A 144,179-nucleotide genomic window follows, 5' to 3' on the forward strand; every position below is an offset into this window, starting at 1 on the left:
ACCTCTTTCTCCTGCAACTCTGTCAGGAGACCTGTCCGATGCAGAGGCTGCACAATCAGTCAAACACAACCCCAGTTTTAAAACTGAACACTGCGTCAGTACTGCCTGAAATTACAAGTAACATTAACTTTGAGGTTAGCATGAACCCACCTGTTGCTTATAGGTTGCTCTAATCTCTCGGCACGGACTTCATACAGGGATAGCACAGCTACTCCAACACGTCCCTGTCACTACAGAACATCTGGAATGTGCGCGATAAGGTCTGCAGACTTGGTCTGCTTCATGGCAGCAAACAGACTCCACGGTTGTCCGCATTGCTGAGCAGTGACCACACTTGCACTGCAAAGGGTTGCCGACCCTCTCCTCACTGTCAACTCCGTCCGGAGCCGCTGCAGCTCCCTCAACTTCTGCAAAAACAGGTCTCTCAACCCTCCTCCTCATCACTGGCTCAAACGCATATGCCATTGGGTTAGATGACATCAAATAAACTCGTACAGCCTTGTCTTTTTGACATGTTTCCTCCTCATCTGTGTAATCATACTCGACTCGCTGTAACTGTGTACTCGTACACAGTTGAGGAGGAAATATGTTTGAGTAGCCGTGCAATCCCTGCGTGAAGTCTGCTCTGTGAGATTGGAGCAACCTATAAACAGTAGGTGAGGGCACACTAACCTAAACGTTAATGCTATTTGTAAAGTCAGTAAAAACAGTTGCTTTCTGTCTGATGAAATCAGTTCATCTTATATTGTCCAACATACAATCTTTTCGCCGCACAGCTACTTCAGCAATAGTGGACTGCGTGGGACAGTCTGTTGTCCATACACTATATGAGGAAATATACTGCTTGAGGGCCACTATCCTTTAGGTCTTAGATGTTTCCCTGCTGCAGCACACCTGATTCATTGTGCAGAGCTTGGCAACAAGCTGTTTGATCTATTTAATATGAATCAGGTGTGTTGAAGCAGGGAAACATCTCAGACCTGCAGAATAGTGGCCCTTGAGGACTGGAGTTGCCCATCCCTGGGCTAACATGACAACTAATATTTTCACATCACTAGTCACTTGAAAAGAATTTAGGACGATAGGAGACGGGATGAAATAAACTGTGTCTCTCTTTAAGAGACACAAATCCCATATACTGACTTCTTGTTAAGTGCCTTGAGATGGCATCTGTTGTGAATCGGCGCCATATAAATAAACTGAATTGAAAATTGAATTGAATATACTAAATTATTTTATAAAATAAAACAACCACTGTACTGGCGGCTATTACATATTTCATGTAGTGTATACTAGGGCTAAACGATATATCGTTATCGTACCTATATCTAGATATGAGCTTTCAAGATATTACTATCGAAAAAAGCAACGATATAGACGATATAGATTTCCCCTCTCCACACTCACTGTGTGCATACAACTCTGGCAGTCACAACAAACATAAGTTTTACGTGTGCCCTTGACTGCAGCGCTAAAGTCAGCGCGCACACACTAGGGACGTGGGAACTATATTGTGAGAGGGGGGACGGCGTTTCCATGGTGACGCGACATTGCTTGTCACATGACACACTGCAGCAAAAACAGCGCTGAATGAATGATGATATGCTTTTGTCATTTTTTCTTTTTTTATTCAGAATATTCACAAATGTGTTAGCTATGGCATGAAATATCTGATATTCCGATGGTCAAATACATGCACGTGGAAGTATATTGTTGTTTAAACACCTTTATAACGATCGCGTTAGTTGAGCTGTATGCGCGATGGGCACCGCCGTGTTAGTTTGTGCCGCAGACGCAGTTCAGAGAATCGGATCTGTTTGATTTACAACCTCTATGTTTACAACACGTGAATTCATCCACTTCTCCCGAAATACTAAAAAAGTAAGTGGCTGGTGAACTGGGAATAGAATATGTAAACACTGAAGTTACTTACACAATGTGTATCTGATATGAATAAAACGTGTCCAATTATAATGTAAAGGATTATTATTACCTCTTCCATAGACATCAGTGTGTATTTTACAAACTCTAAATGTATTGTTTTTTTAGTACTTATGTGAATTTATATGTTTGAAACCGAAAATAAACAGTATGTGGTTGAAAACACTGAAAAGTTGTGATATATGACAGCTCTGAGCGCGCCTGTCTCAGTTGATTATGTGATGCACTTGATCGTACGCTCCAGGAACCAGCCTAGACTGATTACACCTGTGTGATCATATGTGCGAAAGGCTTAAAAACAACAATTTTGAAATGTAGGCTTAAATCAAACACATTTTAATTCAGATTCTATATATATATATATATATATATATATATACACACACACACAGTGGGGCTCAAAAGTTTGGGCACCCTTTGCAGAATCTGTGAAAATGAGTAATTTTCAAAAAATAAGAGTTCCCCTGTTCCAACGTCTATGCACACTGTACAGAGACGGCGGATAAATTAGAAAGAAAGAAAATGAGTGCGGGAGATAATGCGGCCGGTGGCAGTGCAGAATATGACTTGGTTCCAAAACATAAATCATCGTCCATAATTTGGAAGTATTTTGGTTTCAGAAAAGACGATGTAAACCAGAGTGACGTGTTGTGCAGGTCGTGCTTAGCAAAATAACACGTAGTCATATCGTATTGTATCGAGATATCTGGCAGGATAATCGAGATATGAAATTTTGTCCATATCTTTCAGCCCTAGTGTATACTACAATAAAGTTATTTCTTTGTCCAGATGTCAGTATGCCAAGAGAAGAGGGGTCAGAAGATGAGGTCAGCATGTCATCCCTGCAAGAATGTTCCTCCACATCACAAGTCCAAAACAGAAGTGTGTCTGCAAAAAAGAGAGGTAAGCTTTGGGGCTTGCACTCTCTTTTGGGCCAGAGCTGCTCATTTATTTTTAAGGGCTTTTACTTTGCTTCCTTGACTCAACACTTGAAATATGTCTGTCCCTCCTTATTGTCTGGTGCCACAAGCCTGACAGTGGCTTGAAAGAAGCTGTTGCAGGAACAGACCTTGTGAGCCTGCATTGTCGCAGGTTTTAGGGTTGGGGAAAGACTGGCATCATCACCTTTATATCAATAAGAAGTCTGTTGTATTTAAAAAAAAAAAAAAAATCTTTAACACTTTATGGAGTTACTCAGGGAAAAATGCTTGCATTTCCTCCAACAACAGACGTGTACAGAGAACAGTTGAAAAACTCAAACCTCCACATGCAGCTGACTTTATTCAATGACCTTTTAAAAGTGCCTTATAAATAGAAAATATTATCATTATTATTGTTTTTATTATTATTATTATTATTATTATTATTTTGTGAAATGCAAGAATAAAATTGCTTTAAGTGAGAGAGTTCTGTGTGTATACTCGAGTTTAGGGTAAAAGCATCCTGTTGCAGTTTCTTTTACAGAATTATAATGTAATGCCGTCAGAAGTACAATGAGCCACTGCAAACCACTCAGTTTAATAAATACAACACGCAAAGAAAAAAGAATGCAATCAAAACAGTTAACTATAAAGTTAAAAAGCAAAACTAAACAGAATGCATCTGAGCAGGCACTCCTTCGTTGCTTTCTGCCTTTCGTTAACCTGTTGCAGCTCTTCCTTCAGCCAGTTGTTGGTCGTTCTCAGGGTGGTTTTGGCAAAAGAGGGAGCACGGGGCTTGGAGAAGCTGGCAGCACAGGGGGGCTGGGGTTTTTCCACCGATTCATGCACTCTTTCAGCAATGAGACCCAAACATCCGTAGACTCGTGATCACTCTGGCCAATCACAAGAGAGTACATCCACTTAGCTGCGTTTGCGTAGCTGGGTAGCACGTCAGGTCCGAAGAGGTGCCCATCAAGCTGCATAATTAAGGATTAATTTGCTTTTTTTTTTTTTTTTTACCAAACCAGTGTATAAAATGAATTATAATCTCAGTTATGTGATTATGAAGAGTTGTTTATTCCATCAAATAAGAACTTTATTTATTTACATTGTTAACAGTGCAATGTCTGCAGTGTTCTCTCACTCTCCACTGAAATCTGTGTGCTCAGCGTGAAGTCCACCTTTACTTATAGTGGTAATCCCAGAAATGGTTCCTGTCCTCTGAAAAACAGAGGCATTTTCAGTGTTGTGTCCACCAGATTAGAATATAAAGAACAAATGTATCAATTTCTGTACATCTCAAATACCAGTCTGATTTATCACAAGCAAGGTAAATGGCACAAATAGATCATTACCGTAATGAGAGAGGAAGCCAGCTGTGCTTGGAACTTTCTCATGTTCAGTATCTCCTTCTTTGGCATTCTGAGAGCATAGGCTGTGCTGCTTGTAGAGGAGCCAGGCGTTGACTACAGCAAGGCAGTGTTAATTTTGACACGAAATTTTAATTTAGTTTTAGTCTTAGTCTTTTGACTATAATTCTTTTTAGTTTTAGTCAAGTTTTAGTCATCTGATTTGTTTTGATTTTAGTCTTATTTTAGTCGACTAAAATTGCTTGGTATTTTAGTCGACTAAAATAAGACTAAAATCAATAACAGATTTACTAGACAATTTTTTACAGCTGGTATAGGAAACAAACTTAACCAAAATATATAAAACACAAATTCAACTTTATTTCAACACAACCGTGTCTTTATTTCGATTCAAAAGCTTTTATGCAGCAACAAACACTGTCATGATAATGTAAACAATAACTAGCTGCCAATTGACCATCAATAAAAGAAAAATAACGTTAGGTCCAGGACCTTAAAGCTTACAGCTGAGCTGAACAATAAGTGCATACATTTAAAGTAAATATTTAATAAGTTGGGTGGATAAAAAAAGTAACAAGATTTTATAAGGTATTCATTTGTCTAGCAATATTGTATGTTTTAAATACTACAATATTGCTAGATTAGTATGTATAATGATAGGATGTGAACATTCATGTTTCACATGACTAATATAGAAATATTTGTGATATTGTCAACAAGTAGAACATTATAAAATATACTAAACATTAGTATTAATCAAATGTATGTATCATAATATTACGTATTAGTATTGTGCTCTCATCTAACTTGAAGAAGGGGCTATTTTACAGTACTTTTCAGTTCGTAATATTTAATGCTACAACATCTACGCACTGCAGTCTTCCAATTTTGCTTAGCTCAATAAACAAAAGAACATCGTTGTGAAATTACATTTGAGAAAATGTCCGGGTGGCTCGTCTGTAAATGTATTTTCAAATTGGTTGTGTTCTTGCCACGAATGAGCGCTCCGCGTGCTTTACGCTTTGTTTTGTTTTGTTCGTCGTCAAACGTGAAGTGAGCTGTGGACATTTTGTCGCTCTTTTAGACATCACCTCTTCGAATGCCGTCTTCCCGGGAGCTCATTTAAAAACTGAAAACCTTCGCTTCACGTCTCAATAAGTCAGGCTCTGATTGGTTCTCTTCTCTCATGCAGTCTCGCCTGTTCCGTTTTGCCGGTTCTTTTGTTCATTCCTCGCATCTCTCCCGTCTGCTGATTTGATTTTCGTCACAGTCTATTTTCGTCTCGTCCTTTATTCGTTGACGATAATGTCAATCAATTTAGTCATAGTTTTAGTCTCCATCAGTGCCTTCTTTTTTAGTTTTCGTTTCGTTTTCGTCCGCAAAAATATATTCGTGACGAAAATAATGACGAAAATATTTAGTCAACGAAATTAACACTGCAGCAAGGGTGATTGTGTGCCAGAAGATGTACATGTACCACCGCCAGGATTTCAGTGCATACTTGTGTTTTGCTGTAAATGAGTCCAACAAATCCACACCTCCCATGTATTTATTGTAGATGCCCACAATGGAAGCCTTTCTAACGTCAATGTAGGTTTTGGCGGCTTTGTCCCAGTGTTGAATCTCCTGAACAGGTTCTGGTCCAGCGAAGGATGACACAAGTGTCACCGCCCTGTTGTTGTACCATTTTTACAGCACAGATGTTGTTTCCCCTCCACTCTGTGGTCAAAGCTTCCTCTGCCCTTCTTCTTCAAGCTCTTCACATGTAAATGTTACAGTTAGATGGGTAGATGCACTTGCCTGGCCTTTCCCACATAATGGATTCCTTGCTCAAGGAGCTTCACTACCAGTGGAACGGAGGTGAAGTAATTGTCTGCCTAGATCTTGTTGTGTTGACCCTTTGGAAATGTGGAGGCAAGCTTCATTACAACATCACCTGACAATTCACCTGTCATCACCTGACACCCTGAGATTCCAGCTTTCACCCATACTTTAAAGCCTCATGAGCGTAGATTACCTTGCATATACTTCTTGATGCTGCTGAACTTCCCGTTGAAGGGTATCATCATCTTGTCCATGGAATGTGCTCTTCTGGTACCACCTGCAGGCAGTTTTCTCTGAGTGAATCAAGCCGTGGTCTGAGTTTCCAGAGTTTGCCCCTCTTTTCAGTCTCTGGCATGGTTAAATTGTTTACAAAATGTAATGTTCCATCCTCAGGTACATACCCAATGCTGCCTGTATTTCTTTTGTATTAGTGTTTACTGATCTTTCGTCATTTTGAATGCTGTACTCATTCGTATTTGTTGCCAGAGCTTGAACCAAATCTTCTGACACAAACTTTTGGAAGTATTGCAGTGGTGTGTGGAGGGAGGTGACATCATCTGTGAGAGCTTGACCAGAGAAATCAGTGACGTCTGTCATATGGCTTGATGTATTTCTTTGATTGCCCGGGCTCAATATTCACATTAGCTGGACAATCGGTAGGTTCTTGGTTTTCTTTGTCCACATGAGACATCAATATCTGATTCTTCATCACTTGCATCAGTGTCGTCAAAATCGATGTCCACATCACTTTCTCCTTTTTGGATGATGGCCATTAACATTGTGCACATTGTACCGAGGATTTCTCCTTGCTGGTGGCATTCTGAAATGAAAAAATAAAATTTGAGACAAATGTACATTCTATAAACAAATAGCACACATGCCTCATTATGACGTGTTCACACTTTGGACTGAAGCAGCCTATTCACACATCTCACCGGTCACACTATACCTAATGGCTCACCTATAGTAGACTGTGATTGTAATCCTTACAGGAATGCATTCAGCATCCAGTTTACAACAAAATCTAACAGTGATGAACATTTACACCTGTGCCAGAACAAAGCACCAGGAGCATCCCGCACAACTTGGAGGATTGGCCAGGTGTGGCCAGGTGTCTCTTGCAAAAGACCTGGTTAAATAAAGGTTATAGGCCTAATGATAATAAGCACTTTGAATATAAATTGATAAGAACATTTTGTTTATCAGTAGACTAAGAAAGGGCAGATTTGCACAAACAGAATTTTTTTGTTAGAAAGTCCTGCAGAATGTGATAGCAAATTATAATGTTTAGATATGGAAATAAATCTTTCAACTTTAGTCTCTAATACAGTATAGAATATGTAATCCGATATAAAGCTAAAGGGTATAATGCTTAAATCATGTATAATTTGTTGTGAATATTTTCATTTAAGTTCCCCTCAAGATGTTCCTCTTAAATACAGGGCAATTATGACTGCCACTCTCATCCAACATTGTAATATTGCAACATTTATAAAACAAACTCCAAACAAAATGTAGGGTATACTTTCAACATTTACTGTATATGTCCTTGTTATAGACACTGTAATAAACAGAAAAAATTATTCCAAGCATTTTACTTACTTGAAGATGAATCCAGTCCAGTAAATCAAAGGGATGTTGCTTCATCAGAAAGTTGTAAGATGTGCCACTTCTTGACTTAAGGGTGGGCTTTGTATACAAATCCTGGATCCAATTACATGGTGGGAATAAAATGTAGGACCCACAGATCATATTGATGTGGTTGTATAAACAAACAAACAATAAAAAAAAAGATAAAAGGGGTTTTGGGGAGTAACCACAAATGTTGTAATACTGAAACAGTGGGTCTTACGGGGTTAAGTAAGATTAAAATTTATTCATAAAAGAAAACCTACAATGTTTTTTTTTTTTTTTTTTTTTTTGCCTACATAGGAAAACAAACGGCCGTCAAAAGAAGCTGGACCCCAGACGAGTGTGCTGCAGTGGACACACATTTGAGGAGATTTATTGTAATGAATCAAGTTCCTGGTAAAGAAGAGTGTCAGCGCTGTATTACTGCAGAACCTCAAGCTCTCAGAAACAGGGACTGGAAAGCAGTTAAATATTATGTTAAAAATCGCATTACAGCCCTGAGAAGAAAAGTCTAGTGTACCTAATGGAACTGAGGTAAAACCAAAACATTAGAGGTAGGATCTTAAAATGTTTTGTATTTGGTTGTGTTCTGTTGTAACCTTGTTGTTGTTGTTGTAGGGGTTTGCTCAGGTTTTATGGCTGTCCAGTGGCCTACAAATATACAGTTATACAATATACAGTTCTTATTTAATTTAATTTTTTATTTGATGGATGTAGGATGGATGTTGGATGGAAGTTCGAGAGCTGGGTGGATGTAGGATAGATGATGGATGGATGTTGGATGAATGTAGGGTAGATGTTGGATGGATGGATGTTGGATGGATGTAGGGTAGATGTTGGATGGATGGATGTTGGATGGATGTAGGGTAGATGATGGATGGATGGATGTTGGATGGATGTAGGGTAGATGTTTGATGGATGGATGTTGGATGGATGTAGGGTAGATGTTGGATGGATGGATGTAGGGTAGATGATGGCTGGATGGATGGATGTTGAACAGATGTTGGATATATGGATGGATCTTGAATAGATGTTGGACATATGGATGGATGGATGGATGTTGGATGGATGTTCGAGAGCTGGGTGGATGTAGGATAGATGATGGATGAATGTTGGATGGATGTTGGATGAATGTAGGGTAGATGATGGCTGGATGGATGTTGGATGGATGTAGGGTAGATGATGGATGGATGTTGGATGGATGTAGGGTAGATGTTTGATGGATGGATGTTGGATGGATGTAGGGTAGATGATGGATGGATGGATGTAGGGTAGATGTTGGATGGATGGATGTTGGATGGATGTAGGGTAGATGTTGGATGGATGGATGTAGGGTAGATGATGGCTTGATGGATGGATGTTGAACAGATGTTGGACATATGGATGGATGGATGGATGTTGGATGGATGTTCGAGAGCTGGGTGGATGTAGGATAGATGATGGATGTTGGATGGATGAATGTCGGATGAATGTAGGGTAGATGATGGATGGATGGATGTAGGGTAGATGTAGGGTAGATGATGGCTGGATGGATGTTGGATGGATGTAAGGTAGATGTTGGATGGATGGATGTTGGATGGATGTAGGATGGATGTAGGGTAGATGATGGCTGGATGGATGTTGGATGGATGTAGGGTAGATGATGGCTGGATGGATGTTGGATGGATGTAAGGTAGATGATGGCTGGATGGATGTTGGATGGATGTAGGGTAGATGATGGATGGATGGATGTTGGATGGATGTAGGGTAGATGATGGCTGGATGGATGTTGGATGGATGTAGGGTAGATGATGGCTGGATGGATGTAGGATGGATGTAGGGTAGATGATGGCTGGATGGATGTTGGATGGATGTAGGGTAGATGATGGCTGGATGGATGTTGGATGGATGTAGGGTAGATGATGGATGGATGGATGTTGGATGGATGTAGGGTAGATGATGGATGGATGGATGTTGGATGGATGTAGGGTAGATGATGGCTTAATGGATGGATGTTGAACAGATGTTGGATATATGGATGGATGTTGGATGTTGGATGGATATTGATATATTCTTATTTATTTTAATGCATTTATTTATTTTAGGGCCTAAACACTGAAAGTGTGTGGGGCATATGTTAAATATTTCAAAGGATTTTTCATTTCTTTAAATATCTCTGTATCATTATTTCAAAATTTGAGGCTTCACTGGAAAGAACAACTTGTCTTAACATGACATTATGGATGCAGTCCAATATAACATATAATTTCAATGCCTATATAAGAGAAACTGTTGGGTTTACATAAAAGTTCAGGCTGATGTTGTTCAAACATTGAGTGCAGATTGTACAAACCTAGACATTAAATTAATAATTTGTTTTAATGATTTCATAAAAAGTTTATTGACTGACAACTGTGTGGCATAAACTTTGTCATTACAATAAAATTGGTTATTTCAGTTTTGTTATAAAACTGTCTTTGAAGCCGTATGTCTTGTAATCTGTAAAGGCAGATGGAAAGTTTCACATATATACATAGTTACTCATTACAAAAATAACTATTTTAGTCCAAAATAAGGGAACTGGGAGTAATAATAAAGGCTGTTGTCAGCAGCTGCAGATAGTGACCTTGGGCCCCATTAACATATAAAAACTTGGTATATATGTGTGTATGTGGGCGGACCTCTCAAGTCGGCAATCCTAGAAACGTTCCCCACAAGGGGCCAAATACCTTTTTCGACAAAACTTTAGAAATTTATCAAATTGAAGTGATATTAATGATTGAGATTTTTTTTTAGATCTAATGTTGTTTTTATAGCAGTGTAGGACCACTGGAAAGGGTGGATCCCACAACGCATAAAAAAACTGGTGGGCCCCATGAGTGGGCCTGCGCAAGAATGTGTGTGTGTGTGTGTGTGTGTCTTACCTCTGTCCAGTGATTCTCCGAAGATCAGTCTGTGTGTGTGTCTTACCTCTCTCCAGCGATTCTCCGAAGATCTGTGTGTGTGTGTGTGTGTGTGTCTTACCTCTCTCCAGCGATTCTCAGAAGGTGTGTGTGTGTGTGTGTGTGTGTGTGTCTTACCTCTGTCCAGTGATTCTCCGAAGATCAGTGTGTGTGTGTGTGTCTTACCTCTCTCCAGCGAATCTCAGAAGGTGTGTATGTGTGTGTGTGTGTGTGTGTGTGTGTGTGTGTGTCTTACCTCTGTCCAGTGATTCTCCGAAGATCTGTGTGTGTGTGTGTGTCTTACCTCTCTCCAGCGATTCTCCGAAGATCCGTGTGTGTGTGTGTGTGTGTGTGTCTTACCTCTCTCCAGCGAATCTCAGAAGGTGTGTATGTGTGTGTGTGTGTGTGTGTGTGTGTGTGTGTGTGTGTCTTACCTCTGTCCAGTGATTCTCCGAAGATCAGTGTGTGTGTGTGTGTCTTACCTCTCTCCAGCGATTCTCCGAAGATCCGTGTGTGTTTGTGTGTGTCTTACCTCTCTCCAGGGATTCTCAGAAGGTGTGTATGTGTATGTGTGTGTGTCTTACCTCTGTCCAGCGATTCTCCGAAGATCAGTGTGTGTGTGTCTTACCTCTCTCCAGCGATTCTCCGAAGATACGTGTGTTTGTGTGTGTGTGTGTGTGTCTTACCTCTCTCCAGCGATTCTCCGAAGATCAGTGTGTGTGTGTGTGTGTGTGTGTCTTACCTCTCTCCAGCGATTCTCCGAAGATCCGTGTGTGTGTGTGTGTGTGTGTGTGTCTTACCTCTCTCCAGCGATTCTCCGAAGGTGTGTGTGTGTGTGTCTTACCTCTCTCCAGCGATTCTCCGAAGATCCGTGTGTGTGTGTGTGTGTCTTACCTCTCTCCAGCGATTCTCCGAAGATCTGTGTGTGTGTGTGTGTGTGTGTGTCTTACCTCTGTCCAGCGATTCTCCGAAGATCTGTGTGTGTGTGTGTGTGTGTTTTACCTCTCTCCAGCTATTCTCCGAAGATCCGTGTGTGTGTGTATGTGTAAGTGTGTTTGTGTGTCTTACCTCTCTCCAGCGATTCTCCGAAGATCTGTGTGTGTGTGTGTGTGTGTGTTTGTGTCTTACCTCCAGCGATTCTCCGAAGGTGTGTGTGTGTGTGTATGTGTGTCTTACCTCTCTCCAGCGATTCTCCGAAGATCAGTGTGTGTGTGTGTGTGTGTGTGTGTGTGTCTTACCACTCTCCAGCGATTCTCCGAAGATCTGTGTGTGTGTTTGTGTGTGTGTGTGTCTTACCTCTCTCTAGCGATTCCCCCGAAGATCAGTGTGTGTGTGTGTGTGTGTGTGTGTGTGTGTGTCTTACCTCTCTCCAGTGATTCTCCGAAGATCCGTGTGTTTGTGTGTGTGTGTGTGTGTGTCTTACCTCTCTCCAGCGATTCTCCAAAGATCCGTGTGTGTGTGTGTGAGCGTGTGTCTTACCTCTGTCCAGCGATTCTCCGAAGATCAGTGTGTGTGTGTGTCTTACCTCTCTCCAGCGATTCTCCGAAGATCCGTGTGTTTGTGTTTGTGTGTGTGTGTGTGTGTCTTACCTCTCTCCAGCGATTCTCCGAAGATCAGTGTGTGTATGTGTGTGTGTGTGTGTGTCTTACCTCTCTCCAGCGATTCTCCGAAGATCCGCGCGCGCGTGTGTGTGTGTGTGTGTCTTACCTCTCTCCAGCGATTCTCCGAAGGTGTGTGTGTGTGTGTGTCTTACCTCTGTCCAGCGATTCTCCGAAGATCCGTGTGTGTGTGTGTGTGTGTGCGTGTGTGTGTGTCTTACCTCTCTCCAGCGATTCTCCGAAGATCAGTGTGTGTGTGTGTGTGTGTGTGTGAGTCTTACCTCTCTCCAGCGATTCTCCGAAGGTGTGTGTGTGTATGTGTCTTACCTCTCTCCAGCGATTCTCCGAAGATCCGTGTGTGTGTGTGTGTGTGTGTCTTACCTCTCTCCAGCGATTCTCCGAAGATCTGTGTGTGTGTGGGTGTGTGTGTCTTACCTCTGTCCAGCGATTCTCCGAAGATCCGTGTGTGTGTGTGTGTGTGTGTGTGTGTGTGTCTTACCTCTCTCCAGCGCTTCTCCGAAGATCAGTGTGTGTGTGTGTGTGTCTTACCTCTCTCCAGCGATTCTCCGAAGATCTGTGTGTGTGTGTGTGTATGTGTGTGTTTGTGTCTTACCTCCAGCTATTCTCCGAAGGTGTGTGTGTGTGTGTCTGTGTGTCTTACCTCTCTCCAGCGATTCTCCGAAGATCAGTGTGTGTGTGTGTGTGTGTGTGTGTCTTACCTCTCTCCAGCGATTCTCCGAAGATCTGTGTGTGTGTTTGTGTTTGTGTGTGTGTCTTACCTCTCTCTAGCGATTCCCCCGAAGATCAGTGTGTGTGTGTGTGTGCGTGTGTGTGTCTTACCTCTCTCCAGCGATTCTCCGAAGATCCGTGTGTGTGTGTGAGTGTGTGTGTGTGTGTCTTACCTCTCTCCAGCGATTCTTCGAAGGTGTGTATGTGTGTGTGTGTGTCTTACCTCTCTCCAGCGATTCTCCGAAGATCAGTGTGTGTCTTACCTCTCTCCAGCGATTCTCCGAAGATCCGTGTGTGTGTGTGTGTGTGTGTATGTGTGAGTGTGTATGTGTGTCTTACCTCTCTCCAGCGATTCTCCGAAGATCAGTGTGTGTGTGTGTGTGTGTGTGTGTGTGTGTCTTACCATTTCCTCATAATACACAACATTTTAAAGTTTGTGTTTGTGTCAAACCGTTTAACCTCAAAGATCACTTTTGTCCTCATGATACACAACATTTTTAAGTTTGTGTTTGTGTTAAACCGTTGGTCCTCAAAGATCGCTTTTGTCCTCATGATACACAACATTTTAAAGTTTGTGTTTGTGTTAATCCGTTTGTCCTCACAAATCACTTTTGTCCTCATAATACACAACATTTTAAAGTTTGTGTTTGTGTTAAACCGTTTTTCCTCAAAGATCACTTTTGTCCTCATAATACACAACATTTTAATGTTTGTGTTAAACTGTTTGTCCTCCTTAATCACTTTTGTCCTCATAATACACAACATTTTAAAGTTTGTGTTTGTGTTAAACCGTTTGACCTCAAAGATCACTTTTGCCCTAATAATACACAACAATTTAATGTTTGTGTTAATCCGTTTGTCCTCACAAATCACTTTTGTCTTCATGATACACAACATTTTTAAGTTTATTTGTGTTAAACCGTTTGACCTCAAAGATCACTTTTGTCCTCATAATATACAACATTTTAAAGTTTGTGTTTGTGTTAAACCGTTTGTCCTCAAAGATCACTTTTGTCCTCATAATACACAACATTTTAAAGTTTGTGTTTGTGTTAAACCGTTTGACCTCAAAGATCACTTTTGTCCTCATGATACACAACATTTTTAAGTTTGTGTTTGTGTTAAACCGTTGGTCCTCAAAGATCGCTTTTGTCCTCATGATACACAACATTTTAAAGTTTGTGTTTGTGTTAATCCGTTTGTCCTCACAAATCACTTTTGTCTTCATGATACACAACATTTTTAAGTTTGTTTGTGTTAAACCGTTTGACCTCAAAGATCACTTTTGTCCTCATAATATACAACATTTTAAAGTTTGTGTTTGTGTTAAACCGTTTGTCCTCAAAGATCACTTTTGTCCTCCTAATACACAACATTTTAAAGTTTGTGTTTGTGTTAAACCGTTGGTCCTCAAAGATCGCTTTTGTCCTCATGATACACAACATTTTAAAGTTTGTGTTTGTGTTAATCCGTTTGTCCTCACAAATCACTTTTGTCTTCATGATACACAACATTTTAAAGTTTGTATTTGTGTTAAACCGTTTGACCTCAAAGATCACTTTTGTCCTCATAATATACAACATTTTAAAGTTTGTGTTTGTGTTAAACCGTTTGTCCTCAAAGATCACTTTTGTCCTCATAATACACAACATTTTAAAGTTTGTGTTTGTGTTAAACCGTTTGACCTGAAAGATCACCTTTGTACTCATAAAACACAACATTTTAATGTTTGTGGTTGTGTTAAACCGTTTGACCTCAAAGATCACTTTTGTCTTCATGATACACAACATTTTAAAGTTTGTGTTTGTGTTAAACCGTTTGTCCTCAAAGATCACTTTTGTCCTCATAATACACAACATTTTAAAGTTTGTGTTTGTGTTAAACCGTTTGACCTCAAAGATCACTTTTGTCCTCATAATATACAACATTTTAAAGTTTGTGTTTGTGTTAAACCGTTTGTCCTCAAAGATCACTTTTGTCCTCATAATACACAACATTTTAAAGTTTGTGTTTGTGTTAAACCGTTTGACCTGAAAGATCACCTTTGTACTCATAAAACACAACATTTTAATGTTTGTGGTTGTGTTAAAACGTTTGTCGTCCTAATAATACACAACATTTTAATGTTTGTGTTTGTGTTAAACAGTTTGTCCTCAAAGATCACTTTTGTCCTCATAATACACAACATTTTACAGTTTGTGTTTGTGTTAAACCGTTTGTCCTCAAAGATCACTTTGTCCTCATAATACACGACATTTTAAAGTTTGTGTTTGTGTTAAACCGTTTTTCCTCAAATATCACTTTTGTCCTCATAATACACAACATTTTAAAGTTTATGTTAAACCGTTTGTCCTCAAAGATCCCTTTTGTCCTCATAATACACAACATTTTAAAGTTTGTGTTTGTGTTAAACCGTTTGACCTCAAAGATCACTTTTGTCCTCATGATACACAACATTTTTAAGTTTGTGTTTGTGTTAAACCGTTTGTCCTCAAAGATCGCTTTTGTCCTCATGATACACAACATTTTAAAGTTTGTGTTTGTGTTAAACCGTTTGTCCTCACAAATCACTTTTGTCCCCATAATACACAACATTTTAAAGTTTGTGTTTGTGTTAAACCGTTTGTCCTCAAAGATCACTTTTGTCCTCATAATACACAACATTTTAATGTTTGTGTTAAACCGTTTGTCCTCAAAGATCACTGTTGTCCTCATAATACACAACAATTTAATGTTTGATTTAAACCGTTTGTCCTCAAAGATCACTTTTGTCCTCATAATACACAACAATTTAATGTTTGATTTCAACCGTTTGTCCTCCTTAATCACTTTTGTCCTCATAATACACAACATTTTAAAGTTTGTGTTTGTGTTAAACCGTTTGTCCTCAAAGATTACTTTTGTCCTCATAATACACAACATTTTAAAGTTTGTGTTTGTGTTAAACCGTTTGACCTCAAAGATCACTTTTGTCCTCATAATATACAACATTTTAAAGTTTGTGTTTGTGTTACACCGTTTGTCCTCAAAGATCACTTGTGTCCTCATAATACACAACATTTTAAAGTTTGTGTTTGTGTTAAACCGTTTGACCTCAAAGATCACTTTTGTCCTCATGATACACAACATTTTTAAGTTTGTGTTTGTGTTAAACCGTTGGTCCTCAAAGATCGCTTTTGTCCTCATGATACACAACATTTTAAAGTTTGTGTTTGTGTTAAACCGTTTGTCCTAACAAATCACTTTTGTCCTCATAATACACAACATTTTAAAGTTTGTGTTTGTGTTAAACCGTTTGTCCTCAAAGATCACTTTTGTCCTCATAATACACAACATTTTAATGTTTGTGTTAAACTGTTTGTCCTCCTTAATCACTTTTGTCCTCATAATACACAACATTTTAAAGTTTGTGTTAAACCGTTTGACCTCAAAGATCACTTTTGCCCTAATAATACACAACAATTTAATGTTTGTGTTAAACCGTTTGACCTCAAAGATCACTTTTGTCTTCATGATACACAACATTTTTAAGTTTGTGTTTGTGTTAAACCGTTTGTCCTCAAAGATCGCTTTTGTCCTCATGATACACAACATTTTAAAGTTTGTGTTTGTGTTAAAACGTTTTTCCTCAAATATCACTTTTGTCCTCATAATACACAACATTTTAAAGTTTGTGTTAAACCGTTTGTCCTCAAAGATCACTTTTGTCCTCATAATACACAACATTTTAAAGTTTGTGTTTGTGTTAAACCGTTTGACCTCAAAGATCACTTTTGTCCTCATGATACACAACATTTTTAAGTTTGTGTTTGTGTTAAACCGTTTGTCCTCAAAGATCGCTTTTGTCCTCATGATACACAACATTTTAAAGTTTGTGTTTGTGTTAAACCGTTTGTCCTCACAAATCACTTTTGTCCCCATAATACACAACATTTTAAAGTTTGTGTTTGTGTTAAACCGTTTGTCCTCAAAGATCACTTTTGTCCTCATAATACACAACATTTTAATGTTTGTGTTAAACCGTTTGTCCTCAAAGATCACTTTTGTCCTCATAATACACAACAATTTAATGTTTGATTTAAACCGTTTGTCCTCAAAGATCACTTTTGTCCTCATAATACACAACAATTTAATGTTTGATTTCAACCGTTTGTCCTCCTTAATCACTTTTGTCCTCATAATACACAACATTTTAAAGTTTGTGTTTGTGTTAAACCGTTTGTCCTCAAAGATTACTTTTGTCCTCATAATACACAACATTTTAAAGTTTGTGTTTGTGTTAAACCGTTTGACCTCAAAGATCACTTTTGTCCTCATAATATACAACATTTTAAAGTTTGTGTTTGTGTTACACAGTTTGTCCTCAAAGATCACTTGTGTCCTCATAATACACAACATTTTAAAGTTTGTGTTTGTGTTAAACCGTTTGACCTCAAAGATCACTTTTGTCCTCATTATACACAACATTTTTAAGTTTGTGTTTGTGTTAAACCGTTGGTCCTCAAAGATCGCTTTTGTCCTCATGATACACAACATTTTAAAGTTTGTGTTTGTGTTAAACCGTTTGTTCTAACAAATCACTTTTGTCCTCATAATACACAACATTTTAAAGTTTGTGTTTGTGTTAAACCGTTTGTCCTCAAAGATCACTTTTGTCCTCATAATACACAACATTTTAATGTTTGTGTTAAACTGTTTGTCCTCCTTAATCACTTTTGTCCTCATAATACACAACATTTTAAAGTTTGTGTTAAACCGTTTGACCTCAAAGATCACTTTTGCCCTAATAATACACAACAATTTAATGTTTGTGTTAAACCGTTTGACCTCAAAGATCACTTTTGTCTTCATGATACACAACATTTTTAAGTTTGTGTTTGTGTTAAACCGTTTGTCCTCAAAGATCGCTTTTGTCCTCATGATACACAACATTTTAAAGTTTGTGTTTGTGTTAAACTGTTTGTCCTCAAAGATCACTTTTGTCCTCATAATACACATTTTAATGTTTGTGTTAAACGGTTTGTCCTCCTTAATCACTTTTTTCCTCATAATACTCAACATTTTAAAGTCTGTGTTTGTGTTAATCCGTTTGTCCTCAAAGATCACTTTTGTCCTCATAATACACATTTTAAAGTTTGTGTTTTTGTTAAACCGTTTGTCCTCCTTAATCACATTTTGTCCTCATAATACACATCATTTTAATGTTTGTGCTTGTTTTAAACCGTTTGTCCTCCTTAATCACTTTTGTCCTCATGATACACAACATTTTAAAGTTTGTGTTTGTGTTAAACCATTTGTCCTCAATGATCACTTTTGTCCTCATAATACACAACATTTTAAAGTTTGTGTTTGTGTTAAACCGTTTGACCTCAAAGATCACTTTTGTCCTCATAATACACAAAATTTTTAAGTTTGTGTTAAACCGTTTGTCCTCACAAATCACTTTTGTCCTCATAATACACAACATTTTAAAGTTTGTGTTTGTGTTAAACTGTTTGTCCACAAAGATCACTTTTGTCCTCATAATACACAACATTTTAAAGTTTGTGTTTGTGTTAAACCGTTTGTCCTCAAAGATCACCTTGTCCTCATAATACACGACATTTTAAAGTTTGTGTTAAACCGTTTTTCCTCAAAGATCACTTTTGTCCTCATAATACACAACATTTTAATGTTTGTGTTAAACCGTATGTCCTCCTTACTCACTTTTTTCCTCATAATACTCAACATTTTAAAGTCTGTGTTTGTGTTAATCCGTTTGTCCTCAAAGATCACTTTTGTCCTCATAATACACAACATTTTAAAGTTTGTGTTTGTGTTAAACCGTTTGGCCTCAATCACTTTTGTCTTCATAACACTTAACATTTTAATGTTTGTGTTTGTGTTAAACCGTTTGACCTCAAAGATCTCTTTTGTCCTCATAATACACAACATTTTAAAGTTTGTTTTTGTGTTAAACCGTTTGTCCTCAAAGATCACTTTTGTCCTCATAATACACAACATTTTAAAGTTTGTTTTTTTGTTAAACCGTTTGTCCTCCTTAATCACATTTTGTCCTCATAATACACATCATTTTAATGTTTGTGCTTGTTTTAAACCGTTTGTCCTCCTTAATCACTTTTGTCCTCATGATACACAACATTTTAAAGTTTGTGTTTGTGTTAAACCATTTGTCCTCAATGATCACTTTTGTCCTCATAATACACAACATTTTAAAGTTTGTGTTTGTGTTAAACCGTTTGACCTCAAAGATCACTTTTGTCCTCATAATACACAAAATTTTTAAGTTTGTGTTAAACCGTTTGTCCTCAAAGATCGCTTTTGTCCTCATAATACACAACATTTTAAAGTTTGTGTTTGTGTTAAACCGTTTGTCCTCACAAATCACTTTTGTCCTCATAATACACAACATTTTAAAGTTTGTGTTTGTGTTAAACCGTTTGTCCTCAAAGATCACTATTGTCCTCATAATACACAACATTTTAATGTTTGTGTTAAACCGTTTGTCCTCCTAATCACTTTTGTCCTCATAATACACAATTTTAAGTTTGTGTTTGTGTTAAACCGTTTGTCCTCAAAGATCACTTTTGTCCTCATAATACACATTTTAATGTTTGTGTTAAACCGTTTTTCCTCCTTAATCACTTTTGTCCTCATGATACACATCATTTTAATGTTTGTGCTTGTTTTAAACCGTTTGTCCTCCTTAATCACTTTTGTCCTCATGATACACAACATTTTAAAGTTTGTGTTTGTGTTAAACCATTTGTCCTCAATGATCACTTTTGTCCTCATAATAGACAACATTTTAAAGTTTGTTTTTGTGTTAAACCGTTTATCCTTAAAGATCACTTTTGTCCTCATAATACGCAACATTTTAATGTTTGCGTTAAACCGTATGTCCTCCTTAATCACTTTTTTCCTCATAATACTCAACATTTTAAAGTTTGTGTTTGTGTTAAACTGTTTGTCCTCAAAGATCACTTTTGTCCTCATAATACACAACATTTTAAAGTTTGTGTTTGTCTTAAACCGTTTGACCTCAAAGATCACTTTTGTCCTCATAATACACAACATTTTAAAGTTTGTGTTTGTGTTAAACAGTGTGTGTGTGTGTGTGTTTGTGTGTGTCTTACCTCTCTCCAGTGATTCTCCGAAGATCTGTGTGTGTGTGTGTGTGTGTGTGTGTGTGTCTTACCTCTCTCCAGCGATTCTCCGAAGATCTCTGTGTGTGTGTGTGTGTGTGTGTGTTTGTGTATGTCTTACGTCTCTCCAGTGATTCTCTGAAGATCTGTGTGTGTGTGTGTGTCTTACCTCTCTCCAGCAATTCTCCGAAGGTGTGTCTGTGTGTGTGTCTTACCTCTCTCCAGCGATTCTCAGAAGATCGGTGTGTGTGTGTGTGTGTGTCTTACCTCTCTCCAGCGATTCTCCGAAGATCTGTGTGTGTGTGTATGTCTTTTACATCTCTCCAGTGATTCTCTGAAGATCTGTGTGTGTGTGTGTGTCTTACCTCTCTCCAGCAATTCTCCGAAGATCCGTGTTTGTGTGTGTGTCTTACCTCTCTCCAGCGATTCTCCGAAGATCCGTGTGTGTGTCTTACCTCTCTGCAGCGATTCTCCGAAGATCCGTGTGTGTGTCTTACCTCTCTGCAGCGATTCTCCGAAGATCCGTGTGTGTGTGTGTTTGTGTCTTACCTCTCTCAAGCGATTCTCCAAAGATCTGTGTGTGTGTGTGTCTTACCTGTCTCCAGCGATTCTTCGAAGGTTTGTGTGTGTGCGTGTCTTACCTCTCTCCAGCGATTCTCCGAAGATCCGTGTGTGTGTGTATGTGTGTCTTACCTCTCTGCAGCGATTCTCAGAAGATCCGTGTGTGTGTGTGTGTCTTACCTCTCTCCAGCGATTCTCCGAAGGTGTGTGTGTGTCTTACCTCTCTCCAGTGATTCTCCGAAGGTGTGTGTGTGTGTGTGTCTTACCTCTCTCCAGCGATTCTCAGAAGATCCGTGTGTGTGTGTGTGTGTGTGTGTGTGTGTGTCTTACCTCTTTCCCGCGATTTTCCAAAGATCCATGTGTGTGTGTGTGTGTGTGTGTCTTACCTCTCTCCAGCGATTCTCCGAAGATCCATGTGTGTGTGTGTGTGTGTGTGTCTTACCTCTCTCCAGCAATTCTCCGAAGATCCGTGTGTGTGTGTCTGTGTGTGTGTGCCTTACCTCTCTCCAGCGATTCTCTGAAGATCCGTGTGTGTGTGAGTGTGTGTGTGTGTGTGTCTGTGTGTGTCTTACCTCTCTCCAGCGATTCTCCGAAGATCCTTGTGTGTGTGTGTGTGTGTGTGTGTGTGTCTTACCTCTCTCCAGCGATTCTCCGAAGATCTGAGTGTGTGTGTGTGTGTCCTACCTCTCTACAGCGATTCTCCGAAGATCGGTGTGTGTGTGTGTGTGTGTCTTACCTCTCTCCAGCGATTCTCCGAAGATCTGTGTGTGTGTGTGTGTGTCCTACCTCTCTACAGCGATTCTCCGAAGATCGGTGTGTGTGTGTGTGTGTGTGTCTTACCTCTCTCCAGCGATTCTCCGAAGATCCGTGTGTGTGTGTGTCTTACCTCTCTCCAGCGATTCTCAGAAGGTGTGTGTGTGTGTGTGTGTGTCTTACCTCTCTCCAGCGATTCTCCCAAGATCCAGGTGTGTGTGTGTGTGTGTGTGTGTGTGTCATTCACCAGAATACACACCAGTAAACTGAGGTCAGATGTAGCTGCTTTACTGAGAGGTGTCTATGCTTTGTCACCCGTTTCTCCTAATCATATTGCGCTACGTAAACATAAAACCATGTCGGCATTTGTAGTCAGAGAAACAACTAGCGCTACACTACACTGCTCAAAACTCACGTTTTTGTGAATGTGTCATCAGTGGCACATTCTGTAAATATGTAAATGTATTTACAGGCTGTGAGTCAGAAGCACCAGACCTTGCAAAGTTGGAACTGCATCACTTTATAGAAACAGACACTGTAGGCTACACTAACAGGAAACAGTCCTCCATAAATTACACTGCACACATCTGAATATTTGGGTTGAACTGTACTGTAACAGTGTTGAAATTCAACTTAACCACTGATTTCTAGTTGTGTCCTCATTTGGAAGGCCAAACAAAGTTGCTTCTCTTTCACAATGAAACACACAGCGACTCCACGACACGTCATCAGTGGCAACAGAGAGAATAAACGTTACACCTTCTTTCTTTGCATGGGCGGCGTTATGCAAATCTTCTCACACAGTGACGTAGACATGTGTTGCATGTTACTGTAGAACGAGGTGTTTTAGGAGGATGTGGCTGAATCTTAACTTTTATAAAGAATATCTCCTTGGTTTTGAGACTTTAGTCTTTGCAACTTTACAGATCTTCTTTATGCACCAGGACAGGGGTAGGCAAGTTCGGTCCTAGAGAGCCACAGTCCTGCACAGTTCAGCTCCAAAACTCACCTGCCTGTACCTTATTAATACTGAATGGATTGATGAGCTTGTTCAGGTGTGTTTGATTAGGGTTGAAGCTGAACTCTGCAGGTCTGCGGCTCTCTAGGACCGAACTTGCCTACCCCTGCACCAGGAGCTTGTAACACACCAAAGGGAAAGGAATCGCATCATATGAACCCTTCAAATCATATTTCATACTAATTAATGAATGTCTGCTTTTTAGGTATACATTTCATTTAGAACTGTGGGCAAAATAAATTATGAAAACAGTATTATCACAATATCTGACAGTTAAACATAATACTTCTGTCATTCAAATTAATTTCAGATTTTGTTTATTTGGTGTTTTCTCACATTCAACGTTCGAGTGTAGAGAGGCAGAGAGTTTGATCCTGTGGTCCCTTCAGGTAAAATGTTAAACAGATAATAAACCATCAATCAGTGAGAATTAAATGTGTTTTTTAAGAAATTAAGCTAGTTTATTTATTTTGTAATAATAAAATAATTGAAATTACTATAATGTTCAAACCACATTGGTTAGAATTTATAATTTGTATTATAGCCTAATCAAATTTGTTTTACCACAAAAAGTGCATGATTCCATAAATTAATTTACACGTGGATTTATGTTAATCATAAAAGAACTGCTTTAACAAGAGATCTCTCTGCTAACTGAATCGATCCTTGTCTGTCACGTGACGTTCAGTCAGCAATACAGCTGAAAGAACACAATGCGAGATTTATTCGCACGTGATGTATTTTTATTTTTTTGCTTTATATTTTTAGGCGTCTCTTTACAGCAATGATAGGAAAATGTGTTCATGAGGAGTAAGTGCTTTACTGCTGTTTATTTTAAACAAAAATGGACGGAAATACAACTTCAATGTGCAATCCAAAAACGTCACAACGTCATTTACATACACAAGTCGGCGGATGACAAGTGCCGATGACATCACCTCACTTATCCTCAATTTCCCGCGAAAGACCTACAGCTGTGATTAATGAGCAGAGGTGAGTTGTGATCATATACTGCATAAAACAGCTTCTGATCTAAAATTTATGACAACGAAATTGAAATGTTAAAGGTAGTAGGATTTTAATATCGTTGATAAGTGCATAATCATATATCTAGGAATGTGTTTCCTTGTCCAATATATGCCAGCTTTCATCGCATTCCTTTGATGATTTGTTGTATAGATATTTTTTGCTTTGGAATGTGGGCATTGATCAATATGAATATCGTGTAATAGTAGATATAACTGGTTAGATGACATATTAACAACAGGACTTGAATCAGGTTGAGTAAATGGTTTCTCACAGGTCACGTGTTGCGTGAAATAATCTTATCAATAAACGATTAAGTATAAATTATGATTATCTACAAGATATGGTGTTGTAAAGTATTGTAATATTCTGTTAATTAGCTGTAATAGACTAATTAAAATAATTAATATGTTGATTAATTAACAGATATTTACTAGTGGGATAATTGGGGACATATGTTATATGTATTGTATATTTAAACCATAGATGCACATAACTATATTTATGTATGAAATGTGAACACGCATGTAATTATTATTATTTTTTTTATATCATCCTACATAATGTAAAGAACATGAAAATATAACCTTGATATCTCTAATATTGATTAAGGTATCCAATATTTAAATCATAGTGATATTTATAGTTGAAATTAAAATGTTATGCTTGTTATTCTTAGATCTTATAAATAGATTTTGAGACTAGCCTGGTTTTCACAGACAGTCAAAAATGAGCATTAGAAATGTGTGTTTGCAGGGTATTATGTAGACATAAAGATAGAAATCCTCTTCATTTTGAACCAGAACTCCACTCCCCTAGAAATACACTTACATGATCTACTCTACTGTTCCTGGTAGAGTCGCACGTAAGGTATATCTTAAACAGCTTCCTACAAGGTATGGTTGGGGAAACACGCCTAGAAATGGTATTTAGTTAATTTATACGTTAGGAGTCTTTATAGCGACTCTAAGAGACAATGTTATCGAGAAACGCAGCCCTGAAATTATACTAGATCAGCTGAGTCTTGGGCTGCGTTTCTCGATAACGTTGTCTCTTAGCGCGCTATGAAGAATCTTAAGGTATAGCTGTAATGATGTATAAAAACTTTCATAGTCACAGGAAGGAGAAGGCGGGAACCGGCGGACATTTAAATTAAAACTTTAATAAAATAAATGCAAAACAGCTCGACAGCCCCTCACGGACGACTGCCGCACACAAACAAAACCAAGCCACAAAATAAAATCCAGGCCTGGTCCTCTTATGTCCTTCACTGTCGTCGCTCCTCTTTAGTATCCTACGATCTCCTCCGTGGGACTCGAGACCAGAGAGTGGAGCAGATGTCACTCATTTCCCAACCAACTCCAGCCCTCGCTCTGTTCCCTCAGCTCTCGGCCCCTCCCCACTCGTCACATTAACTTAACTAAAAGGGTGTTCCCGAACAATACGGTGCTGAATCTGTTGATATCGATGGCTCCAGAAATATTCTCTCATGCACGGCCTGCTTCACTGCGTTATGTGAGAAAGCTTTGTTCTTTTATAAAATAATCACTTCAGAAACAGTTAAAATTGCATGTATTAGCACACATGGGATATTATGAAAAGTAATACAAACTATAATAGCCTAGCCTACATATTTTTTTAAATTGTATCATATATTTCTGCCAAACCATTTACATTTTTTACCTGCTTTCTTCTCTTTCCCATTTTTTTGTTTGCTGTGGTGATGCTGCAATTAAATATTGTTCTTGTAAATACTTTCCAGTATTTCAGTAAAAAAAAAAGAAAAAGTGTAGCCTAAATAAGGTTTCGGGAAACGCAACCTTGAGTCCTCTGACGTTACTATTTGCTGTAGCCATTAAAGAAAACGTAGGTTCATATATATGTTCAATATTATAATATTATTTTGGTTATGAAAAGTGAACACTGAACAGCATTACTAAGAGGCACAATATGACATGGTCAGACATGATTATGACCAGTTCATAGGTTTGTTGTGTAGAAAGACTTTCTTTAAAGTAAATTTTGTTGTTTGACTTATAGTGCTGAATTACAGAGCTAGTATAAACGTATAAAAAAACATCACTTTCCTCAGACTAGAGGCTTTCTTTCAAATATATATTTATATATATATTTACCCCACTGTCATATTTGGTTATTGAGAGGAAAGCGCTCAACACATATTTAGGTTATAACGTGGTGTTAATCCAAATACACATTCCAGTGTAGGGTGCTTGCAAGAAAAGTTCTCAAAGTGATCATAGCTGAAAGCTGCTCGGGAATATTTTTCTCATTAGAACCATACAATGAAGCATTCAAACTGCTTTATAATGGTAAAAATATATAGTTTATTAGCTTACTTATTTTGTAGTTTACATTTCATCTACTGTCAAAACTGAGCTAAATACATAAGCCTATATAACACAGACTATGGCTACCGAGCCAGGAATATATCATTCACAAAAGGGCAACATTGTGATAGTGCATAGGGAAGATCAATTATAGAGCACGTAGTTCTGACAAAAAAAATAAAAAATACACAACATAACACTCATTTAATTTAACATTTCAATTAATTAAATTTTTAACTGAACAAATATTTAGTCCCTGAACAAGAGGCTGAGGTCAACCCCCACATACATGTTTAGCTTTCTAAAAAAGCAGCATTATTTGAGCTCAGAGGCTTTGTAGTGAGAGTAACTTGTTTGGCCATACTAAAGAAAAATTAAGATCCCATGTACACCTCTAGCTGTCATTAGCTATTGGTTGTTCATGCCAGATTGCAATAGTGCGTGCAATGTTGATGTTGCATTGACCAATGAAAACACGTCACCAACACACTTACATTTTAAATAGTTATCAGCTTACTTAAAGTTTTACTGTTTTTAACATAACATATTATTGATAAAATACACCACATACAAGGTAGTATTTTATTTAATTTTTTATTTCTGACTGGGCGGGCCAGCTGTAAATGTGGGCGGGCCCACAGCTCATGCCTGTGTACTAGGCTATCTTTAGAAGCCTTTACTTGGCTACGATCTAAAAAAAAAAAAAACTATTAAATTTTTATTTGTGAGTAATATATTCATATATCATTAAGCTTGTAAGTAATACAAGTGTTTAATTGCCTTCAGTTAGCCTGACAGTGTTATATTACTATTTTCTGCTTTTGTGTTAGTGGCAGTTTCTTTAAAAAAAAAAAACATATATATTAGGGCTGTCAAATGATTAACATTTTTAGTCAAATTAATCAGAATTTTCAGTGGATTAATCATGATTAATCACTATTTGCAACTACACCTGAATCCTAACAATTTTTTTTCTGAAATGCATACCAAAAGATAAATAACAGGACACAGATACATAATTTTCATGTATTTATTCATCAATATGTGGTTCTTTTTTTCTGAATTTCAAAAGTTTAACATTTACTTAGATCAAATTTACCTGATCACTATATCAAACCATGCCATTTAACTACAGATAGTGTAAGAGTTTTAGGTGAACCAGTGGTTAAATATAGCCACATATCTATGAAATTATGCATAGAGAAACTCAAAAGAATTTAACTCAGAAACACAAACATGTGCCACCATCACATAAGCAGCACTCTGGGCACTCTTGTTTTTGGTAGGTGTTCATTTGCTCTGCCACAATACTTTAGGATCGATATTTTCACGTTCTGAAGGCTTCAAGTGCCAGTAAAACCAAGTAAAAATGCATATGCTTTTCCAAACAGCTGTAATTTTCGCTGCATTGCATGTAGGCGTTCTGCGCATGCGCAGTGTGAAACACAGGACGCTATAACACAGTGATCCTCAAATCTGGCTCGCGAAATCCACTTTCCTGCGAAGTTTAGCTCTAACCCTAATCAAACACGCATGAGTTTCCTAATCAGTGTCTTTAGGATCATTAGTAAATCACAGGCAGGTGTGTTTAATTGGAGTCTGCGCTAAACTCTGACTGAAACTCGCGAGCCAGATTTGAGGATCACTGCTATAACAGGAAGAAGAAGCTCCAGCGTATCAACTACCAAAGTCGTCTCTGTTTATCGAGCTTGGCATGAATGTATTTGAGAGTAAAAGGGGTAAAACCTTAAGCTTCTTCGGTGTTTTCGTCGCGGCGCTCGCCGCTGTTTTTTACTATCTTGAGAATTCAGAGATCAACGAGACTTTCCTAACCTGAATAATTTGTCACACTGCGCATGCGTGAAATGCGTTAAAAAATTTGACGTAATTAACGACAAACAACTAATTAACGCCGTTAACGCGCTATTTTTGACAGCCCTAATATATATATATATATATATAAATATTAAAGTTATTTGGAGGTGGGTGCTTTATAGAGACCAGAAGAAATCTGAGGGTTTGGCAGAGCTCGGGATATTGGTGCTGCAATAATGTAAATAATTAATAGTGTTATATTAAAAGTGTTTTTTGAACAATTAAACATGAAAACCTATTCTACAACACCTCAAAAACAGTATATAGACTTCACAAAAGGACATAATATGACCCCTCTCAACTGCTTTGGTCATTAACCAGTTTCCTTTGTCATTTGAAGTATGTTTTCAAGGTCTTCCAGTCATCTGACGCACCCTGTGCTATGTGTACATCTGTAAAGACATCATCACCCTCTCGCCCTTCTCCACTCCCCTCATCATCATTATCATCATCATCATCATCACCAGCTGGCCCTGTGATGCCCACATCCTCTTCATCCTCTCCATCATCACAGGTGTACCAGACATGCTCAGTAAGGGAGGTGTAAAATTAGCAAAGGATCTCCGGTAATGCTTTCTATGAAGCCTGTATTTATAAACATTATAAGGGTATTCTTAAGGCATTAAAATGAATGCATAATGCGTTATAAAAAAAAAACTTATAATATGTTGCATCATGAATATTCATAACCATTTTAGTATATTATAATATTTACTTATTTGTAGGGCCGGGACTTTAATGCGTTAATCGAGATTAATTAATTACACAAAAAATAACGTGTTAACTAAGATTAATTAATTACAAAAAAAAAATTCCCGCATTTTTAATAACTTATTTTTGCACCGCGGAACATTTCTCACTGGATGAGTTTCGGCGGACCGATTATACTGGAGCACCAACTAGCGTTCGTATATCACCGCAGCACATCTACGAGCCTCAAGTATCACCTCAACGCAAAACATATAGCAGCTAGCGTGGACTTTACACTTTATGTTGAACTATGTATTATTATTTTGTTGGTGCAACAGTTTATGTTGAACTCTTTATTGTTTTGGCCAAGGTTGTTGAGAGTTGGACTTAGTATGTTATGGCCTCTGAAGCAACAGAGAGATGTTTTCTAATAGTCAGTGTTTCCAATGTTTTATATATATATATATATATATATATATATATATATATATATATATATATATATATATATATATATATATATATATAAGCTTCCTGAATTTCTGAAATGTACTATTTATAAATTGTTTCTAAATATTCTATTGCTACACTTCATGGCAAAAATTGCACTGGTCTGCTAGACTTGGTTGAACAAAAATAAACATTATTTAGTTGCTTAAGCTTATGTATTCAGTCATTATTCAATGGTATACTATAAATCCATGTGAAAAAAAATTACTTCACACTATTTATATGTGATTAAAATGCGATTAATTTCGATTAATTAATTACAAAGCCTCTAATTAATTAGATTATTTTTTTTTTATCGAGTCTCGGCACATTGAACAAGTTGCATCAACTTTTAGAAAGGATTATATTTCTCATAGTTTTTTATTATAAGTCGTATCTTGACATTTTTCTGATGCTACTTAAAGCAGTCAAAGTCCACTTATAAAGTAGTAATAATAATAATAATATTAATAATAATAATATATTTTCTCTCAAACAGCCATAAGATCAGAAAACTGATCAGTTGAATGTCCAATATGGCACCTTTGCTTTCAACAAATTTTATTGTAATTTCAGTTTATTTTGATGGTACCCTTTAAAGAGCTGATAAGTAACTGTGCAGCTACATGTCAACTAGCGGTCATTAGAGTATTAGTATATCTGCTACTGATCATAGTATGTCTTCTACTGATCTGATCAACAATCTGTTTCACAGAAAGATTAAAGGTAGAAAGATCTCAAAACCGTACTAACCATAATAATAAAATCATTATGAATTACTGAAAAAAATATTATATGCAGCCATCAATAACCAGTTTTTCTAAATTATTAAAATCAATACAGTGTTAGCGTATAGCCATAACCATTGTTTATAAATGAGTTTACTTGTAATGAGGATGCTTTTTTTTTTTTCATTTTATAGGTTCATCAATTCTTTCAAAAAGAAAATGGGAGGACTCTGAGGTAAAAGCAGTTGAAAAACATATGATGACGTTCATAAAGACCTGCAGAGTTCCTGGTAAGACTGTGAGAGATGCATTAAAGCAGAGTCAGAAACCTTAAAGGAACGAACATGGACTGGTGTGAAAAACTATGTGCGGAACAGGATCACAACTTTTAGATTTTAGAGGCTACATTGCATTTTACTGTAAAGTGAAGAACATCCTGAGGATAATGTTAAAAGCATTAACACCATTTACACCATATCAAACTTTAATAACTTCTGTAAGGGTCCGTTAAAGCTGCGGTAGGTAACTTTTGACACTCTAGCGGTTCCCTGAAGCAATCTAAAATAGTCTGAATATAAACACTTATTATAGGTGCACCCTAGTGATTCAGGACAAGCTAAAAACACGGTTTGGAAAATGGATTCATGGTGTACTCGCTTATTATATAAATTTTTCTACATTTTGAACACAAACAAAGTTACGGACCGCAGCTCTGATTGGTTGTTTCGTAACGGGAGCGATGGGTTTCTGCAAATGGCAATAGGAGCACTGGGAGGAGCCAGAGGAGCTTGATTTTCTCATATTCTACTGTCGGGACATAATGACAGGTTTAACAAATATGTAAAAATTTTATTTTTACAAAAGTTACCTACTGCAGCTTTAACCCAATTTGAACACTTTCCACATCATGCTCATCATTTGAAAGATGTATAAAGAGGGAGAATTTGTTTGGGGACAGAAGGAAACAAAATGTTCATAAAGTAAACTAGACAGGAGAAGAGAGCAGAGTAAACGTAACACTGAAGTGATAGATTATGAGAAAGGATGAAGAGTCTAGAAAACACTGCACTGACAAACTTTTTATTGTTTTTATTGTTCAGTTCATTTTAGCATGTTGGCTATTTCAGATGTGCACTTTCACAAAGTGTGAAATCACAACCGTTTAATGTAGTCAGAAGATCACATGGATAAGCAGAAGTAAAGGGATGAAAGAGGGAGGAGTGTAGGTAAAGAGGTGTGTTTGAGTTTAACTATAGTAGCCTTCTAGCTGTGTTTCTGCATGCAGATCAGTACAGTGAACACCAAAGTGAGTACGTATAACTGAATGCATCAGAACACAATAGAACACACTTCATGGTTAATGTTGAGAGTCAGTTAGAATGAAGTGTTGTCATGAAGGCCTGCACAGCTGGTTTGAGGGCAGCATCAGCGTCTGATCTGAGTAGTTGATCTGTTCTTGCTTTTGCTGTAGTTTGATGGCACATGTGATCACAAGACGGCTGCAACTCCAATCAAAGTCAAAGTCTTTACTGAATTACTGCAGCAATGTGGCGTGGCATGGAGTCGATCAGTCTGTGGCACTGCTCAGGTGTTATGAGAGCCCAGGTTGCTGATAGTGGCCTTCAGCTCTTCTGCATTGTTGGGTCTGGCATATCGCATCTTCCTCTTCACAATACCCCACAGATTTTCTATGAGGTTAAGGTCAGGCGAGTTTGCTGGCCAATTAAGAACAGGGATACCATGGTCCTTAAACCAGGTACTGGTAGCTTTGGCACTGTGTGCAGTTGCCAAGTCCTGTTGGAAAATGAAATCTGCATCTCCATAAAGTTGGTCAGCAGCAGAAAGCAGGAAGTGCTCTAAAACTTCCTGGTATATGGTTGTGTTGACCTTGGACCTCAGAAAACACAGTGGACCAACACCAGCAGATGACATGGCACCCCAAACCATCACTGACTGTGGAAACTTTACACTTGACCTCAAGCAACGTGCATTGTGTGCCTCTCCATTCTTCCTCCAAACTCTGGGACCCTGATTTCCAAAGGAAATACAAAATTTACTTTCATCAGTGCACATGACTTTGGACCACTCAGCAGCAGTCCAGTCCTTTTTGAAGTGAAACGCTTCTGACGCTGTCTGTTGTTCAATAGTGGCTTGACACAAGGAATGTGACAGCTGAAACCCATGTCTTGCATACATCTGTGCGTAGTGGTTCTTGAAGCACTGACTCCAGCTGCAGTCCACTCTTTTTTTTTTTTTTTGAATGGGTTTTGTTTCAAAATCCTCTTCAGGGTGCAGTTATCCCTATTGCTTGTACACTTTTTTGTTTTTTCTACCACATTGTCACGAGTGGGGCGGGGCGGAGAGCCGTGGCAACGGGACGAGCCCAGTGGAGTAATTGAGAAATGAGTGACACCTGCTCGACCCACCGGTCTCGATTCCCATGGAGAAGATGGAAGGATATAAAACAGGAGCGACGACAGTGACGAGAGAGGACCAGGCCTGGATTTTAGTTTGTGTTTTGATTTTTGTTTGCGTTGTTTTGTGTTTATTTTATTATTAAAGCTCTCTTTTTGATGATATTCTAATTAAATGACCACCACCTGTATCATGCTGGGCAGACCGACTGCCTCCTAACAAATGCTTTTAGATCATTTTGATTGGACTTTGATTTTTATTGGAGTTGCAGCCGTCTTGTGATCACATGTGCCATCAAACTACAGCAAGAGCAAGAACAGATCAACTACTCAGATCAGACGCTGATGCTGCCCTTAAACCAGCTGTGCAGGCCTTCATGACAACACTTCATTCTAACTGACTCTCAACATTAACCATGAAGTGTGTTCTATTGTGTTCTCATTAGTGTTGTCACAGTACCAAAATTTCAGTATTCGGTACCGATACCAGTGAAAATCCACGGTTCTCGGTACCAATTTCGGTACCAAAGCAAAACACAAAAATATGCTAATTAAGAAAAAATAAAAATAAAAAAAATTTTATCACTAAAAATAAAACCAATGCCATTCTTTATACTTATTTACAATTGTGTTTAAAGTTTTTCTACAAGTTATATAATTATGAAAAACAGTAAACAAGTTTCACCCAAATTTAATTTTTCTTTTAATGTATGCATTTAAACACATTTTATTTTTGGTAAATAAAGGGGATTTGCTATTAAAATCAAAACACGGAAATAAATATTTTGTGATTTATTTCTTTGAAAAATAAAGTTTTATTAATTTTTTCAACAGTAGTAGCAGTATCACATACATTTTACTAAATAATAGTAATATTTAGTAGCGCAATGCCTTTATGTAAAAAATGAACTTTTAATGAATTTATTTGTCATTTTTACTGAACTTAAGACTGGTGGTGATGCTTAAGATATTTTTGGTCAATGAGGGTTTCTGTAAAAAAAATAGTAATAGATCATATGAATTATTATTAAAAGATAATACTGCTACTAATTCTACTACCATACTAACAATATACAATGCACTATGGATTGATGAGCTGCTTGGTTCATGAATATTAATCACGTTGTCTGCGTTCGGTCAAACTTATTTGCTGAAATCAAAACAGGGACGGTACTATTCAGCGCCAGCCAATGAAATTGCCATTTGCGCATTAGCTCCACCCACTACTGGAAAAACCGGCATATCATCTTCTTGTTCGAAAAATATGAATAATTCTAAATGTACTTCATTATTTTGACGGGAGAAGACAACAAAGAATAGAGATCGCTAACACATGTGACCAAGTGTGCGGCAACGTCATCAGAACGCAAAGAATTATGGTTATGTTTGGCCAGTTAACATGGTCTGGCATAGGAGGCTAGTGTTCTGGCATGAAAATAATGAAAAATTAGCGTGAAAAACAGAATATAATCCTACAAAATGCAGCGGGCTAATGAAAACATTGTCAGACCATACCGCCTAAAACTAAATCCTAATGCAAAGATGAGATATGACGCGAAAATAAAGAGAATCAAAGGACTCGATCCTTACGAGCAGAGCGACTGGTCAAGGTAACACCCTCCAGCCCAAAACAAGGGCATGTGAAATAGGGATGGGCATTTTGGGAAATTTCTCATTTCGATCATCGATAGGTTTCAAAAACGATTAATCGGGGGTGGGGCTTAATGCGGGGGGGGCGGGACATGGCCATAATGTATATAATGAAAAAATCTAAAGATTTTTATGAAAATGAAAAAATAAAAATCTGACATGAAAATCTATGAAAACATGAACACATGATTAGGACAGATTAGATTATGATTATGATCAAGCAATGTTATTAATAAAGGAGCAACAAAAATCTGCCTGAGGGGAAGAGTGTACCAATAAATGGAAGCTAATTCTATCTATGACACATCCTATGATAAATCAGATAACTGAGATACATATCAGACGTAACATTACAACTTGTATCAGCACAATAGGATGCCAAGTTATGCGTTAGACCGAGAGAGAGAGAGAGAGTGTGAGAGAGAGAGTGAGCGCGCGCGCGCGCTCCCTTTGATGCGTTTTCATGACAGCGCGCTGAAAGATGGGCAAGGACAGATTTTACTATAGATTCCTATAAAGTTCTCATTATAAATGTATGACAGATTTGTGCTATATTATCAATCTTCATTATTAAGTGTAATAGGTGTAATTAAGTTTTATTTTCCATAAACCACCTGCACGTTTTCGAAGCCATATGAATTGCATTATGCCCACAAATATGATGGGGAAAAAAACCTTGGCTGCATTATTATAACATCAATAATAAAATAATAACAATAATAATAGAAAAATAAAACATCGGGCATTGCTTATATGAGCATGAAACTAATCGCTGATAGGCAGCGATTTCAGCATAATTGTTCATGTTAATTAATCAGACGTAGACTAGCTCTTGTAACTTTTATCTGAAAAAAATTTGCCGATGCAGATGTGAACTTTACCGAAAGTGTAACTCCGATTGCGCTTTACAATCACGAAAGTACAATAAATTCACATTAGTGTCACTATCGTTATTTTTTATGTATTCTAATATTTAATTAATATTTTGTATTCAGTTTGCACATTCTGATCAACCAAAATATTATTTAACAGCATGGAAATCACTGATTATTGCTAAATAATTGAATAAGATTTAAAATATAGATAAAAATTATGACAAACAAATAATTTTGATTTTGTCATCTCTAAGAATATAATTAGGCTACAAATATATCCAGTGCATTTTTATTGTATAAAGACCATTTCATTATTTGTCTGTGATTTAAAAATTAACACACAAAGATAGATATATATATATATATTTTTTTTTTTTTTTTTTTTTTTGCTACTTTATTCAAGTGCATTTTTTTTTATAAAACATTGTCTTCCAGTATAACTTTAGCAGCATATTTTGATCCAGCGGTGAAACGTAGTTTTTAAAAGATAAAGAAAACAGTTCACCAAGTTTAACCAACTATTATAAGGTATAAAACTGAGGCCAAATAGCCTAGATATTTTAACTATGGCTAAAGCTCAAAACTGAAATAATAATATTATTTAAAAAACTGCTCGAACAGATTTTGCAGGAACAGCCAGGTACTGGACAAGTAAACCTGCTTTGTCCCCGAAACTAATGCAGCAAATCTTTCACCACCATTTCAGCGAATAGCTTTGTCGTGTTCTCGGTTCTGCCTGCGTTGCATTTAGGTCTTACGTCAAGTGATTCAATGCTCGTCTGAGTTGCCGCTCTGTTATCGCCAGATATTTTATGTACAAATTTTAGATGATAGCGCATTGTATTTGTTGTAGATTTGTGTGACAGCTTGGCGCTGCACAGCTTACCCTGAACTGTATTTTCATCAAAGGGAAACCAGCCATCACTATGTGACTTTGAGGCCATGATTATCTGTCTTCTTACGTCTTTTGAGGTATCAAGTGGGAAGCTAACCAATCAGAGATCAGGACGCCGCCCAACGTGCTGCCATAACCAATCAAAAAGAAATTAAAAATAATTTCGATCATCGCTGTCGCGGTCGAGTACTCGATTACTCGATCACTGTTGCCCATCCCTAATGTGAAAAGGCTGTGTTGTTGTGCTTTTGCAGACAGCCTAAAGAGCTTGATGACCTGTTTGCTTGCGATAATCAGAACTGTCTTATACAGTGGTTCCATTTAGACTGCGTGGGACTCAGCAGCGCACCAGCCAGAGAAGAGTCATGTCCCAGCAAGCACAGAACGTTCCCCTAACGTTCCAGTATGGTTCCCGGACATAAAAGATGGTCATTCACAATGTTTTAGTCTTGCCTTACCATTTTCCTTGAAGGCCCCCAACATTGCGATCAGGTCTTAGCAAATTATTAGTCATTTTAAGAGTTTAATCAGGGGCATGTACCATGAAGCCGGCTTAGCTGGCTAGCCAGGTAAGTTTCAGTTTAGTTTGCACCAATCCTGTACCATGAAAGTGGCTTGGCTAGCTACGTTTGCCATACAGAGATCGCAAACTGAAATTGGACCAATCAGATGCGAGGAGATGAGAGAAGTGACACACGTCTGACAAAACAAGTCACTTTGTTCATATGTCATCATGGTACAGGCCCCTGCTCTGTTACCACTTTTATTTTCAAACAGAATTTACAAGTATAAGTTAAAAACATATCACCTCACAAAGGTTTATCCTCATGCACAGAATCACAATGTGCTTAATCGATATTTATTTGCAGATAGTTCTTGACAATTTTAAAGTGCTAAATCCTTCACATGATTAACTGTAACATAAGTGGAATCAATTATAAGACTACATACAATTATATTATGTCAATGCATTTCTAGAATGAAATTATATGGGATACTTTTTTGCAGATACTTTTTTTTTTTTTTCCTCAGAAGATGCCCACAAGCCCGGTATGATCAATAGTTGAAGGAAGTTATAACGTGAGTTCTCCAACACAACAGTGATGCTTTTAGGACAGATTTAGGTTGTAATTAAGTTTTAAAATAAAAAAAGAAACAGAACTCTGACCTGCCCCACCCCCCACACACAGACGCTCTGGTTGGTGTGATAGCATCATGTCGAGGAGACAGTGTGTTTTTAATTGTAAAGGCAAGTTTGTTTTATTTTCACTTCCAAAGAATGAAGATCAGAAGAACCAATGGCTAAAATTAATTTTTACCACAATACCAGAGCAGTAGCTACAACAATCCCTTTTGTTGTGTTCACAACATTTCACTGATGACTGCTTTTCTAATCTCGGTGAGTACAGCGGGATTCTCAAAGCGTTTGGCCATAAAAGAGGGTTCATTACCAACTTTATTTAGACCAACGAGCATCTCCGAATCACAACGCAAAGTATGATTATGAAGTTATGTGTTTGTTTTCTCCCGATCAGTATGTGTGCTGTCTGCAGCCTTCGTCTGTGCTGATCTTCATTTACAAACACGTCATTAAAATGAAGTGTAACTCCGTGAATACTCAACGAAGAGACATGAGAGAGATATCTATAGAAAGCTTGACATGTCTACTTTAAAACATAACAAGTGCTGCCGAAAACAGATATTCTGTGATAAAGTAATCCATATGAAAACAACGCGATGTCTGTTTTTCATGTCTCCCTTCGTTATATCTAATGTGACCACACCCCCGCGTTGAACGCGCTATTCAGATTCAAACTGAAGTGGGCGGCTTAAATACACCCACACAGAAGAAAAAACAGCGAGACTGTTCAAGTTTTTTATTTTACTGTTTGCTTCGCGATGAGAGGAATAAGACATAATTCACTCCAAACAGATGCTAACGCATTGTTTACCGTGAGGTTGTGTGCAGAACAACCAATCAAAACTATGTCATTTGACCAATCAGAACACAGTATGCAACCGAAAGGTGGGGTTTAAGGAAACTGAATCTTTTGAACAGCTTCGCGCAAACCGTTTGGGGATCTCTGAGAATTGAGGTAATTTTAAAATGATATTTTGACAGAATCAATTATTTATAAATTTAGAAGAGAATAAATTTAGTGTTGAATAAAATTAAGGAAAACAAATATATTGATCTAATATATAGCACATTACTTTTAAATTAATTCAGCTTCAATTGCCAAATATATCTTACTTTTAAAGTAATTGATACATTTAAAAAGGTATGAGTTCTATGCATATTTTGTAATAAAAAATAAAACAATTCCCAAAATTATGCAAAAAGACAAGGCCTTAGAGAATGCAGAACAAATGTATGAAATGCAAACCCATGTCACTGTAAAAGACAGACAGCCACACACACAGACCTCCTCCCCATATTTCCATGGAAACAATCATTTTGTTATAGTATTAGATTGCACTTCTTTGTCAGACATACTTTTTATCTGTTGTGCCCACACATGTGAACAAGCCTTGTTGGACTGTTATGCAGAGATGTCACTGATTATGTACATACCGCAATCAACTGTGCCATCCATTCGCCTTCTACTCATCTGTGTCTTTCCTGACACCTTCCCTTGGTCTTTCAAAACTTTTAAAGGTTTCCACATTTAGCAGATCACAACCTGCAAAAATAATAAGAACAGATGAAATTATTATTATTAATTATAATATACAGGTAAACAAAAGGTCTTCAATAGTACTCATCTATACATAAAGCCATAAAATAATACAATTATTAACACTGAACAGGGTTAAATGCTAGTATCACAAACCCCCCTATTTCAGCAGTGGTTAGTTCTCTCCGCAGTTGTAAAAACATGAAACATGTGAAAACATTTGCAAATATTCTCTTTCCCTCATTTTCTCTTACCGTTTCTCAGTTTTAGTCACACAGAATATAAATGATGACAACTCATGTTGGTAGACAAAGCTGTACATTTGCAATGTTTTCTCTGAATAATTAAATCCCTAAATAAGTATAATACAAGTGTATTATATGGTTGTTAAGATCATAATATTGATTCTCCGGTGCCTCGTGAGAAGCACAAGAAAAGAAAAAACATAAAAAGCCCCACAGTGAATCAAATGAACCAGCAAAGCAAGTTTTTTAAAGAGCCACACAGATGGGAAATCAAAAATTACCTGTATTACAGTGTATGATGTAGCTGTCCATCAGTGTAAACAATGTGCAAAGTAATTAAACCAAAATGTACATCATTTATAAAGTTATTGGCTTCTAAAGTAAGGAGTCGACTCTGAATCGCTGAAACGAGTCGTTATAGATTTCAAATCTTTTGCCCATCTCTATGTACGTCACTAGGAACACTTTGCATAATAATCTCCGCCTACTGTCTTGGGAGAAACTAAACTCTGAGCTGCCCCACCCCCCCACACAGACGCTCTGGTTGGTTTGATAGCATCATGTCGAGGAGACAGTGTGTTTTTAATTGTAAAGGCAAGTTTTATTTTCACTGCCAAATAATGAAGATCAGAAGAACCAATGGCTAAAATTCATTTTTACCACCATACAAGAGCAGTACAACAAATCCCTTTTGTTGTGTTCACAACATTTCACTGATGACTGCTTTTCTAATCTCGGTGAGTACAAGGCGGTTGGCCATAAACGCGAAGTATGATTATGAAGTTATGTGTCTGTTTTCTCCCGAGCGTCTTATCAGTTTGTGTGCTGTCTGCAGCCTTTCTCTGCGCTGATCGTCATGTACAAACACGTCATTAAAATGAAGTGTAACTCCGTGAATACTCAACGAAGAGACATGAGAGAGATATCTATAGAAAGCTTGACATGTCTACTTTGAAACTAAACAAGTGCTGCCGAAAACAGATATTCTGTGATAAAGTAATCCATATGAAAACAACGCGATGTCTGTTTTTCATGTCTCCCTTCGTGACCACGCCCCCGCGCTGAACGCGCTATTCAGATTCAAACTGAAGCGCGCGGCTTGAATACACCCACACAGAAGAAAAAGCAGCGAGACTGTTCAAGTTTTTTATTTTACTGTTTGCTTCGCGATGAGAGGAATGCTAACGCATAGTTTACTGTGGAGCTGTGTGCGGAACAACCAATCAAACCTGACTATGTCAGTTGACCAATCAGAACACAGTATGCTACCGAAAGGTGGGGTTTAAGGAAACTGAATCTTTTGAACAGCTTTGCGCGAACCGTTAGGGGATCTCTGAGAATTGAGGTAATTTTAAAATGATATTTTTACAAAATGACAATGTTTTTTAACCTTGGATGGATTTAAACCTAATGTACAGGACTTATAAACAGTGATAGGAAGCTTAGAATTTTCATCTTACTGGCTCTTTAACTAAATGAACTGATTCAAATGTAAATTTAGGTTAATTAGTATTATCACTTCTTTTATTCAGTTACTTTCCATCACAGAATCAATTTATATAACTAACTCAAACAAGTACTAACGTTTTAATAAATGCACACAGAAGGACACAAGGAAGATGGACTTACTTAGGGGTGGATAACTTTATGCACCACTGAGGCTTCAAGTGTATAAAGCAACTGACCGCGTGCATCAGACCTGCCTAGTTGTTTCAAAACAACAACATAATTAGTTTCACTAAGGTTGTAGGTAACACTTTATTTCAATAGTTCACTTTAGACATTCTACTAACAGTACTGTAATTAACTTTGCAACTACATGTCAACTAGCAGTCATGAGAGTATTAGTAGACTGTCTGCTTAATATCTTCCAACACTTAATTTTTATGGGTCCACAACATACTGACTATCATAAACTTTGCAAGTACATGTCAACTTATTCTACTAAACCTACCCTATCTGTTCTCGGAGTAAGACGACATGTAGTTGCAAATTACTGAGTAGTTGACATGTAGTTACAAAGTTACTTATAGAAAGTAGAAAGTCTAAAGTGGACTATCAAAATAAAGTGTAACCAGGTTACACTTTTCTAAAAGCATTTATTATTAAGGGACACTGACAGGTGAAAGGTTACTGACCTTTGCTACTTCACTCTTTGTTTAGTAAATTTTCAGTCTGAATTTTGTGAAGCCATTGAAGAGAATGATGGTTTCCCAAAGCACATCTCACTAGAAAAGAAGATGGGAAAACAGGTATGATATTTCCAGAGTTATACATTCAAATAATAAACCATTTTTTTCATGAACTACTCTTCAGGTAAAATGAAGGCAGGCTCCTTTAATTGCACAACAGGGCAAACATGAGTTTCTGGGTGCCTTTGCACTTCTAAATTCTTGATTTTATCTTTTAAAATAATTGATGATGTTATTGATGACTTTAAAGTGACAGCATTCACACAATGTCAACAATAACTTGACCCAATTCACTGTTTATTTTAAATAAATGCACAACCAAAATTTACTGAACCAACAGCTTCAACAACAAACAATATATTTACACAGCTAATAAACATATTTTTTTTTTTACAAATATATTCTTGTTTTTATTCTGTCTCCCAATGTTTTCTATGTCTAAAAATATCCTTTATACGCTGATAGCTCAAGACCACACAAGAACTTGGAATCGACGCTTACCTCTCAACCATCAACAGTGATTGCGCTGCTAACGTTAGCTGGCTCATCTTCATCCACTGCCTGCTCGCGTGCTTATCGCCACCTATAGGGTCCCTTACGAAAAATAACCATGGTTTTATTATAGTAAAACTGTAGTAACCCATGGTTTTTTGGCGTATTGACTGCCATTTGTAAAACCACAGATTTACTACAAATACCATGGTAAAACTATGGTTAATATAGCAAAACCATGGTTAATTTGTGGTTACCATGGTTTAACTACAGTAACCATGGTTTTTTGGTTTTATTTGTAGTAAAACCATGGTTAATTTTCGTAAGGGGTTGCTCAATTATATTTAACAAAGTGGGACTTTCAAACCTGTAAGAAAAAGAAAGCGGAAAAAAAGTATATTACTTATATTTTTGGTAACGACATTGCTTTGAATAAAGCAGTGGTTTTCAACCTGTGGTCCGCGGTGGTATTGCAGGTGGGCCGCCAATTATTTTCTGTTCATTTCCAGTCCATTCTAGGGCTGTGCGATTAAAAGAAAACGTCCTAAAATCACGATTTGCGGGTGCGCATATGCCTAACTCCAGGTTCACACACTGTCTGTGATGTGCCTTTTTTCTGAGCCAATGTTGACGGATCAGAGCGTTCTCACTGCGGTAAAAGGCTAGAAATAAAAACGTGCGAAAATAATTAATGTCTAACACATGAGCATAGAGTGAATTTGTTGGTGAACAGGATGCAGTTTAAGTGAGAGGAGACACGTTTTAAGTGTGCACACTCTCTCCTCGCAAAGCAGCGTGTATCTGAGCAAGCACGACCGGTTTTGTGACAGAGCAAAGGATATCTGCTGCGAACAGAGAGATTCGCACTCGTGCATTATTTTAATGTGCTTTTGCGTTATATTTATGCGCTCTCACTGCTGACCGCATACACATACTGTATACACACTATACAGTATGTGGCACCGCTACAATTAATGAGCTCTATGGACAATGCATGGCAAAAAAGAAAAAAAAGTCCCTGTATACAGGATTTTTTTATTTTTTATTTTTTTTGCCACAAGTCTATAAATTTTTTACATCTTCACTATAGTGATAATTTTGACTTATGTCTGTTCTAGAGATGTTACAACTTTTTGATAAAGCTCTGATTGGTTTTCTTTTGGAAATATGTTTCAAATTAATCCTGAATGCATTTATGACTGTAAAAGCACAATTGATCAAAAAAATCGCGATAGTTTTTTTTTTTTTTGTCCATATCGCACAGCCCTAGTTTATTAAATAAATATAGTTTAAAATCTAGCTTCTGAGTACTAAGTTATTAACCCAACAATAGCGGGGTCAGTTAATTTTTTTTGAAGTGGGCCGCGCAAACATATGTGTTTGGTTGTGTGGACCGCGAGTTGAAAAATGTTGGGAACCACTGGAATAAAGTATAGTAAAACACAAACACACAGTATTAGAAAACCCCACATTTTTTTTTACGTTTAATGACAAGGTAACGCGGTGTGTCATTATATAAATGTACATTTATATATATTTTTTATTAATTAAGATTTTTCTCCCCTCAATATTTAAGTTATTAATCGCCTGCCAAGCCCGCGAAACTGGGCAGCGGGCCTATATAAGCTGGGGTCTGTGCCCACCGCCCGGCACACAACCTGCCTAACGTACCCTTTGAGTGAATTACTTTTTACTTAACCTATTTCGTTAAATTAACGTACTTTTTAAAAGTATGGTCCGACAACAAATTAAATTAAATGTAAAACTATGAAGAAAGTAATGTAATGTAATTATAATAAGTAACGTTAATTATAATCGCAAACGGTCTGAGGGAACAGTTCGTTTTTCTCCATTAAAATAAAAGCAGTTTTTTTCATTCATTAAACGCATTAAATTATTATAAAAACTGGACTTTTTTCTCCAGTAAATGTTGTTGTTTGTTGATACCACATCGCACACAAACAACGATTTTCCGTCTCTTTGCGAAAAAAAAACAACAAAACAAATTCGCCCGCACACAGTGCAGCAGCAACAAAGTTTAAATTCAAATTCTGACAGCGATCCCTGTCCCTTGACACAGGTGTTGGTCATTTGTACTTGACCCACACCTGTCTCCCGATCCTATCTCCCGTCACAGACTTCGCTAACATTATATCACGCCCCCCTTGTCACAGAAAGGTAAGTTAAGTGTTCTTTAAAACTTTTAAACAGCAGCTAGCCTAACAAATCAAGGCTATCTATAACTTCAAGCTGTTTTCTAGCATACACAAGGGGTGGCTAAATCATCTGGTCGCGACAGCGAACGTAAAAAATTTAACAATATAACGTTATTTACATCCACTCACCACACAAAAAATGAGCACTGCACAGAGAGTTTGCTGTTGGTGTCCAGTCTGCCCTCTTGATGGCGTATTTGTACGTCCTGAGGTAACCTGTAAAATAATATTTTGGGGTCTCCTTTTTTGTTGTTGCACCGGTCATTGCACAACGTCATTGCTAATGGAGCCAATACGCTCCGTTTGAGAGACTCTCTTTTGTTATCTGTCATGATAACGTTCAATGAAAAGAGATAAATCATACAACTATGCTTCATAATATCTTTAATTTGTATGGAAAATATTGGGTTTTCACAGGTTTGACTGCGAGCGCGTGAGCTCCCTCTCTCACTCTCTCTCACACACACAGGCACCGAGAGAGAGAGAGACTCCTAAACCTTCGATAATGAAATAGATCACCTCTCATCTTGTTCAACTATAACAATAATACTAATTATAGTTATTATTATTAGTAGTAGTAGTATAGTGGTTGTTATTATTCTAAATGTTTCTTAATGTGGATTACGTTTTCATCAGAGCCTTTGAGAAACTTTGAGAATTTATACCATGCTAATAATTTATTCTCTTCTCTCTTTATTTTCTCAGTGTCGATTTCCATCTGATTGTTGTAAGTCAACCTACATCTCTGATTTGGCAGATTCATCATAACATGCTAATTGATCAATATATCAATTAAAGCAACTTAATGTGGCAAGTTATAATCTTAATGAAGACATTAAAAAGATACTACTTTAAATAAATAAATGAATAGAATGGAATCCTGCACCTCTGATTTGCCAGTTTCATCATAACATATCAATTAATCAATAATCACTGATGGAACTGAAAACATTTGAATATGAACAGACATATTTTACTCATATTTGGTCCTTTCTCCCTTTTCCCTCTTTTGTTTGTCAACAGCAGCTACATACACCCCAAAGGCTCTTTTAAGAGCCACACCACGAGAGCATCTTTGGCTTTGTGAGTATATATTTTTACTGACTATCAGATGCCTCTCAGTATTTTGGTTTAGATCAATCAAAATCAACATCATGCAGCATGTTGGTAATGTCTAAATGAAGTCATTAAAGAGACAATTCTTTTATTATTGTTATTATTAATTAATTAATTAATTAATTAATAGAATGGAATTCTGCATCTCTGCTTTGCCAGTTTCATCATATTATTGAATTAATAATCACTGTTGGAACTGAAAACATTCGAATTTGTACAGACATCTCACTCATATTTAGTCTTTTCTCCTTTGATATTCATGATAGCATAATTTGCAGCATTCATACAACATTTGTAATGTTGAGTACTTTAATGTTTATGAGTAATATATTATTATTTCTTTTTTCATGTAATAGTTTTTGCATCATCTTCCACTGTCTCCCCACCTCCTTCACATTTTTGTCTTGCCACATTCAGGGTAAGTAATATTCTTTATCTTCTTTATCTTCATGTTAAGGTGCTCTCAGTAATGTTGGTTTATATAAACATGCATTCATATATTTATGAAAACTGTTATGTTTATAGTAGTGGTGGGCCGTTATCGGTGGTAACGTGCTGCGTTAACGCGAGACTCTTATCGGGCGATTTTAAAAAAATATCGCCGTTAATCTATTCTCAAAGTTGGTTTAGGAGCTGGGTCTATACTAAGCAAGATATGATGACTTTCACCTTGATATTTTATATAACCGACTGGCTGAGGCCAGCCTAAATAGATGCTCAGGACAGTTGACGGACCACTGCTGCGCATTGTCACAAAAGCTTATCTTTTACACGTGTTTTTACGCCTTACCGCTTGTCGATTTAAAAATTAAAGCATCCAAACACAAGACGCGGAAAAGCTGAACGGAGTAGCTGGTTACTGCGCACGCGGAGAGAGAGCTGCATATCACGGACAGCGACAGTGTGTACTGCACCTGAACGAACAAATACAAATCGCAGTTAGAACAAACAAAAAGATGTGAAAGAGCCTAATTCAGTACTCGCGGTGTTCTGGTGTTCAGGGCTCACACAAAGAAAGGTGTCTCAAAACACTTGAACATCGAATTTGCTTATTTTTGCTCTTGTGCCGACAAATACATACAAAATATGTCAAAATATCCACCTGGGAAATTATGCTCGAAAAAACTGTCAGTTATTTCTTAAGTGAAAGTAAACAGTTGAGGAAAAAAATGGGATGTAATGTACAAAACGGTAATAATGTGAGATATTGAAGGTGTCTGAATTAATGTAGGTTTGATTGTATATTTCATTTTTACATTGAAGACTATCCAGTGCTATTTTACATTTAATTATTTGGTTTCTGTACCTTGACATCTACAAACTTGAAAAAAACTTAAACATTGGTGTGAAACAGGTGTAATGTTGTTTGCACCTTGTGCAATGTGGAATTAGTTTACAGCTTTTTCAAGCACTTTGTGATGCATTTTGGAAACAGGAGATGAGCCGATTTTCTAATGCACCACCTAGCTTGATAAACCCCTTCTCAAAGACTTACTGTTTGTCAATTTTATTTGGGTAACACACATATTCTGAATGCCTTCGGCAGAATTCGAATGAGCCATTTTAATCTAGATTATTTTCAAGATCACAGCGAGATTAATCTAGATTTAAAAAAATTAATCTATGCCCACCACTAGTTTATAGACAATTTCAACGGTCATTTGTAGATTTAAGGAAGTGACGTGTTTTGGTTTTCATGTTAAATTATATTTAAAGGATCCTGTAATTCCAATCATCGTTTATTTTCAGCTTATGGAAATACCATAACTGTTACCTTTTCAATAGACTTAAAAGGTATGCGCTTGTTTTGATAAACCTGAGATTTAAAAATGGCACCACCGGAAATGCTTCAGGGCCAGACATGTACAGTAGCATTCCAACAAGTTTATTTTTTACGTTCTTGAAATGGTCTATATATTAAATATATTTTCAAAATATATATACTGTATTTTTGTGTATTTATATATACACATAATAAACAGTACTACACACACACACACACACATTATATATATATATATATATATATATATATATATATATATATATATATATATATATATATATATATATATATATATATATATATGGATTTCTTAATAGCAACAATCGGATTCATGATATTGTTGATATTATTATTATTGATATTAGAAATTAACATTTCTACCAGTAGCAATAAAATTCTTGATATCAAGTTTAAACATTTGCACTAGTAATAACGTGATAACTGATATAAGTAAGAATTGTATTTCTGATATGGGAAATTGAAATTTCAACTAGTAAGAAATACATTTTTCATGTAAAAAACTGAAGACTAGCTGCTAATAGATATAATGAAGTATTGCAAAATATGCCAGTACCACAATTTCAACAAGTCCAATAATTTGGAGATCACTGCATGAAAGGTGTATTGGAGAGGAGCCATCAGTTCATCCAGTAACACTTCAAGAAAGAATTCATGAAGAAAATTACACTGAAGACATCTGTGACATAAGTGTAAATGAAAGTGTAGAAATTGGGGTCAGTGGGGAGAGCTGCAGTTCAGGACCTGACATTGTGGCCGATGTGTACAGTGAGGAAAACTGCAATTCAGAAACTGAGGATGAAAACAAAGTGGCCCAAACTTCACTCTCAACATTTTTACAAGAATGGGCAACAAAACACCTCATCAAGCATAATGCCCTAGATTATCTCCTGAAAGGACTTTAAAAAAAATGGACATCCAGAGCTTCCATCAACAGCAAGGACATTGCTGAAAACTCCAAGACTCATTAAATCAGTGGCAAAATCAGGAATGGAGTGTGTCCATTTTAATTTAAGAGAGAGCCTTCTTGAGCAGCTGCAGCGCTATCCAAGAGAGATTACAGAAGGAGTTAGCATATTGGAGCTATCATTTAATATAGGTGGCCTGCCTATTTTTAAAAGCAGCAAAACCTATCTTTGGCCCATCCTCTGTGCCATTCACCTGCCACCCATCAGTGTCTTTCCTGTCACACTGACACTGGGTCCCACCAAACCAACAAATTTGTATTTTACTGAAGAAGCCATAAAGGACATTCAGGAACTTCTGGACAATGGTTTGGATGGAAAGGAAATAAAAATCAGATGTGTTGTGTGCGATGCACCCGCAAGAGCCATGGTAAAAAAAGATCAAACAGTATTCTGGGTACTATGGGTGTGATAGATGCACACATAATGGCACATGGGTGGTTGGACGCGTGACCTACCCAGAGGTTGATAATCTCACTTTACGAAGCAATGACACATTTCGCTCTGAAATGACTAGACGTCAAGAAAATGAGGACACTCCTGTGTCCCCCTTTTTGAGCCTCCCACTAGACATGGTACAACAATTCCCAATTGATTACATGCACCAAGCTTGCCTGGGAGTAATGGAAAATACTAATAACAGTGTGGGTTACCGGAGACGGGAAAGTGAGAATGTCTGCTGGGCAAATAAGCAATGTGACCCAAAGACTGCTGTCACTTCAAAAGGTCATTCCCAGCTGTTTTGCCAGGAAACCTAGAAATCTGGAAGACGTTGACCGGTGGAAGGCAACCGAACTGCGGCAGTTTGCTGTTTACATGGGAAAGATCGTGCTTAAAGGATATCTGGCTGACCAGCTATATGATCACTTCGTGGTCTTCAGTGTTGCCTTGAGTCTTCTGCTTTGCCCTACACTTGCAGTGGAACACAATAACTACAGCAAAGAGCTGACGAAATACTTTGTTGGAAAAGCAGGAGAACTATATGGAGACCACTTCATGGTGTACAATGTACATTCAATGGTGCGTTTACCAGATGAGGCAATGGCTCATGGCAGTCTTGATGCTTGCAGTGCATTCCCTTTTGAAAACTATCTTGGGAAGCTGAAACAACTTGTAAGGTCAGGAAAGCAGCCACTTATTCAAGTGGTGAAACGGCTTGAGGAGATGTCAAAATCCCCATTGCCTGTGGAGGCCTCTGAGCCCAAATTCAAAAGGCCTAATAATGCTTTCATACTCGATGAAGGTAAATGCTGTGAGGCCATTGAAGAGAGAGAGTTGGATGATGGTTGCCATATGCTGCTTTGCAAGCTTTTTGAGAAAACAGAACCACTTTTCAGAGATCCATGTGACTCAAGAATACTTGGATGCTTCAAAGTCCCATCAAGGCATGCTGTTATGAAGCTCATACCAAAACGGCAACTGACAAGAAAAGCTATAATGGTGGAAAAAAGAGAAGAGACTATCTTCTTAGCAATCCTGCATGTGCACAGATAATGCCCTAGTCAATCTCTCTCTCTCTCTCTCTCTCTCTCTCTCTCTCTCTCTCTTGCTCTCTCACTCACTCACTCACTCACTCACTCACATGTGCACACACACACACACGCACACACACACGCACACACACAGCCAATGCATTTATATTAAGATCTACTGTTAATTCCCCATTTAAGGACATTCAGAGAATCAAAGGAGAATAAACCGTGAAGGTCATTAAAATCAGTTATTATAAGCAATAAGTTATTGAATAAATATAATACACTGTGTAAATTATCTTATATTAAATTTTTACTTTTGTATATTTTTTATCTCAACAGATGGACACAAAAAGTTGTGGAATTTGCTGAGGATAGTGCAGTTTAAATAATTCCAACGTCATAGTTGGAGGAAACCAAAGTGGTATTGTTTTATTTTCACATTCATTTACATTACACTAAATCAGTGCAAGAATGGTAAATCTAATGTTCTGTTACTGGACATTTACGAACACAAGGAAACTTGTAAAAAACTGCTCTCTGCCAGACAAAGCGAAGTGGAGGCGATGTCTATTAAAAAAAGTTTGGCTAAGAACAGGTAATGTAGTTTATACATTATTTAAATGAATCTACTATTATACTATCTAATATTTTTCAATATTTAATATTTACCATATTTTTCTAGGCTCTTACACTAAAGGTCTTCAGAAATGCCGGCGAGTAGTGGAGACCTCGAATGTTGAAACAGAAGACTGCTCCAAAGTGAACAAAAAGAGGGCACATAAAAAGCAATAAAGATTTGTGTCGGACATTGATTCTTCCTCAGATGGTAACTATTCAAATCACTTTAAAGCATTTAGTATACAGTATTGTTCAAAATAATAGCAGTACAATGTGACTAACCAGAATAATCAAGGTTTTTAGTATATTTTTTATTGCTACGTGGCAAACAAGTTACCAGTAGGTTCAGTAGATTGTCAGAAAACAAACAAGACCCAGCATTCATGATATGCACGCTCTTAAGGCTGTGCAATTGGGCAATTAGTTGAAAGGGGTGTGTTCAAAAAAATAGCAGTGTCTACCTTTGACTGTACAAACTCAAAACTATTTTGTACAAACATTTTTTTTTTCTGGGATTTAGCAATCCTGTGAATCACTAAACTAATATTTAGTTGTATGACCACAGTTTTTTAAAACTGCTTGACATCTGTGTGGCATGGAGTCAACCAACTTGTGGCACCTCTCAGCTGTTATTCCACTCCATGATTCTTTAACAACATTCCACAATTCATTCACATTTCTTGGTTTTGCTTCAGAAACAGCATTTTTGATATCACCCCACAAGTTCTCAATTGGATTAAGGTCTGGAGATTGGGCTGGCCACTCCATAACATTAATTTTGTTGGTTTGGAACCAAGACTTTGCCCGTTTACTAGTGTGTTTTGGGTCATTGTCTTGTTGAAACAACCATTTCAAGGGCATGTCCTCTTCAGCATAGGGCAACATGACCTCTTCAAGTATTTTAACATATGCAAACTGATCCATGATCCCTGGTATGCGATAAATAGGCCCAACACCATAGTAGGAGAAACATGCCCATATCATGATGCTTGCACCTCCATGCTTCACTGTCTTCACTGTGTACTGTGGCTTGAATTCAGAGTTTGGGGGTCGTCTCACAAACTGCCTGTGGCCCTTGGACCCAAAAAGAACAATTTTACTCTCATCAGTCCACAAAATGTTCCTCCATTTCTCTTTAGGCTAGTTGATGTGTTCTTTGGCAAATTGTAACCTCTTCTGCACATGCCTTTTTTTTAACAGAGGGACTTTGCGGGGGATTCTTGAAAATAGATTAGCTTCACACAGACGTCTTCTAACTGTCACAGTACTTACAGGTAACTCCAGACTGTCTTTGATCATCCTGGAGGTGATCATTGGCTGAGCCTTTGCCTTTCTGGTTATTCTTTTATCCATTTTGATGGTTGTCTTCCGTTTTCTTCCACATCTCTCTGGTTTTGCTCTCCATTTTAAGGCATTGGAGATCATTTTAGCTGAACAGCCTATCATTTTTTGCACCTCTTTATAGGTTTTCCCCTCTCTAATCAACTTTTTAATCAAAGTACGCTGTTCTTCTGAACAATGTCTTGAACGACCCATTTTCCTCAGCTTTCAAATGCATGTTCAACAAGTGTTGGCTTCATCCTTAAATAGGGGCCACCTGATTCACACCTGTTTCTTCACAAAATTGATGACCTCAGTGATTGAATGCCACACTGCTATTTTTTTGAACACACCCCTTTCAACTAATTCAACTAATTGCCCAATTGCACAGCCTTAAGAGCGTGCATATCATGAATGCTGGGTCTCATTTGTTTTCTGAGAATCTACTGAACCTACTGGTAACTTGTTTGCCACGTAGCAATAAAAAAATATACGAAAAACCTTGATTATTCTGGTTAGTCACATTGTACTGCTATTATTTTGAACAATACTGTATATCCACTGAAAACAAAAACAAACAAAACAAAAAAAGGCAGGAAGAGCCAAAGAAATTATAAATAACAATTTGTGAACTCTATTTTGAAGCATGTTTCCATTTCAGATGATGGCAGAGTTTTCCCAAAGGAGAATACAGATGTGTCAAAACCTCATCCACCGAAATGTAAGTTGTTAACACATGAGTCAAGAGTAATTCTATAATTTGTGGTACATTTGGCATTTGACAATGTAAAGAAAAAAATTCTGACTTTTTTTTTTTTTTCACAAGCTCATACCTTATTCTAGTGTGAGTGAGTGAGTGTGTGTAAGAGAGTGAGAGAGTGTGTGAGGGAGGAAGTAAGTGAATATGTGAGAGAGAGAGTGGGAGTAAGTGAGTTTGAGTGAGAGAGATTATGTGAGAGAGAGTTAGAGAGAGGGTAAAGGACTAAGTGAGTGTGTGTGTGTGTGTGTGAGAGAGAGAGAGTGGGAGTGAGTAAGAGTGGGAGTGAGAGAAGTTGTGTGAGAGAGAGAGTTAGAGAGAGGGTGAGGGAGTAAGGGAGTGTGTGTGAGAGAGAGTGGGAGTGAGTAAGAATGGGAGTGAGTGAGTGTGAGTGAGAGAGGTTGTGTGAGAGAGAGAGTTAGAGAGAGGGTGAGGGAGTAAGTGAGTGTGTGTGTGTGAGAGAGTGGGAGTGAGTGAGTGTGAGAGTGTCATGATCAGATCAGAGAGAGTCATGATCTGCATGAGCTCTTAGAATTGACCTTTTTTGCTATTTTGAGATGAGAGTTAGATGAAAAATTGTAAATATCTGAAAGAATATCAAATTCTGAACTGAACTTTCACTAAAGGAAATCAGAAAAAGTATATATATTTTTTTTTAAAACCAAATATTCAGCACAGAGTTTCTAGCAGCACTGCAAGACAGGCCTACAGGAGAATCGGAGGGGAAACCAAAAACAGGACAATCCTTCCAGATAAACCTCAACATTTCAGAGAGGGAGAAGCAGTGAGTACAGCTAACTGAACTGGACAATATTTATCCTCAACTTCAAGGATATACGGTTTAAAATTGAAATTTTTTATAGTTTTTTATAAACCTCTGACATTCCTCAATGTATCAATTCAAATGAGCCAGAGAACAGTAACCAATCAGAGGAGCAGACGCAGTCACCCCACTGCCATTTGCAAATGAGCTCCCCACTCTGCACAGACTGTATGTTCATACAGTACCCCTCTGACATCACAACTGACTCTGCAAGGAAACACTATAAGCAGAAACTTCTCAAAGACAACCCAGAAGCTCTGTATGTAGATTCATTTAAAACTGGAGACTAAAGCAACCTCATTTTCTTCACTGATCATCCCAGCGTCTGGCATAAAGCCATTATAAACCATTACCCGTCTGTAAAGAAGGAGGGCATCTGTAATGGCTGGAAAGTCAAAATTAGAGAACCATGAGACCCCGACAACACAGTGATAACTGTGAACTTATATAAAAATGGCACAGTCATGGTACAGGGAAATCTAAAAACATTCCAGACTGACTACAGTGCAATAATGAAACGAGAAAAAGCTCTATTATCTGAGTATTTATCGTCTGAGCAGAATACACAGAGATGTAGTCCAGATCTCAAGCCCAGGCCTGCAGAGAGCCCTGCCCAGGACCCCTCATCCCCCCCCCTGCTCACATCTATACATGCCCTCCAGGAGCACTTCACAAGGCTGGAGATGGAGAAGCTCAGAGAGGACCATCACACCCAACTCCAGCTAAACTCAGACCACACCACACAGAGACTGACAGCCCTCACACAGCAAGTCAAACGATTACAGACAGAGAAGGACAGCTATCAGAAAGAGCTGGCCACTCTGAGACTCCAGCTACAGGACAGAGAGCATCTCACACTAGAGATGAAGCAGACACTTAGAGCGTTACAGGAGGAGAGAGAGCAGCAGCACAGTGAGATCCAGGCCCTGAAAGAGCAGGTGAGAGAGCTGCTCCTGACCAGACAAGAACCAGAGCAGATCCACAGATCTGAAACTCTGACCTCCAGCCCAGAGACACCCGACCCAGACCACTCACAATCACCACCGCGCCTCGGGCCCAGCGCCCCAGCACAACACCAGCAGCACCCATCTGACAACAGCCCACCACCCACCAGCACACAACAGACAGAAATAGCCCTGCTCATCGATTCAACTGGGAAATTCATTGACATAAAAAAACTTTTCCCCCGACACAGAGCTGTGAAACACTGGTGTCCCAACACAGACAAAGCCCTGGAGCTTCTGACAGAATCTGAGCTGGGCCGTCCCAGCCACATCATTATCCACACGGGGACCAATGACCTGATTGACCTGAATGACCTAATTGAACCGATCGTACTATATGGCAGTGAAGTCTGGGGTCCATCTATAAAATTAGATTTTTTAAAATGGGAAAAACATCCAATTGAAAATATGCATTTAGATTTCTGTAAAAGAATACTCAAAGCCCCACGCCGAGTCCTCTTCTTCAGCTGGTGCCGAGACTGACTGAGATCACACCGACAGAGATCAGCCAGCCTCAGGACTCACACACACTCTCAAGAATGCTATTCTGCACTAAATCGAGAGTACACCATGGCACACTACCTGAGCACAGTGACTGATGTCCAACTCAGGAAAACATTGACGATGTACAGACTCAGTGAGCACAGTCTGGCCGTAGAGACGGGCCGGCGCAGACAAACCTGGCTCTCTCGTGACGAGAGACTCTGCTCCCACTGCATTCTGGGAGAGATCGAAACAGAGCTACACTTCCTCACACAATGCCCCAAATACCAAACCATTAGAAACCACTATTATCCCAAAATAAACACATTATTTCCCTATTTTAATAACTGCACCCCAACCGAAAAACTCACCTTCATTCTCTGGGAAAAATCTGAATGTGCAAATACAGCGGCAAGATTTATAGCAGCCTGCCAACTCCTGAGACAGAGCCAAGACACAACATCCAGAGAATATACAGCTAACTCACACCAAACCAACCATCACACATGACTGTAAATAATGCTGAATCCAGTTATTAATTAAACAAATTAATAAATAATCTGTAAATAATACGTTAAATAACTCTATTTTTATATGCATCCATGTGTTTTAATATTGTTCTTCTAATATTACTTGTTTAAATGTTATTTTAATTGCTATATTGTTCTAAATTACACTGCTGTATATGTTCTCTTTTCATATGTATGCTTTGGCGATGCAAAATGTACTTTTGTCATGCCAATAAAGCTAACTGAATTGAATTCAGTGTGAGTGAGAGAGGTTATGTGAGAGAGAGAGAGAGTGTGAGTGAGTAAGAGTGGGAGTAAGTGAGTGTGAGTGAGAGAGGTTGTGTGAGAGAGAGAGAGTGTGAGTGAGTAAGAGTGGGAGTAAGTGAGTGTGAGTGAGAGAGGTTGTGTGAGAGAGAGTGTGAGTGTGTGAGTGTGTGAGTGTGAGTGAGTGTTTCAAAAAGCATATTAGTGTTGTCAAAAGACCCATTACTTCAGTACCAAGTCGGTACTAAAAAAATGAAGATGTGACGGTACCAGATTTCTTTAAGTACCGGTGGTACCGAGGTTCCGTTCAAACCCGGTTCTTGATGCATACATACACCGCTATGATTTCCGTGAAGCAGAAAACGCGGAAGGAATCTAGTCATGAAAATGAGACTTAGATTTTAATATGGACAGTCAGGGAATTAGTCAAAGTTAGCATAAATTAATCAAATCAAATCTCCATATGGATGAGTATCTGTAAATGTTAAGCCGCAAAAGTTGGTTGAAATATGAATCCTGCATGTTTTGCGCGTCTCTGTGTAAACTGTGAATGAATGGTTTGTTTACTACATAGACTGAGGCGTGCGACGCTTGCAGTAATTTCTGCATCTGCCTTCTCATTGAGGACATAAATACATCAGCAAAATCATCAGTTCTGTTCTGGGTCACTTCACAAGCATTTTACCGTTACATTTGAGTAAAACCAGTGTCAATTTAAAGGTATTCACAGCAACCAGTCAAAACAACCCTCTACATTTCGAGTAAACCACTCACATATGTGACTAAATTTTACTCTAGGCGCCTAAGTGATGTCTATTGTAAGCCATTGGCTAATAAATTCTTATTTTTTACTCGCCAGTGTGTGTGTTCAAGGCTATTATAAGATTACTAATATATATATATATATATATATACTTGTGTAACACTGTCAATTAATCCACTTTTGACATGGATTATTAACCAATGTCTCCATTTATCATCCGTTCAATTTTGTATTTACAGATTCATCATTCTCCAATATTCATCCTCTGGACAAGGGTTTGTATAATATACAAGTATGCTTTTATGGACAAACACATCTTCCCAAATGAATGAATGAATGATCTCTCTCTCTCTCTCTCACACACACACTCTCTCTCTGCTGGCATGAAAGAAGGAATTTCCAGTTATCCTTCTCAACACTGTAAGAGTTTTTTTTTAAATTATTATTATAAACTTCGACTCACTAATTAATGCTGAATCTATGGCCTGGTTTCACAGACAGGGCTTTGCCTAATCCAGGATTAGGTCATAGTTCTTTCATTGTCATTTTTATAAACATGCCTTAGAAAAAAGCATTACTGGTGTGCATCTTAAGACAAAACAAATGCACTGACATGTTTTAAGATCAGATCAGTTTCTTTCAGTTGAAATAGCTCAGATTTACATTTTAGTCTAGGACTAGACTGAAGCCTTGTCTATGAAACCGGGGGTTAATGTGGCTTTTCATTTCCACTTTACTGCAGAGTTAAGCTCCAACTTCGATTTAAACTGAACTCCCTTTAATTATCAATTAATTTCAATAATTGAATTCTTAAATTAATCAACATTGATTAGCTTAATCAGGTGTGCTAGATTAGGGTTGGAGCTAAACTCTGAAGAAGAGTGGACCTTGAAAGACAGTTTTGAAATTGCCTATTCTGTTTATATTTATACAGCAGAGGAATTGCTGCAGGAGTCAAGCATATCACGGCCTCTTGAAGGTATTCTTCTAAAACTCTATTCTAAAATTCAAAATATTATATTCTGAAATTCAGAGTATTATATTTATTGTAATTATTAATAATTCTAGTTGGAGTGAAATTTTGTTTTATGCCGCAGTTGCTTCGCAGCTCCTCGTAGAAGAGCCCCAGTGTTCAGACTCTGCATCAAAGAGTAAAGTCAAGTTTTGATTTTTAACAATAGAGTAATACTACACATTCAAGGAGCATTATGCATTTTTGCTTCACAGGCTATCGCACAAAAGTCTTGCAAAGACTACAAGAAATTGTTGAGAACCAGCAAGACATCCTTGCCATGCAAAGGCAGTTACTGGCTGCAGTAGCTGTGACCATGACAGAGGAAGATGGGTTTTTTTTCTGTAAAATGGGCCATGCCAAACAGTGGAGGATCTGCAGACCCTTGACAGGGATTTGGAAAATAAAGAAAAAAGGGCCAAGATGGTAATACTTATGCAAGACACTCAAATCCGTTACCAAATCCGATTTTTTGCACATGATAATAGTGTAGATAATAAAGTCAAGATATTTACATATACATTAAGATGTCAAACATGTATTCTGTCTTTTTACAAAGCATTCTGTTGCAGCTGAATAACATGAACAAAAATCAGCAGCCTATAAAACACTGCAAGATGAATTTTGCCTGTGTGTTTTAAAAAGAAAATACCATAGCAAAAACAACTAGATTAATATAGATTTCAAATATTAAAGTGTTAAAGACAAGTAAACAGTCGGTAATGAAATAGGAACAAACAAATCAATTAGCAATATCGTAAATAAATACAACTAAACAAAATTTCAGGTATAGAAACTGTAATCAAAAAAAAGTTTAAAAACACTGCATAGTTTTTTTTATAAATAAAATAAAGATTAATCAATTAAAGTTATTAAATATATTCAGTCAAGATCAGTGAATGATTTTCTTTTGTTCTTTGATTAACATTAATGACAGGCAGTGCATTTATTAGGCTGTTGTCTCTTTAAGCAAAAATACTGTACACTTGTGTTTACTTTCTCATCTGTTTATGTTAACGTAAGACAAAAACGGCGATGTTCATGATGTAGTTTTCTGTATATTGGTTGACAAATATGAAAGAAGTCAGTTTCGACTCGGAACAACCTTTTCTACAGTGGAAATACATGGAACGGTCCGAGGTCGGACACAAACCGGGAACCTGAAGCGCGACCACCGACCGCTCCTCTCTGCACGCACTTGCGCTTCATGTGCGCTGCACACAAACAAGGTGCTAATTCTTTCCGTTCCTACACTTAAAGCTGCAGTAGGTAACTTTTGTAAATATTTTTTTTTTTTACATATTTGTTAAACCTGTCATTATGTCCTGATAGTAGAATATGAGACAGATGATCTGTGAAAAAAATCAAGCTCCTCTGGCTCCTCCCAGTGGTCCTATTGCCATTTGCAGTTACGGACTGCTCCCGGTAAGAAATTAACCAATCAGAGCTGCGGTCCGTAACTTTGTTTGTGTTCAAAATGTAGAAAAATGTATATCATAAGCGAGTACACCATGAATCCATTTTCCAAACCGTGTTTTTAACTTGTCCTGAATTGAATCACTAGGGTGCACCTATAATAAGTGTTTATATTTGGACTATTTTAGATTGCTTCGGGTGTACCGCAGCGGAGTAACCCAGTACCTTTGTGATTCTTCATAGACATAAACGGAGAGAAGTAGTTCCGGCTACGATGTTCTTCCGCAAGATGCAAACAGTTCTGTTTATTAACCACAGACCACTAGAGCGTCAAAAGTTCCCTACCGCAGCTTTAATCGTTTTAAATCAAATTGAAATGTGAACGCAGGAATCGTTAAGCAGAATCGAAACGTACGCGTCTTATCGAATACCTGGTTCTCGGAAACTGTTTGCAGATCCGTTTTCCCTGCATTTTTCGGGAATGTAATATGTTTTCCCTCAATGTAATATGTTTTCCCTCACTTTTCTTTCCTTCATCAAGCTTAAGGGTTGAGTGATGTTAATGCTGTTTTGAGGCCGAAAGTGTGCAGGAGAACAGAAGCGCGTAACAGCAAATTGTGTGATTCTGCTCTCCCTCACTCTTTCAGAAACAACACCACAGGCGGCATGCAAAGCTTAACAATGCAGGATACTTTTACTACTATACAGCTTTTTCTGTAAACAAACTCAGACCTGAGGCCATTCATACTGTTCTACCCACTCTTCTACAGAAAAATCCTGTGTCCTGCACATTCTTGGTTTTCCATCTGCTTTTTGGCTAATTGAGTGGTTATGAATATGAGTAAATGGAAAAAATTTATAAAATTAATCTTAAAATAAGAACAATTTCCACCATTCACATGTTCAAAAGTTTACATCCCCTATGCACATGCTTGCATTAATTGTATTCATTCAAAAACTATAATTTCATTAGAGTTGTTTCAGAAGAAAATGTGTTCACATATGAATGTGGAACAACACAATCACAGCTTGAATGCTTTACATTCAAATAGCAACAAAAATATTTAATCTGCTGTCATGATGCCATATTCTTTTTTTTCCTCTAAATAAGTCTTTCTTTCTTTCTTTTAAACAGACGAATTACCTTCGGTCCCTTGGAGGAGCAAACCCAGGTGCAACCTTGCGCAAAATATTGCAACATGATCATAGGCAAGTTATAAGTCTTTTTCTATAGTTGTAGGCAATTTTATTTTGCACTTTGGAAAATTGTTCTTGACCCAATGTACATCATTTTAAATAAAACCATATCCAAATGGCTACGATGTTGACGATATTATTTCTACCTCTAGGGGCAATGCAGAAGGTGTACAAGTCTCTAAAGGCCAGTGAGATTGAAGACCTCATTTCAATGGTCCTAAAATTTGCCCCACACAGGCGTTTAAAATGGTATGTAATAGTGTCAGTTTTGTTTACATTTTCAATTATTTAATGTACCTCATGCTAAATTAATTTTGATATTAGTTTTAATAAAATCTAAACTTAAGTTAGAAAGTAAAACTACTAGATTAATGTAAAAAGTAGTTTAGTTATATTTATATTTAGTGTATATATATGGTTTGTTATAAACGTCAGAGATGTACTTCAGACACTGCATACTTATTTATAACCATGGACTTCCATATGAAAATAACATTGAACAGAACATATAGGTGCAATGAATATACACACGCCCAAGGTATTTATGTTAAATCAATATATAGGCTACTAAAACTCAGTGTACATATTGGCAACATGATTATATATATATATACACATACACTTTTATAATATTAATATTATAATAAAATAATTTGAATTATTACGTTTATTTTAACTTCTTCAGGGTTGGGCCATTTACTAGGCTTTTCCCCTCGACATTGCACTGTGCCTACTTCAGAGATCACTGTTCCCAGCTATTTTTGCCTACCATCAAATGCCTGACCTCTTTAGAAAGCTGAGACCCTGTAGTTTCTTAGGAAACAATCAGAATAATTATGTGAAGTACTGGCACAGAGTTATAGAGGCTAGAATATTGTTTTTTCTTTCTGCTGGATAACAAGCAATTCAACTGACCACATTTCAGCTTCTAGGTCTCTTGATATGACTTTAGAAACACAACTGAGCCCAAAAGATTAGAAAAATAGAAAAAGTCTATTTATTTTTTTAACTATTATAAAAGTGACATTTGCAATAAAAAAAAATAGAAGATTCCCCTTTACAAATATACATAAAAAAATGCTGCATGTTGAAATCCCCACCCTGTAGAGAGAACTACACTACTGTGGAGGACAAAAAAAAAAAGACCCAAAATAACAGAGCTTGGGCTAATGCCCTTTGAAAAGGACAGTTTTATTGAGCTTCCGTTGCATGTTGTTGCTCTGTAAGGTAAGGTTAGTCATTTTAGCGATGTGGTGCAGCCTTAGCTTAAAAAAACAGGGACACAACTAATGTTAACAGCGTATGGTGGTGGCTGTCTATGCCATACTGCATTTCGCCAATGTGCTCCCCGAGCACAAACACATCCTCTGACCCTATCCTCTTCCGTACAGTGTACACGACCTCTAGCAGTTTGCTGGGCTGTGATCGTCTGGTACTGGCTGATGCCTGACGAATGACCCTCTCTGCTGCCCTGACGACCCTCACTGTGCCTTCTGATGGAATCACCAGACCTCCATTGTTTTTTAAGGTCAGCAGGTGGTAGCTCTGGTCCTTGATGGCAGATGCAGCGTCTGTCCCTTGGCTGGCATGGCAGACATCACACGACAGCTTCTTCAGAGCCCGTCGCACAACAAATCCTGAAATTTGAGTTAGTATAATAATATCATTACTTATAATAATAATAATCATTAATAAGGATGTGGAAATTAAGGGAAGATTTCTCTTTATAAACTATCGCGAGATTGTTTTCCCCCAGAATTTGACTATTGGCACTATCGGTTATAGGCAAAATCAACTTTCAGTCAGCCTTTACCTGAAATGTACACGGAGCGTTGTCCACAAGACCAAAGCGGATGGGAAGGTAGCTGTGGTTATGTACTAGGGCAGGAATGTCAGCAAATGGGGATGGAAGATCTTCTCCTCCTGCTGCAGAGGACATATCTACAGCTGACAGGCTTGTTAAGGTGTCAATGACAGCTGGTAGGGAATGCATACAAGTGGTCAGTGGCCTGACGCTTGCGGCTCGAACTCCTCGCTCCAGTGACTCCCTGTTGTTTTGCCAAAATATACAAATATATAAATAATAGTAATATGGAAATTAATAAGTTACTTTTTTTTTACAATTCAATCTTCACTTTTCAATTCTGTGAGCCTAAATACATGTTTAGGTTCTCCAATTCTCCAACAGAAAACACAACAGTATACATTTAAGAAATTGTATAGGCTTGTCCATTTATAAGGCAAAAATATGTTTTGTGGCTCTGGACAAAAATGGCTCTTTTCATTGTAAAGGTTGCCTACCCCTGGGTTTAGTTTCAATGTTCACACATGTTTATTCATTCAAGTATATGATCGACGGAGCAAGTGAGATAGCCAGTAGTTCTCAAACTTTTTACACAGAGTACCACCTCAAATAATATTGGGCTCTTAGCCTACTAACACCATCATAAACCTTTCCGGGTACCACCAAGATAAAGGATTTAATATAACAAGCCACATAATGCTCTCATTTGTTTGACATTCCACATGTAAACACTCACAACATCATGTTGAGGTACATCCTGAGACAAGTCCATTGGCAGGATGTCTTCCGCTCTTCTAGAGGTGCTTGTGCTTCTTGCTGCCAACTAAAATAAAGTAAAGAAGTTTTGAGTGTCTAAAATGTGCCGTAATAAACACATTATATAACTTGCAGAAACAAAATCTAAAGTGACATTTAATCACATATTGATCTCTCAATCTTATACACCTTGAATTACTGTTGGTCAATGATACATACCCTTTGAAGATGAGCTGGAAAGTTGAAAATGTTTGGCACAACACCATCTTTAAGCCAGACATTCTGCCCTGTTCTCTCAAAGTCCTCACTCCTGAAGTGCTCACTGCAGAGCAGTGTCCTGTCAGAGGCAACAAAACCGTCTCCTCTTAGGGCAAGTTCCCACTGCCTCCTCATCTTTCCGGTTTTGGGAAACCTTAAAAATGTTAGAAATGTACCCAGATATATAAATTATTGCCAACATTTCCAACCCTTTTTTCCTTATTTTAACATTAAGGGTAAGGACACCTAAATTATCATGTTTTGGGTAACTATGTATGAATGTGTGTGTGTGTGCATGTATGCATCATGTATGCATGTATGTACTTTAGAATAAGACAACCACACTAAACTAGTTATAAAAAGGTGTCCAAAAAACATTCTGCGATTGTGTAAACAAACTTGTAAAAATCTTTGGGTCAGCAACAATCTTGTAATACTATTATGTCATAGCCCCGCAGTTCCTGTGTAACAGGACCTGTACTGTACATACATCCACTAAGTAACTAAAGATTATTCCAAATATAATCATAATATTTTCATATCTTACAGGTGAAAGGTGATCCCACGGGCTCTCGTTTTGAGACCATGGCGATTGGAGCATCCGATTACGTAGGCTGCACAAAAGTCTGGCATCTTCTCCTATAAAGCCAGCAATTTCCTGTATCATAATGTAAGATGTTTTTAACAAACCAAACCGATAGGAAATCATGTGCAACTTAAGTTATATTGAAAAGAAAGAGCAATTCTGCCTCTCCCACTGAAGTAAAATTGCTGGGTAGCAGCTAAACTGTAACTACTAATGTTAGGTCTCACTCAAAGCCAGCTAATAACCACATCCACAAAGACTGTAATTTAGACAAAAGATTGTTTGTCATAAAATCGTTATTGGTGTCAGTAAAACCTATATAATTGAACAGCTCGATTGTGGTCTCAGCCTTGATAACTTGCACAAGTAACGTTAGCCGTGATACACAACTATGCTGCACGATTAAGTCGTCTTTCGAAAAGAAAAGCTGCAATTTCAACATGTTCACGCATTCAGAATTATAGCCACGTTATTAACGTTTGTAAGAAATCAAACATTTTGTAAATCCGTCAAGATTTCAGCGAGATAAGAGTATTTGTGTTCGTGCAGATCACTCGCCTTACATCAGGTAAGAGGGCCAGAGTCCGCCAGAAAGCTTGCCTGTGACAAGATGGCCGCCGGTGATGACTTTAGAGACTCCGCCGTAAGACATCTAGCCTTTTTTATGTATATCTATGGTAGTAACTGCCTCATAAATAAATAAATTCCTGGCCAGTAAAAAAAAAAAAAATTGTGGCTGCAAAATTTTGTGAACTCACCGGCCATTGACACAAAATCCAGATTTTTTTTTTTATGCCTATAATTTCTAACTGACTTGTCTTTTTTTTTCCCCTTTGTTTTTTTTTTTTTCGCAGCTGATGAAGTGAAGACTTGGAGAAGTTTTAGTTTTGTGCACCATATACGTTTTCAGTTTAGGGTTAGGGTTAGTTCCCCGTACACGTTCACTGTACACATTTTCAAACTTATACATTTTGTTTGTTGGTTACAATAAAATGTTCATATCCCATTTCAGAGATTGAGATCTTTTCTTTAAATGCAAGTCATATATATGTATAATTTATGGTTCATATGATTATATACAATAAGAACAATATTACTGTTGTACTACAATAAAAAATTGTATACAATAAACTATGTAGAAGTATTGGCTTGTTTACTGATTAATGTACAGACATCAGAATGTAGTGGTTAGGAGAACATTCTGGGAACTTTGAGAACATTAGTTTTTGGTTCCGAGAACGTTCCCTATTGGTTATCCAGGAAAGTTTTCTTAACGTAATTAGAACGTTCCCTTAAGGTTAGGGGAACTTTATGGGAACCAAAAACTAATATTCCCAGAAAGTAAAATTGTTAGCTGGGGTGAATGTGACTTATCACGCACAACTAAACCTACCTCATACATTTTCAGTTTCTCATCATTTCTATGGAATCTTTATAAATGTAAATGTATTCATCTAAATGTATTTACAATGTTAAATATGTAAAAAAACTGAAATTAAGTTGGTTGTTACTACTATTTAAGTTATGTAAATGTGTTTGCAACCAAAGAACACTGATTTTTATCTTGATACACATAAAGGAAGCAGAATTTCATTCAATCTTTGTGTATTTTATTTACAGACACGGCTAAAAAACATTACATGTGAGAAGAGACATTACAAAATCTTTTGGAAAACAAAAAAACAAAACAAAAAAACATTTACATATTAGATGCGAGCAAGGTGTATAATTCTAACATTACGCCTTCAAAACAACACTTGGACACATATTGGTCAAAACACAGCACACAACCACAATTTTATCCAGCAAAGTCTTCAGCTCAGTCTCATGAGTGGTGTGGACAGTGTCCGGGGATGAGGTGGATTCACAGGACCTTACATTTCAGGTGCGGGTGTAGTGTCTGACAGTTACAATACAAAGCAATTGTGTCATATCACAACCTCTATTCCTAAAGGAATCCAGATTAGCTATGCACAGTGGGCGACATACACTACCGTTCAAAAGTTTATGTTTTTAAAAGAAGCATCTTCTGCTCACCAAGGCTGCATTTATAAAAAAATTAAAATAATAATTAATATATATATATATATATATATATATATATATATATATATATATATATATATAATAAAAAGAGTCATATTGTGAAATTATGAAAATTTAAAATGACTTCTATTTTAATATATTTTAAACTATTAGATTCTTGTAATCAAAGCAGGATCATACTCCCAACATTTCTTAGGCAGGTTTGCCTGCAAACCCAGTCACCAAATAAATTGCATTGTAGCCTAGATGTACAACATTTGAAACTGATTAACGTTACGCTTTAGTACACTGGTAACTTAAGATCATTTTCTAGCCATGTCATGCTAGTTAACAGTTAACATTACAGAGAGTAATTGTAACTTACCTTGGTGAAAATGCTTTTGAACACACCATCATGTGTGGTGGAGTGTTATCGAAGGTAATCTTGGCCTCCTTACCGCTGCTATCCAAGCCATTCGTCGCCTTTTTGTCACCTCTGAAACAAGGCTTGTACTATTATTTTTCCACGCTGGAAAACGATAAAATGATATTCCGTTCGTAAGCTTGCCACTTCTTTCGTGAGAACGACTATTTCAGTTTATAACACAGCAGGTAGACGGGATCTTTAAAACTGCGTTCTTCCTCCATGCAAACAAAGGAGTCTCGCGCCTAATGGTTGTGCCGCGGATTCCCAGAATGCTTTGCGTTCACCACTGGGAATACGTTATGATCAAGGGGCAAGGAACTCGACCGGAAGTTGAAGTCGGGTGGGGGCTGCCATCTTTTAGCAGAACTTCACTTGCGTTAGCATTCCCATTGCCTCCCATTCATTTTGGCGTCACTTTGACAGCGAATAACTTTACATCTGAGGCGTTTAAAGACTCTGTTTGTCCATTATTTATTTCTAAAGATACACGACAATGTATAAAGGGCTCCATTACCTTCTATGTTACATTATGGCCCCGTATAAACAGTTTTTGTAAAAAATAGGCTAACGATTGCGTCATAACCACTCGGCTCTCTGTCGCATTACCGTACAGACAGGTGGAGAAGCTCGCAGACAATTAACTTAATATGGCGTACTGGCGTTACAGTTTAAAATACTATACAAAATAATTAATCAGAATACTTACTCCTGCTCACTCACGACAAAGAACTCCCCGCTCAAGCTCGCCGTCTCTGCAAGATTAACGATGGCAGTTTGTACGCACAGCCACTTAGAATATTTACATCTGGCAGACAGGTTGCTGACGTCGTCAAGCTTCGTTTGAGTCTGCGCGTCAGAAACGGAAGTGTTAAAAAACGCTAAAACTGGGCTTCATTTGTCTCAATTGAGTTCCAATGGGGTCGCTGTGTCCATTTCTTTTACTGTCTATGGTTATGATGACGACACATTAGTATAGTATGGAACGCGCACGGGGCCAATACACTTTAAACGAAACGCGTGATTTTTGACCGCGTCAACACGCACAGTTTGTACGCGTTTTTTTGGTCCGTGTAAACGTTTACTATGGAACGCCGTTGGGGACAATTCCTATTATATACAAAGCGTGAAATTTGGACGCATTAACACGCACAGTTTGTAGCGTAAATACGAAGTATATGTTCGGGTGTCGCGTCGGACCGCACAACAGCCAATAGCGTTGCTCTATTTAGGATTTCATTTGCATTTGTGATGCGATGGCACGTTGCTGTAAACATATATAAACATCAGATGACATTTCTTTCCGTGAGGGATGATGTGCTGTTAGGTAAGCAAATACCTATGCAAACGTCACACGTAAAATTTGTTCGTGAATGAGATCGTAATTTTACGTTGGCATATACATAGGCAAGCGTAAAACTTTAGAGTCAATGATGCATTTATACGTTGGTTGTGATGTCGGTGCTGTGTCATGCTGTGGCATCTCATCCCTTTTGTACTCATGCAGGTTTTTTTTGTCTCCGGTAACGTGGAAAAGTGGCTCTCTATGATGGCTCTTAGAATTTTTTTATTAAACTTTCAAAGAACTTTTACAGACTGCGTTCAGTTGGCATCCTCTTATAACACGGAGGATGATTTAAATATCATCATAACCAGGTATGTCCAAAACATATAACATTTACAAGATGGCTGACTTCTAGTAACTTGAAATGCTAAATGAAATAATAGAAGATAAATGCCATGCCTTACAACAACAGTGTTTTTTTTTTATGTCAAAATTATGTTAAACTTTCGTGTTACCATAAACTGGGGACAAGAAGCCACGTTTAAAAACTGTATTAACGTTACTGTATATTTGCTTGCTGCATGGTAATTTGTACTGTCACAGAACACTTTAGCTTCAGAAACCATGTTTAAAACACATACATTTTATTGCATGGTTATTTCCTGGTTGTGGTCTCTGTCTCCCTCTCTCTCTTTCTCAAGCCAACATAAAGATTGCAAGTTTTACTACAACTAGTTATGTTTATGAATTACAGAATACAGACAATGGCCAGAAGTGTGGCATGGTCTAGAGTGTAACTACTTGGTCCAGAAACGGCCAATAGTATCCTGAATAGTCTGTCTGAATTCATGAATATTCTGGAAACATTGCCTCAACCGCAAGGTATGCTCTAAATAGTCAGATTGACTGTAATTTTAATATAATGTTTTGTGTTATAATTCATTTTATTCTTCTGTTAACTTTAGTTCCCCAGGCTTACAGTGCTCCATTGGTGAGGGGTTTCTCTGGTCGACCACAATATTCCATTACACAGGAGCAGTTCTGTGAAATTATTTGTTCATGGCAGTACTAAATTAAAACAAATCTTCAAAATTACACTTATTTGTGTGAACATTTTTTAATATTCTGCAAGGTGTTTGTAAAGTTTTGACCACCATATCATGCAAAAATATATAATAAACCCCACACATTTATTCTTGTTTTTAATATTCTCTTCAAAGCAAGCTAAAGGTTTTGAAGCTAATGAGGGTGAAAGATGTTTATGGGCTGTTCCTCTGCTTTCTAAGTAAGTAGAAGGGTTTCTTTAATGCCCCATAACCACGACTTTAATTGTTCCATTATACACAGCCTTGTCCACATATGTGCATATTATAATGGTTTCACTGAACAAGCATGAAAAGTTGAAACCCTTTTTATTAAAGATCTGTAAAAAATTTGTATAGTTGAAAACATTTATCTAAAAATCCATGTTAAAACTTATATAAGACATGAGTGATGTAATAGGCTATATACACATATGTATAACATATGTTAACATATGTATACAACATACAACACTGGATACGGCCATAGCCAGGGTTTAATAATTAGTGAGGTCCATGGTGGGGTGTCAATAATTATACATAATAGTGCCTATAAGTACCATAAATCATTCAACTTTAATAAATACAATAAATAATAAAGTTAGCAAAGGCTAAATATTAAATACTGTGGCTATTGTTTTTTCAAAATGAATGGAGTAATCTCCGAATGGGCCAGCATCAATCTGGTATGAGAGACTCTGGAATACTGCTTGACTGGAAATAATACACATATACTGTATGTATACTGTATATGTCAGATAAAAATAATCTAATAACAACAATATATTGTAACAATCACAAATTTAACAATTATATTATAACAATAAGGCAAATACAAAAGCAGAAAACAAAGCACCAGTAGCCTATGACAATTTACAAAACTTAATTCAACATTGAAACACAGACACAATCATACGACACATAAACATTACAGAATCACTATAGCAGGCGGACCACGTAAACTGTGGTGCAACCAGTCCAAGTCCAAGTGTAAATAGCAACAGTTGTGGATTCAGTAGACATTTCTATTTACTTATAAATAGTGACAGATAACATTACTATTTGCTCATCAGTATTGTTGTGCATTAAACATCCTGCAATATAACTGACAGTAAATAATTATAAAACAATATTAAAATCATGGCAACTTATTGAGATATTAAAGACATAGAGCTACCCCTAACCTTACCCTAAATGTAACTTTTATTAATTAAATTGAATTTTAAGTCAAATCATTTTTATTGAAAACAAATGCGTTTAATAACTGTAAAGTTATTAAAAAAGTGCTGTCAGTGGGAATAGAACCCCCGTCTCCCTTTACACGTTACACCGCAGAAACCGCTGACTAAAGAGGTGACTTTTTCCACATATAGGGTAGACTGGCCTAGTGTAATTGGTTCTGCCAACAAGTAGGCTATTTGCAGTGGTCCAAATAGACACCTCAAATGTATTAACCAGAGGGGAGATATGGTCGTTGGATCACAGAGACCACTCACTTTACCTACAGGACAAATTCCTTTAACGTTACAAAAGAATATAATGTTAATTCATCCAGTCATCGAATGTATTTAATCATTGGCTCTAAATTATCACCAGTTTAACTAAAACAGAAAAATGTGTATGTCGCACATCAAATAAGACTCAGAAATATTACATGTTCAAAAATGTCATGTTTACACAACAAAAACGTTCGTCTAGAAACACATTACAAAAAATACACGACCAAAAATGTTGCGTTAAGGCGATAGGCTACAAACGATCATGTCTTTAAATAACATGACAAAAGGTGTGTTCGACATCGGTTGCGGCTGGATGCAACCGATCGGCGAGAGTAGCCGCGTGCAGGTGGGGAGGAGCTGAAAACGGAGATATGAAGCCGGACACGTTGTGCTCCCGTAGTTTGCTGCAATTACGTCAGTCATGGCAGATCACGTGGCGATTGCTTACTTGATCGCGTTTAATGTGTGTATAAGTGGTGTTTTGGAAGGGTCTTGAATGTTGTTAAGTTGAAGTTACAGCAAGTTGTTAGCAGTTTGCTAACCACATGCAGGTGAAGTATAAACACAGCAAAATAAACTAAAGAATATGAAGAAACCAAACAAATGGAGGAACATAATGTATTATGTATCATTTGTATAGGAGCATACATTTATGACCACATTAGATTGTATGCTTTTAAGATGAACATTTTAGTTCTTAAAAATGCTCATTTGAATAGGTTATGCTGCTGAATACTGTAAAAGGTCTGTATAAAAAAGAAAGTCATGCAAAATAAACATACACAAACTTTATATTAACAATAAAGTAAATACAGTAAAACAATATTTAATAAATATGATTTATAAGATGAAGACGACATAAAAACGTATTGAACTGTTTTAAAAGTCCATATGAGAATTTCTGAAACTGAAGCCGACTCGCAATAAACTTGAAACGCACGTCATCTGTGTCATCAGCAGGCCCGTCGTCAAGGGGGGGCATCGGGGGGCAGTGCCCCCCCAAATGACTTTTTGTGCCCCCCTAAACGTAACGCACAGAACAATTAACCAAACTTGCATTACTGTGCATTCACACCGCCGGCGTCGAGAGCGTCAAAGTGGCCGGAAGTCATTCATTTTCAATGTAAACCAGGGTCGAGCAGCGGTGAGGAGAGTTGAAATCAATGCAACTTTATGGTAATGAGCTATGACGCGGTTGGGCAGCAACCAATCGGAACGTAGAAGTCAACCGACGCCGCCGGTGTTATTACGCATTTAAGACGTTTGATATTGAATGTTATAGATTTAGATCATTGCACTAATAAAGTCGTTTCAGCAGAACTTGACTCACAGGAACAGTAATCACTACAACGGTAACACTAGAAATGCATAACACATATACCTTCAGAAATGATTCAGACGATTCATTAAGCAACGCATTAATACACAGAACATAATTTTAAATATAATTATATTCATAAATTACTGTTAAAACATCCCAAAACAGCACCCAAACCTTGCAAAGACCTACCTCATTAATTATTCAAATACAACAACCAATGGCAAGTCTCCAGCAGCAGACCTTTCAATATGTTATTTTCTGTGTTAGTAGTTTTATTAATTCAAATTACAATATGCAGTTTGTGTGTAAGTATATGTATATGTATATATAAATCATGCAATTCATTTAGTTAAGCATACAGTATTGTATTGTTTATACGCAATTCCTTTGCGCAGCTGAGCTGCGCTTTGCATGTGATCTCAGAATAATTTTTTGGCGGTTTTGGAAATGTTAAGAGACAATCAACAGAGACGTTAAGATCAAACGGTGAAGTATTTTATTTGAATAATTGAACAAAACAAGACTATTGTGGTCTATTTTAGTTATAGCCTAATATGGGTTTATGTCATGGTCTGTCTCAGATCATTAAAAAAAGTGTGCCCCCCTATGAAAATTAAATGCCCCCCCATTTGGTTTGTTCTGGCGACGGCCCTGGTCATCAGTGAATCCAGCCAATCGTGGATCAGTTGTGTCGTCATCAGAATCTGTGCAGCCGCTCTTCAGAAGCTGCGCTGGCTGAGTTCTCCGGCTACTCTCGAATCGCTCTCGTGGTACTTTGACGGCACACGTCACAGTCACGTGGCGTCAGCGCTGTGTCAAGTCGGACAAAATTTCTAACCGGTGTCATGAGAAATCGAGTCCGCCCGAGAAATCGAGTCCGCTTAGGACCCCGAGTGATCCCATTGGCTCAACGAACAATTAATGGGTATTATTTTTTAGCGCCTGATTACAATTCCTGCTAAATAGCGTTTTTATTTTTGTCGTTTGAACTTTGCTATAATGACCATTTTGTACTTTAAATTACATGTTTCATAGGCTAGTATATAGCCGACGCGCTTTAGATTGTGAAATCAAACATTTCTCTCTTTTTTTTTTTTTTTTTGTTACTCGCGTATCAGCATAGCATACAGCTACTCGATGTGTGTGTGTAAATTTATATTGTTAATCTAAATGATATAATATCGCAATTGCTTGTGCAGAACCGTGTTATTGTTGTATTATATACAGATATATTATTACTTTATGTAAAATGAATGTTATATTAATTTTACATGAAGTATGTCAGTATGCCTATTATATTTATACCATTAAGTATAGTAAGTGAATAATGGTTGTTTGTGCACTGAAAGTAACTAAAAATACAGCTAGATAGTTTATATAGATAGCAATAATTGCTATATAATTATAATACTAGTATTAGTCGATACTGGAGTAAAAAAAACCTTTGGAGAAACCAGACTAACCAAAAACACTGGGGACCAGTTCTCCTCTGTATATTCAGTCTGAACATTTGGTACAATATCATTGGTAGTTAACAGTGTTACTGCATTGATTCAGCTGTAAGGTTAGAGGTTAATTGTGCCATGTACATGCAGCAACATTGTTTTCTCTGTGGCCCAGGTGAGGCATGCAGTGGCAATGAAGAGTGCTAAGGTGCAGTCATCCATTCATAAATTCTTGCTTTTTTGCTGAAACTGGAAACAGTTCATCCTATGTGAAGTCCATTGTGGAAGATTGGGGAATCATCAGTCTCAACGTAACTCAAGAGCGTCTCGGGACAGAGCTTCTGTGGTAAAGAAAAATATAAAAATGTTTAGGAACTGTAATATAATAACAATTTTTTCCCTCTCTGCCTTTGTAATATACAGTATGCTGGAAGACTTTCTTGACATCATAAAGAACGGGTTCAGAATACAACAGAAGCAGGAAACATCAAAAATCACTGTTAACTGTAGAGCATCGGTTTACAATTCTAGCAAAAATCAAGTTATGATTTATGTGTATGTTGTTATAAAAACAATCAAACAGACATAAATGTAATCTGTTAAACTCAGTCTATTTTGCATTCAAACATTGCTTTAAATAAAGAGACAGGTGATTTATTTGAGCAGAGCTTGTTTTCTGTCTCCACTATTTGGAAAGTCTCATACGAAAATACTAATATATATATATATATATATATATATATATATATATATATATAATATTTTATATTAAACAAAAAAACTGCTGCAATCTCCTTATGATTTATTGTGCCTTAATTTACTATTAATTTCATTCATAATTATTCACTTACTGAACGCTATTATAAAAGTATATACGTTTGTTTATGTTAAATAAAAGATAAAACATGAGAAAAGAGTCGTATCTTCCCTTAAAATGCATCTTGAACAATCGGGTCCCACCTAGCGAGGACCCCTAAGATGGCGGCCATCGCGATGCCTGTGCGCAAGTCGCAACGGAGGCACTTGTCACGAAGGACACAAGACAGGTAGTAATTCACACTAAAAATCTTCGAGTATGACAGAACTAGAGGTGTGCTTAAACCCGTCCTGCACACGCATGCATTTGGGTGTGGAGGGGAGGGGCGATTAATGATTTGAGCTGATTTTCTTATTAACTACCAATATTATCCACTGTCCTTGTACAGTAATATGACACTGACAATACACACACAAATAATAGTTGTAACGTTAGTAGTGATAATAATAATGAATCATCTTACGGGTCCTCGCTAGGTGGGACCCGATTGTTCAAGCCTTTTTCTCGCGATCTTTGACGATGAGGTCTGTATTCACTGTTCAGGCGTTTTATCAACTCCATCTGCTATTTTTTCCACATATGAACGTATTTTGCTGGTAGTTAATACGATCTCAAATCTGACAAAGATTTTTAGTGTACATTAGTAACTGTCTCGTGTCCTTCGTTCGTGACAAGTGCCTCCGTTGCATCCTGCGCACAGGCATCGCGACGGCCACCATCTTAGGGGTCCTCGCTAGGTGGGACCCGATTGTTCAAGATGCATTTCTATGATTTTAAGTGAAGATACGACTCTTTTCTCATGTTTATCTTTTATTTAACATAAACAAACACATATACTTTCATAATAGCGTTCAGTAAGTGAATAATTATGAATGAAATTAATAGTAAATTAAGGCACAATAAATCAAAAGGAGATTTTCATTGCAGCAGTTTTTTTGTTTCATAGAAAATAGGATATATATATATATATATATATATATATATATATATATATATATATATATATATATATATATATATATATATATATATATATATATTAGTATTTTCGTATGAGACTTTCCAAATAGTGGAGGCAGAAAACAAGCTCTGCTCAAATAAATCACCTGTCTCTTTATTTAAAGCAATGTTTGAATGCAAAATAGACTGAGTTTAACAGATTACATTTATGTCTGTTTGATTGTTTTTATAACAACATACACATAAATCATAACTTGATTTTTGCAAGAATTGTAAACCGATGCTCTACGGTTAACAGTGATTTTTGATGTTTCCTGCTTCTGTTGTATTCTGAACCCGTTCTTTATGATGTCAAGAAAGTCTTCCAGCATACTGTATATTACAAAGGCAGAGAGGGAAAAAATTGTTATTATATTACAGTTCCTAAACATTTTTATATTTTTCTTTACCACAGAAGCTCTGTCCCGAGACGCTCTTGAGTTACGTTGAGACTGATGATTCCCCAATCTTCCACAATGGACTTCACATAGGATGAACTGTTTCCAGTTTCAGCAAAACAGCAAGAATTTATGAATGGATGACTGCACCTTAGCACTCTTCATTGCCACTGCATGCCTCACCTGGGCCACAGAGAAAACAATGTTGCTGCATGTACATGGCACAATTAACCTCTAACCTTACAGCTGAATCAATGCAGTAACACTGTTAACTACCAATGATATTGTACCAAATGTTCAGACTGAATATACAGAGGAGAACTGGTCCCCAGTGTTTTTGGTTAGTCTGGTTTCTCCAAAGGTTTTTTTTACTCCAGTATCGACATCTTACAGTTTTTTCTTAATTAACCACCGTTGCCTTTGGCTTGCTTGCTGTATGTATGACGACTAATGCATTTAACACCAACTATTAAAACAGTGAGGGTGTTTTTGACCACATAGACACAACAGTATGTCTTTCTGTAAAGATTCTTTAAAAATTTTATGCATTTTGAAAAATGTATAAATGTCTTACATTGATAGTGTGCATATTGCTTGAACATTTATATGTAAAAAAAATTGTGTAGAATTATATTATAATTGCAAGTTATAATTATCAATTATAAACTAGCTGCATTTTTAGTTACTTTCAGTGCACAAACAGCCATTATTGCCTTACTATTACTGATTTGTAATAGTACAAGTAACTGTTGTACTATTTTATGTACTGTGTTATATGAGTTAGTCAATTACAATTGTAATTTCGTCATCATAATGTGATAATTGCTGTATGATTTTCTTTGAAAACAATAGTTTCTTAAATAATATACAATCAGCAATTGCAATACATGAACTGCTTGTAAGCAAAACCATATATAACAACATAAGTATACTTATTACAATATTGAAAATAATGTAAAAAATTACATGAATTAGGTAGTAAGTCAAAATAAATAAAAATCAAAGTGTGTGTCTGTGTCTATATATATATATATATATATATATATATATATATATATATATATATATATATATATATATATATATATAGTACATAGGTTCGTCAGGTATCTTTCAACTATCCCACAATCTTCTGAATTTGTGGGCTAAACGTGTTTTAGTCATCACAACTGAATTATTATTATTTTAGAATATATTCAAAAGCTGTGCTGAGGCGTTCTAGTAACCGAATATTAAAACTAATTACAATGCATTATTTATGAGATGCTGCTAGTTTTATGACATTTAAAAAAACATTTTGATCGATTACATTCTGTATTTTGCTTTTATTAAATTATTTTAGCTTGAAACAACAAGCTACCGCAGCTCCGATTAACCATGCAACAAGTTATCGCGATAACAACTTTTGATCAGGCATTTAAAACAGCTACCGCCTTGGTCCTAAGCGGACTCGATTTCGCGGGGGGACTGGATTTCTCACCACACCGGCATGAACTGCTTCAAGTCAGCCGACGATCGGTTTGCGCAAAACTGCATGAAGTCGAACAAGCCTAAAAAACTTCGAGTTTAGACGTACAAAACGTTCGCGTTTACACGGACCAAAAAAAAAAAAAAAAAACGCGTACAAACTGTGCGTGTTGACGCGGTCAAAAATCACGCGTTTCGTTTAAAGTATATTGGCCCCGTGCGCGTTCCATATGTCGACATCATGACGTATTCCCACTGGTGAACGCAAAGCATTTTGGGAATCCGCGGCACAAACATTTGGCGCCAGACTTGTTTGCATGGAGGAAGAAAGCAGTTTGAAAGATCCCGTCTACCTGCTGTGTTATAAACTGAAATAGTCGTTCTCACGAAAGAAGTGGCATAAAGCTTAAGAACGGAATATCATTTTATCGTTTTCCAGCGTGGAAAAATAATAGTACAAGCCTTGTTTCAGAGGTGACAAAAAGGCGACGAATGGCATGGATAGCAGCGGTAAGGAGGCCAAGATTACCTTCGATAACACTCCACCACACATGATGGTGTGTTCAAAAGCATTTTCACCAAGGTAAGTTACAATTACTCTCTGTAATGTTAACTGTTAACTAGCATGACATGGCTAGAAAATGATCTTAAGTTACCAATGTACTAAAGCGTAACGTTAATCAGTTTAAAATGTTGTACATCTAGGCTACAATGCAATTTATTTGGTGACTGGGTTTGCAGGCAAACCTGCCTCAGAAATGTTGGGAGTATGATCCTGCTTTGATTACAGGAATAAAATAGTTTAAAATATATTAAAATAGAAGTCATTTCACTGTTTTTATTATATATATATATATATATATATATATATATGTATATATATAATTTTTTTTTATTTTTATAAATGCAGCCTTGGTGAGCAGAAGATACCTCTTTTAAAAACATAAACTTTTGAACGGTGTATGTCGCCCACTGTGCATAGCTAATCTGGATTCCTTTAGGAATAGAGGTTGTGATATGACACAATTGCTTTGTATTGTAACTGTCAGACACTACACCCGCACCTGAAATGTAAGGTCCTGTGAATCCACCTCATCCCCGGACACTGTCCACACCACTCATGAGACTGAGCTGAAGACTTTGCTGGATAAAATTGTGGTTGTGTGCTGTGTTTTGACCAATATGTGTCCAAGTGTTGTTGTGAAGGCGTCATGTTAGAATTATACACCTTGCTCGCATCTAATATGTAAATGTTTTTTTGTTTTGTTTTTTTGTTTTCCAAAAGATTTTGTAATGTCTCTTCTCACATGTAATGTTTTTTTAGCTGTGTCTGTAAATAAAATACACAAAGATTGAATGAAATTCTGCCTCCCTTATCTGTATTAAGGAAGAATTTAGCAAAATCAGTGTTCTTTGGTTGCAAACACAATTACATAACTTAAATAGTAGTAACAACCAACTTAATTTCAGTTTCTTTACATATTTAACATTGTAAATACATTTAGATGAATACATTAACATGTAAATACATTTAGATGAATACATTTACATTTATTCATTTAACAGACGCTTTTATCCAAAGCGACTTACAGATGAAGACAGTGGAAGCAATCAAAAACAAAAAGAGCAATGATATATAAGTGCTATAACAAGTCTCAGGTTAACACAGTACACGTAGCATGGGACTTTAACTAATATAATAAATAAAAAGAAAACAGAATAAAAAGAATAGAGCAAGCTAGTTAGAGGTCTTTACACATACATATACAATTGCATAATAAATGAAAAGAAAATAGAATACAAAAAGATTAGAAAGGTAGTTCGATTTTTTTTTTTTAAAGAATAGAATTAGAATAGTGAGTGTTAAAGTTAGAGGGTCAAACAAAAATGGAAGAGATGTGTTTTAAGCCGATTCTTGAAGATGGCTAAGGACTCAGCTGCTCGGATTGAGTTGGGGAGTTCATTCCACCAGAAGGGAACATTTAATTTAAAAGTCCGTAAAAGTGACTTTGTGCTTCTTTGGGATGGCACAATCAAGCGACGTTCACTTGCAGAACGCAAGCTTCTAGAGGGCACATAAGTCTGAAGTAACAAATTTAGGTAAATGGGTGCAGAGCCAGTGGTAGTTTTGTAGGCAAATACATACATTTACATTTATAAAGAGTCCATAGAAATTATGAGAAAATAAAAATATATGAGCTAGGTTTAGTTGTGGGTGATAAGTCACAGACACCCCAGCTAACAATTTTACGTTCTGGGAACATTAGTTTTTGGTTCCCATAAAGTTCCCCTAACCTTAAGGGAACGTTCTATTTACGTTAAGAAAACTTTCCTGGATAACCAATAGGGAACGTTCTCGGAATGTTCTCCTAACCACTACATTCTGATTTCTGTACATTAATCAGTAAACAAGCCAATACTTCTACATAGTTTATTGTATACATTTTATTGTAGTACAACAATAATATTGTTATTGTATATAATCATATGAACCATGAATTATATATATATATATGACTTGCATTTAAAGAAAAGATCTCAATGTCTGAAATTGGATCTGAACCTTTTATTTTAAACAACAAACAAAATGTATAAGTTCATTGTGTACAGTGAACGTGTGCGGGGAACAAAACTGAAAACGTATACGGTGAACAAAATTGTAAAACTTCTCGAAGTCTTCACTTCCTCAGCTGCGAAAAAAACAAAGGGGAAAAAAAGACAAGTCAGTAAGAAATTATAGGCATAAAAAAAAAAAAAATCTGGGTTTTGTTATACTTTCTAACTATTAAAACTAATATCAAAACTTTATTTTGCATGAGGTACATTAAATCATTGAAAATTTAAACAAAACTGACACTATTACATACCATTTTAAACGCCTGTGTGGGGCAAATTTTAGGACCATTGAAATGAGGTCTTCAATCTCACTGGCCTTTAGAGACGTGTACACCTTCTGCATTGCCCCTAGAGGTAGGAATAATATCATGTCAACATCGTAGCCATTTGGATATGGTTTTATTTAAAATGATGTACATTGGGACAAGAACAATTTTCCAAAGTGCGAAAAAAAATTGGCTAGAACTATAGAAAAAGACTTATAACTTGCCTATGATCATGTTGCATAGATTCAGGTTTTGGAAGGGTAGTTAGCCTTTTTTCCCTTTGAGGCTGTAGACACCTAAGACCTCATTTGATGCAACCTTGCGCAATATTTTTCGCAAGGTTGCACCTGGGTTTGCTCCTCCAAGGGACGGAAGGTAATTCATCTGTTTAAAAGAAAGAAAGAAAGACTTATTTAGAGGAAAAAAAGAATATGGCATCATGACAGCAGATTAAATATTTTTGTTGCTATTTGAATGTAAAGCATTCAAGCTGTGATTGTGTTGTTCCACATTCATATGTGAACACATTTTCTTCTGAAACAACTCTAATGAAATTATAGTTTTTGAATGAATACAATTAATGGAAGCATGTGCATGGGGATGTAAACTTTTGAACATGTGAATGGTGGAAATTGCTCTTATTTTAAGATCTAATTTTATTAATTTTTTCCATTTACTCATATTCATAACCACTCAATTAGCCAAAAAGCAGATGGAAAACCAAGAATGTGCAGGACACAGGATTTTTCTGTAGAAGAGTGGGTAGAACAGTATGAATGGCCTCAGTTCTGAGTTTGTTTACAGAAAAAGCTGTATAGTAGTAAAAGTATCCTGCATTGTTAAGCTTTGCATGCCGCCTGTGGTGTTGTTTCTGAAAGAGTGAGGGAGAGCAGAATCACACAATTTGCTGTTACGCGCTTCTGTTCTCCTGCACACTTTCGGCCTCAAAACAGCATTAACATCACTCAACCCTTAAGCTTGATAAAGGAAAGAAAAGTGAGGGAAAACATATTACATTGAGGGAAAACATATTACATTCCCAAATAATGCAGGGAAAACGGATCTGCAAACAGTTTCCGAGAACCAGGTATTCGATAAGACGCGTACGTTTCGATTCTGCTTAACGATTCCTGCGTTCACATTTCAATTTGATTTAAAACGATTAAAGCTGCGGTAGGTAACTTTTGACGCTCTAGTGGTTAATAAACAGAACTGTTTGCGTCTTGCGGAAGAACATCATAGCCGGAACTACTTCTCTCTGTTTATGTCTATGAAGAATCACAAAGGTACTGGGTTACTCCGCTGCGGTACCCCCGAAGCAATCTAAAATAGTCTGAATATAAACACTTATTATAGGTGCACCCTAGTGATTCAGGACAAGCTAAAAACACGGTTTGGAAAATGGATTCATGGTGTACTCACTTATTATATACATTTTTCTACATTTTGAACACAAACAAAGTTACGGACCGCAGCTCTGATTGGTTGTTTTCTTACCGGGAGCGGTCTGTAACTGCAAATGGCAATAGGACCACTGGGAGGAGCCAGAGGAGCTTGATTTTTTTCACAGATCATCTGTCTCATATTCTACTGTCAGGACATAATGACAGGTTTAACAAATATGTAAAAAAAATATATATTTACAAAAGTTACCTACTGCAGCTTTAAGTGTAGGAACGGAAAGAATTTACACCTTGTTTGTGTGCAGCGCACATGAAGCGCAAGTGCGTGCAGAGAGGAGCGGTCGGCGGTCGCGCTTCAGGTTCCCGGTTTGTGTCCGACCTCGGACCGTTCCATGTATTTCCACTGTAGAAAAGGTTGTTCCGAGTCGAAACTGACTTCTTTCATATTTGTCAACCAATATACAGAAAACTACATCATGAACACCGCCGTTTTTGTCTTACGTTAACATAAACAGATGAGAAAGTAAACACAAGTGTACAGTATTTTTGCTTAAAGAGACAACAGCCTAATAAATGCACTGCCTGTCATTAATGTTAATCAAAGAACAAAAGAAAATCATTCACTGATCTTGACCGAATATTTTTAATAACTTTAATTAATTAATCTTTATTTTATTTATAAAAAAAAAAACTATGCAGTGTTTTTAAACTTTTTTTTGATTACAGTTTCTATACCTGAAATTTTTTTTAGTTGTATTTATTTATGATATTGCTAATTGATTTGTTTGTTCCTATTTAATTACTGAATGTTTACTTGTCTTTAATACTTTAATATTTGAAATCTATATTAATCTAGTTGTTTTTGCTATGGTATTTTCTTTTTAAAACACACAGGCAAAATTCATCTTGCAGTGTTTTATAGGCTGCTGATTTTTGTTCATGTTATTCAGCTGCAACAGAATGCTTTGTAAAAAGACAGAATACATGTTTGACATCTTAATGTCTTAATGTATATGTAAATATCTTGACTTATTTTGATTTTTTATCTTATAGGAATCGAAACTAGGAATCGATAAGATTCAAACGATAACCAACCCTACTCTTCTTAAAAAGTTTTAGATTCAAATAAAAAACATTTTTACCCCCTTGGTATGTAAATGGAACCTATATGTTGTATCAAGGTCACTAATATTTGCACTAGGTTGTAAATACACTATTATCATGTGCAAAAAAATCGGATTTGGTTACGGATTTGAGTGTCTTGCATAAGTATTACCATCTTGGCCCTTTTGTCTTTATTTTCCAAATCCCTGTCAAGGGTCTGCAGATCCTCCACTGTTTGGCATGGCCCATTTTACAGAAAAAAACCCATCTTCCTCTGTCATGGTCACAGCTACTGCAGCCAGTAACTGCCTTTGCATGGCAAGGATGTCTTGCTGGTTCTCAACAATTTCTTGTAGTCTTTGCAAGACTTTTGTGCGATAGCCTGTGAAGCAAAAATGCATAATGCTCCTTGAATGTGTAGTATTACTCTATTGTTAAAAATCAAAACTTGACTTTACTCTTTGATGCAGAGTCTGAACACTGGGGCTCTTCTACGAGGAGCTGCGAAGCAACTGCGGCATAAAACAAAATTTCACTCTAACTAGAATTATTAATAATTACAATAAATATAATATTTATTATATTCTGAATTTCAGAATATAATATTTTGAATTTTAGAATAGAGTTTTAGAAGAATACCTTCAAGAGGTATTAAATATAAACAGAATAGGCAATTTCAAAACTGGCTTTCAAGGGCCACTCTTCTTCAGAGTTTAGCTCCAACCCTAATCTAGCACACCTGATTAAGCTAATCAATGTTGATTAATTTAAGAATTCAATTATTGAAATTAATTGATAATTAAAGGGAGTTGAGTTTAAATCAAAGTTGGAGCTTAACTCTGCAGTAAAGTGGAAATGAAAAGCCACATTAACCCCCGGTTTCATAGACAATGCTTCAGTCTAGTCCTAGACTAAAATGTATATCTGAGCTATTTCAACTGAAAGAAACTGATCTGATCTTAAAACATGTCAGTGCATTTGTTTTGTCTTAAGATGCACAGCAGTAATGCTTTTCTAAGGCATGTTTATAAAAATGACAATGAAAGAACTATGACCTAATCCTGGATTAGGCAAAGCCCTGTCTGTGAAACCAGGCCATAGATTCAGCATTAATTAGTGAGTCGAAGTTTATAATAATAATAATTAAAAAAAACTCTTACAGTGTTGAGAAAGATAACTGGAAATTCCTTCTTTCGTGCCAGCATAGAGAGTGTGTGTGTGTGTGTGTGAGAGAGAGAGAGAGAGAGAGAGATCATTCATTCATTCATTTGGGAAGATGTGTTTGTCCATAAAAGCATACTTGTATATTATACAAACCCTTGTCCAGAGGATGAATATTGGAGAATGATGAATCTGTAAATACAAAATTGAATGGATGATAAATGGAGACATTGGTTAATAATCCATGTCAAAAGTGGATTAATTGACAGTGAGCTCTGTTACACAAGTATATATATATATATATATATATATATATATATATATATATATATATATATAGTAATCTTATAATAGCCTTGAACACACACTGGCGAGTAAAAAATAAGAATTTATTAGCCAATGGCTTACAATAGACATCACTTAGTCGCCCAGAGTAAAATTTAGTCACATATGCGAGTGATTTACTCGAAATGTAGAGGGTTGTTTTGACTGGTTGCTGTGAATACCTTTAAATTGACACTGGTTTTACTCAAATGTAACGGTAAAATGCTTGTGAAGTGACCCAGAACAGAACTGATGATTTTGCTGATGTATTTATGTCCTCAATGAGAAGGCAGATGCAGAAATTACTGCAAGCGTCGCGCGCCTCAGTCTATGTAGTAAACAAACCATTCATTCACAGTTTACACAGAGACGCGCAAAACATGCAGGATTCATATTTCAACCAACTTTTGCGGCTTAACATTTACAGATACTCATCCATATGGAGATTTGATTTGATTAATTTATGCTAACTTTGACTAATTCCCTGACTGTCCATATTAAAATCTAAGTCTCATTTTCATGACTAGATTCCATCCGCTTTTCTGCTTCACGGAAATCATAGCGGTGTATGTATGCATCAAGAACCGGGTTTGAACGGGACCTCGGTACCCCCGGTACTTAAAGAAACCTAGTACCATCACATTTTAATTTTTTAGTACCGACTTGGTACCGAAGTACCAGGTCTTTTGACAACACTAATATGCTTTTTGAAACACTCACTCTCTCTCACACACTCACTCCCACTCTTACTCACTCATACTCTCTCGCTCTCTCTCTCACACACACACTCACTTACTTCCTCCCTCACTCTCTTTCTCACACAATCTCTCTCATTCACACTCACTCACTCCCACTCTTACTCACTCCAACTCTCTCTCTCACACTCACTTACTTCCTCCCTCACTCAACCTCTCTCACTCACACTCAATTCAATTCAATTCAGTTAGCTTTATTGGCATGACAAAAGTACATTTTGCATTGCCAAAGCATAGTCCTCCAGCAGATCCAGGCCGTCCTGAAGCCTTTGTTTAGTGGGCGACAGGAGAACCATGTCATCTGCGTAGAGGAGACGCTTTATCTCTGTGTCGTGGAGAGTGAGACCTTGAATGGGAGCGTGTTCTAGAACACTGGCCAATTGGTTGATGTAAATGTTGAAGAGGGTGGGGCTTAAACTGCAGCCCTGTCTCACTCCACGCCTCTGAAGAAAGAACTCTGTTCTTTTGTTTCCAATTTTAACAGCACAATGGCTGATTGTGTACATGGATTTGATCAAATCATAGAATTTACCTCCTATTCCACTGTCAATTAGGTTTAGGAATAGTCCTTCATGCCAGATTGAGTCGAATGCTTTCTTGAAATCAATAAAACAGGCAAAAATTTGACTTTTGTTTTGATGTACATACTTATCAATCAGTGTTTGTAGTGTAAAAATGTGATCAGAAGTGTGACATTTTGGAAGGAACCCGATTTGACATTTACTCAAGGCATTGTGTTTGATAAGGAAGTCTGAGAGTCTTGTGTTCAAGATGCTACAGAAAACCTTCCCCAGGTTACTGTTAAAGGGTCATGAAACCCCCAGACTACTTATTCTAAGATTATAACAGATGTGTTTGTGTTGTACATCATAGAAGACAATGTTAGCATCCGCTAATTTTGACTTTTGGAGAAAACTGGTTAATTTTAAGCTTTTTTGCTCTATTTTCATCTTCCGGATTTAAAATCTACATCGTGTTGACGTCACGATATGTGACGTGGCAATGGACTATAGTACATTGATGAGCGTCGGTGTCTATTCAATTATTCATGAGATTGCATCTTATTATCCTAGTAGAAGACGCTTCCCTTAATTATTCACAACAACATGTGTTGATTTGCTATGAAAGACGCATCAGACTGTGAAATGACATCGCACACAACAGAGAAACATTCATGGATCGCAGAAGAGTGTTTTTTCTTTGTAATAAGAGTTCGGCACAAACACGATTCATTCACTTGGTGAGTGTAACTGTTTTTATAGCTCTGTGACACAACCTGTCAAAAGGCTTATATAAACGCCACAGAATAATATATATGTCTCATTTGTGAGTCGCTTTGAATAAAAGCGTATGCTAAAGGACTGACTGTAAATGTAATATGTTTTCGATGCAGGGTGCATCAAATGGCTGTGTATTTATTTGTGTTTCTAACTCGATGGTAGCGAAATGAAACTGTCTGAACGCAAAGCTGTGTGTGCTGTCAGTCTTCCCTCTTCCCCCTCCCCCGGTCCGCTGCACACCACGCCCACTTTTTTAGCATTTTTTAAAACTGCGGTGAGAACTAACCAGTGCAGAAATGGGGGGTTTCATGACCCTTTAACACAGATGCCTCGGTAGTTGTTGGGCTCCAGTTTGTCTCCGTTCTTGTGAATGGGGCTGATGAGGCCCTGGTTCCAGATCTCAGGGAAGAACCCTACAAACAGAACATCATTGAAGAGTTTGAGGATGGCCAGTTTGAAGCTTTGCTCTGTGTGTTTCAGCATCTCGTTCAGGATGCCGTCAACACCGCAGGCTTTTGTATGACATAATTTTGTGCATTTGATATGGTGTCCTAATTGGTTTGGGTAGTGTTTCAGACTGCTTTATATAAAGGGTAATTTGGCTGTGGTCTGAGAAAAGTCTCAAGGGTTTGACTGTGAATTCTCTCAGAGAGGAAAGCTCTAGATCTGTGATGGCATAATCTACAGTGCTGCTCCCAAGAGCTGAGCTGTAGGTGAAGCGACCGAGTGAGTCTCCTCGCAGTCTTCCATTGACGATGTACAGAGCCAGATTCTGACAGAGATGCAGAAGCTGTCTTCCGTGAGAGTTCACTGCCTGGTCACAGTTCTGTCTGGGAGGATGAGAAGGGAAAATCTGTTATTGCCAGTAATGAATCTGGTGCCTTCTGAATTGAATTGAATTGAAGTCACCCAGAAGCAGCACATTTCCCTGGGTCTGGAAATGGCTGATTTCTTGTTCTAAGTTTTGGAAGGTTTCTTCTTGGAAATAGGGAGACTCAAGGGGTGGTACAGTATTGTTCAAAATAATAGCAGTACAATGTGACTAACCAGAATAATCAAGGTTTTTCGTATATTTTTTTATTGCTACGTGGCAAACAAGTTACCAGTAGGTTCAGTAGATTCTCAGAAAACAAATGAGACCCAGCATTCATGATATGCACGCTCTTAAGGCTGTGCAATTGGGCAATTAGTTGAATTAGTTGAAAGGGGTGTGTTCAAAAAAATAGCAGTGTGGCATTCAATCACTGAGGTCATCAATTTTGTGAAGAAACAGGTGTGAATCAGGTGGCCCCTATTTAAGGATGAAGCCAACACTTGTTGAACATGCATTTGAAAGCTGAGGAAAATGGGTCGTTCAAGACATTGTTCAGAAGAACAGCGTACTTTGATTAAAAAGTTGATTAGAGAGGGGAAAACCTATAAAGAGGTGCAAAAAATGATAGGCTGTTCAGCTAAAATGATCTCCAATGCCTTAAAATGGAGAGCAAAACCAGAGAGACGTGGAAGAAAACGGAAGACAACCATCAAAATGGATAGAAGAATAACCAGAATGGCAAAGGCTCAGCCAATGATCACCTCCAGGATGATCAAAGACAGTCTGGAGTTACCTGTAAGTACTGTGACAGTTAGAAGACGTCTGTGTGAAGCTAATCTATTTTCAAGAATCCCCCGCAAAGTCCCTCTTTTAAAAAAAAGGCATGTGCAGAAGAGGTTGCAATTTGCCAAAGAACACATCAACTGGCCTAAAGAGAACTGGAGGAACATTTTGTGGACTGATGAGAGTAAAATTGTTCTTTTTGGGTCCAAGGGCCACAGGCAGTTTGTGAGACGACCCCCAAACTCTGAATTCAAGCCACAGTACACAGTGAAGACAGTGAAGCATGGAGGTGCAAGCATCATGATATGGGCATGTTTCTCCTACTATGGTGTTGGGCCTATTTATCGCATACCAGGGATCATGGATCAGTTTGCATATGTTAAAATACTTGAAGAGGTCATGTTGCCCTATGCTGAAGAGGACATGCCCTTGAAATGGTTGTTTCAACAAGACAATGACCCAAAACACACTAGTAAACGGGCAAAGTCTTGGTTCCAAACCAACAAAATTAATGTTATGGAGTGGCCAGCCCAATCTCCAGACCTTAATCCAATTGAGAACTTGTGGGGTGATATCAAAAATGCTGTTTCTGAAGCAAAACCAAGAAATGTGAATGAATTGTGGAATGTTGTTAAAGAATCATGGAGTGGAATAACAGCTGAGAGGTGCCACAAGTTGGTTGACTCCATGCCACACAGATGTCAAGCAGTTTTAAAAAACTGTGGTCATACAACTAAATATTAGTTTAGTGATTCACAGGATTGCTAAATCCCAGAAAAAAAAAATGTTTGTACAAAATAGTTTTGAGTTTGTACAGTCAAAGGTAGACACTGCTATTTTTTTGAACACACCCCTTTCAACTAATTGCCCAATTGCACAGCCTTAAGAGCGTGCATATCATGAATGCTGGGTCTTGTTTGTTTTCTGACAATCTACTGAACCTACTGGTAACTTGTTTGCCACGTAGCAATAAAAAATATACTAAAAACCTTGATTATTCTGGTTAGTCACATTGTACTGCTATTATTTTGAACAATACTGTATGTATATGGCACAGAGGAAGACAGGCTGGGATGTTGATATGATGTCTCTTTTAATTTTCAGCCACATGTGGTACTGGTCTCTTTTGACTAATTCTATGGACAGTTCAGATTTAGTCCAGATGATCATCCCTCCTGAGTCTCTTCCCTGTGTGGTGGATCTGAGTTTGACTGAAGATAATATCATTTCTCTGTATCCTGAGGGACAGCCAGTGGACTCATCCCCTCTACACCAGGTTTCTTCTTCAAAATAATGTTATCTAGGCCATCAATTTCTCTCATAAAGTCTGGGTTTTTACTCTTCAGACCAAAGACTGAGGATTTGAGACCCTAAATGTTCCGTAAGGAGATGCTAAGTGATTTCATCATAGAAAGAAAGATAATCTATAGAGTTTGTTTGCTATTTTGAGAAAAGGAGAAAGACATAAAAAGTGCAAAAACAATAGATTTGCTGCAACGGTAAAAATAAAGATAATGTGGGTAATGTGGAATTAATAACATTTGGAAATGTTTTTTTGTTTTTTTTATTGTTCGTGTCTCTGTCCAGTGTGTGTGAGCAGGTGAGAGCAGATAATACTCAGCATATGTTGGATGTTGTGCATGTTTACTCCTCCGCTGATGGCCTGGGCATAGCTCTGTCTCTCTGGCTCGGGAGGTCTCTGTCGGGGGACTGAAGCTCTGGATGAAGTGCTGGTTGGGATGCTGTCTCTCGAGCCGTGTGCTGTCGTGTGAGCCGTGTGGTTAGGGCTGGTTCTGCTCCACCTGGGGCTGGGCTGGTTGCTCCTGTTCAGAGTGATGTCTTTAAGTCTTTTTGCCAGGATATGTACTAGATTTTTATATAGGTGGACATGATCATACAGTCAGACAGTCTGTGTCCAGGTCTGGGTGGTGCGCCAAGTAGACATTAGGCATGAGGGCACAGTGTCTGGAGATGTTAGCATTTATCTTACTGATTGTGTTTGGATGGAAGTCTTTTCTCCGAAGCAGAGTGGAGAGGATGATTTTTGAGTTTGGGAAAGTGTGTTTTGCTTTCTCCACAACAGCTCTAAGGGACTCGGACACTCGGTCCTGCTGGCTCCGCAGGTCATTGGTCCCCGTGTGGATAATGATGTGGCTGGGACGGCCCAGCTCAGATTCTGTCAGAAGCTCCAGGGCTTTGTCTGTGTTGGGACACCAGTGTTTCACAGCTCTGTGTCGGGGGAAAAGTTTTTTTATGTCAATGAATTTCCCAGTTGAATCGATGAGCAGGGCTATTTCTGTCTGTTGTGTGCTGGTGGGTGGTGGGCTGTTGTCAGATGGGATGCTGGTGTTGTGCTGTGGCGCTGGGCCCGAGCCGCGGTGGTGATTGTGAGTGGTCTGGGTCGGGTGTCTCTGGGCTGGAGGTCAGAGTTTCAGATCTGTGGATCTGCTCTGGTTCTTGTCTGGTCAGGAGCAGCTCTCTCACCTGCTCTTTCAGGGCCTGTGCCCGGTTGCATGAAACTCCTTAAGTGAGGGTTTCCCTGAGGGGGAAAAAATCCCTGAGGTAAGGGATTTAATTAAGAGCGTTGCAAGAAACCTCTTAACTGTCACCCTTACCTAAGTGTTTGTACTAAGCGTTCACAGTAGTTTCTGACAACATACGGCAAAGATCGCCGTGGTTGCTATAGTTACTACCTCTAACAGTAAACAGAACATAACGAACCATAAAGCCAAACCCTTACTAAAACCACACTTGTATTAATATATTAGTGCTATGGAGAGTACAATCGTAACAGAAAACAAAAAACGTAAACCAAACTGGACAGAGGACGAAAAGGCAATTCTTTTAGAAGAATTCACAAAAAGAAAAAACATTCTCCAAAGCCGCTATAACCCATCAGTCACTCATTCGCACAAATCGAAAGCCTGGCAGGTAGGGCTGGGCGATTTTATCGATTCTGCGATATAAATCGATATTTTTTTTCCAAAGAAAGTATCGATTTTTTAGCCGCGAGTATCGATACATATGTCCCATTCAAATTCCCCGTGTTTACCCCCGTTGGCGTTGCAGGAAGAGTGATTTTGGTCAGCCAGCCGCTAGTGTTGCTGTAGAGCAAGTTACCCGTACTAAGTTTACACAAACTACCTCTTCCTGTTTACGAAGTCAGAGCGAGGATATTCAGAGAATGGCGGCGAATTTAAATCCGGCACCCGCCTGCTTCAAAGCAGATGTGTGGGAGCACTTTGGTTTTAAAAAAAAGAAGGAAAGCAACGACTTGGATAAAAGCGTCGCGGTTTGTAAGCTATGTGGCACTAATGTAAAATATTCCGGCAATACCACAAATTTACGATCGCACTTAAAACGTCACCACCTGGAAAAGTTTAAACTTACGGAGGACCCAAAGCAGCATCGGCCGCGTGACCCAAAACAGACTACGCTGGACATTGATGGCGGTTGTTCCCACAAGTTTCCATCTGCTTCACCACGGTCGCAGAAAATTACAGAGTCCATTGCCTACTTTATTTGTCAGGATTTGAGACCGTATTCAGTGGTGGAAAACCCAGGCTTTAGGCGCATGGTGAACGCGATGGAGCCCCGCTATCCTATTCCAACCCGCGAACACCTCACCAAGGTTTGCATTCCCGGGCTGTACTCTCAGACAAGGGCACACGTTAAAGCTTCCCTGGCCAGCGCGGAGAGAGTTGCCCTGACGTGCGACGGCTGGACCTCGCGCACAACTGAAGCATATGTCACCATCACGGCCCACTTTATCAACGAGGAATGGGAGCTCGTTACGTATGTTTTACAAACCAGGGACATGCCCGAGAGCCACACTGGACACAACCTGGCAGAACATCTGACAAAGGCCGTCGCGGAGTGGGGAATCAAAGAAAAGGATCCAGTAATCGTCACTGACAATGCGTCAAATATGTCAATCGCAGCTGAGGAGGCAGCATTCACACTTCATGTCAAATGTTATGCACATACACTAAATCTAGCTGCACAACGTGCCCTCAAAATCACAGCAGTCGCACGCCTGCTGGGAAGGGTGCGACGCATTGTGAGTTTCTTCAGACGGAGCACCACAGCCAGCCACATGCTGAAAGAGAAACAGAGGCTTCTACGACTACCAGAGCACAAGTTGATGACGGATGTAGTTACCAGGTTAGTGTGTGGATAGTTTTTTATTTATTTATTACTTATTAATTTATTAATTACATTATTATTTAATTTGTTTAGTCTTTTATGTAAAGCATCCATGCTGTCTGTAAATAAAATATTAATAAAGTATATTTCTTTTATTTAACTACAGATGGAATAGTGCGCATGATATGCTGGAAAGATTCCTGGAGCAACAACCGGCAATCTGCGCAACCCTGCTCTCGAGTGAAGTCAGGAAGACCGAGAAAGATCTGTGCACACTGACTGAGTCAGATGTGACAACAGCTGAAGAAGTAGTCAGTGCTCTAAAGCCCATGAAAGAGGCTACACAGTACATGTCCAAGGAGAAGACCCCCACACTGTCAGTCGTCGCACCCCTCCAGGACACATTGATTAATGGATTGAAACCAATCGAAGGTGAATCTGCAGTCATAAAAGAGATGAAGGCTGCCATGGCTGGGGATCTTCAGAAGAGGTACATTGACCTCAAGGCAACTCTCCATGCATGTTCAGCGATGGATCCAAGATTCAAAAGTCTTCCCTTCCTGACAGAAGATGAAAGACAGGAAGTTTATGATGGACTGATTGTTGAGGCTGCAAGACTGAGCATGCAGCCATCAGAGGTATGGTAAGACAGTGATGGTACTGCTAATTTAAAAGGCAAATCCTACATCAGTTTAAAATAGATAAATATTAAGTAGTTTTAAAAGCATAATTAAATACTATAATGTTAACAGGTTTAAAGGCATATTTAATATATTAATTAAAAGATTTATACAATAAAAGCACATTTCATGTTGACTTATTTAACTTAGATTCTTTGGAGTGTGGATGAAGAGGGCACAGCAAATGCTCGTGCTGATGATGAGGGGATGGCATCTAAAGAAGATGAAGACGCTGTGGATGAAGGAGAGCAATTCATGGAAGGAGTGCGAAGTCAAGGTCAGTAGTATTACCCATTGTTATCCAGTGAAGCGCCCTGTGTTGTCTGAACTTCTGTGTAGGAATTTTGGAGTGTGCTTAACTATAAGTAATGTTTTTTTTTTTTTTGAAGGTCAGCATCCCCCACCCAGGAATCCAAGGCCGTCTTGTCCACTGGCTGCCCTTCTTGGTGAACGATACGGTGGTGGTGCAGCACAAACCAAGAAAAATACCCAAGAGGACGAGGCCAAGGAGCAGATGACCCGCTACAAGGAGGCAGATCTCTTGGAAGTGAAAGAAGATCCACTGGTCTGGTGGAAGGAGCACCAGTATCAGTATCCACTCTTGTCACAACTTGCTAAAAGGTACCTCTGTATCCCTGGCACTAGTGTTTCCTCTGAGAGGGTCTTTTCCACTGCCGGAGATATCATCACTGCTCAGAGAAGTGCACTTCTTCCAGAGCATGTGGATCAACTTATTTTCCTGAACAAAAATCTGAAGACCATGTAGATCACTTGGACTGCAGTTATGTGGAGAAGGGAGTTTGTTTAGTGTTCACTTAAGGCCTTAAGCTACTTTGCTAAGATGGGTAAAACATTTTTCAACTTGAATTATTGTCTGGCTGCCATGGTTTATTTTTTTCTGCTGGCTAGACTGGCTACCTCACATACGTGTAGGCTTACAGGCCTTAAAATACTCAGCTTAAGTTTTAAGTTAAATGTTCTTACTAGTGACATTTAGTAGCCATGGTCCTACTATGTTTACTTACCTGACGGCTAGACTGTTCAGAACAGGCCACTTGCACTTTAACTCCATTGTTAATTGCTAATTGCAATCTTGCACTTTATTTACTTTTCAAAGGCTTGTAAGCTACAGTTTGCACTGTTTCAATAAATACTTTTCTCAACACATCTTTGATTAATTTTGTCCAGCATTTATTTTGCAAGCTGTCTGATGTTTTTTGAGTTTTCATTTCAATTAATTAAATCCAAGTAAATGAAACGCTCACAAGATGTCAACAAAATCACTCTGTGCCCTTTAAATCTATCAGAAAATGATGTAAAAGTATCAAATTATATAGAATCGAATCGCATCGTTGGCTGAATATCGTGATATATATTGTATCGTCAGTTGAATATCGGGTATCGCATCGTATCGTGAGATGAGTGTATCACTACAGCCCTACTGGCAGGAGATAACAGAAAAAATAAATTCAAGAAATCTTGCTGTCAAGCGAACAGTAGAAGAAGTTATGAAAAAGTATGAAAACATAGTGGTGAGTTCAAGAAAATGAATAGCAAACAATAAAAAAGAATCCGGAAAGACCGGTGAGTAACGTTCATGCTCGCGCCTGATCAATTTTATCAAAAAGGTATCGCGCTTGGTATGGAACAATGTTATTGTTTTGTTGTGTAAAGGAGGAGGGCCACCGCCACAAGACCTATGCGATACAGCGAAATTGGTACAAGATATATTAGGGAAGGATTCTCCTTCTCTAGTCGGTATACCAGGCGTTCCTCAAAGCAGTTCGGGAAGCAGGTAAAATAATGCAAATGAGCGCTACAACCTAAATTACATATACATACATATGTATAAACTGCATTTTTTGCGTGCAGTTTGTAAAACATATTTTGTTTTCGTGAGTGGTTATGATATAATAATAATTTTCAGCCTACCTACTCATAACTGGGAAGATGTTCAAGTGACAAGCTCCACTCCCAGCAATACATCCCAAAGGTATAGTGACATCTAGGTTATTTTATATATATATATGTGTGTGTGTGTGTGTGTGTGTGTGTGTGTGTACCATTGTATAACTGTTCGTTCAATACTAAAGTAACTGTGAGGTAACTAACTGGTTATTTGTTTTGTTTTCAGACGTTCGTTTGAGGAAAGAGGATTGGAAACAACCAAGGCTACATCAGGGCTGGCTGAACTTCAATGCGAAGTTCTTTTGCTGCAGAAGAGAAAAGCAGAGTTGGAGATTTCTAAAATAGAACTGGAAAAGTAAAACTTGAATATGCAGAATATAGTTCTCAAATACAAAATTAACAAACTTGCTCGAGATGGATTAATAACTATACAACCAGTAGGGGAAGAGTAACACAAACTTTGATCTGTTGATAGGGTGTTTATTATTCAAATGATTTGTACACATTTTTAACAACTATATAACAATACTATACAATAATAATACCTAATGTGATTTGCTTACTGTTTATGTTTTATGGCTGTTTTATGTATATATTAGAGTCCTGAGTAAAGAATAAAGTATATAGAATAAAGTTTTGATTTTACTTATTTTTAATTATAAATGCACTGCTTTATACAGTATCTAAACACTACTATAGCCTACAGTTAAACATATTCTAGCTCACATTAGGAAAAAAAAAGTTGCACAAGCACATCTCGGATAGCATGTCCCTCTGTTGTCACGTCCTCCACGATATGATTGGGCTGCACTACGCCTTCAGGTTCAGTGTAGTCATCCATGAGCACACCTAAGTCTTTGGATATGTTAAAGAGGACGACGCATGCAATGATGACTCTCCCTGCTCTTGCTGGTTCTAGACGTAGCTCCACGTGAAGACAGTGAAATCTTCTTTTAAGCTGCCCAATCGTTCGTTCAATGATTACTCTAGTTTTTGTTAGAGCAGTGTTGTATCTTTCCTGCAATAGAAAACATATTCAGTTTTACTTTTACTAATTGTATGCTTATTTATTTATCCATAAACAACTTAACTGAAGTAAATAAATTTTGCCTGTGAATCTCCTACTGGATTCCTGAAAGGTGTCATCAGCCATGAACGACAGGGATAACCACTGTCCCCCAAAAGTAAGCCCCTGTGTGATCCATTCTCAAAACTGCGATAAATGTTACTCTGTGATAACACGCGTGCGTCATGAGAACTCCCAGGCCACTCAGCGGTAACATTTGTTATTTTGCAGTCTGGATCACATATTAGCTGGACATTTATGGAATGGAAGTTTTTGCGGTTAACAAATTGATCTTCATATTGGTGAGGGGCTTGAATTCGGACGTGTGTTCCATCTATTACTCCGCAAATGCGTGGGAATCCAGCGACTGCAAAAAAACACTCCGCTATTGCATCCTCCTCGTCTTTGGAAGGAAATTGTACGTATTTGTCAATTTGGCGACACAGAGCTAAGGCCACTCGATGTACAGTTCTGCAGACTGTAGATTTGTGTACTTTAAAGATGTCAGCGATGACAGAATGAAAAGTACCGCAAGCAAAAAAACGCAAGGCGATTAAAACTTGAAGAAGTGCTGGAATTGCGTAACTTCGCCGGGTTTGGTGCTCAATGTCATGTTCAAGTGTTGCGGTGAGACGAAGGATTGACTGGCGGTCAAACCGATACTCTCTCAATAACTGCGTATTATTCATCGTCTCCAAGGGATTATTACGATCTTTAAAAACACGCCTTGGTATTTCCTCCTCTTCAAATAACACTAAATCAGCCATCTTATTTAGAGTTAAAGTTGATTTAAGGGAGCTGTTTTGGTCCCTTAAATTTATTAAGCTGAAATGGTTACTAAGGACTTTGTAGCAACGCTTAAGGAAACACTTAGATAAATTAAGGGAAAAAAACTTCACAACAGCCTTAAGTTCCTTAAGGAAACCCTTAGGGTTTTTTTCTTGCAACCCAAGTTTCACTAAGGGTACCCTTAAACTTATATCTAAGGGATTTCTTAGATTAAGGAGTTTCATGCAACCGGGCACTGGATCTCACTGTGCTGCTGCTCTCTCTCCTCCTGTAACTCTCTAAGTGTCTGCTTCATCTCTAGTGTGAGATGCTCTCTGTCCTGTAGCTGGAGTCTCAGAGTGGCCAGCTCTTTCTGATAGCTGTCCTTCTCTGTCTGTAATCGTTTGACTTGCTGTGTGAGGGCTGTCAGTCTCTGTGTGGTTTGGTCTGAGTTTAGCTGGAGTTGGGTGTGATGGTATTCTCCTGAGCTGCTCCATCTCCAGCCTTGTGAAGTGCTCCTGGAGGGCATGTATAGATGTGAGCAGGGGGGGGGGGGGTGAGGGGTCCTGGGCAGGGCTCTCTGCAGGCCTGGGCTTGAGATCTGGACTACATCTCTGTGTATTCTGCTCAGACGATAAATACTCAGATAATAGGGCTTTTTCTCGTTTCATTATTGCACTGTAGTCAGTCTGGAATGTTTTTAGATTTCCCTGTACCATGACTGTGCCATTTTTATATAAGTTCACAGTTATCACTGTGTTGTCGGGGTCACATGGTTCTCTAATTTTGACTTTCCAGCCATTACAGATGCCCTCCTTCCTTGCAGAGTCAGTTGTGATGTCAGAGGGGTACTGTATGAACATACAGTCTGTGCAGAGTGGGGAGCTCATTTGCAAATGGCAGTGGGGTGACTGCGTCTGCTCCTCTGATTGGTTACTGTTCTCTGGCTCATTTGAATTGATACATTGAGGAATGTCAGAGGTTTATAAAAAAACTATAAAAAATTTCAATTTTAAACTGTATATCCTTGAAGTTGAGGATAAATATTGTCCAGTTCCGTTAGCTGTACTCACTGCTTCTCCCTCTCTGAAATGTTGAGGTTTATCTGGAAGGATTGTCCTGTTTTTGGTTTCCCCTCCGATTCTCCTGTAGGCCTGTCTTGCAGTGCTGCTAGAAACTGATCCTCTGTGCTGAATATTTGGTTTAAAAAAAAAAAAATACTTTTTCTGATTTCCTTTCGTGAAAGTTCAGTTCAGAATTTGATATTCTTTCAGATATTTAAATTTTTTCATCTAACTCTCATCTCAAAATAGCAAAAAAGGTCAATTCTAAGAGCTCATGCAGATCATGACTCTCTCTGATCTGATCATGACACTCTCACACTCACTCACTCCCACTCTCTCACACACACACACTCACTTACTCCCTCACCCTCTCTCTAACTCTCTCTCTCACTCACACTCACTCACTCCCACTCTTAAGGCGGGCGTACACGGTGCGAATTCGGAGGGTCGGATGATCGTATGTCCACGCACACGGCACGAGTGAGTTTATCTGAAAATCGTACGGACGAGATGATATACGACACGATTTTACAACCTGCGAATTCCAGAGGTAATCGCACGAAGTTGATAGATGCGTTCGACTTGAAGCACCGCTGCACGCACAGAAGGATCACTGTTTGACATTAAAGTACCGTGAGAGCGATAAGAGAGAGCACACATATCCAGTGCATTCGAATGGCTCTCGCGGTACTTTGATGTCATACAGGTGATCATTCTGTGCTTGCAGCGGTGCTTCAAGTGGAACGCGTCTAATATAACTGCATATAAAATATTGATACGAGCCGTGACTGTTTCCTACACGTACAGGTTATTTTTCAGCAATAGGAAACCAGGACGTTTGGTTACCCTGTGTGTGTGTTCTTGTATATGGTTTATAAATATCTGAAATGGGTATTAAAATGTAAACATGGTTTGTGAGAACAATTACTGTGCCCTCGTTAACCAAATGGCTTTTAAAAAATACTATACGGTGTTTAATAGAAGCATGCATTTTCTGTGAGGATAGAGGTAGTGTATGGGGATATACAGTATAGAATACCGTTAGGTTTATGGAGAGTCCCTGTAAACTACATATGCGTGTGTGTGAGAGAGAGAGAGAACTAAAAAGGCATTGGAACACGTTGCTAGAAACATCATACAGCACTCACTGTTCCTGCCAGAGTTCAGCAAGTTTATCCAACTGGTCAATAGTCCACATTCGCCGTGGAGCTGCCGTCTTCGTCTTTCTTCTTCTGTGGTTTTCCTAGTTCGTGATTGGTCAACTTCAGATAGATCAACAAATCGGCTCGTTCAACCGCACAAATGGCACGAATTCAAACCGATAGCTCACAAACTTTTTAGACATGTTTAAAATTGATCGGGAGGTCGGGAAGTGCTCGTAAGCCACTCTGCTCGGCTCGTAATTCATCGCAAATGATACGAGCCGCAACCATACGAGAATACGCGATTTCCACATGATTGAAAAAAATCGCATGCAAACTCGTACGACAGCAAAAATCGCACCGTGTACGCCCGCCTTTACTCTCTCCCACTCTCTCTCTCTCACACACACACACACTCACTTACTCCTTTACCCTCTCTCTAACTCTCTCTCACATAATCTCTCTCACTCAAACTCACTTACTCCCACTCTCTCTCTCACATATTCACTTACTTCCTCCCTCACACTCTCTCTCACTCTCTTACACACACTCACTCACTCACACTAGAATAAGGTATGAGCTTGTGAAAAAAAAAAAAAAAGTCAGAATTTTTTTCTTTACATTGTCAAATGCCAAATGTACCACAAATTATAGAATGACTCTTGACTCATGTGTTAACAACTTACATTTCGGTGGATGAGGTTTTGACACATCTGTATTCTCCTTTGGTAAAACTCTGCCATCTTCTGAAATGGAAACATGCTTCAAAATAGAGTTCACAAATTGTTATTTATAATTTCTTTGGCTCTTCCTGCCTTTTTTGTTTTGCTTGTTTTTGTTTTCAGTGGATATATACTAAATTCTTTAAAGTGATTTGAATAGTTACCATCTGAGGAAGAATCAATGTCTGACACAAATCCTTATGGCTTTTTATGTGCCCTCTTTTTGTTCAATTTGGAGCAGTATTCTGTTTCAACATTCGAGGTCTCCACTACTTGCCGGCATTTCTGAAGATCTTTAGTGTAAGAGTCTTTAAAAATATGGTAAATATTAAATATTGAAAAATATTAGATAGTATAATAGTAGATTCATTTAAATGATGTTTAAACTACATTACCTGTTCTTAGCCAAACTTTTTTTTAATGGACATCGCCTCCACTTCGCTTTGTCTGGCAGAGAGCAGTTTTTTACAAGTTTCCTTGTGTTCGTAAATGTCCAGTAACAGAACATTAGATTTACCATTCTTGCACTGATTTAGTGTAATGTAAATTGTAACAAACAAATCTCCATATTCATCGGGAAGAAGGAGGCGGGAACCGGCGCACAATCAAAAACTCATTTTAATAATCAAAAGTAAATACAAAACGGCGCACCAGCCCCTCACGGACGACTGGTGCGCATAAATAAAAAGCAAACATAAAATAATGTCCCAGGCCTGGTCCTCTCTCGTCCTTCACGGTCGTCGCTCCAGTTTTATATCCTTCCATCTCCTACGTGGGACTCGATACTAGCGGTGGGGCTCAGGTGTAGCTCATCTCCAATCACTACACCTGGCCTCACTCCTCGTTCCCACGCCTCTCGGCCCCGCCCCACTCGCCACATACCCCCATCGCCCCTCGCAGGCCGGGGGGTACTCCCGAGACTGCGCTCTACTCCCCCCCCCCCCCCCTTCCCTCCGGGGGAGACCGCTCACGGGGACCTGCGGGAACCTGGGGGTAGGACAGACGAGGCGAGAGAAAAGGAGATGGAAGGAGGAGCGACAGGGACGAGAGAGGGGAGAGAGGAAAAAAAAAAAAAAAAATCCGGTTCCCAGACGCACTGCTGCTCGGCCCTCCACCGGCTGGGTGATCTCCTCCGCGGTGCCCGGCGGTGGCACTGGACGGCCCTCGGCGGACGGCACGACACTCCTCCGCCGCCCGGTGGACGGCGACGGCTCCTCCGATTTTGGGCAGCGGCAGGAGTCCCCCGTTCCCTGCCCCTCCGGATTCCGTCACGGAGGCGGCAGGCTCCGGCCCCCTGGCGAACGGCGCCGACTCCTCCGCTCCCTCACGGACGGCAGCCGCCCCTCCTTGTCGTGGGCGGTCGGCAGCGAGCTCGCCCGTCCCCGGCAACTCGCTCCAGCCCACCGCCTCGAGCGTCCATGGCGGCACGTACCTCGCCAGCTCGAGGGCACCGCGGATTCACCACAGCGGCGAGGGATCTTCAGCAGCGCGTCCCTCCTTCTCCCGGGCTTCGGCACCACGGTAATAAACAAATCTCCATATTCATCGGGAAGAAGGAGGCGGGAACCGGCGCACAATCAAAAAGCATTTTAATAATTCATAAATAAATACAAAACGGCGCACCAGCCCCTCGCGGACGACTGGTGCGCGCAAATAAAAGCAAAACACATAAAATAATGTCCCAGGCCTGGTCCTCTCTCGTCCTTCACGGTCGTCGCTCCAGTTTTATATCCTTCCATCTCCTACGTGGGACTCGATACTAGCGGTGGGGCTCAGGTGTAGCTCATCTCCAATCACTACACCTGGCCTCACTCCTCGTTCCCACGCCTCTCGGCCCCGCCCCACTCGCCACATAAATGAATGTGAAAATTAAACAATACCACTTTGGTTTCCTCCAACTATGACGTTGGAATTATTTAATTATCCTTAAATGGGGAATTAACAGTAGATCTTAATATAAATGCATTGGCTGTGTGTTTGTGTGTGTGTGTGTGCGCGCATGTGAATGAGTGAGTGAGTGAGTGAGAGAGAGAGAGAGAGAGAGAGATTGACTAGGGCATTATCTGTGCACATGCAGGATTGCTAAGAAGATAGTCTCTTCTCTTTTTTCCACCATTATAGCTTTTCTTGTCAGTTGCCGTTTTGGTATGAGCTTCATGACAGCATGCCTTGATGGGACTTTGAAGCATCCAAGTATTCTTGAGTCACATGGATCTCTGAAAAGTGGTTCTGTTTTCTCAAAAAGCTTGCACAGCAGCATCTGGCAACCATCATCCAACTCTCTCTCTTCAATGGCCTCACAGCATTTACCTTCATCGAGTATGAAAGCATTATTAGGCCTTTTGAATTTGGGCTCCGAGGCCTCCACAGGCAATGGGGATTTTGACATCTCCTCAAGCCGTTTCACCACTTGAATAAGTGGCTGCTTTCCTGACCTTACAAGTTGTTTCAGCTTCCCAAGATAGTTTTCAAAAGGGAATGCACTGCAGGCATCAAGACTGCCATGAGCCATTGCCTCATCTGGTAAATGCACCATTGAATGTACATTGTAAACCATGAAGTGGTCTCCATATAATTCTCCTGCTTTTCCAACAAAGTATTTCATCAGCTCTTTGCTGTAGTTATTGTGTTCCACTGCAAGTGTAGGGCAAAGCAGAAGACTCAAGGCAACACTGAAGACCATGAAGTGATCATATAGCTGGTCAGCCAGAATTCTTTTAAGCACGATCTTTCCCGTGTAAACAGCAAACTGCCGCAGTTTGGTTGCCTTCCACCGGTCAACGTCTTCCAGATTTCTAGGTTTCCTGGCAAAACAGCTGGGAATGACCTTTTGAAGTGACAGCAGTCTTTGGGTCACATTGTTTATTTGCCCAGCAGACATTCTCACTTTCCCGTCTCCGGTAACCCACACTGTTATTAGTATTTTCCATTACTCCCAGGCAAGCTTGGTGCATGTAATCAATTGGGAATTGCTGTACCATGTCTAGTGGGAGGCTCAAAAAGGGGGACACAGGAGTGTCCTCATTTTCTTGACGTCTAGTCATTTCAGAGCGAAATGGGTCATTGCTTCGTAAAGTGAGATTATCAACCTCTGGGTAGGTCACGCGTCCAACCACCCATGTGCCATTCTGTGTGCATCTATCACACCCATAGTACCCAGAATACTATTTGATCTTTTTTTACCATGGCTCTTGCGGGTGCATCGCACACAAAACATCTGATTTTTATTTATTTTCCATCCAAACCATTGTTCAGAAGTTCCTGAATGTCCTTTATGGCTTCTTCAGTAAAATCCAAATTTGTTGGTTTGGTGGGACCCAGTGTCAGTGTGACAGGAAAGACACTGATGGGTGGCAGGTGAAGGGCACAGAGGATGGGCCAAAGATAGGTTTTGCTGCTTTTAAAAATAGGCAGGCCATCTATATTAAATGATAGCTCCAATATGCTAACTCCTTCTGTAATCTCTCTTGGATAGCACTGCAGCTGCTCAAGAAGGCTCTCTCTTAAATTAAAATGGACACACTCCATTCCTGATTTTGCCACTGATTTAATGAGTCTTGGAGTTTTCAGCAATGTCCTTGCTGTTGATCGAAGCTCTGGATGTCCATTTTTTTAAAGTCCTTTCAGGAGATCATCTAGGGCATTATGCTTGATGAGGTGTTTTGTTGCCCATTCTTGTAAAAATGTTGAGAGTGAAGTTTGGCCCACTTTGTTTTCATCCTCAGTTTTTGAATTCCAGTTTTCCTCACTGGACACATCGCCACAATGTCAGGTCCTGAACTGCAGCTCTCCCCACTGACCCCAATTTCTACACTTTCATTAACACTTATGTCACAGATGTCTTCAGTGTAATTTTCTTCATGAATTCTTTCTTGAAGTGTTACTGGATGAACTGATGGCTCCTCTCCAATACACCTTTCATGCAGTGATCTCCGTGCACATTTCCACTGCTGGTGTAGCATTGCCTCTTGGTTTTTGAATCCATTCTAAATTCAAATTATTGGACTTGTTGAAAATGTGGTACTGGCATATTTTGCAATATTTCATTACATCAACTGCAGCTAGTCTTCAGTTTTTTACATGAAAAATGTATTTCTTACTAGTTGAAATTTCAATTTCCCATATCAGAAATACAATGTGTGTGTGTGTGTGTGTGTGTGTAGTACTGTTTATTAAATTTATATATAAATACACAAAAATACAGTGTATATATATATATATATATATATATATATATATATATATATATATATATATATATATATATATATATTGAAAATATATTTAATATATAGACCATTTCAAGAACTTAAAAAATAAACTCGTTGGAATGCTACTGCGCATGTCTGGCCCTGAAGCATTTCCGGTGGTGCCATTTTTAAATGTCAGGTTTATCAAAACGAGCGCATACCTTTTAAGTCTATTGAAAAGGCAACAGTTAAGGTATTTCCATAAACTAAAAATAAACAATGATTGGAATTACAGGATCCTTTAAATATACAATACAATATACAAATAACCGTTGAAATTGTCTATAAACTAGTGGTAGGCATAGATTAATTTTTTAAATCTAGATTAATCTCACTGTGATCTTGAAAATAATCTAGATTAAAATGGCTCATTCGAATTCTGACGAAGGCATTCAGAATATGTGTGTTACCCAAATAAAATTGACAAAGAGTAAGTCTTTGAGAAGGCATTTATCAAGCTAGGTGGTGCATTAGAAAAAGGGCTCATCTCCTGTTTCCAAAATGCATCACAAAGTGCTTGAAAAAGCTGTAAACTAATTCCACATTGCACAAGGTGCAAACAACATTTACGCCTGTTTCACACCAATGTTTAAGTTTTTTTCAAGTTTGTAGATGTCAAGGTACAGAAACCAAATAATTAAATGTAAAATAGCACTGGATAGTCTTCAATGTAAAAATGAAATATACAATCAAACCTACATTTATTCAGACACCTTCAACATTTCTCACATTATTACAGTTTTGTTATATATATATAAACACAGGGCCGGCGCTAGCCATTTGGGTGCCCTAAGCACAAATGCTTGGCGGTGTTTGTTCCAAAAAGTAACTGAGTTAGTAACTGAATTACTCTATAATAAAAGTAACTCGTTACCAGGGAAAGTAACTATTTGCATTACTGTAAAAAAAGAAGAAAAAAATGCTACATGTCAGAGAATTTGTACTTTTTTTTTTTTGCAGTTTTCACAAGTCAGTTGAAATGAGTAGAACAGACAGGTACATAACTTTCAATATTTATTGCACGTCAACAGACAGCAAGAGTTTTATCCTGCACTTCAAGTATTATCTTTGTAAGAAAGGGTGTTTTTGGCCACTAGCTTTGTAGATGCATGTCACACATTGCATGTACACATTACATGCACGTTCTTGCCTTTGACCACAATGAATTTGAAGTAGTGCTTATATCTTCACCTTGAAAATGCCAACTTTTCATCGGATTGCTCCTGACTCGCAATCTTGCCATCTCTGCTGCAAATCTCTGTGTAGCTGTTGCGTGTGTGTGTGTATGTCTGTGTGTGTTTGGCGCCACTGGCGCAGCCGCATGTGTCGGCATTTGTGTAAAAACACTGGCTCTGATTGGCTACCATGAAACACATCGCTGTGTGAGCCAGGGGTGCATTCGGATTGCATAGTTTATTAAATCAATGCATAGTAACGCACCGCATTTAACATTCAGTAACGTTAACGGCGTTGTAACGACGGGAAAAGTAATTACTTAGATTACGCGTTACTGAAAAAATAACGTCGTTACCTAACGGCGTTCTTTTAAAACTAACATTTTTATTTAAAACATTCTTACCTGCAAGCGATGCGCGAGCGTCATCCCGCTGTCTCTTCTTTTTTCCGCCCCCGACTCTTGGTGCCTTTTCGAAACCATGTCTGAGGTCGGTATCTGCCAAATTTGACATTGATTGAGACATAATCGAACAGACCACTGGGAGGTGGGGAAGGGGGGGGCACCAGAGGGAAACTGGCAGAAAGATTCACCTTTTTCTCGACTAATTTGGTCTAGGCCTATATTACTTTTGTATTGGTTTTGTATATTAACATGCTTTTAGAAATATTTTATTTGTTATTTATACTAGTAGCCTATTGTGATGTTTTTTTTTTACGACCCAGATTTTTTGGTGCCCCCCCAAGCACTTGGTGCCCTACGCCGCAGTGCGTGATGTGCATGTGCGGAGCGCCGGCCCTGTATATGTATGTATGTGTATATATATATATATATATATATATATATCAAAAATTATATCTGGTGTCTAGGGCTGGGACAACGAAAAATACGTCAACGGAAAATATGGTCATCGATTCGTCGACCTGTTTTTATTTCTCTAAAAACGTTTGCAAAACGTTTACCTTATGTGCGCTGAATACACGCGATGGCCGGTGTTCTGTCAATTTGTCCTAAGCTGTCAGATTTTCCTACCTCCCACTAAAACAGTGGGTAGTACAATTCCACAATGAAAAATGCTACTGTAAAGTTATGGTTTATTAACGTCTACACCTACCACAACCCTAATCATACCCTTACAGTACTGCAAATACAGTAATTATGTGTTATATTCACGGTTGTAGCTAGAAGGGATACAGCTACAGGAAACCAACAATAAATATTATTTTAGATACAATTAGATTGCATTTTTATTGAAGTCTACACCTACCCCAACCCTAAACCTACCCTTACAGTAATGCAGATACATGAAATATCGTTGTTTAGCATGAGGCAAAGGACGCAATATTTATGTGCGCGTGCGCAGTAAACCCAGGTAGGAAAATCTGACAGGGTAGGATAAATTGTCAGGACACCGGATCAACATTCTGTCCAACGTTATGTAACTAATCCAGGGGTTTTTCTGCATTGATCTTTTTTTTTTTTTTGCGGCTGTCAAAGCCTTATTTGATGCCTGACAGGGCGCGTACGAGAGAGAGCCCCGGCTGCGCGTGCACACTCACAGTCTTCAAACAACACGAGCGCTTCTTCTTGCTCTCTCTCTCCCTTGTGCATATTAATCAAAATCATTAAACACGATATAAAAAGGGCGAAACAGCAAAGTTTCACGCGCACTCACAGTCTTCAAACTACACGAGCGCTGTCTTGCTCGCTCTCTCTCTCCCTCTCTCTCCCTCGTGCATATTAACCAAAATTATTAGACACGATAGAAAAAGGGCGGAACGCCAAAGTTTCACATGGAGCATTCGGAGATATTTTTTTCTCCATGACAGTCTGTTGGCTCACACTGTTAATTTTTATTTATTATTTTTTTTGGAAAAGCACTCTCTGTATTAGCTTAAAGCCCTCAAGTTTACATTGGTTACTGTATTCTTTCAATTGCTCTAAACAAGTATTTTGTGTGACCTTTTTATTGAATGCTAGACATCAAGTTGTTGTTATTTTCATCTGAAAGAAGAACTTTTTCTCAGTAAGCTAGGCCCTATGTGTTCAGTAAGCTTGTTTCAGTAAGCTATGTGTTTTCAAGGCTTCAAGGTTTTATTGAATGCTATCTCTATACAAGTGCAAAGTAATGCATTCTTAGTCAGTCTTTTATTTTGTAATTTTTAGAGCAATAAACATATATTGCAATGTTAAGGAATTCATGTTTTTTTTCATTCAGATATGTAAATCAACATGTATAAATTGTTAGTAGTCAATTAATGGGGAGATAATGAAATCGAATCGGTCTGAAAAAATAAATCATTAGATTAATCAATGCTTCGAAAAAATAAACGCTAGATAAAAAAATTAATAAATAATTGTTTATCCCAGCCCTACTGGTGTCTGAATAATTTTTGGTTTGACTGTTAAAACTACAAAGAAATTCAATCAAGAGCAGTGAGTGATTTTCTTTCGTTTTCTTGGATTAACATTACAGGAGCCAGTAGCTAAATTAGGCGCGGTCACTTTAAGAGATGATGAACGCATCCAATATAATACACATCCCATTTTTTTCCTCAACTGTTTACTTTCACTTAAGAAATAACTGACAGTTTTTTCGAGCATAATTTCCCAGGTGGATATTTTGACATATTTTGTATGTATTTGTCGGCACAAGAGCAAAAATAAGCAAATTCGATGTTCAAGTGTTTTGAGACCCCTTTCTTTGTGTGAGCCCTGAACACCAGAACACCGCGAGTACTGAATTTGGCTCTTTCACATCTTTTTGTTTGTTCTAACTGCGATTTGTATTTGTTCGTTCAGGTGCAGTACACACTGTCGCTGTCCGTGATATGCGGCTCTCTCTCCGTGTGTGCAGTAACCAGCTACTCCGTTCAGCTTTTCCGCGTCTTGTGTTTGGATGCTTTAATGTTTAAATCGACAAGCGGTAAGGCGTAAAAACACGTGTAAAAGATAAGCTTTCGTGACGATGCGCAGCAGTGGTCCGTCAACTGTCCTGAGCATCTTTTTAGCCAGTCGGTTATATAAAATATCAAGGTGAAAGTCATCATATCTTGCTTAGTATAGACCCAGCTCCTAAACCAACTTTGAGAATAGATTAACGGCGATATTTTTTTTAATCACCCGATAAGAGTCTTGCTTTAACGCAGCACGTTACCACCGATAACGGCCCACCACTACTATAAACATAACAGTTTTCATTTAAAATATCAGGCGGTTATATAAAATATCAAGGTGAAAGTCATCATATCTTGCTTAGTATAGACCCAGCTCCTAAACCAACTTTGAGAATAGATTAACGGCGATATTTTTTTTAATCACCCGATAAGAGTCTCGCATTAACGCAGCACGTTACCACCGATAACGGCCCACCACTACTATAAACATAACAGTTTTCATAAATAAATGAATGCATGTTTATATAAACCAACATTACTGAGAGCACCTTAACATGAAGATAAAGAAGATAAAGAATATTACTTACCCTGAATGTGGCAAGGCAAAAATGTGAAGGAGGTGGGGAGACAGTGGAAGATGATTCAAAAACTATTACATGAAAAAAGAAATAATAATATATTACTCATAAACATTAAAGTACTCAACATTACAAATTTAGTATAGACCCAGCTCCTAAACCAACTTTGAGAATAGATTAACGGCGATATTTTTTTTAATCACCCGATAAGAGTCTCGCGTTAACGCAGCACGTTACCACCGATAACGGCCCACCACTACTATAAACATAACAGTTTTCATAAATATATGAATGCATGTTTATATAAACCAATATTACTGAGAGCACCTTAACATGAAGATAAAGAAGATAAAGAATATTACTTACCCTGAATGTGGCAAGACAAAAATGTAAAGGAGGTGGGGAGACAGTGGAAGATGATGCAAAAACTATTACATGAAAAAAGAAATAATAATATATTACTCATAAACATTAAAGTACTCAACATTACAAATGTTGTATGAATGCTGCAAATTATGCTATTATGAATATCAAAGGAGAAAAGACTAAATATGAGTGAGATGTCTGTACAAATTCGAATGTTTTCAGTTCCAACAGTGATTATTAATTAATTCAATAATATGATGAAACTGGCAAATCAGAGATGCAGAATTCCATTCTATTAATTAATTAATAATAACAATAATAAAAGAATCGTCTCTTTAATGACTTCATTTGGACATTAACAACATGCTGCATGATGTTGCTTTTGATTGATCTAAACCAAAATACTGAGAGGTATCTGATAGTCAGTCAAAATATATACTCACAAAGCCAAAGATGCTCTCGTGGTGTGGCTCTTAAAAGAGCCTTTGGGGTGTATGTAGCTGCTGTTGACAAACAAAAGAGGGAAAAGGGAGAAAGGACCAAATATGAGTAAAATATGTCTGTTCATATTCAAATGTTTTCAGTTCCATCAGTGATTATTGATTAATTGATATGTTATGATGAAACTGGCAAATCAGAGGTGCAGGATTCCATTCTATTCATTTAATTATTTAAAGTAGTATCCTTTTAATGTCTTCATTAAGATTATAACTTGCCACATTAAGTTGCTTTAATTGATATATTGATCAATTAGCATGTTATGATGAATCTGGCAAATCAGAGATGTAGGTTGACTTACAACAATCAGATGGAAATCGACACTGAGAAAATAAAGAGAGAATAAATTATTAGCATGGTATAAATTCTCAAAGGCTCTGATGAAAACATAATCCACATTAAGAAACATTTAGAATAATAACAACCACTATACTACTACTACTACTACTACTAACTATTATTAGTATTATTGTTATAGTTGAACAAAATGAGAGGTGATTATTTCATTATCGAAGGTTTAGGAGTCTCTCTCGGTGCCTGTGTGTGTATGAGAGAGTGAGAGAGGGAGCTCACGCGCTCGCAGTCAAACCTGTGAAAACCCAATATTTTCCATATGAATTAAAGATATTATGAAGCATAGTTGTATGATTTATCTCTTTTCATTGAACGTTATCATGACAGATAACTCCCATACGAAAGAGAGTCTCTCAAACGGAGCGTATTGGCTCCATTAGCAATGACGTTGTGCAATGACGGGTGCAACAACAAAAAAGGAGACCCCAAAATATTATTTTACAGGTTACCTCAGGACGTACAAATACGCAATCAAGAGGGCAGACTGGACACCAACAGCAAACTCTCTGTGCAGTGCTCATTTTTTGTGTGGTGAGTGGATGTAAATAACGTTATATTGTTACATTTTTAACGCTCGCTGTCGCGACCAGATGATTTAACCACCCCTTGTGTATGCTAGAAAACATCTAGAAGTTATAGATAGCCTTGATTTGTTAGGCTAGCTGCTGTTTAAAAGATTTAAAGAACACTTAACTTACCTTTCTGTGACAAGGGGGGCGTGATATAACGTTAGCAAAGTCTGTGACGGGAGATAGGATCGGGAGACAGGTGTGGGTCAAGTACAAATGACCAGCGTGCGATGTGGTATCAACAAACAACAACAACAACATTTACTGGAGAAAAAAAGTCCAGTTTTTATAATAGTTTAATGCGTTTCATGAATGAAAAAAACGGTAAATAATTACATTACATAGTTTCATAGTTTTACATTTAATGTACTTTGTTGTCGGACCATACTTTTAAAAAGTACGTTAATTTACCGAAATTGGTTAAGTAAAAAGTAATTCACCTCAGGAAAAAGCAGTTGCTGTGATGTCACTCAAAGGGTACGTTAGGCAGGTTGTGTGCCGGGCGGTGGGCACAGACCCCAGCTTATATAGGCCCGCTGCCCAGTTTCGCGGGCTTGGCAGGCGATTAATAACTTAAATATTGAGGGAAGAAAAATCGTAATTAAAAAAAATATATATAAATGTACATTTATATAATGACACACCGCGTTACCTTGTCATTAAACGTAAAAAAATGTGGGGTTTTCTAATACTGGAGTGTTTGTTTTTTACTATACTTTATTCAAAGCAATGTCGTTACCAAAAATATAAGTAATATACTTTTTTCCGCTTTCTTTTTCTTACATGTTTGAAAGTCCCACTTTGTTAAATATAATTGAGCAACCCTATCGGTCTTTGTCAGACACGTGGTTTTGTTGTGTGTGATGTCAATGCGGCACCATTTTTGAAGTATCGCTATTGACTGAAACAACCACGATTACAAGAATAGAAGTAAATAATAGAATAAATAACTAATATAACTACTTAGATAACTATCTAGATAATAAGTAAATATAACTCGCAAAGCTGGAGAAGCAAAAGAAGATTGAGAAAAGGCCGTACCGAGATAAATTCAATAAAGATGCCAGGGACCGTTATATGGAGAAATTGTCATCCATTCATAACATAGATCAATATGAGCTGACTGCATTAAGTTGGAGTGCTGACCCCGCATTGCCACCTTCATCCTCATACTTAGACATTGTAAATTATCTTGTTTATGGTATAGTGTTGTCAAAAGACCCGTTACTTCGGTACCAAGTCGGTACTAATTTTTTTAAAAATGTGACGGTACCAGGTTTCTTTAAGTACCGGTAGTACCGAGGTCCCGTTCAAACCCGGTTCAGCGCTATGATTTCCGCGAAGCAGAAAACGAGGACGGAAGCTCAAAATCCAGTCATGGAAATGGAACTTACATTTTAATATGGACAGTCATGGAATTTGTCAAAGTTAGCATAAATTAATCAGATCAAATCTCCATATGGACCAGTATCTGTAAATGTTAAGCCGCAAAAGTTGTTTGAAATATGAATCCGTGTTCTGCGCGTCTCTGTGTGAATGAATGGCAGAGACGTGCGGGTTTGTTTACTACATAGACTGAAGCGCATGACGCTTGCATTAATTTCAGCATCTGAGCTTCGTGACCCGTTCTGTCATGAGACTAGATATGCAGCCTATCACACAACAAGAACGTACCATTTTACCACATTTAAGACCAACACGATCCTCCCAATTGAACACACTAGCATTGATACCTTACAAATGGCGGCTATACCCATAATGCATTTCGTGTTCCACGAGTGTGACGTCACCTGACAATGAGCGATAGGTGGCGATAAGCACGCGAGCAGGCAGTGGATGAAGATGATTCAGCTAACGTTAGCAGCGCAATCACTGTTGATGGTTGAGAGGTAAGCGTCGATTCCAAGTTTTTGTGTGGTCTTGAGCTATCAGCGTATAAAGGATATTTTTAGACATAGAAAACATTGGGAGACAGAATAAAAACAAGAATATATTTGTAAAAAAATATATGTTTATTAGCTGTATAAATATATTGTTTGTTGTTGAAGCTGTTGGTTCAGTAAATTTTGGTTGTGCATTTATTTAAAATAAACAATGAATTGGGTCAAGTTATTGTTGACATTGTGTGAATGCATCAATTATTTTAAAAGATAAAATCAAGAATTTAGAAGTGCAAAGGCACCCAAAAACTCATGTTTGCCCTGTTGTGCAATTAAAGGAGCCTGCCTTCATTTTACCTGAAGAGTAGTTCATGAAAAAAAATGTTTATTTGAATGTATAACTCATACCTGTTTTCCCATCTTCTTTTCTAGTGAGATGTGCTTTGGGAAACCATCATTCTCTTCAATGGCTTCACAAAATTCAGACTGAACATTTACTAAACAAAGAGTGAAGTAGCAAAGGTCAGTAACCTTTCACCTGTCAGTGTCCCTTAATAATAAATGCTTTAAGAAAAGTGTAACCTGGTTACACTTTATTTTGATAGTCCACTTTAGACTTTCTACTTTCTATAAGTAACTTTGTAACTACATGTCAACTACTCAGTAATTTGCAACTACATGTCGTCTTACTCCGAGAACAGATAGGGTAGGTTTAGGGTTAGTAGAATAAGTTGACGTACTTGCAAAGTTTATGATAGTCAGTATGTTGTGGACCCATAAAAATTAAGTGTTGGAAGATATTAAGCAGACAGTCTACTAATACTCTCATGACTGCTAGTTAACATGTAGTTTGCAAAGTTAATTACAGTACTGTTAGTAGAATGTCTAAAGTGAACTATTAAAATAAAGTGTTACCTACAACCTTAGTGAAACTAATTCTGTTGTTGTTTTGAAACAACTAGGCAGGTCTGATGCACGCAGTCAGTTGCTTTATACACCTGAAGCCTCAGTGGTGCATAAAGTTATCCACCCCTAAGTAAGTCCATCTTCCTTGTGTCCTTCTGTGTGCATTTATTAAAACGTTAGTACTTGTTTGAGTTAGTTATATAAATTGATTCTGTGATGGAAAGTGACTGAATAAAAGAAGTGATAATACTAATTAACCTAAATTTACATTTGATTCAGTTCAAAAACTTGCTTTGCTGGTTCATTTGATTCACTGTGGGGCTTTTTATGTTTTTTCTTTTCTTGTGCTTCTCACGAGGCACCGGACAATCAATATTATGATCTTAACAACCATATAATACACTTGTATTATAATTATTTAGGGATTTAATTATTCAGAGAAAACATTGCAAATGTACAGCTTTGTCTACCAACATGAGTGGTCATCATTTGTATTCTGTGTGACTAAAACTGAGAAACGGTAAGAGAAAATGAGGGAAAGAGAATATTTGCAAATGTTTTCACATGTTTCATGTTTTTACAACTGCGGAGAGAACTAACCACTGCTGAAATAGGGGTGTGTGTGATACTCTAAGCATTTAACCCTGTTCAGTGTTAATAATTGTATTATTTTATGGCTTTATGTATAGATGAGTACTATTGAAGACCTTTTGTTTACCTGTATATTATAATTAATAATAATCATAATAATTTCATCTGTTCTTATTATTTTTGCAGGTTGTGATCTGCTAAATGTGGAAACCTTTAAAAGTTTTGAAAGACCAAGGGAAGGTGTCAGGAAAGACACAGATGAGTGGAAGGCGAATGGATGGCACAGTTGATTGCGGTATGTACATAATCAGTGACATCTCTGCATAACAGTCCAACAAGGCTTGTTCACAAGTGTGCGCACAACAGATAAAAAGTATATCTGACAAAGAAGTGCAATCTAATACTATAACAAAATGATTGTTTCCATGGAAATATGGGGAGGAGGTCTGTGTGTGTGGCTGTCTGTCTTTTACAGTGACATGGGTTTGCATTTCATTCATTTGTTCTGCATTCTCTAAGGCCTTGTCTTTTTGCATAATTTTTGGAATTGTTTTATTTTTTATTACAAAATATGCATAGAACTCATACCTTTTTAAATGTATTATTAATTTTAAAAGTACGATATATTTGGCAATTGAAGCTGAATTAATTTAAGAGTAATGTGCTATATATATATTAGATCAATATATTTGTTTTCCTTAATTAATTAATTAATTAATAATAAATTCCTTAATTCAACACTAGATTTATTCTCTTCTAAATTTATAAATAATTGATTCTGTATAAAATAATACTACCATAACAAAAAGTTTGAGTCTCTTTTTTAATCAATGTATTGTGTAACTTAAAAATAAGCAGATTAAACAGATACGGTCATGGTCAGAATGAATCAAACAAACACCTCCAAATAAATACTGTGCTTCTGGATTTACACATTTTGTGTGTGTGTCTCGATTTCAAGCCATCGATTTCTTCCATTCTTCTAACAATTTTTTTCTTTTTTCTTCAAAATCTTCCTGAACTGAATTGAATTGTATTTCACGACAAGAACAGAAATTAAATGGAATTTAAAAACCACACATTATAATTGTATTATCATTTCATGTACAGCATAAATTTTGTGTATTGCTTGTCTGTCTAACAGTTAAGTGCTGACTTTATTTTAAACTTTTTTTATTTTAAAACTTCATTACAACCTAAATCTGTCCCAAAAGCATCACTGTTGTGTTGGAGAACTCACGTTATAACTTCCTTCAACTATTGATCATACCGGGCTTGTGGGCATCTTCTGAGAAAAAAAAGTAAAAAAAAAGTATCCCATATAATTTCATTCTAGAAATGCATTGACATAATATAATTGTATGTAGTCTTATAATTGATTCCACTTATGTTACAGTTAATCATGTGAAGGATTTAGCACTTTAAAATTGTCAAGAAGTATCTGCCGGCTTCATGGTACAGGCCCCTGATTAAACTCTTAAAATGACTAGTAATTTGCTAAGACCTGATCGCAATGTTGGGGGCCTTCAAGGAAAATGGTAAGGCAAGACTAAAACATTGTGAATGACCTCTTTTATGTCCGATACACTATTTAAAAAAAGAAACACTAAAAACTACATTTTTGTCAATATCAAATGTAATATAACTATACATTTAAAAGGTTTTGAAAGCGATCTTTGCAATCATCTTTTTATTTAATTATAGTTCTTGTTTTTAAAAGTAAATACAAAAGAAAACAGGCTGCAGAAATATTTAATTAACGACTTTGCCAATCAATGAGCGCCCGCTACCGCCTGATAATGGTCATGTAATTAAGCATTTGATCACTGCTGTTGAAGCACAAAACATTTGCAACCTTTCAATTGGTTTAAGAAAAATAGAGCCTAAAAATAAGTTATAGGGAACGTTTCCAGAACGTTCTCCTTAGGTTATAAATTAAACTGAAAAATAACCTAGAGGGAACGTTCCCAGAACGTTCTTGTTTGGTTCCCAAAAAAATAACCAAATGGGAACCATACGGGAACGTTCTGTGCTTGCTGGGACATGACTCTTCTCTGGCTGGTGCGCTGCTGAGTCCCACACAGTCTAAATGGAACCACTGTATAAGACAGTTCTGATTATCGCAAGCAAACAGGTCATCAAGCTCTTTAGGCTGTCTGCAAAAGCACAACAACACAGCCTTTTCACATTAGGGATGGGCAACAGTGATCGAGTAATCGAGTACTCGACCGCGACAGCGATGATCGAAATTATTTTTAATTTTTTTTTATTGGTTATTGCAGCATGTTGGGCGGCGCCCTGATCTCTGATTGGTTAGCTTCCCACTTGATACCTCAAAAGACGTAAGAAGACAGATAATCATGGCCTCAAAGTCACATAGTGATGGCTGGTTTCCCTTTGATGAAAATACAGTTCAGGGTAAGCTGTGCAGCGCCAAGCTGTCACACAAATCTACAACAAATACAATGCGCTATCATCTAAAATGTGTACATAAAATATCTGGCGATAAAAGAGCGGCAACTCAGACAAGCATTGAATCACTTGCCTTAAGACCTAAATGCAACGCAGGCAGAACCGAGAAGACAACAAAGCTATTCGCTGAAATGGTGGTGAAATATTTGCTGCATTAGTTTCGGGGACAGAGCAGGTTTACTTGTCCAGTACCTGGCTGTTCCTGCAAAATCTGTTCGAGCGGGGCAAATTTATTCCACTAAACGTGAACAGGTTGCGCACTCGGCTCTCATCTGAGCACGTAGACCGACTTTTCTTTTTGAATAGACATTTGAATGTTTCACCGGTCATGGTAAATATAATATGATTTTTTTAAATATTATTATTTCAGTTTTGAGCTTTAGCCATAGTTAAAATATCTAGGCTATTTGGCCTCTGTTTTATACCTTATAATAGTTGGTTAAACTTGGTGAACTGTTTTCTTTATCTTTTAAAAACTACGTTTCACCGCTGGTTCAAAATATGCTGCTAAAGTTATACTGGAAGACAATGTTGTGTTAAAAAAAAAAAGCACTTGAATAAAGTAGCCAAAAAAAAATAAAATAAATAAAAATAATAATAATATATATATACATATACATATATATATTTGTGTGTTAATTTTTAAATAACAGACAAATAATGAAATGGTCTTTTATAAAATAAAAATGCACTGGATATATTTGTAGCCTAATTATATTCTTAGAGATGACGAAATCAAAATTATTTGTGTCATAGTTTTTATCTATATTTTAAATCTTATTCAATTATTTAGCAATAATCAGTGATTTCCATGCTGTTAAATAATATTTTGGTTGATCAGAATGTGCAAACTGAATACAAAATATTAATTAAATATTAGAATACATAAAAAATAACGATAGTGACACTAATGTGAATTTATTGTACTTTCGTGTTTGTAAAGCGCAATCGGAGTTACACTTTCGGTAAAGTTCACATCTGCATCTGCAAATTTTTTTCAGATAAAAGTTACAAGAGCTAGTCTACGTCTGATTAATTAACATGAACAGTTATGCTGAAATCGCTGCCTATCAGCGATTCGTTTCATGCTCATATAAGCAATGCCCGATGTTTTATTTTTCTATTATTATTGTTATTATTTTATTATTGATGTTATAATAATGCAGCCAAGGTTTTTTTCCCGTCATATTTGTGGGCATAATGCAATTCATATGCCTTCGAAAACGCACAGGTGGTTTATGGAAAATAAAACTTAACTTAAAAATAAAACTTAGTTACACCTATTACACTTAATAACGAAGATTGATAATATAGCACAAATCTGCCATACATTTATAATGAGAACTTTATAGGAATCTATAGTAAAATCTGTCCTTGCCCATCTTTCAGCGCGCTGTCATGAAAACGCATCAAAGGGAGCTCGCGCGCGCTCTCTCTCTCTCTCTCTCTCTCTCTCTCTCTCTCTCTCTCTCTCTCTCTCTCTCTCGGTCTAACGCATAACTTAGCATCCTATTGTGCTGATACAAGTTGTAATGTTACGTCTGATATGTATCTCGGTTATCTGATTTATGATAGGATGTGTCATAGATAGAATTAGCTTCCGTTTATTGGTACACTCTTCCCCTCAGGCAGATATTTCTTGCTCCTTTATTAATAACATTGCTTGATCATAATAATAATCTAACCTGTTCTAATCATGCCTTCATGTTTTCATAGATATATTTTTATGTCAGATTTAAATTTTTTCATTTTCATAACAATCTTTAGATTTTTTCATTATATACATTATGGCCATGCATTAGGATTTAGTTTTAGGCATTATGGTCTGACAATGTTTTCTGACAATCATTTTGTAGGATTATATTCTGTTTATCACGCTAATTTTTCATTATTTTCATGCCAGAACACTAGCCTCCTATGCCAGACCATGTTAACTGGCCAAACATACCCATAATTCTTTGCGTTCTGATGACGTTGCCTGCCAGTTGGTCACATGTGTTAGCGATCTCTATTCTTTGTTGTCTTCTCCCGTCAAAATAATGAAGTACATTTAGAATTATTCATATTTTTCGAACAAGAAGATGATATGCCGGTTTTTCCAGTAGTGGGCGGTGCTAATGCGCAAATGGCAATTTCATTGGCTGGCGCTCAATAGTACCGTCCCTGTTTTGATTTCAGCAAATAAGTTTGACCGAACGCAGACAACGTGATTAATATTCATGAACCAAGCAGCTCATTAATCCATAGTGCATTGTATATTGTTAGTATGGTAGTAGAATTAGTAGCAGTATTATCTTTTAATAATAATTCATATGATCTATTACCATTTTTTTTTTTTTACAGAAACCCTCCATCACCAAAAATATCTTAAGCATCACCACCAGTCTTAAGTTCAGTAAAAATGACAAATAAATTCATTAAAAGTTCATTTTTACAAAAAGGCATTGTGCTACTAAATATTGCTATTATTTAGTAAAATGTCTGTGATACTGCTACTACTGTTGAAAAAAATAATAAAACTTAATTTTTCAAAGAAATAAAATAACACAATATTATTTTCCGTGTTTTGATTTTAATAGCAAATCTCCTTTATTTACCAAAAATAAAATGTGTTTAAATTTCATACATTAAAAGAAATTTGGGTGAAACTTGTTTACTGTTTTTCATAATTATATAACTTGTAGAAAAACTTTAAACACAATTATAAATAAGTATAAAAAATGGCATTGGTTTTATTTTTAGTGATAAAAAGTTTTTTATTTTTTCTTAATTAGCATATTTTTGTGTTTTGCTTTGGTACTGAAATTGGTACCGAGAACCGTGGATTTTCACTGGTATCGTTACCAATACTGAAATTTTGGTACCGTGACAACACTGATCAGAACACAATAGAACACACTTCATGGTTAATGTTGAGAGTCAGTTAGAATGAAGTGTCGTCATGAAGGCCTGCACAGCTGGTTTGAGGGCAGCATCAGCGTCTGATCTGAGTAGTTGATCTGTTCTTGCTTTTGCTGTAGTTTGATGGCACATGTGATCACAAGACGGCTGCAACTCCAATCAAAGTCAAAGTCCAATCAAAAGATCTAAAAGCGTTTGTTAGGAGGCAGTTGGTCTGCCCAGCAAGATACAGGTGGTGGTCATTTAATTAGTCATCAAAAAGTTGATTTATTTCAATAATTCCGTTTAAAAAGTGAAACTTGTATATTATGTTTATTCATTACCCACAGACTGATATATTTCAAATGTTTATTTCTTTTAATTTTGATGATTATAGCTGACACTTCATTTTGACACTTCATTTTCACTGACTCTCAACATTAACCATGAAGTGTGTTCTATTGTGGAGATCGCAGGATACTAAAGAGGAGCGACGACAGTGAAGGACGAGAGAGGACCAGGCCTGGATTTTATTTTGTGGCTTGGTTTTGTTTGTGTGCGGCAGTCGTCCGTGAGGGGCTGTCGAGCTGTTTTGCGTTTATTTTGTTATTAAAGTTTTAATTTAAATGTCCGCCGGTTCCCGCCTTCTCCTTCCAGTGACTATGAAAGTTTTTATACATCGTTACAGTTATACCTTAAGATTCTTCATAGTGCGCTAAGAGACAACGTTATCGAGAAACACAGCCCACCACTCAGCTGATCTAGTATAATTTCAGGGCTGCGTTTCTCGATAACGTTGTCTCTTAGAGTCGCTATAAAGACTCCTAACGTATAACTTAACTAAATACCATTTCTAGGAGTGTTCCCCCAACCATACCTTATAGGAAGCTGTTTAAGATATACCTTACGTGCGACTCTACCAGAAGCTGTCCGTGGCGATGGTGCTGAATCTGTTGAATGGATGAAGTGGAATAGAGTCCTGCAGGCATCAAATATAGGCCCTAGCTAGGGCTGCAGGATTAATCACATGTGATCGTCATGCGTGTCTTGTCAGTAAAGCTGGTTCTGTGATTAGCAGTAAATGTCCATCACCTGCTTTCAAATGGAGCCGTAGTTCACTGACCATATGCATATGACTATGCAATATTGCGTTCATAACCGAATGCGATTCATCTACGACAGGGGTGTCCAACCCTGTTCCTGGCGATCGACTGTCCTGCAAAGTTTGGCTCCAACCCTAATCAAACACACCTGCCTTTAATTTTTAAGTGAGCCTGAAGACCTTATTTAGTTGCTTCAGGTGTGTTTGATTAGGATTGGTGATCAACTTTGTAGGACAGTCGATCGCCAGGAGCAGGGTTGAGCACCCCTGATCTACGATTATGACGCGATGTATACTCACCACCAATGTCTGCCATGCCACTGAAAATCCAACACGAATGTGTTCTGAACTTCACTGTAGACTTCAGCCTGAGCAAGACTCTCCTGTGAACTCAGTTCAGCTCTGTACTCAAGAACAAAATCTCCTCTGAAGAACTCATCCAAGGAGAAAACTCAGCTCAGCAGTCCCTGTAACGTGAACTATTATTATTATTATTAAAGAAACTTCCTTTAAAACTGTACAACTATTTAATTTTCACACTAAAATGAAGAAGTTTGTTGTGCTACTTTTACATTATATTATACATATGCAGACTTATATATGGCTGCAGCACAGGGCTGTCATTCCATACATTTACACAAATATAGTTTATTATAGCTACATTATGAAATTTGACTGCATCAGTAAATATTATTATACTGGCAACCTATGAACCTGATATTAAGTGGCCATTATTGTTATTGGTAAATTGAATATGAATGAATATGGAAACATCTTGCCTTTATATTTATTCATAAATTTCTCTTGAAGCCCAGTCTTGTCTGTTTTGCAATAAATGTGATGCTCAACATCCTAAAGCGGTTTGGTGCGTCTTCTGCCCCTGTGTGCAGCCAGCATGCTGTCTCAATCCAGTGACTGGAAATAAATATAGAATACATGAAATACATACACATTCATACATGATATACACACGGGGAAGTCGTGGCCTAATGGTTAGAGGGTTGGACTCCCAATCGAAGGGTTGTGGGTTCTAGTCTCGGGCCGGACGGAATTGTGGGTGGGGGTAGTGCATGTACAGTTCTCTCTCCACCTTCAATACCATGACTTAGGTGCCCTTGAGCAAGGCATCGAACCCCCAACTGCTCCCCGGGCGCCGCAGCATAAATGGCTGCCCACTGCTCCGGGTGTGTGCTCACAGTGTGTGTGTGTTCACTGCTCTGTGTGTGTGCATTACGGATGGGTTAAATGCAGAGCACAAATTCTGAGTATGGGTCACCATACTTGGCTGAATGTCACTTCACTTCACTCACACATATTTATAGATTAATCAAGCTCATATATCTGAGTGAATCAAGCAGAACAGTAGAGTAGATAATGGAAGTGTATTTCTAGGGGAGTGGAGTTCTGGTTCAAAATGAAGAGGATTTCTATCTTTATGTCTACATAATACCCTGCAAACACACATTTCTAATGCTCATTTTTGACTGTCTTTGAAAACCAGGCTAGTCTCAAAATCTATTTATAAGATCTAAGAATAACAAGCATAACATTTTAATTTCACCTATAAATATCACTATGATTTAAATGGATATCTTCTCAATCAATATTAGAGATATCAAGGTTATATTTTCATGTTCTTTACATTATGTAGGATGATGTTATGTAAAAAATAAAATAATTTATCAGAAAGAAATTACTTTAGCTGAATTTTTACATGCGTGTTCACATTTCATACATAAATATAGTTCTGTGCATCTATGGTTTAAATATACAATACATATAACATGTGTCCCCAATAATCCCACTAGTAAATATCTGTTAAGTAATCAACATATTAATTATTTTAATTAGTCTATTACAGCTAATTAACAGAATATTACAATACTTTACAACACCATATTTTGTAGATAATCATAATTTATACTTAATCGTTTATTGATGAGATTATTTCACGCAACACGTGACCGTGAGAAACCATTTACTCAACCTGATTCAAGTCCTGTTGTTAATATGTCATCTAACCAGTTATATCTACTATTACACGATATTCATATTGATCAATGCCTACATTCCAAAGCAAAAAATATCTATACAACAAATCATCAAAGGAATGCGATGAAAGCTGGCATATATTGGACAAGGAAACACATTCCTAGATATATGATTATGCACTTATCAACGATATTAAAATCCTACTACCTTTAACATTTCAATTTCGTTGTCATAAATTTTAGATCAGAAGCTGTTTTATGCAGTATATGATCACAACTCACCTCTGCTCATTAATCACAGCTGTAGGTCTTTCGCGGGAAATTGAGGATAAGTGAGGTGATGTCATCGGCACTTGTCATCCGCCGACTTGTGTATGTAAATGACGTTGTGACGTTTTTGGATTGCACATTGAAGTTGTATTTCCGTCCATTTTTGTTTAAAATAAACAGCAGTAAAGCACTTACTCCTCATGAACACATTTTCCTATCATTGCTGTAAAGAGACGCCTAAAAATATAAAGCAAAAAAATAAAAATACATCACGTGCGAATAAATCTCGCATTGTGTTCTTTCAGCTGTATTGCTGACTGAACGTCACGTGACAGACAAGGATCGATTCAGTTAGCAGAGAGATCTCTTGTTAAAGCAGTTCTTTTATGATTAACATAAATCCAAGTGTAAATTAATTTATGGAATCATGCACTTTTTGTGGTAAAACAAATTTCATTTGGCTATGATACAAATGATAAATTCTAACCAATGTGGTTTGAACATTATAGTAATTTCAATTTTTTTATTATTACAAAATAAATAAACTAGCTTAATTTCTTAAAAAACACATTTAATTCTCACTGATTGATGGTTTATTACCTGTTTAACATTTTATCTGAAGGGACCACAGGATCAAACTCTATGCCTCGCTACACTCGTACGTTGAATGTGAGAAAACACGAAATAAACAAAATCTGAAATTAATTTGAATGACAGAAGTATTATGTTTAACTGTCAGATATTGTGATAATACTGTTTCCATAATTTATTTTGCCCACAGTTCTAAATGAAATGTATACCTAAAGCAGACATTCATTAATGAATAGTATGAAATATAATTTGAAGGGTTCATATGATGCGATTCCTTTCCCTTTGGTGTGTTACAAGCTCCTGGTGCAGGGGTAAGGCAAGTTCGGTCCTAGAGAGCCGCAGACCTGCAGAGTTCAGCTTCAACCCTAATCAAACACACCTGAACAAGCTCATCAATCCATTCAGTATTAATAAGGTACAGGCAGGTGAGTTTTGGAGCTGAACTGTGCAGGACTGTGGCTCTCTAGGACTGAACTTGCCTACCCCTGTCCTGGTGCATAAAGAAGATCTGTAAAGTTGCAAAGACTAAAGTCTCAAAACCAAGGAGATATTCTTTATAAAAGTTAAGATTCAGCCACATCCTCCTAAAACACCTCGTTCTACAGTAACATGCAACACATGTCTACGTCACTGTGTGAGAAGATTTGCATAACGCCGCCCATGCAAAGAAAGAAGGTGTAACGTTTATTCTCTCTGTTGCCACTGATGACGTGTCGTGGAGTCGCTGTGTGTTTCATTGTGAAAGAGAAGCAACTTTGTTTGGCCTTCCAAATGAGGACACAACTAAATCAGTGGTTAAGTTGAATTTCAACACTGTTACAGTACAGTTCAACCCAAATATTTAGATGTGTGCAGTGTATTTTATGGAGGACTGTTTCCTGTTAGTGTAGCCTACAGTGTCTGTTTCTATAAAGTGAGGCAGTTCCAACTTTGCAAGGTCTGGTGCTTCTGACTCACAGCCTGTAAATACATTTACATATTTACAGAATGTGCCACTGATGACACATTCACAAAAACGTGAGTTTTGAGCAGTGTAGAGTAAAGTAAAGTTTCTCTGACTACAAATGCCGACATGGTTTTATGTTTACGTAGTGCAATATGATTAGGAGAAACGGGTGACAAAGCATGGACACCTCTCAGTAAAGCAGCTACATCTGACCTCATAACTATGGACAATTATTTTGGAGAGACAGGAAATTGAGAGTAATCTAAAAATTCTTAATATGAAAATAACAATCCTTGAGATCATGAACTGACTGATCAACAGTATGTTTTTTAATCAAACCAATTCTGAAAAAATAAGTATTTACTCTTGTACCAAACACACTACAGTTATTCTAAATAAAAGGGTCTTGAATATTAGCAACCAGCCCTGAGAACCTGTCTATGGAGATCAGATCATATAGCTGGTGCTTTATCAGTCTTACAGTTACACATGAGAAGAAAATATAAACAGAAACATAAGCATAAACATAAACAAACAACAAAACATAACTGGAAATAAAGTTCCACAAAGACACTAGGTTCTTTCTAAACTGTTTAAGCTAATTGATCATGAAAGTGTAATTTAAAGTACTGTACTCCAAAAGATGAAGCCCCCCTTTATCATGTGTTCATTAACAAATGTTCAGTATAATGTGGATCAGACTGAGAGACAAATAATCCTGATCTGTGTAGCCACTACATCTTTTACTGTTTTATCAATAAGGAGTTTGTAATTAAGATTACACATTTCTTTCTGATCCTTAGTTATTATTAGCATACCTAGATAACATTTTTTTTTCTTTCACTGCGATATTATGGGCAAAGTATTAACTACAGTCTTTAATGGCAAAAGGTCCGCACTTTTGAATATTTAAGCATGAACCCGTCTCCCCATATCAAACTGCTCATGCAACATTACACAACATTACACACACTATAGACACTTAATCACGTAAAAGTGCATTTTTGGGATAATTGAGATTTTAAGGCCAAACACCATTTTAGTGCATGCTAAATGCTATTATATGGTCAAACAAATGAGGACGTAAAAAAAAGTCATAAATTGTCAAGGTGGCCCTCAGTTTACTGATGTGTACTCTGGTGAATGACACACACACACACACACACACACACACCTGGATCTTCGGAGAATCGCTGGAGAGAGGTAAGACACACACACACACACACACGTTTGTTTTTGTGAAAAGTGGGGACATCCCATAGGCGTAATGGTTTTTATACTGTACAAACTGTATATTATATGGCCCTACACCAACCCTACACCTAACCCTAACCCTCACAGGAAACTTTGTGCATTTTTACTTTCTCAAAAAAACTCATTCTGTATGATTTATAAGTGTTTTGAAAAATGGGGACATGGGTTATGTCCTCATAAGTCACCCTCTCCTTGTAATGCCTGTGTCATACCCATGTCATTATACAGAGTTGTGTCCTGATATGACACACAAACATGCCCACGGATCTTCGGAGAATCGCTGGAGAGAGGTAAGACACACACACACACACACACACACACACACACACACATCTTCGGAGAATCGCTGGAGAGAGGTAAGACACACACACACACACGAGTCTTCGGAGAATCGCTGGAGAGAGGTAAGACACACACACACACACACGGATCTTCGGAGAATCGGTGGAGAGAGGTAAGACACACACACACACACACACACACACAGATCTTCGGAGAATCGCTGGAGAGAGGTAAGATACACACACACGAGTCTTCGGAGAATTGCTGGAGAGAGGTAAGACACACAAACACACACACACACACGGATCTTCGGAGAATCGCTGGAGAGAGGTAAAACACACACACACACGGATCTTCGGAGAATCGCTGGAGAGAGGTAAAACACACACACACACGGATCTTCGGAGAATCGCTGGAGAGAGGTAAGAGACACACAAACACACACACACACACACACACACACACACACAGATCTTCGGAGAATCGCTGGAGAGAGGTAAGACACACACACACACAAGTCTTCGGAGAATTGCTGGAGAGAGGTAAGACACACAAACACACACAGATCTTCGGAGAATCGCTGGAGAGAGGTAAAACACACACACACACACACGGATCTTCGGAGAATCGCTGGAGAGAGGTAAAACACACACACACACACACACGGATCTTCGGAGAATCGCTGGAGAGAGGTAAGAGACACACACACACACGCGCGCGCGCGCGGATCTTCAGAGAATCGCTGGAGAGAGGTAAGTCACACACACACACACACGGATCTTCGGAGAATCGCTGGAGAGAGGTAAGTCACACACACACACACACAGATCTTCGGAGAATCGCTGGAGAGAGGTAAGTCACACACACACACACGGATCTTCGGAGAATCGCTGGAGAGAGGTAAGACACACACACACACACACACACACACTCACGGATCTTCACACACAGGTAAACAATGAGTCCGCACACCAGAAAATGCTCCTTAGCAATTTTAATCGTTGCCCACCAACGTGGTGAGCAATCATTAAAACTGCTAAGGAGCATTTTCTGGTGTGTGGACTCATTGTTTACCTTTGCAATTACTTGTCTGCCCAGCACCCAGTTTTAAGGTTTAGGATGTGCGTGCTGTACCTTTGAATTCTAAGACACACACCCACACACACACACCCACGGATCTTCGGAGAATCGCTGGAGAGAGGTAAGACACACACACACACACACACACACACACACACACAGATCTTTGGAGAATCGCTGGAGAGAGGTAAGACACACACACACGGATCTTCGGAGAATCGCTGGAGAGAGGTAAGACACACACACACACACGCGGATCTTCGGAGAATCGCTGGAGAGAGGTAAGACACACACACACACACACGGATCTTCGGAGAATCGCTGGAGAGAGGTAAGACACACACACACACGGATCTTCGGAGAATCGCTGGAGAGAGGTAAGACACACACACACACACACGCGGAGAATCGCTGGAGAGAGGTAAGACACACACACACACGGATCTTCGGAGAATCGCTGGAGAGAGGTAAGACACACACACACTCACACACACACACACGGATCTTCGGAGAATCGCTTGGAGAGAGGTAAGACAATCACACACACACACACGGATCTTTGGAGAATCGCTGGAGAGAGGTAAGACACATACACACACACACACACACACACACAGATCTTCGGAGAATCGCTGGAGAGAGGTAAGACACACACACACACACACACACAGATCTTCGGAGAATCGCTGGAGAGAGGCAAGTCACACACACACACACACACACACGGATCTTCGGAGAATCGCTGGAGAGAGGTAAGACACACACACACACACACACACACGGATCTTCGGAGAATCGCTGGAGAGAGGTAAGACACACACACACACACACACACGGATCTTCGGAGATTCACTGGAGAGAGGTAAGACACACACACAAACACAAACGGTTTAACACAAACACAAACATTAAAATGTGTATTATGAGGACAAAAGTGATTTGAGGAGGACAAACGGTTTAACACAAACACAAACATTAAAATGTTGTTTGTTATGAGGACAAAAGTGATTGAGGACAAACGGTTTAACACAAACACAAACATTAAAATGTTGTGTTTTATGAGGACAAAAGTGATCTTTGAGGACAAACGGTTTAACACAAACATTAAAATGTTGTGTATTATGAGGACAAAAGTGATTTAGGAGGACAAACGGTTTAACACAAACACAAACTTTAAAATGTTGTGTATTATGAGGACAAAAGTTATCTTTGAGGACAAACGGTTTAACACAAACACAAACATTAAAATGTTGTGTATTATGAGGACAAAAGTGATCTTTGAGGACAAACGGTTTAACACAAACATTAAAATGTTGTGTATTATGAGGACAAAAGTGATCATCAAGGACAAACGGTTTAACACAAACACAAACGTTAAAATGTTGTGTATTATGAGGACAAAAGTGATCTTTGAGGACAAACGATTTAACACAAACACAAACATTAAAATGTTGTGTATTATGAGGACAAAAGTGATCTTTGAGGACAAAGGGTTTAACACAAATATTAAAATGTTGTGTATTATGAGGACAAAAGTTATTTTTGAGGTCAAACGGTTTAACACAAACACAAACTTTAAAATGTTGTGTATTATGAGGACAAAAGTGATCTTTGAGGACAAACGGTTTAACACAAACACAAACATTAAAATGTTGTGTATTATGAGGACAAAAGTGATCTTTGAGAACAAACGGTTTAACACAAACAAAAACATTAAAATGTTGCGTATTATGAGGACAAAAGTGATTGAGGACAAACGGTTTAACAGAAACATTAAAATGTTGTGTATTATGAGGACAAAAGTGATCTTTGAGGACAAACGGTTTAACACAAACACAAACTTTAAAATGTTGTAAATTAGGAGGACAAAAGTGATCTTTGAGGACAAACGGTTTAACACAAACACAAACATTAAAATGTTGTGTTTTATAAGGAAAAAAGTGATCTTTGAGGACAAACGGTTTAACACAAACATTAAAATGTTGTGTATTATGAGGACAAAAGTGATTTAGGAGGACAAACGGTTTAACACAAACATTAAAATGTTGTGTATTATGAGGACAAAAGTGATCTTTGAGGTCAAACGGTTTAACACAAACACAAACTTTAAAATGTTGTGTATTATGAGGACAAAAGTGATCTTTGAGGACAAACGGTTTAACACAAACACAAACATTAAAATGTTGTGTATTATGAAGACAAAAGTGATCACTGAGGACAAACGGTTTAACACAAACACAAACATTAAAATGTTGTGTATTATGAGGACAAAAGTGGTCATTGAGGACAAACGGTTTAACACAAACACAAACTTTAAAATGTTGTGTATTATGAGGATAAAAGTGATCTTTGAGGACAAACGATTTAACACAAACACAAACTTTAAAATGTTGTGTATTATGAGGACAAAAGTGATCTTTGAGGTCAAACGGTTTAACACAAACACAAACTTTAAAATGTTGTGTATTATGAGGACAAAAGTGATCTTTGAGGACAAACGGTTTAACACAAACACAAACATTAAAATGTTGTGTATTATGAGGACAAAAGCGATCTTTGAGGACAAACGGTTTAACACAAACACAAACATTAAAATGTTGTGTATTATGAGGACAAAAGTGATTAAGGAGGACAAACGGTTTTACACAAACAGATTTTAAAATGTTGTGTTTTATGAGGACAAAAGTGATCTTTGAGGACAAACGGTTTAACACAAAAACAAACATTAAAATGTTGCGTATTATGTGGACAAAAGTGATCTTTGAGGACAAACGGTTTAACACAAACACAAACTTTAAAATGTTGAGTATTATGAGGACAAAAGTGATCTTTGAGGACAAACGGTTTAACACAAACATTAAAATGTTGTGTATTATGAGGACAAAAGTGATCATCGAGGACAAACGGTTTAACACAAACACAAACGTTAAAATGTTGTGTATTATGAGGACAAAAGTGATCTTTGAGGACAAACGATTTAACACAAACACAAACATTAAAATGTTGTGTATTATGAGGACAAAAGTGATCTTTGAGGACAAAGGGTTTAACACAAATATTAAAATGTTGTGTATTATGAGGACAAAAGTGATCTTTGAGGTCAAACGGTTTAACACAAAAACAAACTTTAAAATGTTGTGTATTATGAGGACAAAAGTGATCTTTGAGGACAAACGGTTTAACACAAACACAAACATTAAAATGTTGTGTATTATGAGGACAAAAGTGATTAAGGAGGACAAACGGTTTTACACAAACACAGATTTTAAAATGTTGTGTTTTATGAGGACAAAAGTGATCTTTGAGGACAAACGGTTTAACACAAAAACAAACATTAAAATGTTGCGTATTATGTGGACAAAAGTGATCTTTGAGGACAAACGGTTTAACACAAACACAAACTTTAAAATGTTGAGTATTATGAGGACAAAAGTGATCTTTGAGGACAAACGGTTTAACACAAACACAAACTTTAAAATGTTGTGTATTATGAGGACAAAAGTGATCTTTGAGGACAAACCGTTTAACACAAACATTAAAATGTTGTGTATTATGAGGACAAAAGTGATCATCGAGGACAAACGGTTTAACACAAACACAAACGTTAAAATGTTGTGTATTATGAGGACAAAAGTGATCTTTGAGGACAAACGATTTAACACAAACACAAACATTAAAATGTTGTGTATTATGAGGACAAAAGTGATCTTTGAGGACAAAGGGTTTAACACAAATATTAAAATGTGTATTATGAGGACAAAAGTGATCTTTGAGGACAAAGGGTTTAACACAAATATTAAAATGTGTATTATGAGGACAAAAGTTATTTTTGAGGTCAAACGGTTTAACACAAACACAAACTTTAAATGTTGTGTATTATGAGGACAAAAGTGATCTTTGAGGACAAACAGTTTAACACAAACACAAACTTTAAAATGTTGTGTATTATGAGGACAAAACTGATCTTTGAGGACAAACGGTTTAACACAAACACAAACATTAAAATGTTGTGTATTATGAGGACAAAAGTTATCATTGAGGACAAGCGGTTTAACACAAACACAAACTTTAAAATGTTGTGTATTATAAGGACAAAAGTGATCTTTGAGGACAAACGGTTTAACACAAACACAAACTTTAAAATGATGAGTATTATGAGGACAAAAGTGATTAAGGAGGACAAACGGTTTAACACAAACACAAACATTAAAATGTTGTGTATTATGAGGACAAAAGTGATCTTTGAGGACAAACGGTTTAACACAAACATTAAAATTTTGCGTATTATGAGGACAAAAGTGATTGAGGAAAAACGGTTTAACAAAAACATTAAAATGTGTATTATGAGGACAACATTGATTTAGGAGGACAAACGGTTTAACACAAACACAAACTTTACAATGTTTTGTATTATGAGGACAGAAGTGATCTTTGAGGACAAACGGTTTAACACAAACATTAAAATGTTGTGTATTATGAAGACAAAAGTGATCATTGAGGACAAACTGTTTAACACAAACATTAAAATGTTGTGTTATATGAGGACAAAAGCGATCTTTGAGGACAAACGGTTTAACACAAAAACAAACATTAAAATGTTGCGTATTATGTGGACAAAAGTGATCTTTGAGGACAAAAGGTTTAACACAAACACAAACATTAAAATGTTGTGTATTATGAGGACACAAGTGATCTTTGAGGTCAAACGGTTTAACACAAACACAAACTTTAAAATGTTGTGTATTATGAGGACAAAAGTGATCTTTGAGGACAAACGGTTTAACACAAACACAAACATTAAATTGTTGTGTATTATGAGGACAAAAGTGATCATTGAGGACAAACGGTTTAACACAAACATTAAAATGTTGTGTTTTATGAGGACAAAAGCGATCTTTGAGGACAAACGGTTTAACACAAAAACAAACATTAAAATGTTGCGTATTATGTGGACAAAAGTGATCTTTGAGGACAAAAGGTTTAACACAAACACAAACTTTAAAATGTTGAGTATTATGAGGACAAAAGTGATTTAGGAGGACAAAGGGTTTAACACAAACACAAACATTAAAATGTTGTGTATTATGAGGACACAAGTGATCTTTGAGGTCAAACGGTTTAACACAAACACAAACTTTAAAATGTTGTGTATTATGAGGACAAAAGTGATCTTTGAGGACAAACGGTTTAACACAAACACAAACATTAAATTGTTGTGTATTATGAGGACAAAAGTGATCTTTGAGGTCAAACGGTTTAACACAAACATTAAAATGTTGTGTATTATGAGGACAACATTGATTTAGGAGGACAAATGGTTTAACACAAACCCAAACATTAAAATGTTGTTTATTATGAGGACAAAAGTGATCTTTGAGGTCAAACGGTTTAACACAAACACAAACTTTAAAATTTTGTGTATAATGAGGACAAAAGTGATCTTTGAGGACAAACGGTTTAACACAAACACAAACATTAAAATGTTGTTTTATGAGGACAAAAGCGATCTTTGAGGAAAACGGTTTAACACAAGCACAAACATTAAAATGTTGTGTATTATGAGGACAAAACTGATTAAGGAGGAAAAACGGTTTTACACAAACACAGATTTTAAAATGTTGTGTTTTATGAGGACAAAAGTGATCTTTGAGGACAAACGGTTTAACACAAAAACAAACATTAAAATGTTGCGTATTATGTGGACAAAAGTGATCTTTGAGGACAAACGGTTTAACACAAACATTAAAATGTTGAGTATTATGAGGACAAAAGTGATTTTTTGAAGACAAACGGTTTAACACAAACTTTAAAATGTTGTGTATTATGAGGACAAAAGTGATCTTTGAGGACAAACGGTTTAACACAAACACAAACATTAAAATGTTGTGTATTATGAGGACAAAAGTGATCATTGAGGACAAACGGTTTACCACAAACACAAACATTAAATTGTTGTGTATTATGAGGACAAAAGTGATCATTGAGGACAAACGGTTTAACACAAACATTAAAATGTTGTGTTTTATGAGGACAAAAGCGATCTTTGAGGACAAACGGTTTAACACAAGCACAAACATTAAAATGTTGTGTATTATGAGGACAAAACTGATTAAGGAGGAAAAACGGTTTTACACAAACACAGATTTTAAAATGTTGTGTTTTATGAGGACAAAAGTGATCTTTGAGGACAAACGGTTTAACACAAAAACAAACATTAAAATGTTGCGTATTATGTGGACAAAAGTGATCTTTGAGGACAAAAGGTTTAACACAAACACAAACTTTAAAATGTTGAGTATTATGAGGACAAAAGTGATTTAGGAGGACAAAGGGTTTAACACAAACACAAACATTAAAATGTTGTGTATTATGAGGACACAAGTGATCTTTGAGGTCAAACGGTTTAACACAAACACAAACTTTAAAATGTTGTGTATTATGAGGACAAAAGTGATCTTTGAGGACAAACGGTTTAACACAAACACAAACATTAAATTGTTGTGTATTATGAGGACAAAAGTGATCTTTGAGGTCAAACGGTTTAACACAAACATTAAAATGTTGTGTATTATGAGGACAACATTGATTTAGGAGGACAAATGGTTTAACACAAACCCAAACATTAAAATGTTGTGTATTATGAGGACAAAAGTGATCTTTGAGGTCAAACGGTTTAACACAAACACAAACTTTAAAATTTTGTGTATAATGAGGACAAAAGTGATCTTTGAGGACAAACGGTTTAACACAAACACAAACATTAAAATGTTGTGTTTTATGAGGACAAAAGCGATCTTTGAGGAAAACGGTTTAACACAAGCACAAACATTAAAATGTTGTGTATTATGAGGACAAAACTGATTAAGGAGGAAAAACGGTTTTACACAAACACAGATTTTAAAATGTTGTGTTTTATGAGGACAAAAGTGATCTTTGAAGACAAACGGTTTAACACAAACTTTAAAATGTTGTGTATTATGAGGACAAAAGTGATCTTTGAGGACAAACGGTTTAACACAAACACAAACATTAAAATGTTGTGTATTATGAGGACAAAAGTGATCATTGAGGACAAACGGTTTAACACAAACACAAACGTTAAAATGTTGTGTATTATGAGGACAAAAGTGATCATTGAAGACAAACGGTTTAACACAAACACAAACATTAAAATGTTGCGTATTATGTGGACAAAAGTGATCTTTGAGGACAAACGGTTTAACACAAACACACACATTAAAATGTTGCGTATTATGTGGACAAAAGTGATATTTGAGGACAAATAGTTTAACACAAACACAAACTTTAAAATGTTGAGTATTATGAGGACAAAACTGATTAAGGAGGAAAAACGGTTTTACACAAACACAGATTTTAAAATGTTGTGTTTTATGAGGACAAAAGTGATCTTTGATGACAAACGGTTTAACACAAAAACAAACATTAAAATGTTGCGTATTATGTGGACAAAAGTGATCTTTGAGGACAAACGGTTTAACACAAACATTAAAATTTTGAGTATTATGAGGACAAAAGTGATCTTTGAGGACAAACGGTTTAACACAAACACAAACTTTAAAATGTTGTGTATTATGAGGACAAAAGTGATCTTTGAGGACAAACGGTTTAACACAAAAACAAACATTAAAATGTTGCGTATTATGTGGACAAAAGTGATCTTTGACGACAAATAGTTTAACACAAACACAAACTTTAAAATGTTGAGTATTATGAGGACAAAAGTGATTTAGGAGGACAAAGGGTTCAACACAAACACAAACATTAAAATGTTGTGTATTATGAGGACAAAAGTGATCTTTGAGGTCAAACGGTTTAACACAAACACAAACTTTAAAATGTTTTGTATTATGAGGACAAAAGTGATCTTTGAGGACAAACACACACACGGATATTCAGACAATCGCTGGAGAGAGGTAAGACACACACACACACACACACGGATCTTCGGAGAATGGCTGCAGAGAGGTAAGACACACACACACACACACACACACACAGATCTTCGGAGAATCGCTGGAGAGAGGTAAGACACACACACACACACTGATCTTCGGAGAAGCGCTGGAGAGAGGTAAGACACACACACAGATCTTCGGAGAATCGCTGGAGAGAGGTAAGACTCACACACGGATCTTCGGAGAATCGCTGGAGAGAGGTAAGACACACACACACACACACACACACACGGATCTTCGGAGAATCGCTGGAGAGAGGTAAGACACACACATACACTCACACACACACACACACACACAGATCTTCGGAGAATCGCTGGAGAGAGGTAAGACACACACACACACACAGACTGATCTTCGGAGAATCGCTGGAGAGAGGTAAGACACACACACACACACACACACACACACACACACACACGGATCTTCGGAGAATCGCTGGAGAGGTAAGACACACACACACACACACACTGATCTTCGGAGAATCTCTGGAGAGAGGTAAGACACACACACACACACACACGGATCTTTGGAGAATCGCTGGAGAGAGGTAAGACACACACACACACACACACTGATCTTCGGAGAATCGCTGGAGAGAGGTAAGACACACACACACACACACACGGATCTTCGGAGAATTGCTGGAGAGAGGTAAGACACACACACACACACACTGATCTACGGAGAAGCGCTGGAGAGAGGTAAGACACACACACACACACACAAACTGATCTTCGGAGAATCTCTGAAGAGAGGTAAGACACACACACACACACTGATCTTCGGAGAATTTCTGGAGAGAGGTAAGACACACACACACACACGGATCTTCGGAGAATTGCTGGGGAGAGGTAAAACACACACACACACACACTGATCTTCGGAGAAGCGCTGGAGAGAGGTAAGACACTCACACACACACGGATCTTCGGAGAATCGCTGGAGAGAGGTAAGACACACACACACACACACACACTGATCTTCGGAGAATCTCTGGAGAGAGGTAAGACACACACACACACACACACGGATCTTTGGAGAATCGCTGGAGAGAGGTAAGACACACACACAGACACACACTGATCTTCGGAGAATCTCTGGAGAGAGGTAAGACACACACACACACACACACGGATCTTTGGAGAATCGCTGGAGAGAGGTAAGACACACACACACACACACACACACACACTGATCTTCGGAGAATCGCTGGAGAGAGGTAAGACACACACACACACACACGGATCTTCGGAGAATTGCTGGAGAGAGGTAAGACACACACACACACACACTGATCTACGGAGAAGCGCTGGAGAGAGGTAAGACACACACACACACACACAAACTGATCTTCGGAGAATCTCTGAAGAGAGGTAAGACACACACACACACACTGATCTTCGGAGAATTTCGGGAGAGAGGTAAGACACACACACACACACACTGATCTTCGGAGAATCTCTGAAGAGAGGTAAGACACACACACACACACGGATCTTCGGAGAATTGCTGGGGAGAGGTAAGACACACACACACACACACTGATCTTCGGAGAAGCGCTGGAGAGAGGTAAGACACTCACACACACACGGATCTTCGGAGAATCGCTGGAGAGAGGTAAGACACACACACACACACACAAACACAGATCTTCGGAGAATCGCTGGAGAGAGGTAAGACACACACACTCACTGATCTTCGGAGAAGCGCTGAAGAGAGGTAAGACACACACACACACGGATCTTCGGAGAATTGCTGGAGAGAGGTAAGACACACACACACACACACACACACACACTGATCTTCGGAGAAGCGCTGGAGAGAGGTAAGACACACACACACACACACACACACCTTCGGAGAATCGCTGGAGAGAGGTAAGACACACACACACACACACGGATCTTCGGACAATCGCTGGAGAGAGGTAAGACACACACTCACACACACACACACAAACACGGATCTTCGGAGAATCGCTGGAGAGAGGTAAGACACACACACACACCTTCGGAGAATCGCTGGAGAGAGGTAAGACACACACACACACACACACGGATCTTCGGAGAATCGCTGGAGAGAGGTAAGACACACACACACACTGATCTTCGGAGAATCGCTGGAGAGAGGTAAGACACACACACACACACACCTTCGGAGAATCGCTGGAGAGAGGTAAGACACACACACACACACACACACACGGATCTTCGGAGAATCGCTGGAGAAGTAAGACACACACACACACACACACACTGATCTTCGGAGAATCTCTGGAGAGAGGTAAGACACACACACACACACACACAGATCTTCGGAGAATCATTGGAGAGAGGTAAGACAAACACACACACACACACACACGGATCTTCGGAGAATCGCTGGAGAGAGGTAAGACACACACACACACACACACTGATCTTCGGAGAATCGCTGGAGAGAGGTAAGACACACACACACACACACGGATCTTCGGAGAATTGCTGGAGAGAGGTAAGACACACACACACACACACACACTGATCTTCGGAGAAGCGCTGGAGAGAGGTAAGACACACACACACTGATCTTCGGAGAATCGCTGAAGAGAGGTAAGACACACACACACACACACACTGATCTTCGGAGAATCGCTGGAGAGAGGTAAGACACACACACACACCTTCGGAGAATCGCTGGAGAGAGGTAAGACACACACACACACACACGGATCTTCAGAGAATCGCTGGAGAGAGGTAAGACACACATACACACTGATCTTCGGAGAATCGCTGGAGAGAGGTAAGACACACACACACACACACACACACCTTCGGAGAATCGCTGGAGAGAGGTAAGACACACACACACACACACACACACACACGGATCTTCGGAGAATCGCTGGAGAGGTAAGACACACACACACACACTGATCTTCGGAGAATCTCTGGAGAGAGGTAAGACACACACACACACACACACAGATCTTCGGAGAATCGTTGGAGAGAGGTAAGACACACACACACACACACGGATCTTCGGAGAATCGCTGGAGAGAGGTAAGACACTCACACACACACACACCTTCGGAGAATCGCTGGAGAGAGGTAAGACACACACACACACACACACACACACACACGGATCTTCGGAGAATCGCTGGAGAAAGGTAAGACACACACACACACACGGATCTTCGGAGAATCGCTGGAGAGAGGTAAGACAAACACTCACACACACAAACACGGATCTTCGGAGAATCGCTGGAGAGAGGTAAGACACACACACACACCTTCGGAGAATCGCTGGAGAGAGGTAAGACACACACACACACACTGATCTTCGGAGAATCGCTGGAGAGAGGTAAGACACACACACACACACACCTTCGGAGAATCGCTGGAGAGAGGTAAGACACACACACACACACACACGGATCTTCGGAGAATCGCTGGAGAGGTAAGACACACACACACACACACACACTGATCTTCGGAGAATCTCTGGAGAGAGGTAAGACACACACACACACACACACGGATCTTCGGAGAATCGCTGGAGAGAGGTAAGACACACACACACACACACACACACACACACACTGATCTTCGGAGAATCGCTGGAGAGAGGTAAGACACACACACAAACACACGTGGATCTTCGGAGAATTGCTGGAGAGAGGTAAGACACACACACACACACACTGATCTACGGAGAAGCGCTGGAGAGAGGTAAGACACACACACACAAACTGATCTTCGGAGAATCTCTGAAGAGAGGTAAGACACACACACACACACTGATCTTCGGAGAATTTCTGGAGAGAGGTAAGACACACACACACACACACACACACACACACACGGATCTTCGGAGAATTGCTGGGGAGAGGTAAGACACACACACACACACACTGATCTTCGGAGAAGCGCTGGAGAGAGGTAAGACACTCACACACACACGGATCTTCGGAGAATCGCTGGAGAGAGGTAAGACACACACACACACGGATCTTCGGAGAATCGCTGGAGAGAGGTAAGACACACACACACACACTGATCTTCGGAGAATCGCTGGAGAGAGGTAAGACACACACACACACACACACGGATCTTCGGAGAATCGCTGGAGAAGTAAGACACACACACACACACACACACTGATCTTCGGAGAATCTCTGGAGAGAGGTAAGACACACACACACACACACACAGATCTTCGGAGAATCATTGGAGAGAGGTAAGACAAACACACACACACACACACACGGATCTTCGGAGAATCGCTGGAGAGAGGTAAGACACACACACACACACACACTGATCTTCGGAGAATCGCTGGAGAGAGGTAAGACACACACACACACACACGGATCTTCGGAGAATTGCTGGAGAGAGGTAAGACACACACACACACACACACACTGATCTTCGGAGAAGCGCTGGAGAGAGGTAAGACACACACACACTGATCTTCGGAGAATCGCTGAAGAGAGGTAAGACACACACACACACACACACTGATCTTCGGAGAATCGCTGGAGAGAGGTAAGACACACACACACACCTTCGGAGAATCGCTGGAGAGAGGTAAGACACACACACGGATCTTCAGAGAATCGCTGGAGAGAGGTAAGACACACATACACACTGATCTTCGGAGAATCGCTGGAGAGAGGTAAGACACACACACACACACACACACACCTTCGGAGAATCGCTGGAGAGAGGTAAGACACACACACACACACACACACACACACGGATCTTCGGAGAATCGCTGGAGAGGTAAGACACACACACACACACTGATCTTCGGAGAATCTCTGGAGAGAGGTAAGACACACACACACACACACACAGATCTTCGGAGAATCGTTGGAGAGAGGTAAGACACACACACACACACACGGATCTTCGGAGAATCGCTGGAGAGAGGTAAGACACACACACACACACACACCTTCGGAGAATCGCTGGAGAGAGGTAAGACACACACACACACACACACACACACACACGGATCTTCGGAGAATCGCTGGAGAAAGGTAAGACACACACACACACACGGATCTTCGGAGAATCGCTGGAGAGAGGTAAGACAAACACTCACACACACAAACACGGATCTTCGGAGAATCGCTGGAGAGAGGTAAGACACACACACACACCTTCGGAGAATCGCTGGAGAGAGGTAAGACACACACACACACACTGATCTTCGGAGAATCGCTGGAGAGAGGTAAGACACACACACACACACACCTTCGGAGAATCGCTGGAGAGAGGTAAGACACACACACACACACACACGGATCTTCGGAGAATCGCTGGAGAGGTAAGACACACACACACACACACACACTGATCTTCGGAGAATCTCTGGAGAGAGGTAAGACACACACACACACACACACGGATCTTCGGAGAATCGCTGGAGAGAGGTAAGACACACACACACACACACACACACACACACACTGATCTTCGGAGAATCGCTGGAGAGAGGTAAGACACACACACAAACACACGTGGATCTTCGGAGAATTGCTGGAGAGAGGTAAGACACACACACACACACACTGATCTACGGAGAAGCGCTGGAGAGAGGTAAGACACACACACACAAACTGATCTTCGGAGAATCTCTGAAGAGAGGTAAGACACACACACACACACTGATCTTCGGAGAATTTCTGGAGAGAGGTAAGACACACACACACACACACACACACACACACACGGATCTTCGGAGAATTGCTGGGGAGAGGTAAGACACACACACACACACACTGATCTTCGGAGAAGCGCTGGAGAGAGGTAAGACACTCACACACACACGGATCTTCGGAGAATCGCTGGAGAGAGGTAAGACACACACACACACGGATCTTCGGAGAATCGCTGGAGAGAGGTAAGACACACACACACACACACACGGATCTTCGGAGAATCGCTGGAGAGGTAAGACACACACACACACACACTGATCTTCGGAGAATCTCTGGAGAGAGGTAAGACACACACACACACACACACGGATCTTCGGAGAATCGCTGGAGAGAGGTAAGACACACACACACACACACACCTTCGGAGAATCGCTGGAGAGAGGTAAGACACACACACACACACACACACACACACACGGATCTTCGGAGAATCGCTGGAGAGAGGTAAGACACACACACACACACACACCTTCGGAGAATCGCTGGAGAGAGGTAAGACACACACACACACACACACACACACACACGGATCTTCGGAGAATCGCTGGAGAAAGGTAAGACACACACACACACACGGATCTTCGGAGAATCGCTGGAGAGAGGTAAGACAAACACTCACACACACAAACACGGATCTTCGGAGAATCGCTGGAGAGAGGTAAGACACACACACACACCTTCGGAGAATCGCTGGAGAGAGGTAAGACACACACACACACACTGATCTTCGGAGAATCGCTGGAGAGAGGTAAGACACACACACACACACACCTTCGGAGAATCGCTGGAGAGAGGTAAGACACACACACACACACACACGGATCTTCGGAGAATCGCTGGAGAGGTAAGACACACACACACACACACACACTGATCTTCGGAGAATCTCTGGAGAGAGGTAAGACACACACACACACACACACGGATCTTCGGAGACTCGCTGGAGAGAGGTAAGACACACACACACACACACACACACACTGATCTTCGGAGAATCGCTGGAGAGAGGTAAGACACATACACAAACACACGTGGATCTTCGGAGAATTGCTGGAGAGAGGTAAGACACACACACACACACACTGATCTACGGAGAAGCGCTGGAGAGAGGTAAGACACACACACACAAACTGATCTTCGGAGAATCTCTGAAGAGAGGTAAGACACACACACACACACTGATCTTCGGAGAATTTCTGGAGAGAGGTAAGACACACACACACACACACACGGATCTTCGGAGAATTGCTGGGGAGAGGTAAGACACACACACACACACACTGATCTTCGGAGAAGCGCTGGAGAGAGGTAAGACACTCACACACACACGGATCTTCGGAGAATCGCTGGAGAGAGGTAAGACACACACACACACGGATCTTCGGAGAATCGCTGGAGAGAGGTAAGACACACACACACACACTGATCTTCGGAGAATCGCTGGAGAGAGGTAAGACACACACACACACACACACCTTCGGAGAATCGCTGGAGAGAGGTAAGACACACACACACACACACACGGATCTTCGGAGAATCGCTGGAGAGGTAAGACACACACACACACACACACGGATCTTCGGAGAATCGCTGGAGAGAGGTAAGACACACACACACACACACACACACACACACACACACTGATCTTCGGAGAATCGCTGGAGAGAGGTAAGACACACACACACACGGATCTTCGGAGAATTGCTGGAGAGAGGTAAGACACACACACACACACACTGATCTACGGAGAAGCGCTGGAGAGAGGTAAGACACACACACACACACACAAACTGATCTTCGGAGAATCTCTGAAGAGAGGTAAGACACACACACACACACTGATCTTCGGAGAATTTCTGGAGAGAGGTAAGACACACACACACACACACACACACGGATCTTCGGAGAATTGCTGGGGAGAGGTAAGACACACACACACACACACACTGATCTTCGGAGAAGCGCTGGAGAGAGGTAAGACACTCACACACACACGGATCTTCGGAGAATCGCTGGAGAGAGGTAAGACACACACACACACGGATCTTCGGAGAATCGCTGGAGAGAGGTAAGACACACACACACACAAACACGGATCTTCGGAGAATCGCTGGAGAGAGGTAAGACACACACACACACTGATCTTCGGAGAAGCGCTGAAGAGAGGTAAGACACACACACACACACACACACACACACGGATCTTCGGAGAATTGCTGGAGAGAGGTAAGACACACACACACACACACACACACACACACACTGATCTTCGGAGAAGCGCTGGAGAGCGGTAAGACACACACACACACACACACACACCTTCGGAGAATCGCTGGAGAGAGGTAAGACACACACACACACACACACACACACACACACACGGATCTTCGGACAATCGCTGGAGAGAGGTAAGACACACACTCACACACACACACACAAACACGGATCTTCGGAGAATCGCTGGAGAGAGGTAAGACACACACACACACCTTCGGAGAATCGCTGGAGAGAGGTAAGACACACACACACACACACACACGGATCTTCGGAGAATCGCTGGAGAGAGGTAAGACACACACACACACTGATCTTCGGAGAATCGCTGGAGAGAGGTAAGACACACACACACACACACACCTTCGGAGAATCGCTGGAGAGAGGTAACACACACACACACACACACACACACACACACACACACACGGGTCTTCGGAGAATCGCTGGAGAGGTAAGACACACACACACACACACACTGATCTTCGGAGAATCTCTGGAGAGAGGTAAGACACACACACACACACACACACACACACTGATCTTCGGAGAATCGCTGGAGAGAGGTAAGACACACACACACACAGATCTTCGGAGAATCGTTGGAGAGAGGTAAGACACACACACACACACACACGGATCTTCGGAGAATCGCTGGAGAGAGGTAAGACACACACACACACACACACACACACACACACACACACACTGATCTTCGGAGAATCGCTGGAGAGAGGTAAGACACACACACACACACACACGGATCTTCGGAGAATTGCTGGAGAGAGGTAAGACACACACACACACACACTGATCTTCGGAGAAGCGCTGGAGAGAGGTAAGACACACACACACAGATCTTCGGAGAATCGCTGGAGAGAGGTAAGACACACACACACACACACACACACACACAAACTGATCTTCGGAGAATCGCTGAAGAGAGGTAAGACACTCACACACACACACACACACGGATCTTCGGAGAATCGCTGGAGAGAGGTAAGACACACACACACAAACACGGATCTTCGGAGAATGGCTGGAGAGAGGTAAGACACACACACACACACACACTGATCTTCGGAGAAGCGCTGAAGAGAGGTAAGACACACACACACACACACGGATCTTCGGAGAATTGCTGGAGAGAGGTAAGACACACACACACACACACACACACACTGATCTTCGGAGAAGCACTGGAGAGAGGTAAGACACACACACACACACACACGGATCTTCGGAGAATCGCTGGACAGAGGTAAGACACACACTCACACACACACACACACCTTCGGAGAATCGCTGGAGAGAGGTAAGACACACACACACACTGATCTTCGGAGAATCGCTGGAGAGAGGTAAGACACACACACACACACACACGGATCTTCGGAGAATCGCTGGAGAGGTAAGACACACAGACACACACACACTGATCTTCGGAGAATCGCTGGAGAGAGGTAAGACACACACTCACACACACACACACAAACATGGATCTTCGGAGAATCGCTGGAGAGAGGTAAGACACACACTCACACACACACACACAAACACGGATCTTCGGAGAATCGCTGGAGAGAGGTAAGACACACACACACCTTCGGAGAATCGCTGGAGAGAGGTAAGACACACACACACTCACACACACACACACACACGGATCTTCGGAGAATCGCTGGAGACAGGTAAGACCCACACACACTCACACTCACACACACACACACACACACACGGATCTTCGGAGAATCGCTGGAGAGAGGTAAGACACACACACACACACACACAGATCTTCGGAGAATCGTTGGAGAGAGGTAAGACAAACACACACACACACACACACGGATCTTCGGAGAATCGCTGGAGAGAGGTAAGACACACACACACACACACACTGATCTTCGGAGAATCGCTGGAGAGAGGTAAGACACACACACACACACACGGATCTTCGGAGAATTGCTGGAGAGAGGTAAGACACACACACACACACACACACTGATCTTCGGAGAAGCGCTGGAGAGAGGTAAGACACACACACACTGATCTTCGGAGAATCGCTGAAGAGAGGTAAGACACACACACACACACACACTGATCTTCGGAGAATCGCTGGAGAGAGGTAAGACACACACACACACCTTCGGAGAATCGCTGGAGAGAGGTAAGACACACACACACACACACGGATCTTCAGAGAATCGCTGGAGAGAGGTAAGACACACATACACACTGATCTTCGGAGAATCGCTGGAGAGAGGTAAGACACACACACACACACACACACACCTTCGGAGAATCGCTGGAGAGAGGTAAGACACACACACACACACACACACACACACACGGATCTTCGGAGAATCGCTGGAGAGGTAAGACACACACACACACACTGATCTTCGGAGAATCTCTGGAGAGAGGTAAGACACACACACACACACACACAGATCTTCGGAGAATCGTTGGAGAGAGGTAAGACACACACACACACACACGGATCTTCGGAGAATCGCTGGAGAGAGGTAAGACACACACACACACACACACCTTCGGAGAATCGCTGGAGAGAGGTAAGACACACACACACACACACACACACACACACGGATCTTCGGAGAATCGCTGGAGAAAGGTAAGACACACACACACACACGGATCTTCGGAGAATCGCTGGAGAGAGGTAAGACAAACACTCACACACACAAACACGGATCTTCGGAGAATCGCTGGAGAGAGGTAAGACACACACACACACCTTCGGAGAATCGCTGGAGAGAGGTAAGACACACACACACACACTGATCTTCGGAGAATCGCTGGAGAGAGGTAAGACACACACACACACACACCTTCGGAGAATCGCTGGAGAGAGGTAAGACACACACACACACACACACGGATCTTCGGAGAATCGCTGGAGAGGTAAGACACACACACACACACACACACTGATCTTCGGAGAATCGCTGGAGAGAGGTAAGACACACACACACACATACACACCTTCGGAGAATCGCTGGAGAGAGGTAAGACACACAAACACACACACACACGGATCTTCGGAGAATCGCTGGAGAGAGGTAAGACACACACACACACACACACACACACACAGATCTTCGGAGAATCGCTGGGGAGAGGTAAGACACACACACACACACTGATCTTCGGAGAAGCGCTGGAGAGAGGTAAGACACTCACACACACACACACACGGATCTTCGGAGAATCGCTGGAGAGAGGTAAGACACACACACACACGGATCTTCGGAGAATCGCTGGAGAGAGGTAAGACACACACACACAAACACGGATCTTCGGAGAATCGCTGGAGAGAGGTAAGACACACACACACACACACACACTGATCTTCGGAGAAGCGCTGAAGAGAGGTAAGACACACACACGGATCTTCGGAGAATTGCTGGAGAGAGGTAAGACACACACACACACACACACACACACACACACTGATCTTCGGAGAAGCACTGGAGAGAGGTAAGACACACACACACACACACACGGATCTTCGGAGAATCGCTGGACAGAGGTAAGACACACACTCACACACACACACACACCTTCGGAGAATCGCTGGAGAGAGGTAAGACACACACACACACACACCTTCGGAGAATCGCTGGAGAGAGGTAAGACACACACACACACACACACGGATCTTCGGAGAATCGCTGGAGAGGTAAGACACACAGACACACACACACTGATCTTCGGAGAATCGCTGGAGAGACGTAAGACACACACTCACACACACACACACAAACATGGATCTTCGGAGAATCGCTGGAGAGAGGTAAGACACACACTCACACACACACACACAAACACGGATCTTCGGAGAATCGCTGGAGAGAGGTAAGACACACACACACCTTCGGAGAATCGCTGGAGAGAGGTAAGACACACACACACACACACTGATCTTCGGAGAAGCGCTGGAGAGAGGTAAGACACACACACACAGATCTTCGGAGAATCGCTGGAGAGAGGTAAGACACACACACACACAAACTGATCTTCGGAGAATCGCTGAAGAGAGGTAAGACACACACACACACACTGATCTTCGGAGAATTTCTGGAGAGAGGTAAGACACACACACACACACACACACACGGATCTTCGGAGAATCGCTGGGGAGAGGTAAGACACACACACACACACTGATCTTCGGAGAAGCGCTGGAGAGAGGTAAGACACTCACACACACACACACACGGATCTTCGGAGAATCGCTGGAGAGAGGTAAGACACACACACACACGGATCTTCGGAGAATCGCTGGAGAGAGGTAAGACACACACACGAACACGGATCTTCGGAGAATCGCTGGAGA

The 144,179-nt window shown here is 38.6% G+C and overlaps 2 protein-coding genes and 6 long non-coding RNA genes across 9 annotated transcripts in view; 4 read left to right on the forward strand and 4 right to left on the reverse strand.

Annotated features, from left to right (window-relative positions):
- Nucleotides 1-10,123, forward strand: part of LOC127986812 (uncharacterized) — a 26,185-nt gene extending 16,062 nt beyond the window's left edge. Inside the window, exons 16-19 of one of the 2 annotated variants that reach the window (XM_052589064.1) lie at nt 2,731-2,844; nt 7,988-8,590; nt 9,238-9,322; nt 9,360-10,123. In XM_052589064.1, the coding sequence (XP_052445024.1) occupies nt 2,731-2,844; nt 7,988-8,202 (329 nt within the window). In that variant the 3' untranslated portion in view covers nt 8,203-8,590; nt 9,238-9,322; nt 9,360-10,123. Of the gene's footprint in view, nt 1-2,730; nt 2,845-7,987; nt 8,591-9,237 lie in introns of both variants that reach the window. The other variant, XM_052589063.1, reaches the window with a different exon arrangement.
- LOC127986848 (uncharacterized) lies at nt 2,851-4,443 on the reverse strand. The gene is made up of 3 exons (XR_008160979.1): nt 4,217-4,443; nt 3,970-4,082; nt 2,851-3,838 (listed from the first exon to the last, which is right to left on the reverse strand). It is a non-coding gene; the product is annotated as an uncharacterized LOC127986848 (long non-coding RNA).
- Nucleotides 10,124-48,942: 38,819 nt separating the features above from the next.
- LOC127986851 (uncharacterized) lies at nt 48,943-51,238 on the forward strand. Its single transcript, XR_008160982.1, has 3 exons — nt 48,943-49,180; nt 49,268-49,411; nt 51,185-51,238. It is a non-coding gene; the product is annotated as an uncharacterized LOC127986851 (long non-coding RNA).
- Nucleotides 51,239-59,419: 8,181 nt separating this feature from the next.
- Nucleotides 59,420-64,859, reverse strand: LOC127986844 (uncharacterized). Its single transcript, XR_008160975.1, has 6 exons — nt 64,566-64,859; nt 62,117-62,227; nt 61,531-61,723; nt 61,292-61,378; nt 60,565-60,799; nt 59,420-60,388 (listed from the first exon to the last, which is right to left on the reverse strand). It is a non-coding gene; the product is annotated as an uncharacterized LOC127986844 (long non-coding RNA).
- A 1,408-nt stretch (nt 64,860-66,267) lies between these two features.
- LOC127986843 (uncharacterized) lies at nt 66,268-66,984 on the forward strand. Its single transcript, XR_008160974.1, has 2 exons — nt 66,268-66,771; nt 66,855-66,984. It is a non-coding gene; the product is annotated as an uncharacterized LOC127986843 (long non-coding RNA).
- A 10,484-nt stretch (nt 66,985-77,468) lies between these two features.
- LOC127986850 (uncharacterized) lies at nt 77,469-77,884 on the reverse strand. The gene is made up of 2 exons (XR_008160981.1): nt 77,785-77,884; nt 77,469-77,607 (listed from the first exon to the last, which is right to left on the reverse strand). It is a non-coding gene; the product is annotated as an uncharacterized LOC127986850 (long non-coding RNA).
- A 95-nt stretch (nt 77,885-77,979) lies between these two features.
- On the reverse strand, nt 77,980-80,877 carry LOC127986847 (uncharacterized). The gene is made up of 3 exons (XR_008160978.1): nt 80,765-80,877; nt 80,479-80,688; nt 77,980-78,183 (listed from the first exon to the last, which is right to left on the reverse strand). It is a non-coding gene; the product is annotated as an uncharacterized LOC127986847 (long non-coding RNA).
- Nucleotides 80,878-88,366: 7,489 nt separating this feature from the next.
- LOC127986818 (E3 SUMO-protein ligase ZBED1-like) lies at nt 88,367-91,414 on the forward strand. The gene is made up of 4 exons (XM_052589080.1): nt 88,367-89,587; nt 89,736-90,207; nt 90,400-90,526; nt 90,639-91,414. The coding sequence occupies exons 1-4, from the start codon at nt 88,608-88,610 to the stop codon at nt 91,013-91,015; spliced, it is 1,956 nt and encodes a 651-aa protein (XP_052445040.1). The 5' UTR covers nt 88,367-88,607; the 3' UTR covers nt 91,016-91,414.
- Nucleotides 91,415-144,179: the final 52,765 nt, after the last annotated feature.

This window comes from Carassius gibelio, chromosome B22, assembly GCF_023724105.1.
Source record: "Carassius gibelio isolate Cgi1373 ecotype wild population from Czech Republic chromosome B22, carGib1.2-hapl.c, whole genome shotgun sequence".
Lineage (NCBI taxonomy): Eukaryota > Metazoa > Chordata > Actinopteri > Cypriniformes > Cyprinidae > Carassius > Carassius gibelio.

Bases quoted from the DNA above. Each gene is read 5' to 3' on its own strand.
- LOC127986818 (XM_052589080.1), top strand. From the start codon at position 88,608: ATGGCGGCGAATTTAAATCCGGCACCCGCCTGCTTCAAAGCAGATGTG. The intron at 89,588-89,735 runs GTTAGTGTGTGG...ATTTAACTACAG, and splicing joins ATGACGGATGTAGTTACCAG to ATGGAATAGTGCGCATGATA. The intron at 90,527-90,638 runs GTCAGTAGTATT...TTTTTTTTGAAG, and splicing joins GGAAGGAGTGCGAAGTCAAG to GTCAGCATCCCCCACCCAGG.